The sequence below is a fragment of the Myotis nattereri genome, assembly GCF_964212035.1.
Source record: "Myotis nattereri genome assembly, chromosome: 6".
Lineage (NCBI taxonomy): Eukaryota > Metazoa > Chordata > Mammalia > Chiroptera > Vespertilionidae > Myotis > Myotis nattereri.
In genome coordinates this window covers 9,313,003-9,457,181 of record NC_138081.1, presented here as the reverse complement: position 1 = coordinate 9,457,181, position 144,179 = coordinate 9,313,003, and the positions used below count along the sequence as shown (strand labels likewise).

Sequence of the window (144,179 nt, the reverse complement as noted above, 5' to 3'; positions counted from 1 at the left end):
CATGGACACAGACAATATTGTGATGAAGGCCTGGGAAGGGGATGGGGACAGGGTGGAGGGGGTCAGTAGGGGGGAAAGGAGGACATCTGTAATACTTTCAACAATAAAGATAAATTAAAAATAAATAAAAATAAGCCCTCGCCGGTTTGGCTCAATGGATAGAGCATGGTCCCAGGTTTGATTCCGGTCAAGGGCACATGCCTGGTTTGGGGGCTTGATCCCCAGTGTGGGGTGTGCGGGAGGCAGCCGATCAGTGATTCTCTCTCATCATGGATGTTTCTATCTCTCTCTTCCTCTTCCTTCCTCTCTGAAATCAATAAAAAAATTAAAATAATAAAATAAAAACAAGATTGACTGTGAGCTGAGAATTGTTGAAGCTGGGTAATGGGAACACAGGGCTCATTATACTCTCCTGTCTACTTTTGTTTTATGTTTAAAATTTTTTCATAATTAAAAAGTCAAGACAAGGTGGGAAAAGGATGAAGGAGAGAAGCCACAAGAGAAGAGCAGGAAGAAAAGGAGAAAAAGAATAATTATGTTTCTGATGTCGCAATGGTGGAGTACTTTATAGATTCCTGGACATTTACATTCAGTAATTCAGAAGAGACAGGCTAGCTCCTAGCTTCTTCCCTAACCCTTTCCTGCCAGCCACAGATCCCTGTCTGCCTGGAGAGGGAGGCCCAGCTGACACTTAGAAGACAATAAATGTTCATGAAAGCTCTCATTCCCAGATCTGCCCATATTGGCCCCAAAGCTCTGCAGCCACGGTCTCCACCTTGGCCTTAGAGCTGAGAGGGGCTGAGCTCTGTGGAGCCTGCTGGCCACTGTCCCTGGTCTCTTCCCAGCCTGCCCTAGCAGGTCTTGATTACTGCTGAATGCCTGCTATGCTTAAAGAGTGAAATCTGCCCAGATAAAGCCTTGTTCTCCAGACAACGCCCTATAGCTTGCTTCATGAGTCTTTGTTGTTTTTAAGTTTAAGGGGCAGGACCAGCAAATGAGCGCTTGTTCAAGCTGGTTGTAGTTTATGGTTCTAGTCAGGTTATCCCCCCCTCATTCACCATGTTGTGTCCTGGAAAAGTTCCATCCTCTCAAAGTGTGCCACAGAAGCAGAAAGGCTGGGAAACACTGAATCAGCAAAGAGGAATTGTGTACACAAGGAACACTGGTAAGGCTGTTGGCCATTTTGTGGGTTTTTTAACAACTATTCTTTTTTTAAAAATTCTTTATTAGTTAAGATATTACAAATGTGTTCTTATCCCCCCCATTAACCCCCCCCACACACACACACACACTCATGTTCTCATCCCCCTATTGTCCATGTCCATTGGTTTGGCTTATATGCATGCATACAAGTCCTTTGGTTGATCTCTTCCCATTAACAACTATTCTTAATTCTCCACCACCACCCCCCCAAAAAAACCACTCACAAAACCCCACACAGGTAACAGAGCAATGCCAAAATGATCCATTTTGCAAAGTAAAAAATAATATATATCTATAATAATAAAAGTGTAATGTGCAAATCGACCAAATGGCCGAACAACAGAACGACCATCTGGACGACCTTCCAGACGAAGCCGGGGCTGCTGCCACCCTCTGTGGGGTGATCGATGGGGGTGGGGGGCTCCATGATCGATCGCCCTGCAGAGAGTGGTGGCAGCTGGGACTGCGAGGGCCGAGCCCCTTGCACAAATTTTGTGCATCAGGCCTCTATAGAAAGAGAGAGAGAGAGAGAGAAAGAGAGAGAGAGAGAGAAAGACTACATATCAAAATAGCATTTACCTTTAGGTGGCGAGATGGCTGAGGATTATTTTTAGCTATTTGTTTCTCGTGTGGTCTAATTTTCTTTAATCATCCTCTATAATAAAGAGCTAATATGCTAATTAGACCAAACAACAGAACAACCATCCGGACATCCATGACCTTCCGGATGACCTTCCGGATGAAGCTGGGGCTGTGAGGGCCGGCTGAGGCTGAGCCCCTTGTACGAATTTTAATAAAAAATAATAAAAGTTCTTTTTACTGAAGAGCCAGAACACCTAAAATATAATTTGGCTTTAACTTTCACTTTATTTTTTTTATATGTTATTATTTTTAAATATATTTTTATTAATTTCAGAGAAGAAGGGAGAGGGAGAGAGAGATAGAAACATCAATGATGAGAATCATTGATTGGCTCCCTCTTGCACACTCCATACTGGGGATTGAGCCCACAACCTGGGCATGTGCCCTAGTCAGGAATCAAACTGTAATCTCCAGTTACATTGGTCAAAGCTCAACCACTGAGCCATGCCAGCCAGGCTGAACTTTCATTTTAAATTGGTCCTCCGTTTCCAATAATGCTCAGTTAATTATCTAATTTCTTTCTAGTTTGGGGTATCACATTGATACCATTGCAATTAGCTACTTTTTAATAACTAGAGGCCCAGTGCACAAATTTGTGCATGGGTGGGGTCCCTCGGCCTGACCGGCAATCAGGGCCAATCAGGGCCAATTGGGACCGCAGGAGGTTGGCTGTGGGAGCGCATTGACCACCAGGGGGCAGCTCTTGCATTGAGCGTCTGCTCCCTGGTGGTCAGTGTGTGTCATAGCAATGGGTGGACCAGTCGCTTAGGCTTTTATATATATAGATAGGAAAGGAGCAAAGGGGAAGGCCAGACATTATAGGCATGTCATTTTGGCAGCTTCACCAGGAAGCTGCAATTTTGCACTCCTCAGGGAACCACCAGCCTATTCCCTGCAAAACACTGTGGTGACATAGGGAAAGTACTTGCCTGTCAATCACACCTGGGGACAGAGATAGTTGGCCAGAATGGGCATGGCCACTGTAAGCATGCAAAAATTCAGAAATACATAATCTCCTAAACAGAGGAGCTCTCTCTCCTGCTGCTCTTGGCGCACTTGACTCGTGACTCTTGGTTTTCTCGCATTCATCGGTGTGGCCCATGGCCATGCAATGGACTGATGAACTGCAGGGGGAAACACAAGCTGAGCCAGCCCCATACGGGCCTGGACCCGGCTCCAACATGGAAAGGGAACTCTGGACATTGGCTCTGATTTGAGCTCTACTAAAGCCCCAGCTACACTTCCTCTACGACTGGACCAATGGAAATGGGACTTTGGAAACCCAGGGGTGAAATTCCACGGAAATAAAGCTTTTCACTATATTTCATCCTCCCATGGGGGCCTCCAGAAATTCTTATTCCAGTGGTACCCCCAAGCACCCCATTTCCATAAGCAACCAGGGGAGACAAGGCCATCTCCTATCCTGTAACAACATGACCCGATGTTTGTCATTTAGCTGAGAGCATTTGAGGAATTCTATTTCCCTGACACTACCCCCAACCAAATGCCTTTCTCCACATGCATCAACCCCCACCACCCCAACACACACAATAATTTTCACCCTGTGGTGTCCTCTGGAATGTTCCTGATTTATAAAATGTAATTGTAGCACTTGAAACAAGTGGAAGCTGGGCTACAGAGAGGTTAAGTAACTTGCCCGAGGTCACACTAGTAAGGGATGGAGGTGGGATTCACACCCGGAGTCTGGCTCTGAAGCCTGGTGATAGCCTGAGGTTTGGAAAGCCACAATGCTCAGAAACCGTGGCCTCTTGGAAAGACTGTGCTTAGATCTCTGGGGTGTGTGTTCGCTTTCCCAGCTTCCCACTTCCTCCAGGAACCCCCAGGAACTACATGTTGTGTGAACAGATGTCCCTCCTCGTTGTGCCTGGCTCTGAGGCGGTTCAAGTTCTTGAGCCTCCTTTTCTGATTTCAGCTTTACCCACTTCCCCCCGCAGTGGCCCTGAACCTCAATGCCTTCCTCAGTGTGTTACCTTATTTGGTTCTCAGAGCCACAAAGAGGTCTGGAAAAGGATCCGGGCCAGAATTTTTTTTTTTAAAAAAATTGCTTGTGCAGTGACTCAGGTTCATGCTCTGAAAATCACAAACACAGGGAAACAAACTTGGCCTCAAAAGCAACTACCAGAAGGCACTGAAGTGGGCAGAGTGGAGGTGTCAAATGTCACAGTGTTTAGCTTCTGCTTAATTCTGTGTTTTCAAATGGGTTTGTCTTTATTCAGCGCCCCCATGGCTGTCCTTTCCTACCTTCCTTCCTTCCTGCTTTCTTGAGTTTCTAGAGTTTACACATCAATCCCAAAATTGTAGGCGCTGGTGCCGGAGCTATCATCATTTAGCATATGTTTGCATGTAGCTCCTACGATCTTTTAAAGCCAATTCAGTGTCTCTCTTCCCCCTTCTCCTTCTCCTCCTCCTCTTCTCTCTCCCTCTGTCTTTAATACTGAAACTCTACGAGGTAGATGTTCTTATTATCTCCATTGTATGGGGGGAAGGGGAGCCCAGGAGGTTAAGTCACTTGCCCAAGGTTCCAGGGCTCAGGATGACCTGCGCCAGTTTAGCCCCCAGCAGCGAGGACACCGGCCACGGGCCACACTGCTGCTGAGCCCCAGGTGTCTGGGGTCCTCAGCACTTGACCTATCGCTTCCCCTTGCGTGTTGGTTCTCTCCCTTCCGGTTTTGGAGCTCCCAGCTCTGGCTCCCCATCCTCAGTGCCCTCAGAGTGCTTCTCCTCTCCTGCTCGCTGCTGTGGGGAGCCCTCCGTGTCCCTCCTGCTCTCCCCCTGGCCCCTGTGTCTCTCTCTCCATGAGGGACGTATGTTCTTTGCTTTATCTTTAACGCGGTGCTTATTCTTGCACACCTGAGCCATACCGCCCTATACCACCCCCTTTGCCTGGAGTGCCCTTGCCTGGGTTTCTCAGCTTTTGATCCCAACCGTAAGAAATGCCTGTGGCATCACGAACCAGTGCCCACAAGTACATGACCCAATGCTAGGCAGTGTAGGCTGTCGCAACAGTCGTTGACAATACCATGTTCATGTTCAAGTTAGAATACAGGTGCCAGGTCACGCCAGTTAGAATTCTAATCCAGTTGGTGTCCACACCCAGAACAGAGTTATTCCAAATATTTAGCCGTAGTTCAGCCTGGACCCTAGGGAGTCAACCAGCCACGGGAAGGTGGCACCAGAAGAGACTGGGCGCTGTGGGGCGGGGCTGGGGGGGGGCGGGGCTGGGGTGGTGGTGGTGGGGAAACAGGCACAGGGGTGGGGTAGGGTTTCTCAGAGCAGCAGTTCTTTGCCAAGGAACACAGAAGTATTAGAACATTTAACAACTGCTACCTCTGCTCTCAAGCCTTCCAGCTGACCACCAGCCCTGTCTGCCTCTTAGCTTGTGTCCCTTACCCACGCCACCATCGCAACTTGCTTTCAGATTCCCGGCTTTTCTGCCACTGGCTACTTTCTGCCCCGTCCTTGTTTGGAAAAGATCCCAAGAGGCCACCCCTAACGAATCCTAATTTCCGAAGGAAAAGCAGGTGCTCAGACAGAAGTCAGTGGGGGGCTCTCATGGCCAAGGAGTGCATCCCAGGATCGTTGGGACACAGCGTTCAGCCTCCGCCCCGCACCAGCAGGGGCTGGCCGCAGCACAGCAGCCTGGGACACTGCAATGAGGGGCCTCGCTGCAAACAGGGCGTGAATGGTGGGGTGAGGACATGTTTCTCAATAGGCCCTGACCACGTGACTAGGAAGCAGGTGCCCAGGCAGGTGGAGTCTTCAGAGTATCTTGGCAACCGAATCCATTTATTTTAGAAACAAACTCTTATCGGGTTTCTTGATTGTTGGCTGAGATTAAGGGCTTGAACAACTTCCTCAAGTTTCACTGTCATATCTTTCATATTGCAAAATGGGAAAACAAGAATGACCAACCTGAATCAAAAAGGTGTGTGAGGATTAAAACACCCGCCCCCCCCCCCTTTTAAATTGGCAGTTAAAGGGAAAGGATTTTTATTTAATCCTCACCCGAGGATATATGTGTGTTTAAAATGATTGATTTTCAGAGAGAAAGGGAAGGGGGAGTGTGTGTGTGTGTGTGTGTGTGTGTGTGTGTGTGAGAGAGAGAGAGAGAGAGAGAGAGAGAGAGAGAGAGAGAGAGAGAGATTTGTTGTTCCACTAATTTATGGAACAACACTGGTTGATTCTTCTATGTTCCCTGACAGAGATTGAACTTGCAACCCTAGCACATTGGTACAATGCTCCAGCCAACTCCGCTACCTGACAGGCCAAGAATTAAACATGTAATCTCTTTTCTAGTGGGATTTACATTTAGGGTAACTATATAATCTCAGTTGATGAGAATGAGAGAAAGCTCTATTTTACTGAAGAATGCCAGCTAATCAATGTAAAAATAATGTTAGAAATATAAAAGCATTTTGCTAGCTCTAGTGAAATTGATTCAAGCAAGGATTGTCAACTGGTGTTAAAATCATTAGGCAATCCACCTATTAGAATGGTAGAAATTACCAGTAAAAAGCCGGCCATACTAATTGTTGGTGGAGGTCTGGAGAATTGGAACTCTCCAACAGTGCTGGTGGGAATGTAAAATGTACAAACACGTTGGAAAGCAGTTTGGCAATTTCTTTAAAAGTTTAACGTATACCCACCATATGACTCAGCCATTTCACTTCTAGGTATTTACCCAAGAGAAATGAAAGCATATGTCCATACAAAGATTTATACATGAATGTTTGTTTACAGCAGCTTTCTTTGTAATAGCTCAAAAGGGCTCTTTGAGGAGACTAAGGATGTGATTCATAGGTTCCCTCAATCACTTCAGAAAAAAAATAGGTTGGGGGTTCAATTCCCATTCAGGGCACACAGAACAATCAACCAATGCATGCATAAGTGGAACAACAAGTCAATCTCAATCTCTCTCTCTCTCTCTTTCTTGCTCTCTCAAAATCAATAAATAAAATTTAAGAAAATAGAGCCCTAGCTGGTTTGGCTCAGTGGATAGAGCATCAGCCTGTGGACTGAAGGGTCCCAGGTTTGATTCCAGTCAAGGGCACATGCTTGGGTTTCGGGCTCCATCCCCAGTAGGGGGCGTGCAGGAGGCAGCCAATCAATGATTCTCTCTTATCATTGATGTTTCTATCTCTCCCTCTCTTCCTTTCTCTCTGAAATCAATAAAAAAAAAATTTTTTTTTAAAGAAAGTAGAGATGGGATTATCTAGAAAAGATAAGTGGAGAAAGGTATCACATGAAGACCCAAAGGCTCTTGAGAATTTTATACCAGCGGAAACACTGACAGGGACAGAGAAAAGACAAAATGAAAGAAGTCTGTTGATATACCCCCCCCCCCGCCCCCCCATTCTACAGACTTCAGGAAACAGGCTAATAAAACTACTGAGCTGTAAACACAGGCACCTTTCATGAAAAAAGAGGGATGACTTGGAGGATGGAGCCTAGAACCCAGCGAACAGAGCTGGGAGCCAGAGGATTGTTTGCAGACCGTGAAACCTAATGGCATTTACCTGCCTGGGTTTTGGGTTTTGGATGAGTGATTCCTCTTTATCTTCTGTCTTTTTTCCCATATTGAATGGGAATGTCTGCAACTGTTATGCTATCCCAGACCGCCATCGCCTTTTGGGAACAGAAACTTATTTTCTGTTTTCACAGGCCCACAGATGGAGAGGAATTTTACCCCAGGATGCATTATATCCAGATTCTCACACATTTCTAATTTAGATGATTTCAATGAGGGGCGTTAGATGAGATTTTGGGCTTTGAGTTAATGCACTAATGCAGTGGTTCTCAACCTTCTGGCCCTTTAAATACAGTTCCTCATGTGGTGACCCAACCATAAAATTATTTTCGTTGCTACTTCATAACTGTAATGTTGCTACTGTTATGAATCGTAATGTAAATATCTGATATGCAGGATGGTCTTAGGTGACCCCTGTGAAATGGTCGTTCGACCGCCAAAGGGGTCGCGACCCACAGGTTGAGAACCGCTGCTCTAATGGGTTGAGACTTTTTGGGATCTTGGAACAAGGCGAATATATTTTGCATATGAGATGGACATAAATCTTTGCAGATCCCAGAATAGATGTGGTAGACAGAATGATGGTCCCCCAAAGATTTCCACATCCTAATTCCTGGAACCTATGAACCTGTATATGTTACGTGGCAAAATGGAATCAAGGTAGCAGATGGAACTAAGGTTGCTAATCAGATGACCTTGAAATAGAGACATTATCCTTGATTATATGGGTGGGCCCAAAGTCATCACAGCGCTCCTTAAAAGTGAAACAGAGAGTCATAGGACCATGAAGAATGGCCAGAGCCCTGGCCAGGTGGTTCAGTTGGTTAGAACGTCGTCCCGATACACCAAGGTTGCAGATTTGATCCCCGGTTAGGACACATACAGGAATCAACCAATGAATACATAAATAAGGGGAACAACAAACCTCTCCCCCCCCCCCCCCCGTCTCTCTCTCTCTCTCTCTCCCTCTCTCTCTAAAAGCAATAATAATAATAATAATAAAGAAACAAAGTCAAACATTCTGACAGTTGGCCTGGTCTCTCTGAAAGTCAATGTCATGAGAAAAGGATGAGGAGACATTCAGGGCCATAACAACCAGCTCAGCGAGCAGTCCTGCACCAACATTAGTTTCAACAAATCTGCTATAAAGGACATTTATAGGGCAATTTAAATATGGACTGGATAGTAGATAAAATGAAAGTTTACAAGAATAAAAAGGAAGAGATTGTTGACTAAAAGACGGTTGTAAAATAATATGAAGGATCTGATGTGATCTGAATTTAAAAGTATGTGAATAGAAAAAGACTCAGATTGATATTCACAGTGGTAATCTCTGGTAAGGAGACAATGATATTCTATTTTTGCCTTCTTGGATTTTCTCACTTTCTACTCTGCACATGCAGTTTTTTTATAATAACAAAGCATTATTTTAAAAACATATAAGGATAACCATGGCTGCTGTGGCTTCGTTGGTTGAAGTGTCGTCCCATGTACCGAAAGGTTTCAAATTTGATTCCTGGTCAGGGCACATAGCTAGGTTGCAGGTTCGGTCCCCAGTTGGGGCACATAAAAAGGCAACTAATCTATGTTTCTCTCTCACATTAATGTTTCTCTCTCTCTCTCTCTCTCTTCTCTCTCTCTCTCTCTCTCAAAGTCAATAAACATATGCTTGGTTGAGAATTGTTTAGAAAGCATATAAGAATAATGAGAAAACAGATAATGCAAATAAAGCATTTGCACTCCATTAGGCACGCCTGTAGCTGCTACACGGGAGGGTCTAGCCCTGTGATAGTAACTAACAAGGTGCCTGGCACATTTCCAGTTACTTTGTCTGTATTCATTCAGAGGTTTTAAAACCTTTTGGATGGTGATTTATGATAAGAAATACATTTCACAGAGCTATGCAGCACACTCATTCATCTGTACTTTCCTACTGTACACAATAAAAACAAAGCTTTCAAAAATCAATGACCTGCCTTGACTGTGACGTCTTTAGTTAGATTGTATTTCAATTTTATTTCATTAAAAAAAAATTCTGGTTAACCCATTCAATTGATTTTATGACCCACTAATGGGTATTGGCTGCAATTTTAAAAACCCTTTTAACTCATTTAATACATGCATACACACACACACAAACTCCTATGAGATAGGAACTATTTTTTAAAAAATATTTTTACTGATTTCAGAGAGGAAGGGAGAGGGAGAGATAGAAACATCAATGGTGAGAGAGAATCATTGATGGGCTGCCTCCTGCACGCCCCCACTGGAGATGGAGCCCACAATCTGGGCATGTGCCCTTGAGCAGAATCAAACCCAGGACCCTTCAGTCCGCAGGCTGAAGCTCTATCCACTGAGCCAAAACGGCTAGGGCAGAGCTATTTTTTATTTATTTATTATTGATTTGAGAGCAAGAGAGATGGAGGAGGAGAGAGAGAAAGAGAGAGAGAGAGAGAGAGAGAGAGAGAGAGAGAGAGACAGACCAATTTGTTGTTCCACTTATTTATGCATTCATTGGTTGATTCTTATATGTGCCCTGACCGGGATGGAACCTGCAAACTTGGCATATCCGGGGGACATTCTAACCGACCGAGCTATCCAGCCAGGGCCAGAATTGTTATTGCACTATTTTCTCAGAAGAGGAAATTCTGGCCCAGAGAGGTTAAAGAACTTGCCTACCACACACAGCTGAGGATGGAGTGGGAGGGCCAGGATTCCAGCCCAGGGAGCCGGCTCCAAAGCCTGGCCTCTGGACCACTCTCTCACAGGGCCTCTCCCACCCGCCCAGGCATGTGGTGATAAATGATATCTGCTGGTATATGTCTCTGAGTCTCCGAAGGGGTGATTCAAATAGCATTTCCACAGCACACCCTGTCAAGGTTATTGGAGTGTTCAAGGTTACAGCAGATTTAGGGAGAAGTATTTTCTGACTCCTGTATTTCATGATGAACAATAGTTCTGTGTAACAGCATAGAATTCAAAGTCAGATCATTCGGAGTTCCAATACTGGCTCCACACCAGGGACAGATCCAGGTTTTGTGGGGACTCAAGCTTATGCAATTTTGAAAGTGTCCCCCCCCACCCCAGGAGGGGGCTACAGAATTAGGTACAGGGCCTTGAAAGGGGCTCATGTAAGAGAGAGCCTGTGGCTTGGGCTTCATTAGCTTCCTGCTTAATTAGCTTCTGTCTGCCCTTCCTTAGCACTTTATTTCTGACAGTTTTCTACTTTCTGAAATGGGGCTAACAGCTCCTGTTTCTCATGGATGCCAGAAAATCAACTGAAAGAACCTAGTTGAAGGGTCTGGTACAATGTTCACTGGGTAGATACTCAATAAGTGATCGTTAATTAGTATTATAACTAGAGGCCTGGTGCACAGGTCGGGTCCGGCCAGCCCACCCCTATTGGGCCGATTGGCCGGGCTGGCTGGGGGGAGGGGCTGCAGGCAGCTGGTGGGCCCCTGGTTGAACTCCCAGTCAAACTCTTGTCGAGAGGACAATTTGCATATTAGCCTTTTATTATATAGGATAATGATTTAAAAACAGAGCATTTCACCCGGCTGGTGTGGTTCAGTGGTTGCGCATCCACCTGAAAGCTAGGGGGTCACAGTTCAATTCCTGGTCAGGACACGTGTCCAGGCTGTGGACTCGATCCCCGGTGGGGGTGTGTGCAGGAGGTGGGAGGTGGGTGTGCAGGAGATAGTTGATCAATGATTCACTCTCATCATTGATGTTTCTCTCTCTCCCTCTCCCTTCCTCTCTGAAATCAATAAAAATATATTTTAAAACAATAACAACAACAAAAACACAGGGCATCAATTAGGAGCCATTTTTTTTTTTAAAGATATATTTTATTGATTTTTTTACAGAGAGGAAGAGAGAGAGATAGAGAGTTAGAAACATCGATGGGAGAGAAACATCGATCAGCTGCCTCCTGCACATCTCCCACTGGGGATGTGGCCGCAACCCAGGTACATGCCCTTGACCGGAATCGAACCTGGGACCCCTCAGTCCGCAGGCCGACGCTCTATCCACTGAGCCAAACCGGCTTCGGCAATTAGGAGCCATTTTTTAAAGCAGGTTTTGAAATAAGACTATGGTATGGAGAAATATAATTTTGTCAGTTAATTTAAGCCTCAGCTCTACAACTCAGCTCTCCCTGGAGTTCAATTATTTTGGTTTCTACAAAGAGAAGCCTAAGTAAGAATAAGAAAGCAGAGCATCCAAAAACAAGGGCAGGTGGAGAGAGTATCAGGGGAGAGAGTCATCTGTAGGATCCCCGAAGGCCAGCTTTCCATCGTGTGGACATCAACAAGAAGAGAAGATATTTACTTTAAGTTTTTCTCAACCAGCCAAAGGAAGGTGGATCTAAGGTGCATTTTGGTGTTGAGAGGGCAGACAACCAGGTGGCTCCATCCGGGTAGTGTCACGTTCTAGTCACCCGCAGGCAGACAGCTTGCGCTTGGTTCTGTGGTGTCCTGGGAGATGATCAAAAAGCAGGAGGCCTCTGGAGTCGGCTTCCTGCCCCTGAAGAACCAGCAGTGTTTGCAGAAAAGCATGAGGTCACTGCCTTCCACCCGCATCTCCATACTCCTCCGAGGGACTGAGAGTCTAAAAGGGGGTATATTGACGCAGAGCTCCTTGAAAACAGAATGGAATCTTTCTAAACGTGTGTCTTCCCTTGATTGTCTGTGGGCTTTTGGTTGGGGGTGACGGTGGTGTTTTATTTAGATAACAAACAATCATTGGGGAAATGTGGGAAGAGAAAGGTCAGAAGATGGCAGGAGGAATTGGATTAATTAGGCAATTAGGAGAGACATGTGGGTGATTGTTAACTTTCTTGCTAGCTACATTTAGGCACAAGTACTGTTTTATTTTTCTTCGTATTTACAAGTGACTCATACCTTTTGCTATTCAGCAGTCACCGGATCTTCACATTTCCCCGCAGAAATTCCTCTGTGCAATGCCGTCTTTTCTTACTCTCTGGCAAAATGGTTCCCCTTTATCTCCGAAGGACATCAGGTGGTTTCGGATTCATCTATCACCTCCAAACCCCTTTTCCCAGATTCCCTGACGGCAGTGCTGTGTCAGGAGACGGCTTTGGAATAGCAGCTGAGGGCTTTTGTCCCCCGGAGTTCCTTTTCTCGGTGGCCTTTCCTCTTTTTTGTGTACTAAACTTTTGTTGTCTCCACTCAGGGAGGGGTGGCGCAGCTGAAAGGGAAAGGAGCCTTCCTGGCTGGGAGCCAGGCCCCTGTGGGAAACCAAAAGGGCCACTCTCAAGGCTTGAAGAGTCCCCTCCACTCTGGGTGAGGTCAGGTCCCTGGGCTGAGGAGAAGGACCCTGAGGACTCGGGGCCCAGGGTACCCAGGCCCCGAGCTGTGCTGGTGGGAGGTAGCACCTGGAGGGGAGGAACGCCCTGATAAGTGTTCAGGGCCCTTCAGCGGTTGTTAAGTGAAATATCGTACAAAGAGGCTGTGTGGCCATTACTGGGCCACCCTCCGGGACTGCTGTTTTAATGATTTCCACTAATCACTTTGGACAAATGGTGGGAAAACGTGAGTAAAATCATCACGTGAGGAGAATGGAGGGACGCCAGGACTGTGAGGTCCCAGCACACTCCAGCCGGACCAGCATAACACGATGTCCAGGAGCAGAGAGCCGCCTTCCCGTACCCTGGCAGCACAGAAGTCCCTAGAAATTAGATACAGCTCAGGGGGGAAGCAGGGTGTAGGACGCCCATAGCACAGCTAATTGCAGCCTGTGGTAACTGCCACTCACACTGAGCACAGGAAGCCCTGTGGACCTGTCTGAGGAGGCCAGGAAGCGGGCCCTGAGCAGAGACCTGAAGGGCAGGTTAGAGATAACTAGGTGTTTGTGAAGGAAGAAAGAAATTATAGTCCCTGGGCTGGCAATTCCCTGGCCACCCCGAACCACTTACGAAGTATTGTCCTGGGAGTAACAGCAAGGAAATAAGGAGAAGGGACTGGTGAATAGCAACACGTACCTCACGCAGCGTGAAGACCAGGGACTAAACAATACGGAAGACACTGGTGTTGATTTGCCAAGAGCGGCTTCAGCGGCAGTGGCATGAGGCTGAGATGTACCACGAAGACAGTAAGCAGACAACTGGTTCATGAAATTGGACTGCGAAGGGCAGTGGCAGGAGCTGGACATGGGTCCAAGGAAGAGGCTTTGACCTTGGGGAGCCTTCGAACATGCACAAATGTGGATAGGAAGCAGCAAGTGGAGAGCTCCTAGAAGAGAATGGATGGGCAGGGGGCACACTCGGTGGCAAAGGACCCCTGAGAAACTGGGCAGTGACACAAGCTAAAGCCCAGATGGGAAACTGGCCTAAAGAGGAGGAGGAAAAGCCGGGGACGGAGATGTCTGTGGCTGCGGTGGTTAGGGCGTGTCTCATGGCCTCTGTGACGTGGGAGGGGCTAGGTCTGCTCATTGGGGCGGGGCGGGGGGTGGGAAAGGTTAGCAAAATCAAAGAACTGAAGAAGGTAGGAAAGATCTGAAATGGCTACAAGCGTGGGTACAAATTCTAGATGTGCAAGAAAAACCTTGGATTTCAGCACTTATCTTCCTTCCTTCCTTTTTAATTCCTTCGTTCGTTTCTTACTCTTTCTGTCTTTGTACAACATTGCTTTATCTGAAGGAATGGTACAAAGGAAAGAATTAAGTAGATATTTTGAGACAACAGTTCCTTATTTTGATTTTCAGCTCTCACTCCTCTAGGGGGCAGATGCTGCTTCTCAGTCAACTCAAGAAGAGATGACAGGCAGGAAGGGGGAGCTCAGAGGAGGGCTATGGGCTGAAAACATCTCTTTGGAGGTCATGAGAATACAGTCCCAGAGGCATTGGCACGGCACAGGGAGAGAGGTGAGGATGAAAACCCAATTTGGAATTCCAAAGGCCCAGTAAAGGAAGAAGAATCAGGAAATAGAATTGAGAAGATAGTAAGAAAAGCAGGAGAATGTCTTATCACAGAACTAAGGGAAGTGAATATTTTAAGTAAAATAAGAGGTCAATTAGAATTCCTATATAATAAAAAGGTAATATGCAAATTGACCCTCACTCTGTCATGCCATCAAAAGATGGCTATGCCCACAGAGAAGGCGGGGTTCCTGTAACGAGCCATAATGAGCGATCAGCAGGGACCTGAGGCTGCATGGCACTGGGCCGGGGCAGGGGACCTGAGGCTGTGTCCCCCCGGCCGGTGGGGCTTGATGGGGGACCTCAGGCTGCACCCCTCCCCCACCCTGGTGCTGGGCCAGGGGAACTGAGGGTGCGCCAGGGGACCTGAGGCTGCACCCCCCCCCCACCCAGCAGGACTTGAAGGGGGACCTCAGGCCACAACCCCTCCCAGGCGGGGCTTGACAGGGGACCTCAGGCTGCGCCCCCCGCCCCAGCGCCAGGCCACACCCCTGGCCCAGTGGGGCTTGACAGGGGACCTGAGGCTGTGGCCCCTGCCTGGTGGGGCTTGATGGGGGTGGGGCCAGCCAGGTCTGGGTCTCTCTCGATTTCGAGGTGCACGTGGGTGGGCGGGGACTTGACCCTGGGTCCCTTGGTGTGCCCCAAACTTTCACAGGAGGAAGATTTTCATATACATTTTACTAATTTTCTTTCCTCTCTGACACTTCTATTATAGAGAAAGGGCAAATAGCAATATTAAAATATTTCCTCTAATTAATTCCCTTTTAATGTGCATGAGTTGTGTGCACCAGGCCACTAGTTAGTAGATAAAATATCTGAGGCTATCACATCTTCTTTCTTTGGGTTGGAGCATAAAAACAGTGTCAAGTTATAGTCATAATCATCATCATACCTGCTATTTATTCATAGTACCTGATTTTATCATTCAAGCAACCCATCAATCAATCATATGTTAACACCATGTGCCAAACTGTGCCAGGGACAGTGTTTCCTCTCCTGGTGCTCATCAGGGCTTCTCAACCTTTCTCACTGTCACACGTGAAAACAGGATAGTGTGTGTACGTCCCCTGGGGTGAATGGATGATGAGGCTCCCAGGGCTGCTGGAGCCCCTAGGCGACACTGTGGGCTGGCAGGTCAACATCTCATTATCCCCTGCCTCTGATGCAAGTTCTTTCTATGCCTATGGAGCCATGACTGCACAGGAACTTTAGCGCTACAAGGGCAGAGCTGGGGACCACCCAGGTAAGAGCTGCTAGTGGTCACCAGGGGACTAGTCAGAGTCTTGGAGAATGAGACAGGTTTCACAAGCTTGGTGGCCAAAAAGAAAGCTAAATTAAGATTGTTCAGTTTCCAGTAATGAGGAGGGGGTAGGGGAGGAAAGAGAAAATGAGGGAGAGAGAGAAAGAGAGAGAGAAAGAGAGAGAGAACCTTCTTCCAAAATTAGGAAGATTAAGCTTCGAAGATCTCGGAGCAGTCTGAGATTCAGCCTTAGCATTTAGGAGGTGAAAACATTGTTTGTTTGGCACACATGGGTCTGTAGGCGCTGATGCCAGCCCTGACTGTGCTCAAAGGGAAACACCCGGTGAGAAAATTGTTTCCTGCAGCAGAGCTCAAGGAAAGCAGGACTTCTGGGATCATTGCCAATGGGATAAAGGAGCTCACGATGAAAAAGAACGCCTTTAAGATTAATTCATTTTGGCATATACACTATAGGAAAATTAAACAACCCTTACAAAAAAGGAATGAGGCAGTTCTATTTGTCCTGATATGGAAGGATTTCCAAGGTATTTTTTTAAAAATATCTTTTTATTGATTTCAGAGAGGAAGGGAGAGGGAGATAGAAACATCAATGATGAGGGAGAATCATTGATCGGCTGCCTCCTGCACACCCCCCACTGGGGATGGAGCCCGCAACATGAGCATGTGCCCTTGACTGGAATCGAACCTGGGACTCTCTGGTCTGCAGGATGATGCTCGATCCACTGCGCCAAACCAGCTAGGGCTCCAAGGTATTTTTTTCAGTGAAAAATGCAATGTGCAAAACAGTGTTTAGAGTGCTATTTTGGATTGCCATCGATGATATGTTTGCATATTCAAAGAATAGGGAAGGATATGCAAGAAACTGATGACAAGGTGGCCTGCGATCAAGGTGGAGCCTTTTCATTTTATGCTCTTTTGAATTTATACAAACAGCCACTCCCTAATTTGCTTTGGAAACGTTGACATTTGTATACTGGATTTTCTTAAACGGCCAGAGTCTACAAACCACACCCTGAGTGCTCTCTATTTGAGGTTACTGACTAAACCCCCCACACAAGTATGACCTTCTGAAAGGCCAAACACTGTCAGGTGAGAGGCGGGGGCTTGGGGTAATCCAGCCCCTGAGAAGGTCGGAGACAAGAGACCCTGGAGAGAGTTGGCCTCTTTATAAACGAGGAAACTAAAGCCTAAAGGGAAGAGACTCACTTGCCCGATAAAGAGATCATGCCGTGTGTGTAAATAAGGGAGAACCGTAAGTCTCTGTATCCACATTTGTATAATCAACTCTTTGAGGATATACAAAACATTAATACGAATGGCTATGTGCAGAAGGAAGGTGAGAAGTGGGAGACAGAGATAGGAATGAGATTTTCACTTGAACTTTTTATCATCCTTGATCTATTTTTTAAAAAATCCTCACTGGAGGATATTTTTTCCATTGATTTTTATTTTATTATTTTTTTAAAAAATTCTTTATTGTTTAAAGTATTACATACAGTCTCCTTCCCCCCCCCCTTGACCTTTCCCCAGCCACCCCTACCCCCCAGCACATGCTCTCACCTCCCCCCCGCCCCCCCAGACCAGTGTCTGTGTCCATTGGTTATGCTCATAGGCATGCATACAAGTCCTTTGGTTGATCTTTTACCCCCGCACCCCCCACCCCCCACCCCTGCCTTCTCTCTGAAGTTTGACAGCCTGTTTGATGCTTCTCTGTCTCTGGATCTATTTTTGTTCATCAGTTTATGTTGTTCATTTTTCCATTGATTTTTAGAGAAAGTGGGAGGGAGGGAGGGAGGGAGGGAGGCAGGGAGGCAGGGAAGGAGGAGAGAGAAGGAGAGAGAAACATTGATGTGAGAGAGACACATCGATTGGTTGCCTCCCGCAGGCACCTGGTGATTGAACCTGCAACCCAGGTACGTTCCTCCGACTGGGAATTCAACCTTCAACCCTTAGGTGTGCAGGCTGACGCTCTAACTACTGAGAAACACTGGATCTATTTACTGAACATTACAAACTTATTTTAAAACTTTAAAAAATATGTTTTTATTGATTTCAGAGAGAGGAAGGGAGAGGGAGCGAGAGATAGGAACATCAATGATGAGAGAGATCATCAGTTGGCCGCCTCCTGCAAGCCCCCCACACTGGCGGGCATGTGCCCTGACTGGGAATCGAACCATGACCTCCTGGTTCATAGGTTGATGCTCAACCACTGAGCCATGCCAGCCAGGCTTAAAAACTTTTTAAAAAGAGGAGGTCCATGACATCTGCCGAATTACAAAGCAGATTTCAAGGATGACATCATGACGCTGTGGGCCCAGAGACAACTGAAGGATCTGGCGGTGAAAGTACAGGTCAAATCCTGCTACTGCAAATGCCACTGACCGAATTATTTCATCATATTAAAATTTGCTTGAAATGACATGCGCTATGAGCTGGACTTAGATCTCATTTTTGATTATAGGAAGATTTGTCAAAATCATGCAGTAACAGCCCATTGCTAGTTTGTAAATTCAGTCTGTGGAGAGGCACCGCACGGCAGGGGAAAGATCAGTGTACAAGAAGGCAGGGAAACCTGGTTCTAACCAAGCATTGCAATTGAATTCCCCTGTGACTTTGGGCAACTTAATTCCTCTCCTTACGCCGGTTTTCACACCTGTAAAACTGGAGGACTGGATGAAGTGATCTCTAGGTTCCTTTTCAGATCTGATGTTACTGGATTTTGAAACGGTTGTTAGCAATTTAGAACTAAAAGGAATTTATGAGATCATTTTTTTTAACCAATGAACTTTTATTTATTAATTACATTTTTCCTTTATTTTATTCTTTTTTTCATCATTTCAACATTTACCTCCCCCAGCCCTCCCCCATACCCTCTTCTACCCCCGTGAGATCATTTTTCAAAGCCAGGAGATGGTAACTGACTGTTGGGTCGCCTTTTGCTTATTTGACATGAAGCTGCACAAGAACTAGCTAGTGATTTTTTTTGGCCCCTTTCTCCTACTATCTAGCTCTGTGTTCCTCAGAGCTAGTTTAGGTAAAGGTTAATCAATGCTTCATGAAATATCACTAATACATTTGGGAAATCCTGTATAATAAATATACTAGAGGCCCAGTGCACAAATTCATGCACAGGTGGGGGGGGCCGATCGGGGGCAGGGCTGGCCGAGGGGAGGGACCACGGGTGGTTGGCCGGCTGGCCCCGCCCCCTGGTCGAATTCCCTGTTGAACTCCCAGTCAGGGGATAATTTGCATATTAGCCTTTTATTATAAAGGATTCCTGATGGAGAGTCACAATGCTATTAAAGGTCCTGAGAAAAGGAGACATATGTAATACTCTTTGTAATACTTTAAGTAGTAATAATAATAATTTTAAAAAAGGTCCTGAGAAGTCCTGCAATAAAAAACTCACAGAGCCTGGCTTGTATTGCTCTGTGATTGAGCTTCAACCCATGAACCAGGAGGTCACAGTTTGATTCCTGGTCAGGGCATGTGCCTGGGTTGCAGGCTCGATCCCCAGTAGGGGGCGTGCAGAAGGCAGCGGATTGATGATTCTCATCATTGATATTTCTATCTCTCTCTCCCTCTCCCTTCTCTCTGAAATCAATAAAAACATTTTTTAATTGAAAAAACTTTAATTGACATAACTTTAACTCAGCATTTTCCAAAATGATGAAAATGGAACACTTTGGTGTGTCCTATTATCTCTATTTGGAACAAATGAGATTCACATGCCTTCATTTTTAGAGAATTTATGAGATCAGCTCTCAGCTGGCAGTTAGGATATTTCTGGGGCCTCTGCAAATATGGGAAGATTTAGCACATTCCTAAGGGAGCCCGAGAATCCTGTGACTCATACTGCTCTCCACCCCACCAGCTGAAAGGAAACCTTTCAGCAGTGGGAGCCTCAGGGCTGCCCTGGTTCCACAGGAAGGTCCCCACCAGGCACAGAGAAGTCCGTGGACATCGCAGCCCTCTCCCTTCTGGCTTTCAGATTTATTTTTGCTCTGAGAACTTTTTTCACTATTTTTGTTCAGAAATTATAGTTCCCTTTCTCTCCTTGCTCCATGAGGGTTGTATGATTTCCTCCCTCCTGGTATTTTCATTCCCAAAGAGGTAGGTGGGGAAAGTTTACGCGTGATTTGGGTGCTGGACTGCCATGCTTCACATCCTCCATCAGACTGAGATTTTTCTCCCTCGATTCCCAAAGAAACATTGACTCATCACACACACACACACACACACACACACACACACACACACTCGGGAATAATTTAATTCAAAATCTGCATTTCTTTTTTAAAAAAATATATTTTTATTGACTTTTTACAGAGAGGAAGGGAGAGGGATAGAGAGTTAGAAACATCGATGAGAGAGAAACATCGATCAGCTGCCTCCTGCACACCTCCCACTGGGGATGTACCTGCAACCAAGGTACACGCCCTTGACCGGAATCAATCCTGAGACTGGGACCTTCCAGTCCGCAGGCCAACGCTCTATCCACTGAGCCAAACCAGTCAGGGCAAAATCTGCATTTCTTAAGACTTCTCAATTATTTTGGTCCCATCATTAAGCATTCAGTTTAAAGAAAATAAAAATCTCTAAGCAGGCAAAATTGTGTGATCACCCATCGTTGTAACATGTGTTGTCATATCTGTAAGTCTGAAACCAAGAAACAATATGAAATGCTACTTTTGCATTTCGTATTTTCTTTTCTTTGAGGTTTTCAGGTTTGTAGCCTAAGCATTAGAACAAAAATGACCAGACAGCTGCTGCAGACCCAGCTAAATATACAGATGCTTCCCTGGATAAGTTCTCCTTCTCCTGGCCAGGCTTGTCATTGGCAGTTCCCCCACAGCACGGGCTGTCTGAGCCCCCAGGACCCTGGGAAAGAAATGGAGTTGAGAAGGCTGCTGGGAGGGGGTGGGGAGGTACCCACTGACTCTCCTGTACACTGTCTACAGCACAGTTTTCTGATGGGTTGTCTTAATTCACCTGGGAACTATTTACTGAAAGCTATGGCTGATATTTGAAGGGAGGGCCATGAAATTAAGTAGGAGGGGGACACCAGAGAGAAAAAAACCCCACAAAATAAAATACGGAGGCTCTGGCCAGGTAGCTCACTTGGTTAGAGCATTGCCTCATATAACAAGGCTGTGGGTTCGACCTCTGGTCAGGGCATATACAAGAAGCAACCAATGAATGCATCAATGGGTGGAACAACAGATCCATGTCTCTATCTCTCTCTCAAAATCAATAAAAATAAAAAACATGGAAAGGAGGGAGTACTTAGAAGGATGGAGAGTGTGATGGTTAATTTCATGTGTCAATTGGGCTAGGCTAGGGTGTCTCATTTGGTCAAAAACTAGTCTAGATGCTGCGTGAAGGTGTATTTTAGGTGCGATTAACAGTTACAATCACTTGACTTTAAATTAAGCAGCCTAGCCTTTATAATGTGGGTGGGCCTCATGCAATCCGCTGAAGGCCTTAAGCGCAAAGGAGTTTCCCAAGAAAGAAGGAATTCTGCCTCAAGATGACACCGTGGAAACCCTGCCTGACTTCTCAGCCTGGCGTGGATTTCAGACTCGGGACTGAGTTTGCAGCCGGCTCGCCTGCTTTGCAGATTTTGGCCTTCCCAGCCCCCACAACCGTGTGAGCCAGTTCCTTAAAACAAACCAATTTTGTGGGGGTGGAAAAACACACACACCAATTGCTCTCTCTTCCTGTAGATTCTGTTTCTCTGGAGAACCCAAACTCAGAAATCTCCAGAAGGATGACTAGAGAGAGAAAAAAAAGGAGATGGTAGATGTGAGTTTGGCCCTAATCTGAAAGATGTTTTCTAGTGTTGGCAGATAAATCAGGGATAGATACTTTAAAACAAAACTATGCAAGGGGCAAAAAATCGAAGGAATTGTTAACTCCGGGGAAAACAAAAAGTGGTACAAGAAGAAATGGTAATTTTTCTGCCCTGCTTGGCTCAGTTGTAAACACTGAATATTGATTCAAGGAGAATGGTGGTGGGAGAAGTTATGTACGAGTTGTGGTGGGAGTTAAGTCCTCATCTGCACTGAGGAAATTAAAAAATACCTAAAACTGAAAGCTGAAGAAATAGCGTTGACCTCAGCTGCCTCTGCTGAGTGAACCGGTGGGATGGGTGGGCAAGGAGCGGCCGTTTATCACTATGACTTGTAGATGGGCTGGTCTTTTACAAGCCCATACATGTATCACTTTGATAACAAACAATCAATTAAAAGTTATGTGGGTCCGTGCCCTGAGTGTACAAAAGGTCACCAGTTTGATTCCTGGTCAGGGCACAGGCCCAGGTTGTGGGGTTCAGTCCCTGATCAGAATGTGTACAGGAGGCAACCAGTCGATGTTTCTCTCTCACATAGATATTTCTCTCTTTCTCTCATCAATAAAAACATATTAAAAGTAAAAGTTACTTGGGTTCCACCTGGCTGGTGTGGCTCAGTGGTTGAGCATCGGCCCAGGAAGCAAGAGGTCACTAGTTCCCAGACAGGACACATACCTGGGTTGCAGGCTTGATCACCAGTGGGAGATGTGGGGGAGGCAGCCAATGGATGATGTTTCTCTCTCATTGATGTTTCTCTCTATCCCTCTCCCTTCTTCTCTCTCTAAAAATAAATAAACAAATAAACTCAATTAAAAAATCAAAACTTAGAATTTTTTTAAAAAGTTATGTGGTTAATTATGGAAAATTAGGAAAGTACAGAAAAGTATAAAGAAGAAAATAATAACCACTCATAATCTTCTACTCAGAGAAAGTAGCTATGTACATATTAGAGGAACAGGATTATTTTAAAAAATGTGTTGAGATTAAATTGTCAGATCTTGGGATTTAAAATAGCATAACTTAGATATAAATGAACACATAAATAAAATACTATACGTGTTATATGGTAGGCATCTATCCTATCTAATAAAAGAGAAAGATGGTAATTGGCGTAAGACCGCTACCCTTCCCATTGGCTAATCAGCGAGATATGCAAATTAACTGCCAGCCAAGATGGCGGCCGGCAGCCAGGCAGCTTGAAACTAACATGAGGCTTGCTTGCTTCAGTGACGGAGGAAACCAACACTCCCTGCCTGCTTTGCCGGCCTCTGAGCCTGCAGTTTAAGAAACATTGTAATGAATATAGAAGCTAAACAAAACCCCAGAAACATGCTTTCAGCGAGGCCGGGACCTTAGAGCTGGAGTTATGCAGTGTTTCGATTATAGAACCGAAACAAACCAGATACCTTCTTTCAGCAGCAGAAGCCTCAGAGCTGGAGCCAGAGCTAAAGCTGGCCCAGAATAAAAAAAGAAAAGAAAAAAAGGAGCAGTTGGGAGCTTCAGTCGGCCTGAAAACAGCCCTCAGCCCCTCACCCAGACTGGCCAGGCACCCCAGTGGGGACCCCCACCCTGAAGGGTGTGTGACCAGCTGCAAACAGCCATCATCCCCTCACCCAGGCTGGCCAGGCACCCCAGTGGGGACCCCCACCCTGATCCAGGACACCCTTCAGGGCAAACCAGCCAGCCCCACCCATGCACCAGGCCTCTACCCTATATAGTAAAAGGGTAATATGCCTCCCAGCACCGGGATCAGTGGAGCCGAGAGGCCTCCCGGCACCGGGATCAGCATGACAGGGGGCAGCGCCCAAACCCCCTGATCGCCCTGCGGCTCTGTGTGTGACAGGGTAGAGCCATAACCTCCCCATCAGCCCTGCCCTGAGTGTGAGAGTGGCGGCGCCCCAACCCCCTGATTGGCCCTGCTCTGTGGGTGATAGAGGGCGGTGCCCCAACCCCCCTTCCCCACGGGCCCTGCTCTGTGTGTGATGGGGTAGAGCCATAACCTCCCCATCGGCCCTGCCCTGAGTGTGACAGTGGCGGCGCCCCAACCCTCTGATCGACCCTGCTCTGTGGGTGATAGAGGGCAGCGCCCCAACCCCCTGATCCGCCCTGCCCTGAGTGTGACAGGGGGCGGTGCCCCAACTCCCCTATTGGCCCTACTCTGTGAGTGACGGGGGGAGCTCCTCAACCCCCTGATCGGCCCTGCTCTGTGCATGACAGGGGGGAGTTCCCCAACCCCTTGATTGACCCTGCTCTGTGCGTGACAGGGTACGGAGCCCCAACCCCCCTGATGGGCCCTGCTCTGTGCGTGACAGGGGGCAGCACCCCAACCCCCTGATTGGCCCTGCTCTGTGCGTGACAGGGGGTAGCGCCGCAACCTCCCCATCGACCCAGCCTTGAGTGTGACAGGGGGTGGTGCCACACCCCCCCAATCGGCCCTACCCTGAGCGTGACTGAGGGTGGCATCGCAACCTCCCAATCTGCCCTGCTCTGTGCATGACAGGGGAAGGCGCCCCAACTCCCCAATCAGCCCTGCTCTGAGCCCGACCAGGGGCTGCACCTAGGGATTGGGCCTGCCCTCTGCCACCCGGGAGCGGGCCTAAGCCAGCAGGTCGTTATCTCCCGAGGGGTCCCAGACTGCGAGAGGGCACAGGCCGGGCTGAGGGACACCCCCCCCCCCCCCGCCAGTGCACAAATTTTTGTGCACCGGGCCTCTAGTATATATATAAAAGCCTAAGCGACCGTTCGACTGTTCAACCGTTCAACCATTCAACTGGTAGCTATGATGCACACTGACCATCAGGGGGCAGATGCTTAAGGCACAGGCATGGAAACATGGAACAGACTGATGAATCTCAGAGGGGAGGAGAGACAGAGAGGTCGAGAAGAGATTAACCAGAGATCTTATATACATACTAGAGCAGTGATGGTGAACCTTTTGAGCTCGGCGTGTCATCATTTTGAAAAACCCTAACTTAACTCTGGTGCCGTGTCACATATAGAAACTTTTTGATATTTGCAACCATAGTAAAACAAAGACTTATATTTTTGATATTTATTTAACATATTTAAATGCCATTTAACAAACAAAAATCAACCAAAAAAATGAGTTCGCGTGTCACCTCTGACATGCGTGTCATAGGTTCGCCATCACTGTACTAGAGGTCCGGTGCACTGGCGGGGTCCCTTGGCCTGGCCTGTGGGAATTGGGCTGAAACTGGCAGTCTGACATCCCCTGAAGGGTCCTGGATTGTGAGAGGGTGCAGGCCAGGCCGAGGGTCCCCACTGGTGCATGAATCTGTGCACCAGGCCTCTAGAACTTAAATATGGTATGACCACACACAGTATGATTCCATATGTGTTCATGTGTGTATTAGAAAATAGTATGGAGGGATACTGACTAGAATGTTCCTTGGTAGTGACCAGCACAGGCACAAGGGTGGGTAAATGAGTGCCTGGATGCAGTGTGAGGCATTCACTCGCAGGGTCGTGCATGTGCAGGGGATGCATCACTGAGTTTGACTGCCTCTTTCAGTGCTGTGTCCTAGAGGCCTCATTTCCTCACCAGAGTCTGGCTCTGGTATGTAGGGAGTGGCTCCAGTGTTAAGCCTCAGACTGACCTCTGGCAGGGCCACAAACAAGTCCCAGCTTGGAGGGCAGAGCCCTCTTAGCATAATTAGGCTTAACTTTATAGCCCTCCCTAGTTCCTTCCTAGGTAGCTAATGGGCTGCGGGAGGTGCAGCAAGTGCTGCCAAAACAAGGTGAAACTCCCAAGACCATTGTAAACATGTTGACCACTACCCTTGTTTTGATCTGCCTATAAAATAAAGCCTGGGCTTTAAGTCTGAGTCTTTCCGTGTCCTCATCCAGGCACGGGAGGTGCAACGAGCCTCAGCTGTATTCTCTTGTCTGTCTTTTCTTTAATCCTTCACCGGCCCTCCGCAGACTCACCGAACCTGCCCATGCTGGACACAGCACACTGGTAGGGGCCGAGGGCTGTTGGATCAGGGACTCTTCCCCTTCTTGTTTTACACTCAGATATGTTCAAGCTCCACGCTATTCCAAGTGTGGTACCTGGACCAGCTGCATTAGCATTACCTGGGAGCTTGCTGGATGTGCAGAATCTCAGCTCTGCCCAGACCTTCTGAATTGGTACCTGTGTTTTCACTGAATCCAGGGAATGTGTGTGCACATTAAAGTTCGAGAAGCACTGGGCTAGCCGGCACCAAGCACAGCTCCTATCCTCTTATGGAAGGAATAGTCACAGACAATGATGTCATTGTCCCCACTGGGTGGGGCACAAAAGGCTTGTCCTGTAGAGGTTTGTGGGCTTTGCTGAGAGATGGAGCTTCCAGTGGTGAAGCAATCGAAGGTCAGCCTGGTGGAGGGGAAGCAAGTGATTCCCTTGGGACAAAGGACAATTTGGGGCAATGTTTAAAGGGAAGGGTAAGGCTAGTGGGTCTGAAACTTGGAAAAGAGCAAGACAATAAAGTGCTAATATTCAAACCAAGTTCCATGGGAATGAAGAATAACTTAGTACACTATAAAAAAGTTTTTTTCCCCAAGACATTTTAGAGAAATCTGTTATAAAACAGAGGAGCTTGGATTAGGTGAATTATATCCTATATAATAAAAGCCGCCCTAACTGGTTTGCCTCAGTGGATAGAACGTCGGCCTGTGGACTGAAGGGTCCCAGGTTCGATTCCGGTCAAGGGCGTGTACCTTGGTTGCAGGCACGCTCCCAATACAGGATGTGCAGGAGGCAGCTGATCGATGTTTCTCTCTCATCGATGTTTCTAACTCTCTATCCCTCTCCCTTCCTCTCTGTAAAAAATCAATAAAATGTATTTTAAAAATAAAAATAAATAAATAATTAAAAGCCTAATATGCTAAGTGTCCAACCATTTGTTCGACCGTTTCACCAATCGCTATGATGCACACTGACCACCAGGGGGCAGACACTCCAACCGGTAGGTTAGCTTGCTGCTGGGGTAAGGATGATCAGGACTGGGCGAGATGGGCCAGACATGCCCTGGAGTCCTCCCGTGGTCCTTCCCTGGGGCCAACCTCCTGCAGTCCCTCCCCGGCCCCGATTGTGCACTGGTGGGGTCCCTTGGCCTGGCCTGTGGGGATCGGGTTGAAACCCGCTCTTTGACATCCCCCAACGGGTCCTGGATTGCGAGAGGGCACAGGACACGTCAAAGGACCCACTGCGTCTCTAGTTGTAATTATAATTACATGGGGTCCGAGATAATATAAGGGGAGGTGAGCAAGACACTCACCTCCTCCTCTTCCTCCATTTATGAAAGGGTTAAAAAAAGAATCTGGCTGAGTGTGACCATATAGGTTGGCAATTTAGAAAATATAAAGGCATTGACTCTGTTAAGTGTTTCCATCAACCAGAAGTCAATGAATAAGAATCCTGCTTTAAGTTTCTTTTCCATTTATATTAGCAGGTAAAATTAAAAGTGAACAGCAAAGAAGTATATACTACCATGGCAAACGTTATTGGCTGGATAACCCAATATTTATTCCCAACTCCTTTCTTTCTTGCCTGCCTTCATTATAGAGCATAAACAAGCTGAATACTTGCCTTCCCAGAAAGGGTGGCCTTGTGACACAATTCTGGCCATGAGACCTCTGTGGAGGTCTTTACAAACTGTGGAGCAGCCACCACTCTCTACGGAACAGATTCAGTTCGATCTTTCCAGGGCTTGGAGTAGGGTGCGAAGAGCAAGACATGCCCCTCGGTACAAGACTGATGAGGGTGGCAAGTAACTCAGTAATCAATATATTTTATTGCAATATTTAAAAGAATAATTTTTAATGCAAAAAAATCCATGATGTCTGGCTCGTGTGGCTCAGTGGTTGAGCGTAGACCCATGAACAGGAGGTCATGGTTCAATTCCTGGACAGGGCACATGTCCAGATTGTGGGCTCGATCCCCAGTAGGGGGTGTGCAGGAGGCAACCAATCAATGATTCTCTCATCATTGATGTTTCTATCTCTCTCTCCCTCTCCCTTCCTCTCTGCAGTCAATAAAAAAATATATTTTTTAAAATCCATGATAAACAGATTTCAACATTTAAAATAAAGACAGGATCTGACAACACCAGTACTAGAGTGAGGCAAGTGATGCCGAGTCCTGCAAGTAGGGTCAGATCACCTTAGGTTCCACCTCACAGTCTGGGGTGGGTCTAAGTGATTGGTGGCACTTAGGTTTTGTGCCTGTGCCCTAATTGCAAAGGAATCAAGGAGAGAGGATATCTGGAATTTTCCGTTTTAATGAGAAGTGAGAAACGCATGAAAGGGATTCTGGTAGTCAAAAAGAATGACAAATGTCCACTACACTTATTGGCGTCATGGTAAAACGTCATTGTTTGGGTCTACGCAGAGAGAGCAGCATTTTCTGGCTGCCCTATTTTGAGGAACACGTCAGTAGCTATTAGAGTAGGAATACAGAGAGCAGAGAACAAAATCCCTCTTCTAAAACTGGGAAGGCTCCAAGGAGAAGATCAGGTTTGAACTGAGTGTTGGAGGGAGGGAAGGGGAAAGCAGAAAGAACATTGCTTTTGGAGTCAGAAAATGGGGTTCACTACTTCACTACTAGCTTACTAGTTGTGAGAAGTCAGGCAAATCATTGTGGTTCTCTGAGTGTTAGTTACTTTATCTGTAAAAAGTCATCCTAAATTGGACAGAGAAAGACAAATGCTGTATGATTTCACTTACATGTGGAATGTAAAAAACAATACAAATGAGTAAACAAAACAAAACAGAAACAAACTCATACAGAGAACAAACAGATGTTGCCAGAGTGGAGGGGGGTTGGGAATGCACAAAAAGGTGAAGGGAGGGGGTTAAGAAGTACAAACTACCAGTTATAAATTAAGTCATGGGGATGTAATGTACAGCATAGGGAATCTATATATATAAATGGCTAATATGCTAAGTGTCCCTCCAACCATCCGACCGGTTGCTATGACACATACTGACCATCAGGGGGCAGACACTCAATGCACAAGCTGCTGTGATGCACACTGACCATTTACAAAGAAATGGCACCATAGACCTGGCACCAACAAAGCAACACTCAGCTTCCCCCAAGTGGGACACAGGTCCCACCACCACCCCAGAGAGACAGCCCACCAAATCACAGCCAACACTGCCACGACCCCATGGCACAACATGTGGCCCACAGCCCAGCCCAGCCCGGAAACAGTCACTGTGGGCACCGGGTAATGATGTCACGTAGCAACACCCAGCTTCCTCTCCCTAGAGACTAGCTGCCTTGGAGTTTCTTCAGCCCAGGAACACGACTTTATAGCCAGGTGCAAACATTTTACACTTTAACCAAATGTCTGTGAAGTGTTTTCCTGTGCCTTATCTCATTTGATCCTCACAGAAGTCCTGGAGTAGGTAGATAGGAGACTCAGGAGACTTGGTGGAATCCTATTTTCTTTTCAGCTGGAAAAGAAAGATTTAGAAAGTTTAGAAACCTGACCCGACTGAAAAGAAGTAAGAAATGGTGGACCTTGCCCTAACCCAGCCGTGGGCAAACTACGGCCGCGGGCCGGATCCGGCCCATTTGAAATGAATAAAACTAAAAAAGAAAAAGACCGTACCCTTTTATGTAATGATGTTTACTTTGAATTTATATTAGTTCACACAAACACTCCATCCATGCTTTTGTTCCGGCCCTCTGGTCCAGTTTAAGAACCCATTGTGGCCCTCGAGTCAAAAAGTTTGCCCACCCCTGCCCTAACCGGTTTGGCTCGGTGGATAGAGTGTCGGCCTGCAGACTGAAAGGTCCCAGGTTCGATTCTGGTCAAGGGCATGTACCTTGGTTGCGGGCACATCCCCAGTAGGAGATGTGCAGGAGGCGGCTAATCGATGTTTCTCTCGCATTGATGTTTCTAACTCTCTATCCCTCTTCCTTCCTCTCTGTAAAAAATCAATAAAATTTATTAAAGAAAAAAAAAGAAATGGTGGACCTTGAAAATGACCAACTTTTCTCACTGCACAGAATATAGTTAAACACCGCTGCAGTTAACTGTTTTACCCTTTGTTCTCCCTGCATGATCTACAATAATAATCTGCTTCGTGTTGATATTTACTGCTGTGTTGCTGACAATTACCTGAAAGAGAAGTTGGGGTGCTTCACTGGGGTGGAAAAAGTTTAGCCAAATCAGAAATCAGGTCTAATTAAGTAAATTTATCTATATATATATAAAGCTCTTGCTGGCGCCAATTGCATGCATGTGTTTCCCTCTGTCATTGACAATTGTGAATTTGGTTGACAATTCTATTATAGAGAAAGGGCGAATAGCGATATTAAAATATTTTTTCTAATTAATTTCCTTTCAATGTGCATGAATTTGTGCACCGGGCCTCTAGTCTATATATATAAAAGCCTAAGTGACCAAACAACCGAATGACAGGTCGACCGCTTGCTATGATGTGCACTGACCACCAGGGGAAAGATGCTCAATGCAGGAGCTGCCCCCAAGTGGTCAGTGCATTCCCACAGCCAACCTCCCCTGCCTCCTCCCCCTCGGCCGGCTGGCCAACCTCTCACTGTCCTGATCGGCCCAATCGCCAGCCAGGCCGAGGGACCCCACCCATGCACAAATTTGTGCGCCGGGCCTCTAGTATAGTCAATAATATTGTAAAAACTGTGTATGGTGACAGGTGGTTACTAGACTTACTGTGATAATCATTTTGTAAGGTATATAAATATCCAATGACTACACTGAACACCTGAAACTAATACATGTCAACTATAATTTAAAAATAAAATGTAAAAATTGAATGTAAAAAAAAAAATCACTTAAAAAGCTCATCTGTGTAACCTGCCCAAGAGCTGTGAGAATCAACTGAGATAAAAATGAGTGAAAGCCCTTTGTACACTGCAAAGCTCTATGCAAACATCCTGCACTGTTATTAAGTCGTTAAGGATGGCTAGAACTTTGACAAAAGGCATTGAGGGAGAAGGGCCTCTGGGCAGAGAGAATGAAAGGTGAGGTAATTTTTGTGTGAGACTACACAAAAGGGGCTTTGAAGTTTAGAAAGATCAAAGCAGCCCTAGCCAGGTTGCTCAGTAGGTTAGAGCATGGATTGAATACAACAAATTGATGTTTCTCTCTCTCTAGAATCAATTAAAAAAAAAAAAAGATGAAAGTAGTCAAGGAAGGCCTATGTTTTTAAGACCATTAAGGAAACAAAGCCTGGGATCCCAAGCTTGAAGGATAAAACCAAGACCTATGGTCTTAAGTTGAGAGAGAGAGAGCCATAAAATCACAAACACCCTAATGAATGACTTGCACATAGAATTCTTTGCTCTCCAGATGGCCTCTTTGAAGGCCAGCAGAGACCATCTTTGTTTGCAGGAGCCTGACACTTACTGGTTTAGGATAGCTCCTTTCTCAAGGAGTGAGTACCCAAAGGCTAGGTAAACTTGTGACCTCAATCCCAAAGGGTGGTACAGACTAAGTGGTTGAGTAGCCTTGAAAAGCAAGTTCTTCTGTGCACACTAGGTCGCCTTCCCTGTAGCCCATGTCCAAACCTGTGCGAGCTCGCCTGACCCCCCCAATGTGGCATGTTAATTATTACTTTAAGGAAGAGCAGGTGGGGTCAATGGCTGCAGCGGACCTCGATACAGTGTGCGAAAAATCAGGGAGGGGAGACGTAGTGACTACACAGGTTTTAAAATTTCACATAACTGCAATTGGGCCCTAACTGGTTTGGCTCAGTGGATAGTCACTAGTGTGTCGGCCTGTGGACTGAAGGGTCCCAGGTTCGATTCCCCTCAAGGGCATGTACCTTGGTTGAGGGCACATCCCCAGTAGGGAATGTGCAGGAGGCAGCTGACCGATGTTTCTCTCTCATTGATGTTTCTAACTCTCTATCCCTCTCCCTCCCTCTCTGTAAAAAAGCAATAAAATATATATATATTTTTAAAAAAGAACTACAGTTGGGCGCAGGCACGCACACATATACTTGCAGAAATGAGTGCATGCTAAACTGGCTAAATTAGAATAAGGGCTGTAATCTAGTTAATTGTACCGGTCTAGTTAATTGTATTGCGCCAATGTCAATTTCCTGGTTTTGATAGTGTAGTCTAGTTATGTAAGATGTTGAAGGAAGCTGGGTGGGTGATGGGTATAAGGCACCTCTTTGTAATTAATTCTGCAACCTTTTGTGGGTTTAATTATTCCAAAATAAAAAGTGAAAAATCAAAACACAATACACAAAGGGAACCCCCGCCGCCCCCAAGGGCCCAGCACCCCGGGAGCGCCCTGCACGGCACACTTCAGCCCGCACCCTCGCCCTTGCACCCGCAGGAGGGCGTGGGTGGGTGGGGCCGCGCATGCGCAGTCCCGAATCCCCGCCGCGTCTCCGGGAAGTCGCGCGTGCGCAGTCTCGGCCCCGGGCCGCTCCCCCGTCCCTCTCAGCGCCGGGACCGGCCGCCTTGGCCCCTCCGCGCTGCCGTCTTTTCCGGCAGTTGGGGCGCTTCCTGTTGTTCTCACCCTCAACCGGCCCTGGTCCCCTACCCCAGAGCACCTCCCCGTCCCCTCCCCTCCGCGGGCCGGCCGGCTGCCGCCCTGTCCGCGCGTCCAGACCTCGGCCGTCCGGCGCCTGCGGCTGTCTGCCCGCCGCCAGCCCCGCCGCCCTCGGGGCTCTGGTGAGTGTCCTGGTGCCGCTGCTCCCAGCCCTTCCCAGGCTTTGCCCTTCACCCCTTCTTCCCGACTCTCCGGGGCTCTCCGCGTCCCGCCTGCTCCCTCCTCCCGGCCCGGCCCCCGCCGCCGAGGCCCCGCCGGTCCCCTCTCCTCCGTCGTGTGCAGTCGGGGCGGGGAGCCGGGCGCTCCTTTCCGCGTTGCCAGCTTTGTCTGCGCGCTGCCATCTGTCTCGTCCGGGGTCTCGCTCATTACCGGTCTTCACCCCCGTTTCTCTTTCTTGGAGCCCGAGGCCCTGAGAGCTGCCGTCGAGGCAGAACCGTCGAAAGCCCAGCGTGGGGCGTGGGGCCTTCGAGCCCGCTCCCTCCCCCGGTCCGGCTGTGGGTCCCGGGCCCAGGTAACCTGGACATCGCAGGGACCTTTCGTGAGGGCCCTTCTCTTAAGGAGAGAGGAGGAAGGAAGGGTGGAAGGACTAGAGGGGAGTCTGTGTCCGAGAGAGTGCGGAGCGGCCCGTGGACAGGCCAGGTCCCCCGGTCGCCCTTGGAATCGATCCCAAGAGGCAGAGAGAAACTCGTTCTGTTTGGAATGTGCAGACCCTGCGCTTCCTCTCCCTCCCAGTGCGCCTGGGCTCTGAGTTAGAATTAGCCAGGCAGTAGGTGGGGTTCCCCAAACATGAGACAGCCACCACAGTCCCAGGCTCCGCTCTGCCCCAACACCAGCTTCCTCCGGAGAGGAGGGGACCCCAACACCGGCTTCCTCCGGAGAGGAGGGGACCCCAACACCGGCTTCCTCCGGAGAGGAGGGGACCCCAACACCGGCTTCCTCCGGAGAGGAGGGGACCCCAACACCACCTTCCTCCGGAGAGGAGGGGACCCCAACACCACCTTCCTCCGGAGAGGAGGGGACCCCAACACCACCTTCCTCCGGAGAGGAGGGGACCCCAACACCACCTTCCTCCGGAGAGGAGGGGACCCCAACACCACCTTCCTCCGGAGAGGAAGGGACCCCAACATCAGCTCTCCTGCAGCTCCCTGCAGGAAACCATGCCCCACCACACACTCAACTCCTGGTAATGGACATCAACGAGGACCGTTTTCCTAGTAAACTTTTTAAAAAATATGTATTTTTATTAATTTCAGAGAGGAAGGGAGAGGAGAGGGAGAGACAGAAACATCAATGATGAGAGAACCATTGATTGGCCGCCTCTGGCACGCCTCCCCCCGGGAATCCAGCTGCCACTTCCTGGTTCACGGTGGACCCGCGCCCGCTGAGCCACACCAGCCGCTCAGCCGGGCTCCGGGTAACCTTTTTGTAAGGTGCTCACCAAGTGCACAGTGTTGCACGTGAGATGGGGGAGGATTCTGAAAGCAGGAGAGGACAGGATGCTTGCTCTCCAGGGGCTTACAGTTTAGTAAGAGAAATTAGATAGGTGAGTCTTAAGGAATGGTCTTAGCCCCGATGTTGTATTTATAGAGGTCGCTCTACCATTGTCAGGTCAGTCAGGTAAAATCTCTAGATTGGGTCAAGCAATGGTTTTCATTTGATCTCCATTCATTCGTTCATTCATATCCTCGCCTGAGGATATTTTTTCCATTGATTTTTTTTAATTTTAAAATATATATATATTTTTTTACAGAGAGGAAGGGAGAGGGATAGAGAGTTAGAAACATCGATGAGAGAGAAACATCCATCAGCTGCCTCCTGAACACCCCCTACTGGGGATGTGCCTGAAACCAAGGTACATGCCCTTGAACGGAATCGAACTTGGGACCCTTCAGTCCGCAGACACTCCATCCACTGAGCCAAACTATTTAGGGCTATTTTTTTATTTTTTAGAGAGACTGGAGGGGAGGAAGGAGAGGAGGGGGAGAGAAACATAGATCTGAGAGAGACATATCAATTGGTCGCACATGGGGGAGGTGAAACCCGAAACCCTGGTAGGTGCCCTTGACGGGGAATTGGGCCTGAGACCCTTCAGTGCATGGCCGAGGCTCTAACCACTGACAACACTGGCCAGGGCAGGAGAAGGTTTTGAAGAAAGATCAAAGGGAAGGCCAGTGCACCCTTTGCCTTACATTAGAGGCTGTATGTGAAGATCGAAAACCATTTTGCTGGAAAATTTGTTGGCCTTACTACATAAACATCTTTGAGTGAATTTAATCTGTTTAATCTTTTAAGAAGTTTAGTAAGTCATGACATCCACTTAAATGGGTCAAAACTCCCCCTTCCCCCGTCTTTGTATGCTCATCGATGTAAATGTAATTTTGTTCTTTTAGCTTTATTAACAACTGAAAAATCACTAACTTAGTTGCTCAACTGATATTTATTAGGTAGATTCTACCTATTATATGGAAGGTACTGTTTGTCTCAGGCTTAAACTCACTCTAGTTGTGTTTTTTTTTTTTAAGTTTGAAGTAATTTCAGTTGTTAAAATATATAAAGGGTCTCTAGAAGTTTACAGATAAGGGAGGAGTGGAGTACAAAGTGCTCACTTGCTTCAGACTTGTTTTTAAATCTGGTTTTTAAATTTCTTCACCAAACTTAGAGTGCATGTGGTTTTCATTGTGGGTGGAGAGAGGATAGGGGCTGACAAATAAGGAACCACACCCAAAACCAAACACGGTTTTTTTTTTTAATCCTCACCCAAGGACATTTTTCACTGATTTTGACAGAGGGGAAGAGAGAGAGAGAGAAAGAGAGAGAGAGAGAGAGAGAGAGAGAGAGAGAGAGGAAAACATCGATGTGAGAGAAATATAAATCAGTTGCCTCTCCCACTTAAGTGCCCTGAGCGGCAGGGGAAGAAGCCTGCAACCCAGGTATGCGCCCTGATGGAGAATCAAACCCGAGACCTTTCTGGTGCATTACTAACTGAGCCACACTGGCCAGGGCCAAACAGAGGTGGCTTTTTGTTTGTGTGTGTGTGTGTGTGTGTGTGTGTGTGTGTGTGTTTTAAAAAATACATTTTTTATTGATTTTTTTTTTTTTTATTAGGAAGGGAGAGGGATAGAGAGATAGAAACATCGATCAGCTAGGAAGTCATTGATCGGCTGCCTCCTGCATGGCTCCCTCTGGGGATTGAGCCTGCAACCCGGGCATGTGCCCTGATCCGAGAATAGAATCGGTGACCTCTTGGTTCCTGGGTCAATGCTCAACCATTGAGCCATACCAGACAGGCTTTTGTTTGTTTTTAAATTCTAATATCCTATAAACACTTGAGTTTGCTTTGGTATTAACAGAAACGTCCCATAAAAATATATAACATCTATATATATAAAAGCCTAAGCAACCATTATGACCAAACCACCAGAATGACCGGTCGACCAGTCGCTATGATGCGCACTGACCACCAAGGGGCAGATGCTCAATGCAGGAGCTGCCCCCTGATGGTCAGTGCACTCCCACAACCAACCTCCTGCGGACCCTCCCCCCAGCCGGCCAACCTCCCAGGGCCCCTCCCCTCAGCTGGCCAATCTCCCAAAGCCCTTCCTCCCCCCCCCACCAGCTGGCCAACCTCCCATGGTCCCTCTCTCTAGCCATCCACCCCGATAGGCCTCGATCACAGGCCAGGCCGAGGGACCCCACCCGTGCAAGAATTCACGCATCGGGCTTCTAGTTTTATAATAAGGTAGAGCTGAGTTCAGTGTCTGAATTTGTACTGGTCATTTTGGCACATCATGAATCAAGATGTTTGACTCTGAAATAGAGCCTTGATTTTGAACCTCTTTGCTCTGAAGGGATTATTTGTTTTTTCCCCGTGAGTATTTTATAAAACTGTTTAATGTTGTCTTTTTTCTTAGTTATAACAAGTGTTTGCACATTCCTTAGTTTGATCTACAAAGCAAAAAAAATCTACTGAGTATTAAGGGGAGAACCTTGAGAGAACTTCATAAAATGCTCTATCTTTGAAAGTGGACCTTAGCCTCTCCCTATTTTTAGTCAGCTTTATTTTAGGATGAAAACAGACTTAGAGTCCACTTGCATGGGAGGAAGATATGATAAGGATAAAATATGAACATTAGTGCTGGAGCAAGTCAAGGTTGGCGAGCAGTCTGGCCAAGTGTGACAATATAGGTTGGCAAAAATTTCTGGGGGAAAATGAGATTTAAATTTAGGGGAAAATGTTCTATCAGCTATTTAAACTTTTAGTATTGGCTTTGTCATATGTACTGGTAGGGTGCCTTTTTATTTTCTTTTTGATATTTTCATCACTAAAATTATGGTCTAGTTTTTTTCTTTGTAGTATTGTTTTCATCATAGGTCTTTGTTTTAACTAGTAAATTCAAATATATAGTGAATATTTATCAAATAGACATATCAGAGTACATATATACCTATAGATGAATGTTTTAGTCAGATTTTTTTTAAACTGTAGAAATTGTAAATTTAAGAGTTATTGATAACTTAATGGTAATAGTACATAGTCATTGAAGAAAATATAGAAAATGTGGAAAGCATAAACAAGAATAAAAGATCTATTGTATTGAGATCATGGAAAAATTCTGTTTTGTAACATATTCTTTTTACTTGGATTGTAAACATTTCCCCTGGCATTAAACATTTGAACATATTTTATTTACTTTAAACATGTTTTTATTGATCTTAGAGAGAGGGTAGGGGAGAGGGAAAGATAGAAACATCAATGATGAGACTCATTGATCCTCTGCCTCCTGTACGTCCCCTTCTGGGGATTGAGCCCACAAACAGGGCATGTGCCCTGACAGGGAATTGAATCGTGACCTCCTGGTTCATGGGTAGGTGCTGAACAACTGAGCCACGCTGCTGGGCTGAACACATTTTAATTATCTGCATATTATTTCATTATATGACTTATTATAATGTAATCATTTCTGTTGTTGGATATTCAAGTTATTTCTAGTTTTCCTTTGTTTACATGCTGCCTCGAACTTTCTTATGTATGAATCCTTATGGGTCTTGATTTCTCCAAGGTAGCTTCCTAGATGGCAAGGAATTGCACTGTCTATAGTATATATTCTTAATTTACTCATATGGTATTGTGATCATGTTTTCTTTTTAAAAATGCCAAACTGTTTTAAAGATATATTGATGCCACTTTTAGGTACATGTAGATTTGCTTCTGACTGCTACAAGGTATTTTTTTGTATGCATCCACAACATTTTATTTATTTGTTTACTGAATTGCCTCTAACTTCCCATAACAAATGATGGCACAGTGAACATCCTCGGAAATGTCCATCCTTGTGCATGCTACCTTAAGAGCCTGAGTGACAATTGCTCTAGGTCTTTTACCTAGGGATGGTATTTCTGGGTCATGGGACATTAATATATACTTATTTTCACCCAGTGTTTGTCTGGCTTTTGTTATTTACTTGTTTGTCCTCCATAAAAGTTGTACGAATTTACATTCCTACCTATAAGGTAGGAGAGCACATAGTTGGTAGATTCTAATTCTGAGATTAAAACCTCTTATTTCCTTTGTTTCTAGCAGCCATGGCAATGACCGGCTCAACACCTTGCTCGTCCATGAGTAATCACACAAAAGAAAGGGTGACAATGACCAAAGTGACGCTGGAGAATTTTTATAGCAATCTTATCGCTCAACATGAAGAACGAGAAATGAGGTAAAGAATTTTAAGCAAATTGTGTCATGTTTTTGGCATGTATGTCTGGTATCATAAAGCACCTTCATATTCTTGTTGAAAGGAGACAAGAATAACAGCAGCCATGTTTATAGCCTATCCCATTACAGTAGAATGACAGTGTCATTGATTTCCAAAGCCCTTGCTATTATAACCCCCTCATTTCTACTACTGAGCCAATAACTCAATATTCCATGGTAGGATAAAACAATTAATTGGTTCAAATCCTTGGAGTTCATTAAGGCAGTGTGATGTAATGGAAAGAGCAGCTCTTATGTAGTCAGACTTGGGTTTATAATCCTGCCTTTACCATGTAGTAGGCTGTATGAGGTTGGAACAAGTTCCTTAGTCTTTTTGTGTATCAGTTTCCCCATCTGGAAAATGGGGATTAGACTTAACATATGTGAGTACCTACCATTGTGCTTCACACATAATAATCACTTCGTTAATGATGGTAGTAGCAGCTATTGTTATTAATCTGGTGTATATTATGCATGTAGTAACTCATAATTACAACTTATTCCCAGTATTTTATTATGAAAATATTTAAAAGTGTAGATAAGTTGAAAGAATTGTACAATGGATACCCATAAATACATCATCTAAAATCTGCAGTTAATCATTTGTTGTTTAAAAAATAATTTCTTGTTTTATCATAAATCCATGTATCCATTCCTCTATCCATTCATTAATCTGTTTTGCTGTACATGTTTCAGATGTCAGTATATTTTACTTTCTGTTTATTTCTGCTTGTATATGAACTAGAGTTCAGTATTTTAAGGGAATAAAATTTGCATGCAATGAAATGTATAATCTTAAGGGTTACCATTCGATGAGTTTCAACAAATGCCTACACCTGTATTACTTAAACCTCTGTCAAGACATAAACCATTGCCATTGTCCCAGAAAGTTGGTTCACTCCTGGGATGTTCCTTCACCCTCAGGAACCATTGCTATGACTTTGTTTCTACCATTGATGGCCTTGCCTGCTCCATCAAATGGAACATGTTAATAGGTCCGTAGAGTGAGTGCTCATTTGAGTAAGGCATCCTTCACTCATCCTGATGTTTTCAAGGTACATTCATGTTGCTGTTGTGTCAGTAGTTTGTTCCTTTATATTGCTGAGTACCATTCTGTTTTTTTTACTATACCTCAGTTTGTTTATACATTCTGTTGATAAACACCTGGGTTTTTCTCAGTTTTTTGCTATTTTGGATAAGTTTCTATGCACATTTGTTACAGATATTTTGTGAACATTTGTTTTCAGTTCCTGGGTAAATTTAGGAATAGAGTTGCTGAGACATAAACATATGTAGGCACATGTTTAGTTTTATAAGAAATTGCTAGACCTTTTCCCAAAATATTACCAACTGTGTGTGAGAGTTCTAGTTGCTTTACATTTTTGCTAACATTTGTGTTGTCAGTCTTTTAACTTATAGCTCTTCTTGTGGATGTTCAGTGGTATCTCACTGTTGTTTTAATTGCATTTCCCTGTTGATTAATGATGTTGGACATTTCTCAGTGTGCTTTTGGCCATTTGTATATTTTCTTGTGAAGTGTTTATTCATATTTTTGACCATAGAGTTGTAGGGAGTTCTTTATATATTCTAGATACTGCCCTGTGGTTATATATAAGTTTTGCAAATAGTTTCTTCCAGTCTGTGGCTTTCTGGTTCATTGTTCTAATAATGTCTCTAGGTGAGCAGAAGTTTTCAATATTGGCATTTATTTCTTTTGTGGTTATTACATTCTGTGACCTCGAAGAAACCTTTGCCTACACCCAAGTCATAAGGATGTCCTGTTTTCTTCTGGAAGTTTTATGGATTTAGTTTTTACATTTAGTACTATGATCCATCTTGAATTAATAAGTGTGTGATAGGAAATAGGAGTTGAGCTGAATTTTTTTCCGTATGGATATCTAGTTATTTTAGCACTATTTGTTGCAAGGATTATTTTTCTCCCCATTAGATTGCTTTGACACTTGTTGAAAATTAAGACCATATAAGTGTGTATCTATTTTTAGGCTCTCCAGTCTGTTTCATTGTTCTATTTATCCCTGTGCTAGTATCACACTGTCTTGCTGTAGCCTTATGGTAAGTTTTGAAGTCAGTAGTGTAAGTCCTCAACTTAGTTCTTTTTTTTTTTTTTTTCAAGATTGCATTGTATATTTCAGTTTCTTTGTATTTCCATATATATTTTAGAATCATTCATTTGAGAGAGAGAGAAACATCGACTTGTTGTCCCACTTATTTATGCATTCCTTGGTTGATTCTTGTATGTGCCCTGACCAGGGATCAAAACGAAACCTTGGCATATCAGGATGATGCTTTAACCAACTGAGCCACCCAGCCAGGGCCATTAAATACACACATAAGTCCTAGCCAGTTTGGTACAGTGGATAGAGCGTCGCTGAGGACTGAAAGGTTCTGGGTTCAATACCGGTCAGGGGCATGTACTTCTACTGTAGGCTTCATCTCTGGCCCTGGTGGGGTGTATTTAGGAACAACCAGTCGATGTATGCCTCTCACATAGATGTTTCTCCTTCTCTGTCTCTCCCCCTCCCTTCCACTCTCTCTAAAATCAGTGGAAAAATATTCTTGGATGAGGATTAACAACAACAAAAAATTAAATACGCACATAGATGGAAAGACTAATACGGTGAACTACCATATAGTCATTCCTCAGATTCAGTAATTATCAAGACTTCACTAAATTTGTTTCATCATTTATATTTTATTTTTACTTGTTATTGTGTTTTAAAGCAAATTTCAAACATCTGCCATTTCAATCCTGTGTACTTCAGTATGCATCTCGAAAAACATGGCCACTTTCTTGTATAATCACAGTGCCGCCACGAATCTTACAGAGTCCAGTAATTCCATGTTACCATCTCACAGAGGGTGTCAAGCCTCCTTTCAGGCTGTGCTTGCCATTTTGGTGTCTTCAAGGTCTTCGTTGACTTGGCCCCAGTACATCATTACCAGGGATTATCCTGTATGATAGGCCTTTTCTGGATATACTAGGGGCCCAGTGCATGAATTCATGCACCTTGAAAGGAACAGTGGGCTGCGAGGCTGCGGTGGGCACAGGGGCGGGTCTGGGCCCATCCTCTGTGCCCCTGCCTGGCCCCTCCCACCGCACTCCCTGGTCTCCTGTCTGCCAGCAGTCCTGCTCCCGCTGCCTCCACTCCCGTGCGCTGATGGCGCCAGCCCCACTCACACCCGCTGATGGTGTGGAGAGATTGGGGCCCCCATTGCCCGTCAGGAGCAGGGGGAGGTGGAGAAGCCCTGAGGGGTGATGGGAGCCGGCAGCTGCCGCCTGCACCCTCTGACAGCGATGAGTGATTGGGGCCTGCACCGGGTACCGGCAGTGGGTGCGAATGGCGGCTCCAGCGCTGGCAGCAGGTGCAAGCGCTGGGCGGGACCGTGGCACACAGGAGCAAAGAATTTTCAGTAACCACCAGAGGCTTGCCCCAATGATAGCAACCGGTACCCCGCCTTGGTCTGGCAGCCCTGCTCATCTGCTCCACCATCCCGCCATGGCCGAGCGCCATGTTCTGTGCTCTGCCGCCTGCTGCCGACACCCGCCATGTTCTGCGTATACCCCCTGGTGGTCAGCGCACATCATAGCAATTGGTTGTTCCACCGTTCGGTCTATTTGCTTATTAGGGTTATATATATATATTCTCTAATGAAAGAAAATGATTGTGTTCAAGGGGTTGATTCTGATAACTTTACTCTCAGTCAGGTGTTCTGAAACCAATTTAATTACACTTGCGATAAAGCTGTGGAAAACTTCTCAGTTTGAATTTAGATTTAAAATGTAGTCAGACCTTGTATGCATATATGCATAACCCATGGACACAGGGGGAAAAATGGGGACATATGTAATACTTTCAACAATAAAGAAGTATTTAAAAAATAGAAAGAAAAAGACAGAATAAAATATAGTCAGAAGGCCCTGGTTGGGAAGCTCAGTTGGTTAGAGCATCATCCCAATTTGCTAAGATTGAGGGCTCGATCCCTAGTCAGCGTACATACAAGAATCAACCAATGAATGCATAAATAAGTGGAACAACAAATTAATGTTTCCTCTTCTCTCTCTCTCTCTCTCTCTCTCTCTCTCTCTCCCTCCTTCCCTCCCCCCCCCTCTCTTTTTTCTTTTCCTTTCCTTTCCTTTTCTTGTCTTGTCTTTTAGTTTTTGCTTCTCTATCTTTTTTTATCCTCACCCAAGGATATTTTTCCATTGATTTTTTTTTTTTTTTTTTTTTTTTTTAGAGAGAGAGTGCAAGTGCGGGGGAGAAACAGAGAGAGAAACATCAATGTGAGAGAGACATAGATTGGTTGCTTCCTGCATGCTCCCTGACTAGGGCCTGGGTCCTCTCTCTCTCTCTCTCTCTCTCAATAAATTTTTAAAAAATAAACTATAGTCAAAAGGAGCTGTCTTTGTGACACACATTGTGTGATAGCACTTTTGACTTCTAGCCCAATCTGATGTGGTCATTCAGAAAACATGTAGTTGGAAGATATAATATTTGACACTCAAGGCACAAAAAGAGCGGAACATGGTTGAGTTCTTACAGTTCTTGCTCTTGATTGTTTGACTCTTATTCTTCTCTACTTCAACTATTTAACCACTGAAATGCAATTAATTTACATTCCTGAAACTACCAGTAGTACAGCCTTCTCACTCCAATACATGAGCACGCACAGATGCATATCCCCACATATCCTCGGAGCTAGGAGAAGAACAGTGGGATGGCAGTCATGCGGATTCTTACTTCTTCCCATCGGGGGCAGAGTAGATCTTTTTACTTCCTGAGTGTTTAGACACAAATTCTTACTCATCATCTGATCCTGTCGGTTTGTAATATGATTTCTAACAATATATTCATTTAAACTAAATAGTATTATTGTAATACATATTCATTGACCACAAGGAAACTCATTGTCTTTCCATGTTCCTCTTCTGTGTTTATCTTGGTTAGTGGCATCATTGTCCTCCCACAGAAGAAGTTCTAAGATCTTTCCCTTGACTTCTATTGCCAGTTGGTCATCTTTGCAATAGCTCTGTTCACTTCACTCTGGGTTTCCAGTCCTAGTTCCAGATCTTTACTGCACAGCTGAATCCTTACAATAGCTTTTAATTTGCTGTCTGTCAGTGCTTTTCCTGCTAGTCCGTTAGCTCATTACTGCTGGTTGCCATTCTAAAATAGAAATCTCATCACATCACTCCTTTGTGCACAAGTCTCTGTCAGTTCTTAGTCATCTGCAGACTAAGCCAGGCACGCAGAAGTGCTGTGCGCCTCAGACACACTAGACTGCATGCTGTTACTTCGTGTGCCCTGTATTCTTCCTCCTCTTTGCCTGCTCACAGTGCCTGTCTTCTGGAATGCTGAGTGGTGGAGGGGAGATCCCAGCCCATGTGCTTTCATTGGTTATGCTGAATAAGTAAAGGTTATAGGGAATTGGTTATAAGGTTAAGTTTTGTTTCTTTTGGTTTTATCAAATCAGTATTACAATAGATAAAAATATTCTTGAATACAGTTTCTAAATTCAGTACTCCAAGGATTTAGAATTCTTAAGGTTTTTCCCTCCCTTTTTATTGACTTTATTGGGGTGACATTGGTTAACAAAATTATACAGGTTTCAGGTGCACAATTCTACACACATCATCTGTACACTGTATTGTGTGTTCACCACCCCAAGTCAAGTCTCTGCCCATCTCCATTATCCTCCCCATACCCTCCTCTACCTTCCTCCATTCCCCACTCCCCCCAGCAGTCACCATCCTATTGTCTCCATGACTTTTTTCTCTCTTTTTGGGGGGCTTTTTTACTCAATCTCACCCCCTCCTCACCTCATAGGTGCCCCCTCCCCATCCCCCCCGCCAATTACCTTACTTAAATATCCAAATTCTGCATTTTATCTTTGTTGTTTATTATTCTTTGTGGCAAGGAGGAGGAAGAAGATGTGAAAATAAAGGAAGTAGATATGGGGAGAGGGAGAGAAACACCCTGATAGGAGGTTATCAAACACCAGCTGTTTGTGGTTTGTTAAGGAGGAAATACAGTTCTGACAGGAAAATAAAAGAGAACTTTTCATTTCGAAATAAAATTGTTGCATTAACATCTTATACAGTCTGTTTCAAAATGTAGAACTAATGAGTGGGAATCTTTTCACTTGTCTTAGTAACTAATTTGTTACTTTAATGAGATCTTTTAAGATCTACCTGTTTTTGTCATTAAAAAACAATTCTTATGTTTGTATACGCTTTCCAGAAAATTACATTCAAATATTATTTCACATCTTTATTTATTTTTAGACAGAAGAAGTTAGAAAAAGTGATGGAAGAAGAAGGCCTAAAGGATGAAGAGGTAATTAAAATCAGAATTGTTTTCCCTTGAAACTCAGCATGGCAGGTTGTATCTTGTTCAGCATGTTGTTAGTCTTAGCGCCCATGCCCGGGGAAGGCTCTGCTCAGCAGCCCCGCGGGCGGCTGTGTGCTTCTGGGCTGAGGCACTCGTCCTTAACGAGTAAGCAGCCAGGAGAGGAACTTCTCCGGGTGCAATCATAGCAAGTCAGTTAGCATTAACTTAGAATTCCAAGAAAAGGAAGAGATGAAACCAATTTAAAATGTTAAAAAGCACAGTATAGCATACTTACAGAATTCACTGAAGAGGCTCCATAGAAGTGGGACAAACTTCTGAAATCATATTCAAGGCAGATCAGCCCTTTCCTCTAATGCCTCCGATGTGGTGGGGAAAGCACAGTTAATAACTGCGCAAGGACCTGAAATGGCAGTGGAAATGCTTACAAAAATAGAAATAAGTTACAGAACCCAGGAAAATGGTGAAAAATACCCCAGACTTACAGAGATAATAGAAAACTAGATTGTACAATGAACTGTAATGTGTAAAAAACCTAGAGGGAAATGAAAAACACACACACTTTTCTATAACGAAGGTTAAACGACAATGCGGGTCATCCCTCCTTCATTAGAAAGGCTGGAATGGTGGATGGCTGAGGGAGGTTGGTGACGCGTCCCGATAGGAAGCAACCACTCTCTGTTCAGTGTGGTGTGGCTCTGTATCTGAAGGCTGGGGGGAGGGGGGAGAGGTGAGCAGTGGGGTCCTTCTGTGGTGCTTTCCTGGGTGAGAAGATTATGTTTAGTCTGGTGTGGTTCTGGTTTCCAGATGGGTAAAGTCACAAGTATGACTTTGTTGGGGAATTTCAATTCCTCCCCCTCTCCCCTCTCCCCCTTTATTTAAACATTAGAAACGACTCAGGCGATCAGCTCATGCTCGGAAGGAAACAGAGTTTCTTCGTTTGAAGAGGACAAGACTTGGATTGGAAGATTTCGAGTCCTTAAAAGTAATAGGCAGAGGAGCATTTGGTGAGGTAAAGCCCACAGCTACAGCTGTTTATCCAATGCGAAAGCCCACAGCACCTCAAAGCTTCTCATGTGCCATGAGCTCATGACTGTTGACATAAGTGAAATATGGGGTAGCCCCACACCCTCACAGCTCTGTCTGCCTCCTCTTCCCCGCTCCACTGTCCCAGCTCTCGGATTGTTCTTCTCTGATGATGTTGATGTCTTAAATATTGATGTAGGAGAGTTGAAAGGTAGAAGGGAACCAATACTTATTATATTGTTTTTCTCCTGTAATCATGACAGTAACTGATAGGTGACTCAGAGGGGATATATGTTGCAGTGTCACAGCCATTGACACTGCAACATATATCCAGTGGTACCAGAAGTCAGCCCAAGTTTCCCGATCTTAAAGCTCTTGTTTTTCCCAGTATGTAACACGTTGCCTCTCCAGGAGTGAGCTAAAAGCATATCTCCACTCTATATTTTTTTCTGCCAGACTGGTACAGCTCTAAAAAGATGGCCCTGAGGGACAGGATTTGTAGAAATGAGCTATGTAGGTAGTGGTAGAGAGTTGAGAGAATATGTAGCTTTGTCCCAGCTAATCTTGCAGATGCATCCTGCTTGGTCACAAGAGCAGTCTGGTGGGGAGGGTGTGCATGAGCCCATGCAATGTCATTTCCATTAATGGAAAACATCCAGAGTGGGTGACCAACTGTTGCCACAGTTTCATTATCTATAATAATAAAAGCGTAATATGCTAATTAGACTGGACATCCTTCCAGACGAAGCCAGGGCTGCGAGGGAAGCCCAGGTCCCGGGTGCCAGAGGGAAGCTGGTGCTGGCAGCCAGGGGAAGGGGAAGGCCTATTCTTGCACGAATTTCGTGCATCGGGCCTCTAGTCTTTGTATAATAGGTATGGCAACCCTGTACCCTCGGGGAAATGTAAGTGTATATTCAAAAGCACAGATGGAAGAGTAAATTGATCCCTGAGCATTCAGAATCCCTGTTGGCCCTTAAGAGAGGGAAATGGACAGTACCACCTCTAAATTGCTTTCTGCTCAGTGAGGAAGGGACATGGGGCTCAAGCAGGAAAAGAAAGGTGTGGGGAGAAGAAAACATACATGTGCTGGGAGAGGAAGGGAAGGATGTGCAGGGAATTGCCAGAGGTTTTTTGGGGGGTTTGTAGACTCTTAATTTTCTTTTCATTGATTTATTTATTCTCTCTGAAAAACATTGGAAAATTAAGAAGAGAGGAAAACTGCATAAAGTCCCATTTCCCTAGTTATATTTAGTTTTTTTTCCTTCAAGACATTTTTCCTACACATGAGCTTTTGCTATTGTTTTAAACATTGCTGTAATCACTTTCTTAGGTTTTCTGAGCTGACTGCATGACATGAGCCACGGGTTTAATGAGTCCTTAAGTTTGAAAGTGAGGATCCTGAGTTAGATCGTTTTGTCCTATTAGGGAGCCAAAGCAGATGTTTCTAGCACTGATTTCACTGGGTGTATAATATCTATTTTGGAACTTCAAAAAGCATTTTATTTTGCTTTGTTCTTGCTAGTTGCTTATATTAAAATTGTTACACTTTTTGCCCGACTGGCATGGCTCAGTGGTTGAGCATCAACCTATGAACCAGGAGGTCATGGTTCAATTCCTGGTCAAGGGCACATGTCTGGTTGCAGGCTCAATCCCGAGTGGGGGGCATGCAGGAGGCAGCCAGTCAATGATTCTCTCTCATCATTGATGTTGCTATCTCTTTCTCCCTCTCCCTCCCTCTCTGAAATCAATGGAAATAGATTTTTAAAAATATTTTTATACTTTTTCAGTTTAAATATTACTTCCTATAACACATGAAAGCATTTGCTTGGCATTGTGAATTTCTAACTTGGCATTCTTTTAATAACTTTTAGGTTCGGCTTGTTCAGAAGAAAGATACAGGGCATGTGTATGCAATGAAAATACTCCGTAAAGCAGATATGCTTGAAAAAGAGCAGGTAAAGCACAATTGTAGTTGGGATTTTAGTTACTTGATGAACTTTTTGTCTCCTAAAACTGTTCTTTTTGCTTATTTGAAATGTATATTCTTATTACAGTTTTCTTTAACTCTGTCATGTATGAATATTTGTAGAGTATTACTTTTTTTATCCAACAAAGAAGTAGTAGTTACATATATTTTAAAAGTACAAATAATATTTCTATGTTATATGCAATCTTTTAAAAGTTGAAAGCCTATTAGAGAAGCACCTGCTCTCTGTGAATCCCAGTTGATCATAGTTGTCTTTGTCATGAGCCAATTTTGAGGTAATGCTTGATGTGGTGGCGTGTTCCTTACTGGGAGCTGAGAGAGAGAAACTGCGCACACCTTGGAACTGAGGCGTAGGCGTTAGAATTTGGGATTTGCCATCTCAGTGTGACTTTGTGTACTTCATTCTGTACACTGACACCAAAGTTGGATCTTCAGAGTAGCTTATCTTCACCTGGAAGCGAAGTCTTCTTTCTGAATGAATTTGATAAAATATGTAAATGGCAGAGCGGTGTAGATTCTTCATTCATGAATAAGAACACTTTCTAAAGCCTAAGCCTACTTTGCAAATAGATTTATAAGATACATAAGTAGTTTATGCAAAATAAATTTTAAATATTGGACAGTATATTAAGAAAGAGACTGTAGACATTCTGTAAATCTAGTTTAAGTTAGCTGCTTGCTCAAGAACAGATGATGGTGGGTGGTGCCCGCAGACACCCCGTGAAAGACCCGGTGCTGCAGGAGGACCAGGAGAGCTCGGACACAGCCCACGAGCAGGGGTGGAGGCGGCCCCGCCCGGCCCTTTCTGCCTCTTCAGAGGAGGCACAGTCACTGAGGCTTCATTTCAGTCCCAGCTCTACACTTGGAGTTTATATTTTCTCTTTAATTTTCATGTTACCCAGAAGCTTTAGACTTCAGGAATTTCGATTGAGAGTATCAAATACCCTGGCATAAGTCTTCAGACACTATAGTTTATGCTAACACCACCTATTAAAAATGCACACACCCTATTTATATTTTATCTAAAAATTTGTATGTGGTTTGGCTGTAAGCACTGAAAGAGTTTCAGTTGATCCTGAAAAGGAAACTGTAAAACTGTATTATGATTAGTCAGAATATTTTGTATTTCACAAGTGCATTTTATTTTTACCAGACATGTTTCCCATAGGTTTACCCAAGGCTCAAAGCCCCTCTTTATCAAATAATTCACATTCAGTTAACATTTTAAAGAACGCACATCATATTCTCATTTGTTAGTCCTTCTTAGCATGTGCCAGTTCCGTAGCCTGGTGACAGAGATGATCCAGACACTGTCAACCATTTTCTCAAAGACTACCTTCTTCAGAATTAATTGCTAAAGTGTTTCTACATGAAAGGAAAGAAAGTGTTGGTTAGAATTAGGATTTGAGTCCATCTTCCCGTTGGACCTAACTCCCTAAGGAATAGGCCCTTTAAATACAGTTCCTCATGTTGTGACTCAACCATAAAATTATTTTTTTTTTAAAATATATTTTATTGATTTTTTACAGAGAGGAAGGGAGAGAGATAGAGAGTTAGAAACATCGATGAGAGAGAAACATCGATCAGCTGCCTCCTGCACATCTCCCACTGGGGATATGCCCGCAACCCAGGTACATGCCCTTGACCGGAATCGAACCCGGGACCTTTCAGTCCGCAGGCCAACGCTCCATCCACTGAGCCAAACCGGTTTCGGCCATAAAATTATTTTTGTTGCTACTCCATAACTGTAATGTTGCTACTGTTATGAATCGTAATGTAAATTCTGATATGCAGGATGGTCTTAGGCGACCCCTGTGAAAGGGTCGTTCGACCGCCAAAGGGGTCGCGACCCACAGGTTGAGAACCGCTACCCTAAGGTTTGACCTCAGGGTGGTAAGTTAAAGTCATTGGCCCAGGCTCTCCCTAGCTAGCCATCCTGAAGGAGGAGCATCTGGTTATACTGGGTCGGATGGAAGTAGACCAGTGCAAGGCCATCACTTTTGAGTGTGGCTGGCAAAGTTTAGGCTCAGAGCCTACCTTTTTGCAGGCATAGGTAGGTGCCTTATTCAGAGGAAAAGGTTTTTGTTTGCTTTTACCAAACTGAGCAAGAATTAGAGCTGCCCACTGAGAATTCAGACTGTTATTCTGTCCCACAGGATGGACAGTTTTGCTACCTGGGAAATAAATACTAAAGGATAAGAGACCAGCATTTAGCCAGTTTCTTCATGTTTCTCTCCCAGCACAAAAGGAAATCCTCCAATTGTGACGCCAAGTCTAGTGTTAGCATCGGATAGAAGACTGACTTGTGTCTCTGCTTTCCTAGTGCCCAGGTAGCATCTCATTAAATATTTAAGGAGCAGGGGAAGGGGAACCTCTGGTGGGAGTTGCACCTCTGGCTCTTCTGTCCATTACCCTCTATCCACCTGACTCCACTCCTAGATCTTGAGGTCCTAGCTGCCGATTCAGCCCCAGGAGAGAAGGGCAAGGGGAGCTCCCAGTGACTGTAGCTTTCCCCTCGACACACAGGGAATGTTGTAGTCACCTTCTGTCCCCCAAGGCGAGCGGCGCTCTGCAGCAGGGAGTAGCCTTAGCAGGAGCCAGGGGAGCAGAGGCAGGTGAGGGCTGCTTGGTACTGTCTTTGTGTCTGGTAATGACTGTCAAAGCCACGGCTGCTGTTCAGCAAGTGGCATTAGTGTTTTCTGAAAGCTTTGGTCCTTTTTGAAGCTGAGCAAAGGCAGTAGCTTTACCGGGCATTGTCGTGACTCATAGCACTGCTCCTTATCACCCTGTGTTCCATTTTCCCACCCTCATGCTGCAAGTGAGATGTAAAAATGTATGTTTTCTGCTATTTAAAAATGTCTTGAACAATTTTAGTAGCAATTGAAAACTCAAATAGTAAGTAAACTCAATTGCCTTCAGGCCCCTGGGAGTTAGCAGGGAAGAATGAGCAGGAGAGGTGTCAGACAGGAGAGAGGGGGAGGATTTGTGTCCATAGGGAAGAGTGCCTGGCTTTGCTAAAGACATTCCAATAAAACAGACAAGCATATAGAACACTGTGTGAGTTTGCCAATAGGAGGGCCAGTTTGTGAACCTTGATACATCTTTGCCTCTGAACTCACTGTAAACCAAGCCCTGTGGCATGTTAAGACCAAAATATCTCCTCAAGGCTTGGACTGGGTTAATAAATTTAAACCTTATTCAACCCAACTTTGCATCTTGTGACACTTACATAAGAGGCGAGGGGGTGGGATTTGATAATATGAAGCACTGTTTTGATTACTATTATATATTAAATTAGATAAGGCAAATTTCATAATAAAACATTATTTTAATGAATTCCAGTTCTCCCAAACCTTCGGCAACTTGGTCTCCTTAGCTAGATATTTCAGTAAGAGCAGGAAACGGGAAATGTCATAAATCTGAACCTAAAACTTCCCGTAGGTGTTCTTATATTTCAGTTCAGTAAGAATTTATCGAGCACATCCTCTGTGTATAGCAGCGCCCTACATGCTGTGGTATCATAGTGTTCTAGAATGGTCAGCCAGGGCACCATCATTGCCGATACCTTTGCACACCTGGACCAGGACTTGTTTAGAGAGTCTCATCTTGAGACCTACCTTTATCATAAAAGATTACATTAGTCGCCCCCTTATCTGCAGTTTCACTTTCCGTGGTTTCAGTTACCTGTGGTCAGCTGTGGTCTGAAAACATTAAATGGAAAGTTCCAAAAATAAACACTTTATACATTTTAAGTTGAGCACCGTTCTGAGTAGTGTGATGTCATCTTGCACCATCCTGCTCCATCTGCCTGGCATATGAACCTGCCTTTGCCCGTGTGTCTACGCTGTGCTGTTAGCCACCGAGTAGCCGTCTCGGTGATGCGACGGACTGATGTGGTGTAGCAGGGCTTGTAGAATGGCCCTAAGCATAAGAGTAGTGATGCTGGCAGTCAGGTATGCCACAGAGAAGCCGTAAAGCGCTTCCTTTAAGTGAAAAGGTGAGTACAGTGCGATAGGATATTTGGTGAGAGACCATATTCACATAAGTTTTATCACAGATATTGTTATAATTGTTCTATTTTATGATTAGTTGTTGTTAATCTCTTACTGTGCCTAATTTACAAGTTAAGCTTTATCATCAGTGTGAAAGCATAGCATATATGAGGTTCCATGCTGTCCTTGGTTTCAGGCATCCACGCGGGGTCTTGGAAAGTATCCCTCTCCGGTAAGGAGGGACTACTGTGTTAGAACAAGAAGATGCAAAATCATAGTAATTGTGATTAATCAGAGGGTTGATTTTTAGCACTGTTAAAGTTGCCATTTGCATTACAGCCATTCATTTTGCCATTTTAAAAAACTTTCATCACTTAATTTTTCATTATCAAATATCTTCAAGTCTAATGTTGTCAATTTTGAGTTAGTAGGTTTGCCTAAGTATAAATTAGATCTTTTGCATCATCACAATTTAATACTCAAAATAGTATTTAAATTGTTTAAACAAATATACAGTCTAATAAAGCAGAGCAAGTCTTGTCATTAATCAAATGCATATACCTCCAGGTTGGCCACATTCGTGCGGAGCGTGACATTCTAGTGGAGGCAGACAGTTTGTGGGTTGTGAAAATGTTCTATAGTTTTCAGGATAAGCTAAACCTCTACCTAATCATGGAGTTCCTGCCTGGAGGTAATTACTTGACGATGAAAGGTCATTTTTCCTTTTTGTTCTGTGGTTTCTTTCTCACCTCAATTAACCCTCCTTTCTAATCCGTGCTCACAAAGTTACTTTCTCTATCTTTTTTAGGTCTGTAAAGGAAGTCAATAACCTGTCTTGTGCTGGTGCCTTTCTACAATTCTTAGTGCCATAAAAGTAACCTCCTCATTCATTCTCATGATTTCAGATGGACATTTCTTTCTTTTTCTTCTAAATATATAGGAATAAACTAGGGACTCTGCCTGCTCTCCTGTCAATGGGAATCATGTATAATCAGTTACCTAAGTGAAAAAATTGAAACTATAACATTCTTTGCTTCAATTCTTTTGTTTCCTTTTCTATAACATATTAATAAGGAGTGAATTTCTCATTACCTGTATTAGTAGCCAGCTCCAATTTCTCATTTCTGAAATTTTAAGTTTATGTAACTCAGCATGTGTATCTCCCGAGGCAGCTCCAAACAAACCCAGAGCAGGGCATACCATTTCTTCTGGGAAACACAGTCTGTCCCCAGCGAGCAGATGAACTGTGAGCAGACGGGTGGGGAAAAAAGAAAAGTTTTTCTTTTTTTGTTCTACAGCAGAGCAACTATTGTGGCATAACCTTTTGATCTTATGACAACCTTTAGTTAGATCTAGGGTCATCAGTAATTTTTTTTATTAACAATTGATGAAGGTGAGAAAAGAGACTGATAGCGTGAGGACAAACTCTATTATTTAGATGCCAATTGTTAAATAGTCACCAGCCCCTGGACATGTGCTCCCCAGGCCTCACCTGCACAATCTCCCATAGCCTCCCATGTCTCCTGGACCCTGCCCTTTGCCTGGGTGGAGCTGGCCTACAGAGCCATAGACCATCTGGCCTGAGCTCTCTGATCTGGACAGGCTCCCCAGGGGAGGCCGTTGGCTTCTCTCCTGGGCCAGTGTCAGGCCATGCGGCTACCTCAGAGCTGGACTGAGGACAGTATCCGTGTGCCACTAGTGTGTCTCCAGACTGAATGTGTGGCTGCCAGGAGTGCGTAGGGATTCATATTTTTCAAGTCTTGGGTCAAAAAAGAGAGCATGTTAATAAAAGGTTTGATTATTTTTTGCCTGGGGGTAAAATACCCACTTTTCTCTAAGAATTTAAAGTTCCCCAAAAGTTATAAATGAAATGAAATTTAAAAAGCAGCATGATGCTCTGTTAACACCAGGTTTCTTTCTCTTTCCCCTATTTTCTAACATAGATGGCTTTTTATGAGATCTAAACTGAACCTTTCCTGTTTCTCTAAGCTTTAACTACTTATACATGTTTGCTTTGCTTTTGTCTAACCGTTCAGTTAGGACCAGAATCTTTGTTTTGCCATTTTATGTTGCTGGTATTAAGCAGAAAGGATTAAATTTTGACTTTGCAGAAAACAAGGAGGTTACCTTTAATTGCTGAACTATTGATGCTGTGTTGTAAAAATTGCATAAAGCATATTAGTGTATATTTAAATACAATAAAACACTGGACGAAAAAACCCCCTGATTATGGGAGATGATCACTGTGCACTTTGGGGAGGCAACTCTCGCACTGTCTCTGTGGAGATGTTCACTTTAGCTTCTGCGGACACGCACTTTGCTGCCTTTGAAAGTAGAAGTTGGAGAGCTTGTTTCCAGCCTCCCCAGTGTTACCTTTCTCTGTAACAATGGCAATGCATCCCATGTGGAAATGCCATTTGGTCCTAGAGAAGCTTGCAGATATTTGTGCGAAGTTAAAAGTGAAGTAGCTTTTATTCCCAGTTCAAAAATTTATCATAAGCAAATTTACTTTGTTTTTTTTTTTTAATGTGAGAGAAGTTTTCTTTTTCTCTCAAAGTAAAGGGGAAACCATAGCTCGGTGGCAAGCATCAGTTAGCTTAGGCGGAAGTGCTTTGCTCCCGTGCGGTGAACTTTACCTGTAGAAACGACTTGCTGTTTCTGCCATAGTGGTAGTGTGTGTCAGGCCCTGGAACACAGCAGAAGCCTTATGTTGGCAGGTGGGAGGGCAGGCACACCTGAAACTGGCTTACTCATGCGCTGTGTGTGTGTGGTGGTTTTGTATCTTCTTGTTTACAGGGGACATGATGACCCTCCTGATGAAAAAGGATACTTTGACAGAGGAGGAGACTCAGTTTTATATAGCAGAGACAGTGTTAGCCATAGACTCCATTCACCAGCTTGGATTCATCCACAGAGACATCAAACCAGACAACCTTCTCCTGGACAGCAAGGTACCACGGTGGGGGTGGGGCGGATGGTAGCAGCATGACTCAGGTGTATTTACCAATCTGAGCAGCCTCTGCTTTAACACCTGCACTGCCGTGGCAGTCACTGTAGGGAAGCTGTGGACTACCTTGTATGTTTCTCTCTCTGTCTTTCTTTTAAAATACATCTTTATTTCAGAGAGGAAGGGAGAGAGAGAGAGAGAGAGAGAGAGAGAGAGAGAGAGAGAGAGAGAGAAACAGCAGTGATGAGAGAGAATCATTGATTGGCTGCCTCCTGCACACCCCCTACTGGGGACTAAGCCTGCAACCCAGACATGAGCCTGATTGGAAATTGAACTGTGACCTCCTGGTTCATAGGTCGATGCTCAACCACTGAGCCACACTGGCTGGGCCTCTCTTTTTTAAAAAACAAAAACAGGTACGTTTGCTGTTACCTTCTTTCTCTGAAAGGTTTATGATTCTATAATTTTTTAAAGAATTTTATTTATTGATTTGAGAGAGAAACATGGATTTATTGTCCTACTTATTTATGCATTCATTGGTTGATTCTTGTATGTGCCCTGACTGGGGATTGAACCCACAACCTTGGCATATCGGGATGATGTTCTAACCAACTGAGCTACTTGGCCAGGGCATGATTCTGTTATTTGATTGAATGTTTATTTTAAAAATAAAGGACATTTTGAAAATGATTAAGAGTAAAATTGATTTAGAACGTTATTTTGTAATAAAGCCGAAGATCATCATCTTTCCTCAGCAGATACTTACATCGATGCATCACTTACTGAGAACCCCTCTGTCGGGCACCCTCATCAGTTGAGGCACCCAGCCACAAACTGGGAAGTGAGGCACAACAGCAACCACCACAACACTTCGTCACAAGTTTAGATTCCAGATCTTATGCCCTCTCTTTAAGAGGCTGCTCATGCCGAAACCAGTTTGGCTCAGTGGATAGAGCTGCAGACTGAAAGGTCCCAGGTTCAATTCCGGTCAAGGGCATGTACCTGGGTTGCGGGCACATCCCCAGTAGGAGGTGTGCAGGAGGCGGCTGATCGATGTTTCTCTCTCATCGATGTTTCTAACTCTCTATCTCTCTCCTTTCCTCTCTGTAAAAAATCAATTAAAAATATATTAAAAAAAAAAAAAAAGGAGGCTGCTCAGCCCCTGTAATGGTCTTCTTATACTTATCATTAGACATGCAAACGAGCTCACTTGCTTGGTTCTTAAACTCACAGCAAATCCGCAGAGAACCCCCTGTGCTGGGTGGTTGCTGGGTCCTCCTTGGAAGTCTCTCCACCTCTGGCCTCACTTTTCTGTAAAGTGAACATATTGATCAAGAGACGCTCCAAAGTTCCTGCCTTCTGTTCTGTTACGTGTAATTGTTTTAAGTAGAAAAGTAAATTTATAACTTTCTTGCTGTGCTAAAGAACCGGAATTGTTTTCTTTAAAAACCCTTATCTTTCTGTTTCAAAAGGGCAGGAGATTTGTCAGATAATTTCTTCTGGTTAGTAGCTCTTCCTTCATTATAAGAATAATGCAATACACAGTAGGAATTTGAGCAATGCAGAGAGTTACGAAGAAGAAAAGTACTGATAATCTCGTTGTTCAAAGATAAGCACTATTTTGGTATAATAGCTTCAGTATCTTTTCTGTTTGTGTCAATAATTTCTATACAATTAGATCCTCAAAGTAAATAGCTTGGTATTCTTGGTATTTAAAATGCTAATGTATATGAGAATATTTTTCTGTGTCATTAAGTCCAGATATATTTTTAATAAGGCACTGGCCCTACTTCCTTGGTCTTGGGTTCACAGGCACTGGTCCTGTACCGCCGATGCCTTAGTGCTGGCGTAGTTGTACCCTGTCGTCTATGTAAAGGTTCAGCAAACGTTGAAGGCTAAATCTTAGGGACTGAATCTAGCTGAGGAGGCATGGAGGGCCCTGCTAGGGGCGCATTTGCTCTCTGTAATATGCTAGCCCAGACTTGTAGAATAAATGTTCTCACAAGCAAGCTCATTTGTGTGTTCAGCCATATAGTTTGTTGAATTGAAAATGTAGCAGTTTTGAGTTTCTGCTGTATACTCAGAATAGCTACAGAATTCTCTGAAAAATGTAGGCTTGCATAACATTTGCTCCAGGCACTGCTCTTTAAGACACACTCTTTTCTTAGAGGTGTCCAGGTGAAACATGTAATTATGAGAACTACGAATTAAACTCTGTTCCTTGACTTGTAGAACAAGTTATTTGCAGATCTGAAAACAAAGATATCAGGTTAATAGGCTCAAAGCTGTCTTTGTTTGGCAGTGTTACACACACACACAACCCTAATGGGGTTAATTTCTACCCCCGCCCCCCCATACTGATTTCAGAGAGGAAGGGAGAAGGAGAGAAAGACAGAAACATCAATGAAGAGAGAGAATCATGGACTGGTTGCCTCCTGCACACCCCACACTTGGGATCGAGGCAGCAACCCAGGCATGTGTCCTGACAGAATGGAACTGTGTCCTGATTCAAGGTGGACACCCAACCCCTGAGCCATGCCAGCCGGGATTTTAAAAACAAAACAAAATAAAACCTGACCCTCTGAGCAGGGCTGCTGTAGCCTGTCCCCTGGGAAATTGTGTGTTGGGGCCTGAAGGAAGGTGACATCATGGAGTGACCACACACGTTGAAGTCATCGGGGCTCAGACGGCCACGCCACTTCTAAGTGTGTGACCTTGAGCAGCGCAGATCGCTGAGCACCCGGATTCCCTCCCCTATTTTTGGGCTTACCTCCTCTACTTGAAATTTAACCACTCAAGAACACCTGCCTCTTTCTTAGGGCTAGTTGTGCCAGGCACCAAGTTAGGAGCCTTGTGTGCGTTAATTCTCATCGTTCCTGCCAGGCAGATGTCATTGTCCCCTTTTCCAGATGGGTCGGGTGCAGAGGTGAGCCAATCCTGGTTGGCAGAGAAAGAGCTTGTTGATTTCTGGTTTCGGTTCTGCCATGTCACCAGCGAGCCATTTAACAACTCTGAGTCTGGGAAGTGTGGCCTCAGAGGTATGCATGAGACAGCACCGGGGTGCTTGTAGTCCACATTGCAGTGAGAGGAAAGAATTGGGGGTGAAGTGAGCAAAAGTATGAGGGGGATGTTAGGGAAGCAGCGGTGTACTAAGTCATTTGAGTATTATCTGTAAACATTAAAATGGTAATTTCTAAGACTATATATATATATATATATATATACATATATATATATATATGAAGTGAAATTCTCTTTAGATGCTATCGAGGGTTCAGCTATGTTTAAACATTCATATTTAGACAAAAATAAAGACAATATGCAAAATTGAAAATACTTTTATTAGTGTAATAGAACTTGGGGTGATCTTACGAGGACACTGCTGTGTTCCGCATCCACGAACGCTCATCCGTGGTCTCTTCTTCCCCACAGGGCCATGTGAAACTTTCTGATTTCGGCCTTTGCACGGGCCTGAAGAAAGCACACAGGACAGAATTTTATAGGAATTTGAACCACAGCCTTCCCAGTGATTTCAGTAAGTGTTAACAGTGACGTTAGCCTTTTTATTCCCTAACTGGGCCTAGAGGAGCTGGTCCCCTGGTAACCAGAACATGCAGGACAGATTAGGAGAGCCTCCCTTTGAGTCTTTTTTTTTTTTAATCCCGAGGATATTTTTCCATTGACTTTTTAGAGAGGTTAGAAGAGAGAGTGAAAGACAGAAACATCGATATGAGAGAAACACATCGATTGGTTGCCTCCTGCACAAGCCCCGAGCAGGGCCTGGACCAGGGAGGAGCCTCCAACCGAGGTATGTGCCCTTGACTGGAATCAAACCTGGGACCCTTCAGTCCGCAAGCCGACGCTCTATCCACTGAGCCAAACCAGTGAGAGCCCTTGGAGCCTTTAGAGCAGCCGTAGGCAAACTACAGCCCGTGGGCCGGATCCGGCCCCTTTGAAATGAATAAAACTATTGAAAAAAAAAGACCATACCCTTTTATGTAATGATGTTTACTTTGAATTTATATTAGTTCACACAAACACTCCATCCATGCTTTTGTTCCGGCCCTCCGGTCCAGTTTAAGAACCCATTGTGGCCCTCGAGTCAAAAAGTTTGCCCACCCCTGCTTTAGAGAGTGAAATGACTTGTACTTGTGTAGTGAGGCCAGAGAAGTGTCCCCAGTGTGTTCAGACAGATGTCGTAAAGAGCTTGCTTTGGAGCTCTATGAGCAGGTTCCTGGGGAGGAATTTGGGGCAGTAGAGGAGGAAGTCCTGGGAACAGTTCCAGAACAGATTTATCCTACATGCTCCTTTCTGTCATGGCAGAAAGAAATTTATCTTTATGAGTGTTACTTTCACTATCAATCAAACCACTGAAATTATATAGTAAAGCTACAGTTCATCTTAGAGAGCTTATATCAAATAATGTATTATAAACCCTGGAATCTCTGATTAACAATTACTGCTCTTGGAAATTTGATGGTAATTTTGAGAAATTGTAAATGTTTTAGGTCCATTTTGGGACCTTTGCTTCTGATGAGACTGAATTTCCGGTAATTCTGATGAAATTCCCTGTAGTTCTGATCAAGGCTGTGCTCTCTGTAGCCACATGATGCATGTAGAAGTGCTGTTTGATCTCATTGTGTGATTCTTTGAACAAATGCTTGCTGGGAAATGTGTCATCCAAAGTTACTGATGTGTTGGCAGACTTTTGGGCTCATGTGGTTTGGACCAGAGCCTAAAAAAGTAGTAAACATTCCTGTCTGACTTTGAATAGAACTTGTTTTCTCTACTTTTAGCTTTCCAGAACATGAATTCCAAAAGGAAAGCAGAAACCTGGAAAAGAAATAGACGTCAGCTAGTAAGTAATCTCTGTAGCTTCTTAAATGCTACAAGCCAAGTATGAATATGTTAAAAAATATGCACATAAATTTGCATTTGATAAATATGCACATAAATTTGCAGCACATCTATCCCTTGCTTTTCAGATGACCTTAATAGCGTGCTGTTGTCATTTGGAAGCAGATGATACTAGGTTGTTTCGGTTGTGTCATTTTCAGTAGATGACCTCATTCTGACCTTTACATTGGTGACAACCCCTTTCTTTCCTAGCCCACCATTTCCCTATTGTTATGACGGTAAAGGGGTCATATTTAAGCTCCAGGTCTCTCAAAATGAAACTAAGCACATATATCTACCCAGAGCTTTAGACAATAATGGTTCACAAACTTCTAAAATTTTGATTCACTTCAGCAAGTCATTACTCCTCGATTTACCTGCTCCACCCTTTTCTATTTTGTGGTAGGAAAAAGAACCAGGTGTTTAAAATTGGAGAGAAATTTAAGGGAAATGCTTATTACTTACTTTATAGATATTTGAGCAAATACACATAAAATTATGTGTCACAGGCTTAAAAAATAACATTGGATTTATCTTTATCGTATGTAGGAAGTTATTTAAATGATACAAATTCACCAGTGAAATGTTGCTATTAGCAAGCTTTTATTCTGATTCATTAGTTTATATTTGAAGTGCAGTGTACATGTCCTACTGTCTAGTTATTGGGAAATTCATAGAAATGTGAATCACTGCATACTTAGGCTTTGCTAGAAACCTGCAGCAAATGAGGTTGACGATGGTAGAGCTGAACTAAAAGCTGGCTATGAGAAAGCAAGAGCAGCAGCAGTGGGAGGCTGTGACCAACTAGGAGTGATGAGCATGCGTGCGTATTCCATAGACATGGTGGCACTTCTGCTTGTGACGTATACAGATACAATAGTAACTTGGCAGGTGGGCTGGGTCCTGGTTTTCAGCCAAATTTCTTGGTAAAATACTGAATTAGAGTTCTCTATAGTGTTTTTAATGACTGACTTAGTAGGTCACTAGTCATGTGATGTGAAAATGGAAGCCTGTAGAATTGTTTGAAAAAGAATCAAAGGAAGGCTTGCTTTTTAAAAAAAATTTACTTGAGGCCCGTATGTGGGCTCAGACTATGTTTTCTGCGTATTATGATTTTTATGTTAAACCTGGGCCTTGGGAGAGGCAGTAACTTAACCCAAATACTTTTGGAGACACAGTAACTGGAATTAATCTTTGATAATCAGGGGTAGTTAGTGACATCGTAGTCTCTATTGCTTAGGAACTCTGATATTCTTTAAATGTCTAAATTCTGTATGTGGTTAAAAACTTTGCATAGCTTGTTGAGGGTTAGGGAGCGTCGAAACAGATCTGGCCAGGTGCTTCTGTTGTGTCTCTCCGTAGAGCAGATCTTACCTTGGCTGCACATCAGGGTCACCTGGAACTTCAGAACATACTGTGTCTGGGTGCACCCCAGAGATTCTGGTTGACTTAGTTTCGGGTATAGAGTTTGGGTATCTGATTTTCAAAAGGACTCTGGGTGATTGCCCTATGCAATGAAGGTTGAGACTATTTCTTAACAAAAGTTTCTGCGTTAATTGGGACATTGACATTTACCTATGTTTTGGAAGCTAACAAAAGGTAAGGAATCTTCTTTGATTTTTAATTTTTTAAATAAAAGCAAGCCAACATTTAACCTTTGGCCGCTGTACTAATACTTATTTTTGGGTTAATTAAGCTTAAGTACCTTAAGTTATACTTTGAGACGGGCTTAATGCTCTTTGACACGCACAGAGGGCCATGTCAGGCTTACTAGGACCCACTTACAGGTCTGTAAGGAAGGGGAGCCCACTGTTGCTGTATTTGGAATTCACTGTCCTTTAATAGTTCAAATGTTGTGTAGTTTTTAAAAATCTTAGTAAACTAAGGTTCTCATGCTGTGCTTAATGTTCTGACCTTTTTGTTTTTTCTGTGGTAGAAATGGAAATGTATTAAAGTCATCCTCGTATTATCAATTTTGATAACTTGAAGAAAATAAAACTACTTCTCAGTCTTCACAGGGTCAATTAACCCTGCGCTTTTGACCTGTCATAGGCCATCCCATTCAGCCAGAACCGAACAGGAGGTTAATATGAGTTAATGCTTAATGTAGATTTACTGCTCTAGGTTAAGCCTATCATATTGCTCACCCACCCTATTACTGTTCTTTTTCTTTTTAAAAATCTTTATTGTTGAAATATTACATATGTCCCCTTTCCCCCACCCCCATTGACCGACCCCTTGCAGCCCGCTCCTGCCCCAGGCCTTCACCACCCTACTGTCTGTGTCCAAGGGTTATGCATGTAGGCAGACAGGTTCCCACCCACCCTGCCTTCCATCTGGGATTCGTCAGTCTGTTACTTTTCAGTCCATTGAGAATCACTGAATAAAGTAGAGGTTTAAGGATCACTCCTTGGCTACTTAAATTATATTGTAATGTTTTAAATAGCTTTGTGGTCTTGGGTAACCTTAGGCCTAGTAACTGATTAGGAAATAGGTATGAGTCAGCTTTAAGTTATTAACCACAGAGGTAAGAGTTGAAGTGCATCTAGGCATCTGATCTTTGCTAATGTATTTATTTTTTTAGTGTAGAAGTTATTGAAGTGTTTGAGTAGGAAGTGAAATTGCTTTATTTTCCCCAAAATCCTAAATGAAATAGTAAGTTAGAACATGCCGTGTTTGAAAATGACTATTAACAACTGACAAAGCTCTTAAAAGTACAGCTCTAATTAACACTGAAAATATCCAGAGACCAAAAAGGAAAAGGAGACAGATCTGAGGTATTAAGAGCTTAGTATGGAAAACAGACAAAAGTGTGGGAAGGGGGCAGTCCTTCGACTAGTTTGTTAAAAGGAGAGTGAGCTCCTGAGGCTGGGTTCTAGTCACAGCCGCGTGTATCACAGGGCTGTGCCTGCTGCTGGCTGTATTTTATAACTGCAGGAGTCTTTTAATGCCTTAGTATCTTGAAGTAATTCTTTTCCTGTGGCAATAGATCTCTGGTTTCTTAATAGAAATCTTTGAACAAATAAGGTTTACTTAATAGTCAGCTTTGCTGGAATAAATCTAGTCCCTAAATTGAAGGGTTTCTTCTTGGGGCCCAATCCATATTTTAGACTTCAAGCTTTAAAACAAAATAAAACTGGCATTTATGTTATTTAATATGTATAGTTAAAGAAAATACTGTGCAATTATGTATGTGGAATAAGTGGATTTCTGTCTTACGGTATAGACAAAATAAATTGTAGATGAAAAGTAAAACTTTGACAATTTTCGAAGCAAATACTTGTATCTTTATAACCTCAGAGTAAAGAAAGACTTCTCAAATATCATAAAAGAAGTACAAATCATAAAGAAAGTGTTTTATTTTACTGCTTATAAAAAACACAACCTTCTGTATGTTGAAAGACATAAAGGAGCAGATAAGTCATGTGGCCCAACTACTTTGGAATTGTCTTGCAATTCACGTGCATATCCTGCAGCCCAGCCATTCCACCCCTAGTCATGTGCCTTGGAGAAATGCTTGTACCTGTAAACCAGGAGACACGCCAAAGAACGTTTATTGCATTTTCATAACAGCAAAAAAACAAACCCCAAACCATGGAAATTACTCAGTGGTTCTTGTCCATCTACAGGAAAATGGTTACATTCTGGAATAGAATATTTTACAGCAGTGAAAATAACTGAACTACAGCTACATGTGATATCACAGATCAATTTTAGAAACAAAACATTCAGAGGACAAATCAAATAGCAGAAGGCTGCATGTAGAATGATGCTGTTTTTACAAAGCTCAGAAACAAAACTAAAAATGATTTAGAGAGACACACGGCAAAAAATTAAATTTCTTTTTAAAAGCAGAGGAATGATAAACATAAAATTGAGCATATAGAGTTTAGGAGAGCCCGAGGATGGGGTGAAATGGGATGAGTACACTTTTAGTTTTAATGGTATTGGTAATATTTTGTTTTTTCAGTTGAACTCGTGAGTATTTGTTTTCATTATTATGCTTTATAATTCAATAACTACACAGTTTTGGTATGGACAAATATTGCATCATTTTAAAAAAAATCAATAAATGGTAAGCCTCCAACTGGGAGAAGATATTTGCAATATGTGAAACTATAAAGGATTAATGTCCTGAATCAGGATTAATGCCCTGGATTTATTTTTAAAATTCCTCTGAATAAATAAGAAAAAAAGATAATGCAACTAAAAAAAAAAAAAAACTAATGGGCAAAGGATCTGAACTCCAAGGAATTCACAGGAAAAAAAAAAGACCTTAATGGCTAATTAACATAGGAATATGCACTCAACCTTACTGAAAATAAGGGAAATGCAGATTAAAACAGTGAGCTCCATATCATATTCATCAGATTGGTAAAAATTGAAACGTTCAACAGAGCCAGGTGTGGGTGAGATATGAAACAGGAGCTCCTCCCCCCTGGGGTGATGAGATGGGCATAACCACATGGAAGGACAATTGGAAGACGGCTAATTAAGTAGAAGGCCAGTGATACTATTTCTCTCACATTCTCTAGTGAAATCTTTGCACAAGTGCCCAGGAAGTGATACAAGAATGTTCATTCAGGTGTTTTTGTTATAGTGAAACATTGGAAGCAATATAAGTGTCCATTTATGGGAGAATGAATAAAAAAACAACACCATGACATTTGTGTAATGAAAAAGTATATAGTAGTAAAATGAGTGAAAGAATTACGTAAATTAATCTTGTGTATAATTGGAGTAAAACAAGCAAGCCTTGTAAAATACAGATCGGTGTGAAATCCTTTATTAAAAGTTGAAATATACAGGAAGTAATATGTCACTGGCAGAATATTCATACCAGCATAGCAAGCAACTTCAGGGTGGTTTTAACTTTAGTGGAGGGAGGGACGGGGGATCTGGCTTTAGTCTTTCTTTAATTTCACTTAAAAAAAAAAAAGACAAATGATCTAAAACAAATATGGCAGATTATTTAACCTCTCTTTAAGATGGGTAATAATTACATGTGTGTTGTTTGTGTTTTGTTTCTGTATGTTTGCAGTATTTCACAATAAATACTTTTAAAAACCAACACAGCTGTACTTTTAATGTTGGAAACTATGTGATAGGAAAGCACCTCGCATGGAGCCTTCCAGCTGGTCCGGCTCCGGTGCCGAGCACACTGGCAGGCGTGGCTGTGCTCCCCCAGGACTGCAGTCTGGGGCACGAGACGAGATTCCTTGCATTTATAAACACTCCTCTCACAACTAGTCATAGAAATAGTTAAGTTTGGTAAATAGACATTTATAAACCTTTGACCTATAGGATATACCTTTAGCTTTTAATAATAAAACTTCCCTTTATGATTTTCTCAAATCAAAGAATGGATATAGTGGGAAGAGGCATGGTTTGGAGCAAGAGAATTTCCAAGCTGCACTCTGCCACTTAACTCGTTCTGAGACCTTGGGCAAAGCCATTTTGAGCGTCAGATTTTTTTTTTTTATCTGCAAAATTGGATTAATAAAGTCCTCTTTGCTCAGTTTTGTCAGGACTAAATAGTCTCATAAGCATGTAAGAAGTACAGCGCCTGGCACTTCCTGGATGCTCAGTAAATTATGACTAGTTGTCATAGGTACCTGTCACGACAGGCACTAGTAGGCTTTGGGTCCCTCACCTCACTGACAGCTTTAGTGTTCATTTTGGAAGTGCTCTGGCAAATCAGGTTTGCCATTAAGCAGCGAGGCCTTCCTGCATGTTTGGTTTGTGGGCAGCTGTAGACCAGGGGCCACTTGGATATTTATAACCTCATTCACAGGCCATACACAATGATCAACTTAAAAGTTAGCCTGCTGTCTTTGGTCAAACATTTAATTAAGTCACCCCTAATGCCTTGGCAGGCCCAGACCAAATGATTTCATGGGCCTTACATGGCCTGTGGGCCGGACGTTCCCCACCCCTGCCCTAGTAGATGGTGCTGGGGCCTCTGGTCTGTAGCACAGAACTCTGGCACCCTCCTTCCTGCTGGGCCTCCCTGACGTGTGGTACGTGTTTCAGGCCTTCTCCACAGTAGGGACGCCTGACTACATTGCTCCCGAGGTGTTCATGCAGACCGGGTACAACAAGCTCTGTGACTGGTGGTCGCTTGGCGTGATCATGTATGAGATGCTCATTGGTAAGTTGTATGTGTTCAGTTGGCTTTTTCCGTGTGGCCAGGAAGGAGTCCTACGGTGATAGTAAACTCCCATTTCAATTTGAGGTTGATCTACGTGCTCTCCCCTCCCCCATCTTTCAAAGTAGTTTCCCAAGTAGAAAACTCTTGGCCAAAAAATGCATCCTACTGTATTCTCTGGCACAGTGATATCCTGTGGTTGCTTTGCTGATCATTTATCATGTTTTTCTTCTGCTTTTGCCTCCTCTCCCTCTAGCAGCTCTTTCAGTCACTGGATTTATTAAACAGCCATTGTATGCAGAGAGCTGTACCTGGGTAGTGCCTCACACACTCTTTACTTCCTATTTTCTGTCCCCTTCATCTCTCGAGGTCTTCAAAGCATGGGACCTTCTGATCTCTCCCTCTTATTCAGATGGTATATCTCCTTTAGGGGACACAGCAGTGGGGTGGCCCCATGCCCGGGAGCACTAGGGGAGTCAGTGTGTCTGTGGGGGCACTGAGTGTGTCTGTGTGGACGACAGGCAAGGCCTCTGTCTGACTGTGTTGTCTCTGGGAGCATTGGATGGAGGCCTCTGGAGTGGGTGTCATATGTGGAGGGCAGGGAGAGGAATATGATTTATCTTCGTGCCTGTGGTTCTCAAAGAGGGATGGGGGTCACTTTGAAAACCCATGCTTTTTTCTTATTCTACTTGTTTGGATGTTCTTAGAATGGAGTAGATTCTTTTTTTCTCTTTTAAAAATCCTCACCTGAGGACATGTTTATTGATTTTAGAGAGAGGACGGGAGAGGGCGGGAGAGAAACATTGATGTGAGAGAGAAACATTGATTGGTTGCCTCCTGTACACTCCCCGACTGGGACAGAAACCGCAGCCTGACCGGGGATTGAATCTGAAACCCTTTGGTGTCGGGATGATGCTCCAACCAGCTGAGCCACCCAGCCAGGGTGAGGCGTTTCTTAGTAAGGTTGTTTCATCCTTTCATTTCTTCTTCGGGCACCGTGGTTCCCGCATCTGTAACTCTACTTCTTTTTTCTTTTTCTTTTTTTTAAATACATTTTATTGATTTTTTACAGAGAGGAAGGGAGAGAGATAGTTAGAAACATCGATGAGAGAGAAACATCAATCAGCTGCCTCCTGCACATCTCCTACTGGGGATGTGCCCGCAACCCTGGTACATGCCCTTGACCGGAATCGAACCTGGGACCTCTCAGTCCACAGGCCGACGCTCTATCCACTGCGCCAAACCGGTTTTGGCTACTTCTTTCTTTTTCCAGGTCCAGTTATTAGCTGGCTCCTAGTGGTTCCAAGAGCACAACTTTACTTTGGGTTTAGGAGTTCAGGGAAGATAAAATATTGTTTAGGATGTCATGGGGGAAGGACATAACAAGATCATTAAAGATGCAGAGAATTGTAGTAAGGAGACTAATCTCACATTCAGCACTCTGCGATGTGAAAGCTCCAGGTTCCTTTTTATTACAGGCTACCCACCTTTCTGTTCTGAGACCCCTCAAGAGACATATAAGAAGGTGATGAACTGGAAAGAAACTCTGACTTTCCCTCCAGAAGTTCCTATCTCTGAGAAAGCCAAGGATCTGATTTTGAGGTATCGGTCGGAGAACACCCCCCACCCCCACCCTGTCCCCACCCAGGCTTTTTGACATCAGTGAATCTGTGTTTTAAATCTTTCGTTATTTCCTGGGTTGCACCCTGCTTCCTCCTATTTCTCTTTTTGAAAAGGGGAGGTTATTCCTTTTCTTCTTCCAAAGAAACTACCTGAGGTATGCTGAAAGGCCTCTATCTTTTCCAGATTCTGCTGTGAATGGGAGCATAGGATTGGAGCCCCTGGAGTTGAGGAAATCAAAAGTAATTCTTTTTTTGAAGGTGTTGACTGGGAACACATCAGGTATATCCATTTGAAAACTTCCAGGATTATTTCAGAAATTCTGTAGTTAGCTTAATACTAATTTGGAAGCACCATTATTGGCAAACCAAGTAAGAGAAGAGATCTTTTTAGAAATTCAGGGTATTTTCCTGATTTAAGTTTATGCTGAGGACTGGGAATTGGAGCTTCCTGTTGGCCCGGAGTCATGGAATATGTTAAAGCCAGCAGTTACTTCCAAAGTGAAGTGAACTTTGGGTTCCATTGTGAAGGGAACATCTAAGAAGTGTGTTGTCCTTGCTTTTACCTGGAACACTCCAGCCTCTCTGGTGTTGGGGACCACCAGCATGACTGTCCCTGCCCAGAGGGTAGGGACTGCCTCTGGGAGATGGAGGAGGAGGGAGGAGTGGAAGGACTGGGGCAGGAAGTGGCCAGAGGTGGTGGAAGGGGAGGGAGAACGTCGTGTGTGGAGCGCTCCCAGCCCAGCGGGCACCTGTGCAGCCTGCTGTGGGCCCAGGCCCAGGCCGCTTGCGTTTGTGGTCGCTGAACAGCAGGAGAAGAAGTTGTCATCTGTTTCATGACTGTTCTGACTTGCATCCTGTGATTTTTACCGTTGCCTCCTTTGTGCCGCCTCCTCGTTGGCATCTTGGATGGATGGGCAGAGCCCTACAGGAGGGGCCTCTCTGAGGTCCAGGCTCCCTTTCTAGCAGGCAGAACAGGTCGGGGGGGGGGGGGGGGCGTGCATACCTTGGACTTTAATTTCTCCTTATTGTTCTTCTAGCTATGAATAATCGTTATAGTTTTTCATTGTGATTTATTTTGTTTGGCTGTAGTCAGTTGGTATGGTTGGTCCGTGGTCAGAAGCTTTTCAGAGAAAATGAGTGCTGCCTGCCTGGGGTAGTCTTCCACGTCAGACCCGGGGTCTTCTCTGCAGAAGGCTGATTAGTTATGACGCATTTGATTACTAACCATAGTAATTCTGGCATGTCTGTTCTTGGCAGAGAGAGACCTGCTGCAATATCTATTGAAATCAAAAGCATTGACGATACCTCAAACTTCGATGAATTTCCAGAATCTGATATTCTTAAGCCAACAGGTAATACCACCAACTCTGCCTACGGCTGCCTTACAAGTGCATTATTCCCCGCCCCCCTCCCCGTTTTGGGGTGATGTTTACAAATCAGGGTAGAGGATGTGGAGAGGAACTTCAGGTCTTCGGGTTCTTGGTAAGTATTTCCGGTGCTGTGCTGGGAAGCAGCGAGACCATGTCACGTGGAAGATGGATACACGCTCCCGGGCTTAGCCGGCCCAGCGGGTGGGTCAGTCACAAGGTCTGCTCTCTTGTTGCTGTTTATTACAGTAAAGGTTGGGTGACCTGGAATGACAGAAGTGGGAAAATAAACCGCTTTAAATATATGTGGAAAAAAATGAGGTTCAAGGAATATATAGGCAAGCAAATATAGAAAATTCACCCTGAGTGAAAAATAGCTTTTCCCAGATAGAAAACTGGTATGTTCTTCAGAACGTCATGTCTTCAGTACCCAGTGGGCTGTCGGGGTAAGGCAGGGAGTCAACTCTCACATCTATTTCTTTCCCAGTGGCAACAAGTAATCACCCTGAGACTGACTACAAGAACAAGGACTGGGTCTTCATCAATTACACATACAAGCGCTTTGAGGGCCTGACTGCGCGGGGGGCAATACCTTCCTACATGAAAGCAGCAAAATAGTGCCCTTGGATGGAACCCTGCGTGGAGCAGAGTTCTGTGTACACATCACGGTGTTCCTCTCACACACTTTTGAAAGAGCTTCCAAGAAGCTTATGGAACCCACCCGTATGTCCCGGAAACTTGCCTGAAATGTGACAGTGAGTGGATTCTCTTCATAGTGCATCTGAAGCTGTAGAACAAGCCAGCCAGTTCCACCACGTCGGCCATAAGCAGCTTCTTCAGAAGCGTCACGAGCCAATTTGATAGATTTTTTTTTAAACAACTTGAGTTTTCCTAAGTTCATCAGAATGAAGGGGAAAAAACAGCCATCATCCAACATTATTGAAATTGTAATGTATACTTACTGAATATCCGCCAATTCCCATGATTTTGTGATAGGCTTTCTGCCAAGCCCACCAAGTATTTCCTATTTCTTTACAGCTGAAAGTTCCATAGTCCTAAGGAAATGAGCAATAATGAAAGCCTCAGCAGCCAGAGTTCTGCTGAAGAAAGCGATCCTCCATCCTCTGAGGGGTGATGGTAGTTTCTCCCCCGACGAGAGGCTCCAACAGCCTCCATTCGTGCTGCACCTTATTTATGGTACTAGGACACAGACAGTCCACTGCTGCCTGTCCTCCCACCATCTGAAATACTCACGCTGCTTTTTGGAGTGTTGATGGGGGAATACCAGCTTGATCCATTGTTGCTCTTTGAAGGCCCCCAAAGCCGTTGGGCATTGCCACGGAGTCTGATCACATGGAAAACCTCATTTTCTCTTCTCGGCTAGCTCAGAAAGTCCGAGTCGGATATTGCCGCGGACCAGCACTACCCACAGGTGCTGCCAGCAGGAACTCGGCTGCTTCCTGGGAACACAGCAAGGAGAGCCAGGCACAGGCAGGAGCCTGGAACCCTCTTGGCTGAGGTGCTGCTCCCATGGGTCTCCAGAACCTGCTTGGAAGTGGGAAGGAGCCAGCCCAGTGGGAAGTGCAGAGCCAGCCTCAGATCTTTGTCTCGTTCACTCAGTCAGTGGTGCAGCTCAGCTGTGTTTTGTCTTCTCTCTTGGTATTTCTTCTCGCCCATCTTTAAGTACCATTTTGCCTTGGAACCATGATTACAGATATTTCCTTTGCAGATGCCTTCCTGGGGGATGTTCCTCTCCACCCTACAGGGTGGCCTGCAGCTTGGGCTGAGCGGGCCCTGCCGTGGCCTTCTCTCATGAGACACCCTCGGAACTTGAGCACAAAGTGCCTTCTCTTTTACAGCTGCCACCACCTTTAGAGGAAGTTTGCTGTGTCAGAAAATTGTGGAGGCTCCATATTAATGCATTACTTTAAAAAATTTTAATAACTCGGAAAGCATCATTTGCACCTGGGTGGTAACTTTACCTGTGCAGAGCATCCTAGCCAAGCTGCAGCGGAGGACCACTTCCTGCCAGTCTTGATGTTACTAAGATCAGCTTGGAAAGGAAAGTATGTCCTAGCTTAGTCATTCAGAAAAGAAAAATGAAATTCAAAGTTACAGTAGTAATGAAATTGCTTTGGATTTTCATGTTTTAGAGAAAGAAAAAAGAATTTTAAGGAAGTATTAACTCTGGATGAAGGTAGTGTGTCTGCCCCTAATCTTTCATTCATGGTCTGTTAGTGAAAAGGAAGTAAATGAGATTCTTTTGTGTAACTAGTTTCTTTGTATTACCAAATAGTTGGGGTGTTGACCCCCATGTGTTTTGCAAGAGTCTGTGGTGAGCATGGGTAAGGAGTGGTGATTGTGTGTGGGGGAGTGGCGGGGGATCATTTGTTTTTTGGGGAAATGTCCACTTTTTAAACTTATGAATAAACTGTGTGGAAAAAGCAGGGTAACGTGTTCTAACGCAGATGTGGCTTCCACTTCAGAGAGGCAGGAGGCTAACTGCGCCACCGTCTGTAGGCCGGGTGCTTTCTGTCTCGGGGAAGCTGGGCCTGCGTCTTCTGAATTGCTGTCCACACACAGAGACTGTCTTCTGTTGGCCCCACGCATGCTGTTTCTGCCTGGTTCTGTCACAGGGCAGTGGGCTCTCCCCTTGCATGAAGGCCAAGGGGAGACTTTTCTGACAAAGTGCTCTCAGCCGGTGAACCTTCTGTACAACTGTTCACAGCTCAGCCCCATTTATTTCCCCAGCCTGGGGGTGACTAGGAATCTCAAAAGCTCTCAGGGCAGGACTCAGCCCCCATGTCCACCAGAGCAGGGTTCTGTCTCCAGATCGTGTGTATTTGGGTCCTGTTGGATCCCACTTACCCCTTCTCTACGTTAGAGAAGGAAGCCTGAGAAAAGGCAGGAAGGGGCAAAAACCAGGGTCGGCCCTGCAGGCAGAGGGAAGCTAAATGCAGTCAGAATGTGTACTGTCTTTCCAAGGCTCGTTGCAGACATGTTGGGATTCGCTCAGTATTGGTTCTGTTCACAGATGATTCTGTTTCCTACTTTCTTTTTAAAAAAATAATTTTTTAATTGATTTGAGAGAGGGAGAGAGAGACACATCAATGAGGATTGAGAATCATTGATCGGCTGCCTCTTGCACGCCCCCACACTGGGGAGTGAGCCTGCAACCTGGGCATGTGCCCTGACCAGGAATCATAGGTCAACACTCAAGAACTGAGCCATGCCAGCCGGGCACGTATTGCTTTGTAGAATTACTTTCAAAAGTAACATACAGGTGAATTCCTTTGGGATTAATATTCAAGGTCTGAATAGTAGATTGCTAATTTTAAAACTCATCTATATGGCATAATAGGATTCCTCTGCTACTTACTCCTAATACTTTTTCTCTGAATTATTTCCTTGAAAAGCATAGCCTTGTGTGTAACCTATTGGTGTTTTCAGAACTCAGGATTCAGTGAATGGTCTTTTCCTTTGCTAGGTCATACATTTTCCCAGAATTATCTATCAAAGCCAATACTGACTTAAAACTAACCTCCACATGCTTGTTCAGGCATTATTTTCAGAGAAAAACATCTTGCCCAAATAACATTTAAGCACCGTATTATACGGAGTTTAATACCAGGCACTCGGACGAGGGAGTGAGTGCTGTGTGGTTCTGAACTGCACATCGGTGAGGGGAGAATTCCCACCAAGTGGCTAACAATGCAGCTTCGGTTATAGTTAGTATTTTAGTGGCGATGTAACAATATGTTTAAACCAACCCAAAGTTACTGGAAAGCTTAGGGAAGCCCCCCGAGATGTTTGCAGACAGCAGTGACTTGGCAGGGAGGAGTGAGCAGTCCAGGATGTTGGAGGCAGGAAGGTATGGTCTTGTGCTGTGGTAGAGGCACGGAGTTGAATAATTACTGCTTTATGAAGAACACTGCAGTCACTTTTATGTCATTTCCCTGCCCCACTTCAACCCACTCGTCTGGTGCCTCTTCCTTGTGTGAAATGTTAGTATTACTCCATGTGTAAACCGTGCTGGCATTTTTATTATTCCTGTGGTCGCTGGTGTTCTGCCGTACCCATTGGCTTCTTGACTCCTTATCTTGATCAACCTGCTGCACTCACACGGTTGGCTGTAAAGACAGCTCCCACCTCTCCGACTTCCTTCTTGTAGTTCCTCTGCCACCATTTAAATGCTGGTGCTCTTCAGAGCAGTGACTTTTGCCCTCTTTTCACTTGGGATCCTTAGGCCATCTGCCCCGTACTGCGGCTTCAACTACCATGTTTTTGTGGTGAGGTCTTCGAAGTGACCAGCCTACCTAGACCACTCCCCAGATTGCCGGCTCTCATGGAGCCAAGTGCCTACCAGAAACACCATTTGGATGGCCTTCTCCGGGCTCAGGCCAAGGCTGTCTGGCTCCTCTTGCCTCCATAGCCTTTTTTCTAGCTCGGTCTACTTGGCTATCCAAGCCAGAAACGCCTTACATGCTTCCCAACAGCAAGCACGTTCAGGTCCAGAGCATGGCCACCATCCGACCAGTGCCTTCCTCCCTCCGTGCTGAACCCATCGCAGTGACCTTTGCCCGGGTCCTTCTTTCAAGCCTGTCATCCTCCCTGCTGCCAAAGAAATTCCAAATTTTAAGTCTGATCATGTCCTTCTCCTGCATAAAGCCTTGAGGGCTCTCAATACACTTGCCTGAGGTCTGTCTTTACTCTGGCCTCTTCTCTGCATCACCCCACCCACGTCCCTGATGACAGTAAGCAATTATGTCACCTTTGCTTACAGTTGAGTTGGCCTACGATACCTCCTCCCCTCATTCTCATGGATCCAAAACCACCTGTATTCATCCTTCACAATTTGGTTCATGGGTCACCTCTAGAATTCTCTCGTGACCTCTATACCCTCACAGTAAAAACTGGCTACTCCACCCTCATGGGGCTCCTAAGTGACCTGGACTGTCTGCCGATGTCTTTCTTCTTCATAGGATCACAAAAGCCCCTTGATGGGAGGAACCGTGTCCTAGTCAGGGTGTCCCTGTGACCCAGCAGTGCTCGGCACAGAACATACTCAGCAGGCCATGTTTACAGAGCGTGTTCCTAACCTCTGAGCTGATAAAGGCAGGCTTGCTTCAGCACCCCTGAAATTCAGTGTCACCAGCAGCAGGCTCCCAGGCTGAGCTGAGGGGCCTCAGTAGACACCAGCCCCGAGTAGGGCTACGGATGAGAAAGAGGCTCTACCACGATGTCTCCAAGGACGTACCTTTCACTGATGCCGTGGTTCCTCACTTGCTATAAACCCAAACTGGGACATCAAAGTGTGAGTCCTCTATCTTTCAAATTTACATTTGACTTTATGAGGTCCACTTAGTTGTATGTGAGGGTTCAAGGGGTCTCGAATGCAAGTTAACCAGGAACTAGAGAAGGGAGACCATCAGGGCTCTGGAACCTAATGTACAAACAGCAGAGCGGGAAACACGGGCCTGAGGCAAGCCCGCGGCTGCTGTAGGAAAGGAGACTGGGCGGCCGGTGCCGCTCCTTTCAGTCCCTTTTTAAACCTGGTTTTATTTTTCTGCCAAAAGAACAACATGGACACAAATCATAATACTTTATTTTAAAAAAAAGCATCCTAAATATAGGATTCCGTAAACACTGGTAGGTAAACATGTGCAATTTTAAATACAAAGTAAAGAGGCAAATGTCCTGCAGTGGTGGTCCCACCCAGAGCATGACTGTGGCTCCATCTCCCACAAAGGCATCAGGTCTGCTTTCTGAACTCACTATGCATTTTAACAATTTCAAAATGATGACATTAAATAAAATACTCAGACCCCTTCTTAACTTTCTATTTTCACTGGATACAAAGGGCTCCATGCCACACTTTGACCGTGTGAATGAAAGCCTGCGTTCTGACTGGTTTTACTTACACAGGATCTGTCGGAACACTGCACATAGAGCTCTCCTTCCTGGGCTTATTCCACAGTATTTCCTTAGACTGTGTGCATTATCACCCCGTTCTCTTGGAATTTAGTTGAGAATATTGGCTATTGTATATTGTGCAGTAAATCCAGATACTTTCCAGCTTCTTTACCTTTTGCTGTCATTCTTTTCAGCCTGAGAAATCGTTAATATCGCCACATTTTAACACTGTTCCTTGCCCAGTACTCTCCAAGTCTCAATGGCAAATGTTTCCTCCTACTCAACAATACGATGCAGACATGAACTGATTCTAAACCTCAAATTCAGGTTCATCTTGGCTTGCTGAGATACCTCTAAGACAGTCTGGGTAAAACTATTTCCTTATGAAAATGCTTCTGTGTAAGTCACCTGGCTTACTTATTTAGGCACTTAGAAAAAACACCAGACCTGAGTCCTACCCTTTGCATTAGAAACACCTCTTGCCCAGGCGGCCAGTAACTGATTCTTAAGGGAATGACTCCAACCCAGCCGAGAGGTCCTGCCACAGCAGAATGTCCTGGCCCTGGAAACAGCAGCTCTGAGGGGAGCCACCAAGTGACAGTGATGCTGGGCTCCAGGGGAGGGCGCGGATGCAGGAGAGCCTCCCGCGCCAGCTTCCTCCTGTCACCGCCACCTGGTGACAGTGGCAGATTTACCTCCCCAGACTGTCCATGGGGTTGGGGCCAAAAGCACATTAACCCAATTTGGGAAAAGAAGATATAGTTCTTAAAAGTCAGAATAAGTTCATCATTCATATAGAACAGGGGTTCTCAACCTGTGGGTCGCGACCATTGGGAAACACATATAGCATATCAGATATTTACATTACGATTCATAACAGCAAAATTACAGTTATGAAGTAGCAACGAAAATAATTTTATGGTTGGGGGTCACCACAACAGGAGGAACTGTATTAAAGGCTCGCGGCATTAGGAAGGCTGAGAACCACTGATATAGAAGAAAGTGTTCACTACATGCCATACTTTCATACGTGGCTTTCCAACTAAGCAAGGACTAGAGTATCAGCTGCAGCGTGTTGACACTTACTAAACATTACCAGTACATTAGCTGTGTAACGAAAGTTATACATATACCACAGACTACACACTCAATGCAAATGCCCTTGTGATGACATGGAAGTCAACTGAAAAGTAAAGGAAGCACCATTAAACAATACTGGGCTGGTCGGTTCCTAGTGGGCATGAATGTATACTGGTAAGGTCACAGCCAGACCTGACCTCAATATGAGCCAACAGTTTCACAGAAATAAAACCACCACTGGCCACCAGCCTTACAAAGGATGCCATGGTAATCAACTCTGCAGGTGGGGTGGGGGGTGGTTCAGTTTAACCCCGATTACTTTTCAGAGAAATAGAGCATCGATTTCCACTGTGATGCTGACCACATGCAAAGAATACACTCACTAGTAAGATTCTTGCTCTTCAAGCCTGGAAAGAGCACTTTCAACGCCCATCCGACGTCACGCGTGGAGGACTGTGACCAGCATGGTCAGAACACAAGCAGCTTGCCCTATCGCATCTTACGGGAATGGGATTTAAGAAAGCCAGTCATGCTCTTAAAGGACTTGAAAGCTATGTGCCTCTTTGTAAGCTGTGATGAGTAAATACCTGGGGCAGGTGACTGGAAGGCCAGCCTGTAGCGCAAAAGGGGAGATGATCCCATGACATCCGGCTCTAGCCATGGGGACACGGGGGAAGGCGGTTCAGTGCTGGGGAGGGTGATCTGGTTGTCGCTGTGCACTGACACGCAGTGACAGAGCAAACAATTACTAGGTCTCACTTCCCTTCAACTCATCCTTCCTTGGGGGATGATAGTAGTATGGTTTCTTACTCAGTGTGAGCAGCTGATAGGCTATTTCAAAATGAAAATATCCTGGTATCCAAAAAAATTCCCTAAGTATGAAAAGAATGCACAAAGAAGAATCCTGTACTGGAACAAAGCCTGAGCAGGTAATGCTTCCCCATCCAGCTTCCCCCACCCGCCCCCGCACTGGAGCTCTTACAAGTCTTCCGACTGAGAAACTGAGCCCTTGTGAGAAATGTCTGCTCAGCTGGAGCCTTTAAGTCATATCCAGGGTCGCCCATCCACATCCACAGCAACATGCTGCTCCTGGGCGAAGACCTGTGGCTTCTCACCAATTCCAAGCCAGGGCAATCAGAGTGGCCCCATCTGGAGAGGTTCTTCTACTTGAGTTTCCTTCTAAATGAATAATCTAAACACCATGACGCTAAGGTTCCATCAACACTGTGATGCCACTTTCCTTCCTGTGACAGAATCCGTGTGGTTTTGGATTGTTCTTGCATGTAATGAAAAAACAAAACTGAATTTTAGCGCCTACGAATTTCCTTTTAGACACGTTGAATACGAGCCTCGTTCTTCCCTGATGCAATCTGGGCACAGATGCCACTAGGAATGGCATCGTCTTCAGCCTCTAATGAGCATGCCACTAGTGCCATTTGCAGAAGACAGAGACTGTCTCCTTTAAGTTTGGTCCCTTCGCTGCTAAGCGATGTGCCTGGTATAAAACACACACACAAAAGCCAAGACACAGCATAAAGGATCAGAACTGCTTTGCCGATGAGGCAACAGGAGTCTTGACTTGCTTTTCTGCTTTGCAGTTATGCAAAGGCTCAGTGAACAGCACCAGACCTAAAATTTCACGTTACCAGGGCTGCTGCCAAGCTGGGAGCTTCATTACCAGTGCTTTCTCACCCCCGGCAGAGGTGCAGATGTACTGAAAAGGACGCACGTTAATTATGGGAGAAAGGGAAAGGAGGGGGAGAACTGGCTTTTGGCAGCCCAGACAAACGCTTCGCAGAGAGGTGGACCCAGAGCTGGCCCTAATCCTGAAAGTCGTTAGAAGCCATCTGAGAAAGTGGGGCATTTAGTCGGTCAAGTTCATCCACTTGGGGCGGGTGATGCATCAGTATCTCCTGGTCCTCCAAGACATCTTCTCCAGCAGCTACCAGATTAGTGAGGGATTTACTCCGAACACACTGGAAGTCCACATGGCGACTCTTTCCTTCTTCCTTTTCCCATGACATCTGGATAAAAGGGCGCTGCACATAATTATAGATGACTTCAGATCGGCCACCAGGTCTTCTCTTAATTTTTTCTTTACAGGTAGGGTAACCTGAAACAGAAAACGACCGTTCTCATGACTTCAGCAAATGCTCACTCTGGCTTCCATACTTCCTCACATCAATTCCTTCCAAATCCATGAAAATTACAGGGGAAGCGACCAGTCTCTGACCATGTCCTCCCAGCCCCAATCACCTACACGCTCTCTTCCCTCCTGCTCAGTTAGTCGGTCTTATCCCTAGAAGGGACGTTAACAAAAATTCTATCCCTTCTAATGGAAAGGGGAGAGAAACCTCTTCTTAATTTCAGACGCCTTAGTTCAGGGGTGCAGAATGTCTGGTCTGTGAGCCATGGAAGGCCTGCAAAATCATTTGGATGGTCCTGCCAAGGCAACCGCAGGCAGGACTTGAAATTCAATAAATCTAGTTTTTTTTTTCATAGCAACATACATTTATATTAAGTGAATTATATTATACATTTATATTAAGCGAATGATGTTATAAATATCCAAATGGCCTTTGGCAGAAAAAAGGTTCGCCACCCCTGCTTCAGTTACTGGCAGCAATACTACAGAATGAAAACCCTGCTAGGGCATGGCTATTGCTCTGTCCTCTAATTCTATTGCTTAGAGGGCACATTGTATGAGAACCAGTTAAGGGAATGTGGAATGTTTAGCCTAAAGAAAAAACGGGGATGCTGCCTAAAGTATCTGAAAGGCTGTCACATGGAATGGGAGAAATCTTATTATGTGGAAGAATGTTCTGATGGTGGCACAACCTGATGGGCTGCTGTGGGAAATGGAGTGATCCCTACCACCCTGTTCCTGGGGTTTCCAAAGAGACAAGGGAAGTACAGAGGTTTATTTGAAGATCTCAAAAATTTCTTCCAACTTCAAATTCCAACCTAATTCAGACACAATGAAGGCCTGATGGGTTCTGTGGGCAAGACTGGGACAGTAAGAGAAGAAAAACATGATTCCCAGTCCCATGGAGGGAGAGCAGGACGGCTTCAGCAGGAATCCGTCTCTGAGACCTTCCACAGAGACCACAGGTGGGGATGCTGTCACTGCTCAAGATCATTTGAAGCAACTCTGCTAACGTCCAGGCACTTCTCAAGGGCACATAATGGAACAAACTCAGAGTCTCCAAGAGTTTTCAGAAGGACCCTTCCAGGACCCAGAAAGATCCTGACCAAGGATCTGGCAGAGTGGCTCTCCCCTTGGTGAGCCCCCGAGACCTGCTCCATTTACCCCCCCAGAGGCCTTAGCCCTCACTACTCTCTTTATGCCAAGGCAGGAAATTGGAACTTATTCCTGCAGCTGCTTTAAAGCATTTTCAACTGGAAATAAAGTGAAAAGGAAACATAAGGACAAAACAAAATAAAGATCCTTGAAACCTGGGTAGAAATGTAGTTTTCATGTGTCCACTGTCTGGGTCCTCTGGAAGTTTTCAGGACATAAGCTATGACTGTAGTTGCAGCCTACCTCCATAAGCTAAGCAAGCTGAATACTGACTGGGATGTTTTTACCTTCAATTCCAATGCGAATGTTTTTCAGGCCCCGTTCCTTTAACACTGTTTTAGCTACATCCCGATTCTCAATGTACTTGAAGAATCTGTAGAGCTTGGAACTATAAAGAACTGTGGGAAAAATAAAAAATAAAAGATCTGGGGTTAGTTATGGAGCAAAGACTCCAGAAGAGGAAGGAGATGAGCTAACAGAATCAGACTAATAAAAGTTATATTTCTTTTGGCCCTGATGCAAAAAATAAATCAGGTGGATCACAAATTAAACGTTAAATAGGATATGGAAGGCCTTTCTGGGTAGGACATAAAACCTAGAAGCCATAAAAGAAAAGTTGATACACTCAACTATATAAAAATACATCTCTACTTAGTCAAAACAACTATTAAAGCTAAAAAGACAATCACCTGAAATATTTGCAACTCATATTACAAAGGGCTAACTTCCTTAATAGAGGTCACAAATAGAGAGCTTACACAAATCTCTAAGTAAAAGACTAACAATCCAATTTTGCAATGGGCTGAAGGAAAAAATAGTTTAGAAAAGGAAAATTAAAATGGCTCTTAAAAATTAAGATGGTCAATCTCATTCATGAAATGAGAAATGAAAACCAAAACTCAAATAGCAAATATAAAAGTTTAGTGAAACACTGTGCAGAAAACAAACCTTCCTATGTTTTGTGAGTGTAAGTTGACTCAAACTTTATGGAGGATAATTTGCCAACATGTATCAAAATTATAAAAACACAAAGTTTTTGACAGAAATTTCATTTCTAGGAATATTATTCTACAGAGATATGCACGTTGTGAAAAGATTGTGTTAATAAAAAGGATATTCACGGAGCATTTGAAATCTTGTTCCCTGGCATATGCCTTCACTTTGACTCAAATAAACTCATAAAAATTCAAATAAATAAATAGCTATTCACTGCAGCATCATTTAAAATTTATAGCTTAAATGTCCATCAACAGGGCTGGTTAAATCAATTATGACAATCATGCAATGGAATACTATACAGCTATAAATAAGAGTATGGAGGCTTTTAATATAAGAAATTGTATAGAATAGTCTGTATTCTACATGATATCATTTGAAAGAAAGGAAAAACGTGCTTATTTCTGTGCACTGAAAATGTCTGGAAGACACTGAGGAGGAAAACTGGATAGATGAGGCAGAGGTGGGAACAAGACTTCTCAATGTGCATCCTTATGTACTTCTTGAATTCTGTGTCATCAATTCAAAAGGATTGAAAAATGGGAGAATGATGCCACCATTTAACAGGCTGCCTCAGAACTGACACAGTACCAGGCACCAGCAGCAGGGAAGGTATAACATTCACTATGTTCCACAGCGTAACAGTCAGACCTGCGTCACTACACTGAACTGATCTTCCAGGTGAGTGTGCTCATCACTGGCTCACAGTGATATTCACGCTGGTTCTGGCATCTAGCTGCTATTCTGGGTAGCGTGTTTCTTGCAAAAAACATCTGCATCATGCAGGTGGCTCCTACTTTGGGAATATTCCTCTCCCATGGGTGGGGGGTGGTCTTCATCCCAGTCCACAGAATCCTCATCTGTCAGCACAACGATGTGGCACTCTCGCTCCCCTTTCTTGGCACAGCCCACCATGATGGGCAGGATCAGTTCTTCGAGGTAGTGATCAAACTGCTTGTGAGCACCGTCATTGGACAGTTCATGCAATAAAGCACCTGGGGAGAGAAACTGTAGGTGAGCATCCGCTCTGCCCAAGTGCATGTTACTGGAGTGAAAAAGATGATCGGGTAATCGCTGTTACCATTGATAGGGTCCAGAGAAGTGACCCATTTGAAGGCAGAGATTGTTTCCTACTTCAAGGTGGTAATTAAGCTGATTTTGTTAGATGTATTTCACATTCTACCATGCTTCCTTTACTCATCCTATATAATAATCCTATATAATGAAGAGGTCATATGCAAATTAACCCTCACACCCTCACAAGATGGCTGCCTATGACCAGGCCGGCAGGGGGGTCAGTGAGGGATGACCAAACAACTGAACAGCAGGCTGAGTGGGGCGACCGGCGGGGGCGCTGTGAGGGGTGACCAGGCCAGCAGGGTGTGCGGGGGGGGGGGGGGAGAGACAGTTGGGGGCAACCAGGCTGAGAGAAGGGGGCAGTTGGGGGAGACCAGGCTGGCAGAGGGGGGCAGTTAGGTGTGACCAGGCCGGCAATGGGGGGGCAGTTAGGGGTGATCAGGCCAGCACGTAGAGGCAGGGAGGGGCAATCAGGCCGGCATTGGGCCTAAACCGGCAGTTGGACATCCCCTAAGGGGTCCCAGATTGGAGAGGGTGCAGACTGAGCTAAGGGGGGGACCTCCCAACCCGTGCATCAATTTCGTGCACTGGGCCTCTAGTGCTTAATAATCCCTGAGCATTCTGATCAGTGGAGGTTTTGTTGAACATACAGTGTCATATCATAAACATAATTCTACAAGATATAGAACCATCATTCGGGGATGACTCTGTAGTACTGCTTCTGAAGATCCTCTAGACCCCAATTTCATGGAGTTAAGAGTACACAGAAGAAGAAGAAGAATCTGAAGTTTGGAGACACCACGGGACTTGCTCTAAGTCAGTGGTTCTCAACCTTCTGGCCCTTTATTAAATACAGTTCCTCATGTTGTGACCCAACCATAAAATTATTTTCGTTGCTACTTCATAACTGTAATGTTGCTACTGTTATGAATCATAATGTAAATATCTGATATGCAGCATGGTCTTAGGTGACCCCTGGGTAGCATGTTTCGTTTGACCACCAAAGGGGTCGTGACCCACAGGTTGAGAACCGCTGCTCTAAGTATATACTAGACCAGCCATGGGCAAACTACGGCTGCGGGCCGGATCCGGCCCGTTTGAAATGAATAAAACTAAAAAGAAAAAAAGACCGGACCCTTTTATGTAATGATGTTTACTTTGAATTTATATTCACACAAACACTCCATCCATGCTTTTGTTCTGGCCCTCCGGTCCAGTTTAAGAACCCATTGTGGCCCTCGAGTCAAATAGTTTGCCCACCCCTGTTCTAGGCCCAGTAGAGAATTCACAAGTCCAGAGAACTTCATGGAGTCTGCAGGGAAATGTATCATGAACTTCAAAGAACAATTTAAAAATAATTTCAGGGAACCTAGTGGGTAATGATAAGAGCCTGCAGTTTGTAGTCACACAATCAGTTCTAATTTCAGCTTTTAATGCTTAGAGCTTTGAACAAGCTAACTTCTCAGTCTCATTTGTTAAATGAGGCTATCACCCATCTTTTAGGATTACTATAGGATTTATACCAAGTTCACATCTATAAAGCACTTAACAAACACTAAGTTAATACTAATGATAAATATAATTGTTAAGAACCCAGCCAATTTATGCTGTTTAACTTTCCTAGTGAGACTTCCCATAGATCTGAGAATCAGTACCCTTATTTGTTAAAAAGGTTGAGACACCAAGAGGGGAAGGAATTAGCTTGGTAACTCATGGGCCAAGCGAGGTTAGAGCTCACTGCACATTCTCTTGTTTACTGCACGTCCTCAAAATGCTTTAAAGCGAGAGAGGGAACAGGATAGCAGCTCCTCTCTGCCTCTGCAGATGATTCTCAGCCCAAACGTGAGAATCTCTGGTTAGCAGTAAAAAATGCCAATCAATTCCAGGCAAACTAAGTTCAGCTGCTCCTGTACTTACTCAGATCTTGACATCGGATAGTGTTGAAGTCAAAGTTAATGCAGAGATAATCACACGTATCTCTAAGGTCTGGGATAGAGATGCCATCAGGACAATTGATGATACCAGTTTTGTAATAATCCTGTAAATAGATTAGGAGGAAGAAATGTAGGTAAAGAATAAGATGAAAAATTACCTCTTCAACACCTATTCACTGCTGGTTCTGTAAAGTGATGGGTTACTAGCATTGTCACCAAGTTGGTTGACTCACTAAATGGCCAAGTGGCTCCTGGATGTCCTGACATGGTAAATCACAACTTGGTACCTGACTGAGCTCATACAGCAAGAATACTTAAGTTACAGGAATAAAAAGGAAAGTGGGAAAGTCAGCCACTGGAAACTGGAGACCCTGAGGTCAGCACCACAGCCTGGGGGACTCAGGACTTCTGATCAAGCGGGCCCATGGAGAGGCTATAGCGAAAAGACTGCTGCGCACCAGCACCGTTCGAAAGACAGTCGCACTGATTCCTTCGGCAATCTCATACTCCCCCTTCTCGTTGGGCCGTGTGAAGTTGTATTCTCTTCCTGGTCCAAACATCCTGAAAGACACCAGGCAACAGTGTGACCTTCTCCGGCAGGGTTCTCACTCTCGCCTAGTGTAAGGTAACACAGCACTGGGGCCCCGCCCCCTCGACGCAGTCCAGTCTTAGGCAATGCCCTTCAGACTGGAGAGAAGGCAGCATGGCTTTCAGCGAGGGGCACGAAGCGGCAAGTCCGCCAGGCTCAGCTGTGGCGAGCTCCTGTGACAGGGGCAGGGAAGCAAGCCCTGGGAGCGTGTCTGCAGCGTGAGGGCTGCCTCTCCTGCGCTCCCCACTGCCGGGAATCTGCCTGTGTATGGCCAGGCAGCTCAGAGACACAGGGTCTCATGCTCCTGGCCTTTCCTATCCCTTTTTCCTATTCCTCCTCTATCAGCATTTACCTACCCGGGATGCCAATTCTCAATATTCCTGAGTTCTGCTTTCAACCTCTAATCTGACAGATGAATCTGTATTAACAGGTACAGATATGTTAATGCTTTCCCTTTCCTGGTACGTTTCAATGGTGGAGCTCTGGGGGAAAATGCCCTTCTTCAAGCCAAGGAGTAACTAACTATGGGAATTTCAGGTCAAGTAGAAAAGGAGGGTAGGTGTTAGGCCAGTGATGGCGAGCCTTTTGAGCTCGGTGTGTCAGTATTTTGAAAAACCCTAACTTAACTCTGGTGCCGTGTCACATATAGAAATTTTTTGATATTTGCAACCATAGTAAAACAAAGACTTATATTTTTTATATTTATTTTATATATTTAAATGCCATTTAACAAAGAAAAATCAACCAAAAAAATGAGTTCGCGTGTCACCTCTGATACGCGTGTCATAGGTTCGCCATCACTGTGTTAGGCTCATCAGCAGTCTGACGTATTTCAGAGAGGCAGGCCTGCGCTGGGCATGAACGCAGAGGTCATGAGGGTCCGAGGAGGAGGTTGCTTTTCTGATTCACCTTTTCCCATTCTTCCTCCTCCTCTCAGATACCCTCCAGGAAAACTGGCCCCAAGACTTATGACTCCTGCTGCATGTGGGATGGGAAGTGAGCACGAAGGGCGGGCAGATAGCTGCTAGCTGCAGCAGCCTGACTTGAGTTCTCAGTGGGGACGCACTGCCGTTTCCTTCCTTAACCTGCCGGGAAGTCCTGCTGCTCAACTGCTCAAAACCGTTTGCCTCCACTCTGAATTGGCCACTTTTAAAGGTCTGAAAAAGACTCTATTCCACATGCTTTCCAAATCACTAGACCATACATAAGAAATCCATCCTGGTAAAAACTGTCTTCAAAGAATGCTAACAGTTTTCTGGAACATTCTGGCTAACGTCTAGCTGAGACAGCTATGAATCAAAATAGTGAACAAATGCAGTATGATCCCCCTCCATCAGCAGGACCTAGTTCTCCAATAGTGGCATGGATCTGCATTAGTCCATTCTTGATCTCTCAACTTGTCCCCTCTGTGGCTGGCGGTCCACCTCTGTAAGCCAGTGGCTGGGCTTATGAGTACTGTGATGCAGCCACAGGACAGCAAACCTAAGCGACTCTCAGAACTCATGACCCTGGCACTCAGCTGATGAACCATTTAGATAAAGAAATCAGACTCTCTTCTTCGTGGACAACCCATTCCTAGATTCAAAGAACCACTGTTAGCTAAGGATCTATTGCCCAGATAATGCTTGCCTTCTTCTCTCTATCACCACCTTCAGAGGAAACCTACCTCAGCCAGACTGCCCTGAGGAACTCAGGAACACTGTTGGGAGGGGAAGGGGGGGCGGGACATTACTGGTGGTGATACCAAGACTGAGCACAGGAAGTCAAGTCTGATTAAATACAGGGCCAACTTAGAAAATAATTTAATGTTTTCATTTAATCTTAATTCAGATGTTTGAGAAATATATAGGTTTGGTTTTGGTTAAAAATGGCTCATCATGAATTTGTATGTATATGTTCAAGTAGACACATATTTGAATAGCTGGATCCCATTTGGCCTAAGATTCAGTAAAATTAGTGATTTTCCTCTGATTTCTAATTTGGTTCAAATTAGTTCAATGTCCTAAGTGAGGTTAGATCTTTAAATAACATTTACTTCTAAGTAGATAAAAATCCTTAAAAGTCAAAGGTGTGTACACACACATTATTATTATTTTACTCTTGTCCCATTGGCTGTTCCTCATGTTAAGGTCTTGACTGCAGAAAGAGGATCTCCTAACCTGCAGCCCAGGCTCCAGGAGCACTTGTGGGCAGTGCTCCTTTGGGCAGGCTCTTTCCATTCCCTAAATTCCAATCCTGAAAAGCTGGGGCAGTGGCAGTGAGAGGAAGATAAGACTACAGTCTGGATGAAACATGAAGAATAAAGAAACAACAGAAAAGCCAGATGTCAGAAAACAAGTAGTGACGGAGGCATCAGAAAATGACAGTAAAACATCTATTTCTCAGCCGAACTGGCAATAGATGGCAGGCAATATACTGCTTTTCAGGGAAACGGCTTTGTTGTGTCCTGTGAAACTTTTGTCTAATTCTATTTTTTTTTTTTTTTTATTAAGAGACAAAAGACGAAAGAAAGATGAACTCAATTTACAGCTCTCACTTTATCTCAGTATCTCTGACTCGTAGAACTCAGAAAAACATTGCTTTTGGGAAGTTATGCAAATTGTGAATAAAATAAATTAAGTATCTGACTTCTGTTTCAGAGTTAGTTTATAGAGGAATGGGGAATGAGATTTAACATATTATTTCTGATAGTCCTGGCTGCACTCCCTTCTTTTGTTCACTATACTGGCTTTATAAATAAAATACCCAGTCCCCCAAATTACCAACACATACACGTTTTGTACCAGCTTGCCCTCCATCTCACCAAAGGAGGAAGGCAGAAAATCAGCAATGCAATGCTTTTCATTTTCACATCTAAAGCAAGATAAACAGCAGGTATTCCAGTCACAGAGAACAGAGTGCATTTAGAAGGAAAGTATCATCAGTTACCTTCCCAACATGGTATCCGGGTGAGCAGTGAAAATTTGTGGATTCACCACAAAACGTGTGCCATCTACGAGAAGTGTCACTTTCTCTGGCGCCTGGGAATGAGCGTTACTGCCAAAGCCCATAGCGCTGTTTCCAAATCGTTCTGGAGCAATAAAGGGTTCATAGCTCCGTTTAGTCCCACCTGGGAAGCAGGAGCCTTTGCTGTCTTCGAGAAGTGGCATTATGTGAGGGAACTGGAGGCTTGCTGGCTGAGAGGCATAGTCCAGTGAAAGGTCTGAAAGATACAAACCAACCAAAATAACTCAATTGCAAAAGCCTTGGGGGAAAAATAAACCCTGTTTTCTTTAAAAAACAATAAAAATTCGAACAAAACCCCCATAGATGTTTAGAGGCAAACAGGCAAAAACTCTTGCCTAGAGCAAGTAAAGAAAAAATATAACAGGAGACTTACATTGGATTCCCCTGAGCTTTTTTCTGCTCATGCCAAGCACATGTGTGTGTAGGGAGAAGGGATAAAGGCAGTAATATCCACATTTTAAAATAAAATGATTAAAAACTTTAAAAGTAAACTTCGATATGGTTTTAAAAAATTAAAACATTAGGGACAACTTTCTGTGGAAAACCAGCAATCTCCTGCCACACTCCATGGCTGCCCCAGCGTTGTTCCACAGAGGCAATAACTTTCTACTTTTGTTTTCACTTCTCTAAATAATACTTATACTTGCTGTGTTTTATTTGTGCTACCGCTGGTGTGCCAAAACCATTTTCTTTCTACATTTTTAAAAAATGTTTCCAAATTCTATTTTCCAGAAAGACAATGACAGAGTCTATTGTCTAATGCATCACTTTTCCTAGAAGTCACAGAAAAGTGCATTTTCACTATGCAAAGGAGCATCCTAACATCACCAACACCACTTCTGAACAGGCAGGTCTTCTATCAGCTGCAAAATCCCCATGCAAATGGCCTTGGGTTAGGATTCATGCTCAGTTATTGTATCACCAAAAAGCTATTTTCTTTAAGTAATTTATTTTTCTAAACCTGGTTCGTCATCTCTAAAATGAGAATAACGTTCATTCCACCTACCTCACAGGACTATCAACTGAAAGAATGTGAGCGCACTTAAAAACGAACAATACCGCATCGTGCAAGAGCCTTAAACTGGAATTAATGAGCTCTGGGTGTGCACAGGAGACAGGGAATGAGACTGAACAGATTATTTCTCATAGTTCTGGCTGCAAGGAGCCAGTATTTACAAAAGGATTCCCAGAGGATGCTCTTATTTTTTATTTATTTTATTTTTTGTTAATACTCACATGAGGATATTTCCCCCCATTGCTTTTCAGAGAGCGAGTGGAAGGGAAGGGGAGAGAGTGACTGAGAGAAGGGGAGGAGACACAGGGACGGGTTGCCTCCTGCATGCAGCCCATCTGGGATGGGAGTGAACCTGCAACCCAGGCACATGCCCTTGACCAGGAATGGAACCCTCAAACCCTTCATTTCCTGTGTCGGCGCTCTAACCATTTAGCACACTGGCCAGGGCTTAGAGGATGCTTAAATAGGCAGTTTTCCTAATATATTTTAATATAAAAAGTATTCTTAATAAGAATTTTCAAATATACCAAAGCATAGAGTTAATACCACATGTATATGCCATTAGTTATATTTGGCAAGCTCAGTTAACATTTTTCTCTCCTTCAAACCTTTTTTGGAAAGAAATAAAATATTATAGATACAACTGAATTTCTCATCCCACCCTTCCTATATTCTAACTTTGCATAAAATATTTCATGAACATGATTACTGCCCATGACCTCTGGGGAATTAGTCTGATTAACGCCCCCGACCTTGTTTCTGGAGAAAAGGAAAGCAAAATCTAGACCAAAAGCCAATTTAGGGTTTACATCCTACAGCTTCTGCAGGACTTAAGTTTTCAATGTGGCCCTGATTTTGCATACCCAGAGCTAAGTTTCCTCCCACACAACCCACAGGCAGGCTTGTAGGAAGAAACACCTTAATCACCAGACAAGCTTTCACACTGGCAGGTTCTTAAAAATGAAAGTAGGTATCTAAATTACTAATTCAGTTCTCTAGAAAGCTTGATTTGCCCCCAGCAATGAAGCAATTAAATTAGGTCGATTCCTGAAGGATGCCTCAGGTACTATCCTTAAAAAGGTGAGCAGGAAAAGAGACTCACTGCACAACTTCTCTCTAATGGTGCACTCTAGGGGGCAGTGACTCCGCTTGTCCATCAGCTGATATATCTACAATAGCACAGCCTGATCCAAAAGACACAGGTTCAAATCTCAGTCCCCACATCCAAGCAGTGTGACCCCGAGCAAAAGTTACCCGAGCAAAAGTCATTTTTAAAAGGAGGACTAATCTAAGCAGGGATCGGCAAACTTTCTGTAAAGACCCAAAAAGTAAATATTTTAGGCCCAGTGGGTCAGTCTCCACCATTGTAGCAAGAAAGCAGCCATAGACGATATGTAAACAAATGGGCATGATGGCTGTATTTCAAAATTTTATCGACAAAAATAGGCAGCAGTGCAGATTTGACCACAGTTTGCCAGGAATTGAACCCTCAACCCTTCATTTCCTTTAGATCTCTTGATCTAAAGAGAAGTATGTAGCCCTAACCGGTTTTGCTCAGTGATAGAGCATCAGCCTGCGGACTCAAGGGTCCCAGGTTCGATTCCGGTCAAGGACATGTACCTTGGTTGCAGGCACATCCCCAGTAGGGAGTGTGCAAGAGGCAGCTGATCGGTGTTTCTAACTCTCTATCCCTCTCCCTTCCTCTCTGTAAAAAAAAATCAATAAAATATAATAAATAAATAAATAAATAAAATAGAGAGATGTATGTAAAATTCCTAGCACAGTGAGTGCTCAGTAAGTGGTAATTGCTATTATTGTTGCTACTGTTTTTATTTAGGAGTTAAAAAGAGCCCTGTCGGTATGGCCAATGGTTGAGCACAGACCCATGGACCAGGAGTTCCCGGTTCCATTCCCAATGGAGCACATGCCCGGGGTGCAGGCTCCATCCCCAGTGGGGGGTGCACAGGAGGCAGCCAATCAGTTTCTTTCTCATCGATGTCTCTGTCTCTCTATACCTCTCCCTTCCTCTCTAAAACCAAAAAAGAAAAAGGTTTACAAGACACTTCGCATCCATTAACTCTAATATTCTAGTCTTGTGAAGTCAGAAGAATGTTATATTCTTGTTTTCTAGATTAAGAAAGCAGGGCTCAGAAAGATTAAGAATCTTTCCCATGGTTACAGCAGATAGGTAGCAGAGTAGAATCTAAACCGGTCTTTTGCTTGCAAACCCATGACTGTTTTTCTCACACCATTATGCCTAAGATAGATGTTCTAGATTGATTGAATAAGTGGAGATTTTCTGTTATGGTTAGCTTTATATAATTGTGAAAGGTAAGCTAAGCCAATTAACTGGATATCTTATTTATAAAGATTAAGAACATTTATGTCTTCTGGGCAGAGTGGATGCTCAGGTGTCAGAAGGCCCTCTACATTAAGCCAATATCTAGTCTCCGTACCATCACTCCTGGGAGTTAGCGGATAAGCAAGATTTTGAAGACCAGAAGAAGTCAGGCTACTAGTTTCTTTTTCTTGGGCTGCAGCCGAGGTTTCATCCATTAGGCAGCTGGCCTCCTGCAGCAATAACCTGTCACTCTCACTGCCACGGTGAACATTCATCCTTGGACTCTATGCTGATCTGTCCGCCTGATCAGGAAAAAAACCTGCAAGACAGGAATATGCATGATTTAGAACTCTCTCAAAACAGGTTTCCAAGGACTTCCATGGCATGAAAGCCAAACTAGAGAACTGACAGGCAGCTCTCGTTCTTGTTCTGAGAAGAAATGACATCTTAAACATCTCTATGATTTATATTGAGAGGAACTGGCTGATTTAAATGGTCTGTTGATAAGCCTGTTATTAGAGAATAATGTTAAGCTTTATCTACAAACAGACATTGAATGCACTCACTGACTTTGCCCACATTCATGATCAATTCTACATATTAAATGGTGGTATTTATACTACAGAGACACAGGGGGGGAAGAGTCCAATTGATCACTTAAAGAAAACCTGCCATATATTTTTAAAAATTGAGACAGACATACTCCTGCAACAGTGAAGCACAAAGAAATGCAAAACAATCACAACAATATTGCTAGCATGAGAGCCGAAACTAGAAGTCACCTGCACTAAAAAAAGTTCTCGCACTTTCTGTTAATTATGCTCAATCCCCAAGACCCACCTCAAAATTACACCAAGATGTCACTAGACACAAGGCTAACTCCCCCCTCTGCAGTACACTGTCATCATGAATAACATCTACTGGCGAACGCCATGTGTAAGGTATTCGTGCATGAGGCAGAATGGAGAGGTCAGACAGGAGGCTTTATACCTTTCCTCCAGGTAGTCATGCCTGGCAGCCCTTCTCCTTGGGGGCCGTCCAACTACTGAAAACACTCCTGAAGTTCACCCTACCCAGTACTTTCACAGTTCATACTCTACCAATTTCCACTTGTTTTGGTGGAAGAATCATTGTACATCACCAGCAATTTTTATGCATATGGATTGCAGGCTAACACCAATTTAGGAAGAAGTCTGGTCACAAAGGGCAGTAACATGTTTTAATACTCTGAATTTCCCTCACACGCAAGTATGTAGAGGTGCCAGTAAATATTTGTAATGTGAATTAAATTCTTCCTTTCATAGCTTGTATTAATACATTTTTTAGCATAAAGTTGATTGATCAGTTAATCCTTGTTTTAACTTGAATGAAATGTAAAAATGACCAGTTTGGAAAGATGAATCAATACATGTGCCTGAAAACAAACTGTTTTAAAGAAGAGATACTTTTATTTGATGAATCAGACAATGGTTCTGATAACATTAGGCAAATTAAATCAATTGATGAATGTTCTGACAGAAAACTTGATATGTGGGTACAGCTTTTTCAGAATTACCCTTTCTTGAAGAAAAAGCATATCTACACACAAAAAATGCAGCCACTTAAAATTTATCCTAGAGATTGGTAGTCAAATGGAACCACTACTGCCCTCAAGTTCCCTTCGGAAGATGCCAAAATCAGGTCTACAGAACAGAATAAAGAATAGCCATGGAACTAGAAAGCACATTTCTTACCAACACTGAAAGATCAAAAAAGGATTTGCTTCTTTAAGCTTAACTGGTTTGAACTACAATGTTTCACTCAACCTATAGCTGCTGCTTCTCAACTCTTCACTAACTGCTCAAGAACCAAGTTCAAACTTTTCTTTGTTGCTCTCAAAAGATCTCTTGAACCAAAATATAAGCTTGAATAAGCCTATCTCTTGAAAATTTGCAGTCTAGACTGCTTGTATGTGTTACTTCATTTATTCCTTATAATGTGTGAAAAATAATTTCATTGTAATGGACTAGAATGAAAATACTTTCTTCCTATTTTATATATGTACCAAAGCTCAAAACTCAGTTTAACTTGATACAGCCAATTAATGAATATAAAAATACTAGAGGCCAATGCACAAAATTCATGCAAGAGTAGGCCTTCACAGCACCAGCTGTCTCAGCTCTCGCATCCAGCCCCGGCCTCCTCGACCCTCGCAGCCCCGGCTTTGTCCGGAAGGTCATCTGGACGGTCATTCCGCTGTTTGGCCATTCGGTCAATTTGCATATTACACTTTTATTATTATAGATATTTGGAATTAGCAGGGTAGATATCTCCAATGAGGGAAAAGAAAGTAACTTGTTGAGCATTAACAAGCATTTTATTTGTATTAGGTTCATTTTTATTATAACTAATACATGAATATTTTCTTTCTTAAAAGGGACCCTTTGATCATCATCTCCAACCCTAGTCAGTTCTCCAAGTGACTATACCTGGTTGGTATGAACCCTTTTAGACTTTATAAAAATATATTCATATTACACAGATATACTGTTAAAAGCATGCTGCTTTTAAAAAACAAACTATATTCTATATGCATCTCCCATCTTTATTATAAAAGGCCTGTGGCCCTAACGACTAAAGACCAGCACAGGTGGGTGGGGCTGCGAGCACAGCGGGGCTGCGCAATTTCGTATATTCTGTAATATTTCTCTAAATTAACGTTCTTGAGATCCATTCATGTTGGAAGATCATGATCTAGTTCATGCCCCTTTCAACTGCTATATAATATTCTATGAGCCTTGTCTACCTATGAATATTTAAGATGACCTTACTTAACTATTACCCATACAAACAGTGCTTCAAAGAACAAGATCAGAGTGTACTATGAAACTCCAAGTCAGGGTCCAGTTTTCAGTTTTCCCAACTGGATTTGGTTTCAGAACTCAGTTTTTCAAGAAACTGTCTCAGGACTAATGCTTTAAAAAATAAGCTAATCCTAATGTACATTTCCCAAAGTCCCTATGAATGAATTCCTCTATCATCCCTAGCATGACCGAACAAAACTCTCTTAACCTATGAAACCTAAAAAGTAAACAGCTAACACCAAATTGTTCCACATACACCAGTGCAGCCAATTTAAACGTAATAGTAGGGGTGTGTTTTCCTTCCAGCAGGATGTTTTACTCAACTCTGAATGTATATTTTCATTGCCTACTACGGTTCAATTCTGTAACCATCCCCAAATGAATCTTGGTCCTCAGAACATATCTAAGGGAAAAAGAAAAAAGAGGGGGGAAAAAAGAAAAGAAATAAGCAAAGTACTTCAACAATACAGTTCTCTACTGCTACAACACTATGTTTGCCCAACAGTCCTAAAAGTCAAATACAGAAGCAAAGGATTATGACACCCCTGGCACTCCTAACAGTAACTGAAGAGACTGCTTCAGAACACAACTAGGAGTTAGAAATATATTAATGAAACCAAATAGCTAAGAAGCAAGCGAGCTCAAGCTTCACCTCCACATCTCACATAAAAGCATGTTATACACTATGAAGAGCTGCACAAATATACTTATTATTTACTTCACAGGCCTCCTATGAAGGCCCACATTTTGTTAAGTCTTGGTTTTGCTGATCTGAAACAGCAAGACATTTAGCATCATAATCTCCCCATCTTGGAAAATTTACATACAATCTTTGATAGTGGAATTATCTCCACATATTCCTTGCACCTAAAAACAGGACACACTGTTTTTTCTCTAGAACACTGTCATCTTGAGAATCCAAAATAATCTCTAGATAACAAGTGTATTTTCTTTCTACTTGCAATTTCCTCTATTTCTGAAGAAGAGAAGATAATCAGATCACTGTTCCATTAAGTTCAATAGCTTGCCATTGAACTATTCAGATTTTTAAAATCCAGATGGAATGGGGTTGGGGACAATTAAATTTAACATGGATGCATTTCAAAAGCATTATGCTTTCAGACTGTTAATGGTACAGCATCTGATCTTTTACTTCAGGATCATGTCTCCTCTGTCAGAGCTCAGTGGTGAAGATGTGGTAGATGCATAGAAATTGGTAAATAAACACCCACCCTTCATCTATAATTCATAATTAAATTCAGACAGTAATTATATCTTTGCCAATTCTTCATTTCAGATACAAATCCTACTCCTTTTAGTCTGGTGTTATGTGAAAACAACTACATTTCTTTTACTACTCTAATGGCCTTTGACTTTGGTCTAATTCCATTAATGCAGAGCAATGAGAACCCTGCTAATGCTTTCTATCAGAGGTGAACAGATTCCATTTTGCTTCACATATATTCTCTGGTGATACCCAGGATTTCTGGTTAAAAGAGTTGGTGAAAATAGAGGGAGAGACAACAGAGGTGATGGAATACAATTAAAATGTCTACATCATCACCTCCTAGGATACTACTGACTGAGGGCTAAGAGGCTACCATCTTCAAAATGTACTCTGGGTGCGTGTGTTTAAATATTTACATCTACTTAACTCTCTCTCTCTCTCTCTCTCTCTCTCTCTCTCTCTCTCTCTCTCTGTATATATATATATATATATATATACACACATATATTATTATTATTATTATTATTATTATTATTATTATTATTTTTGTTAATCCTCACCCGAGGATATTTTTCCATTGATTTTTAGAGAGAGTGGGAGGAGGAGAGACAAAGAGAAACATCTATGTGAGATCTATATATATATTTTAAATCAACTCTGCTGATGCTTCTGTCATGTTTCTATTCTGTCCCTTTGCATGTGTAGCCCTAATGTTCCAGTCTCAGAAGAAATTCTGTCTTCTATTTAAGGCTTCTGATTTTCCTTTTTCCAGATTATTTCTAAAAGTACTGAGTAAGACCACGCCAGCATTAAGCCCATACAAACTTTATTCTTAACATTTTTAAATCTTGGAGCTTTCCTATTTTATATCTCCAAACCTGTAATAATTTAGCTGTTTGACTCTGTAAAGAGAGAAACCCTTGTAAGTAAGTTATTTCCACTGGGTCCTCCCTTCCCACATACTTGCCGTCTTCCTCAAAGAACTCTGGCAGAATGGTGAGACGTAACTACTTCTTACAGATTTCTTGCTACATTTCTCCCCAAGTCTGATCTTCCATTATGGCTCTACCTTTTATAACCCTGGCCCTGGGCAGGTTCCTAAGTCTCTCTGTGTCTCAACCTGCTCACTTGTAAGAGAGGACAAACCACACCAGCTGTTATAAAAATTAAATGAGTTAATACATTTGAAGTGCTCAGTATGATGCCTGGTATATAGCACTCAATAAATGTTGATTGTTGTTATTGTTCCTGAACCACAGAGTCTACAAAGATCTCTTACAAACCTAATAGTATTTGTTACTAAAACTACCCCAGGAGAGATATTTTCATTATCTTCCCTTTACTGCTGGGGCGGGGGTGGGGGTGGGGGTGGGGAGCTTTAGAGAGGTTTAGCAACTTGCCCCAAATCACACTCTAGCTAAGAGGCAAAGATAGATTCGAAACTTAGGTCCTTGGATTATTATATTTTTTCCAACCAATCCCACTGCTTCCCCCAAACCATCTTGCCTTATTGATTGTAGGACTTAATCCTTCTACTGTCAGAGATGAAAGAGAAAACCAGTAGTTTCCAGGGTCATTATTGCTGAAGTTCTTATCAAGGAGGAGTTATGGTAGTGATACAAGAATCCTGTGATAGATGGTTTTATTTTTCCATACATAAAAATAGCTGCTTCTTCTTCTTCTTTTTTTTTTTTTTACTGCTTATAAAAACAATGTGTGCTAACAGAAAAAAAATTCAGTCAACATAGAAAGATATAAATACTTTAAAAATCAACAGCGCTGTGGTGAAACCTTTGCATGCGTATTTTTGGGCATCTACCCTATTATATCCTTGGAATAAACTAGAAATAAAACTTGTATGGAAAAAGGTATATATACTACCAGCTTATCCTTTATAAATACACCAATTTACACTTCTTCCAGTAGCATGAAATATTCACTCTCCAGAATTCTTGCTATGTTTCAGTCTTCCTTATTTTTGCTAATCTGGTAAGTGAATATTATCTCATTCTAATGTGGTCATTTGAAAAGCCGTTCATTTTCGGCATTCTTCCAAAATCCCACCCTTGAAAGCCTTAGACGTTCTGCGTGGGTGGGAAAGCCCACGCCGGGTGGGCCTTAGGTCACAGCGGCGATTTACTCCCATCAAGTGTGTCAGGCTTGACCAGAATCACTGGATGTTTCCCACGGCATGCTCACATCTCCGGGAAAGTCTGTGAGACGACAAGACATGATGACAGGGCCACCCAGCAGACTGAAGCAAAGCAGGTTCTGGTTTGGCTTTGTTATTAACTAGCCATGTCACCAAGAAAATGTCCTTTAAACTTCAGTGTTTTAAGCATAAAAATGGGATATCTACCACTACAAAGTTAGACAATCCTTTCTCAAATAGAATATATGGAAAAGCCCTCAAAAAGCTATATAAAGACATGAGATGAACCTGGGTATGTGAATCTCCCTTGTATGATTACTTAGCATTTATTTGACTCATCACGCTCCTCCTCCACTTTTGAATATATTTTTTATGTTCTGACTATTGTATGGTTTTCCTGACTTCAGCTATCTTTCTCATTTTGATTTGATGAAATTACACACTGTATTGCTTTTGGAGTTCTTTGAATTACTTTTTGCCTCAGTTGCCTAACTTTTCACTTGCACCTGACTTTCTGTGTCTTTCTATTCTTCCCTCAGGAAAATGTCATACTCTTTCTCTTCTCCTACCAAACTGTCTATTCTTTAGCTTTTTTACTGCTGTCAAATTTTAAACCACAAGGACAAATGATAATCTTGCACTGGGGTGGTAACATGCTCATTGTTCCAGGCAGAAAACACTGAAAAGACAAAAATCAATCTTAACTCCTCTTCCTGACCTTCTAAATATAAATAAACACATATATTTCTTTATTTTTGCAATTTGAAATTCTGCTATAAATACTATTTTGTATTCTCAGCATACAATGAACATGGTTGTATGTCAATAATCACAGTCTTACATCATTTTCAATGGTACATAATATTCCATTATATGGTTGTATCAAATTTAAGTCAATGCACTTCATAGTTACTTTTTAAAAATTTAAACTTTAACCCATATAGAGTTTATTTTGGCATTTAGCATGAGGTAAAGATCTCACAAAATTAAAAGGTTAACCAACTAACTGCTTTAACAATATATTCTGAAGAGTCCATCCCCTTCCCCCCATCCACAGTGGTTGAGATGTCAATTTTCTCAAACACTAACACATAATATATGCTTACTCTGGTTTTTAAACTCTGTTCCACTGAGCCATATATTTCTGTGACAATGTCATGCATAATTGTAATTTAACATCTTCCCATCATTTTTCTATGTCACTTATCTAGAAGTTCTAAGTTTTAAGTTGACAATAGAGAAATTTTTTCTTCTAATCTTTAAAAATTATATCTTAACTACTCATTTATACTTTCCTTTTGCAATGAGTAACACCAGCTTTAACAGTTTTAGAATTCTTGTGATAACTCTCCTAGAACATTAAATTTAATGGAGATGGCAACTGTACACATTCAGATTCCATGTAATAGTTTATGACCCAGAATGCAGTTCTATTTGTTCTAACTCTTACTATATGGAAGTAAAAATTTGCTTTACTTAAAAATATTACTGTCATAACTCATTCCAGTGAAATGTTAAAAAAATGTGTGGATAATTGAAACTATTAATACTAGAGAAATTTTTATATTTACTGTTAAAGACAGCATTTAATCAACATTTTAATTCAAGAAGTAAAATGTAAATTTACTTCACCTATATTAATAACTTACATACAATATATACTTTAAAGATAAATTAATTTCTAGATTAATATCGCAGCTATGCAGACTTTTTTCTGTGGAGAAAAAGAACTCATGGTACTGCATTTCTTGAATACCGGTCAAGGTTACCACACGCCTTCCTTACCTCCTCTCCCTGTGAGCCTAAGCATCTGTATAATCACCCCGAGTGAAGATCAATCCCCTTCTCCTACCCCCTTTCTCTCGTTTCTTTTTCTTCTCAAACAGCTGATGCTATAAATGTTTTTCCGTTTGCATTACTAGAAGGGAAGCTATATTTAACCGTAAGCTACCCTGCCTCCCATATTTACCAGCAAGAGCTCTGGGACCAGATCACCTGGGTTGGTTCTTAATTCCACCACTTTCTAGCTGTGTGAATCTGGGCACATGACTAACTTCTTTGAGCCTCATTTTTCTTACCTGTAAATTAAAAATAATAAGAGTATCTATTTGGGAGAACTATTTTAAAAATTATAAAGACTTCAAATAAAGCAGTCTCTGGCATATGGTAAACACTGAAAAAGTGTTAGCTGTTATTATTACTATTTATATATTTAAAACTAGTTTCAAGCTTGTAAAAATATTTGAAAACCTTATTTTTTAAATCTCTGCTTGTTTCTCTTTTCTTGCATTAATACCTACCTACCACATCATCCCTCTTCTCAATTCCAACACCAACAACCCTCTATTTACATCTCTGGGTATTTGTATTTTTATAGAGAATAAGTACTGGATTCTGAATACATCCACTTGCAGAAGTAACAAAACAATTATGATACTACTATTAACTCTTAATTCCAAACATTTACGAATAACAAACATGTTATTTCTGTAAACCAAACCTGTAGTTTTAAAACTAAAAACTACACAGCTTTCTAACGAATCTCTTGTATGACTAAGCACTTGTATCAGCTAGGTTTATTTTTTAATCTCTCAAAATTATAGAGAAGTGTTTGGTAACTTCAGATTATCAGCAAATTAGTATATATATAGTCGTCATACATTTACCAAACATCTACTGTGTGAAGGCACTAGCACTGTTTGGAGGGACACAAGGATTGAGGAACACTTTCCAGAGTTGGTCCTAAGTTCACACACTGGTTAGGTGGGGATATATGAAAAAAATTATAAGGAAATTTTTTTAAAGCTTCACTGAGGGTATGTCTATTGAATTTTTAGAAGGAGAGGAAGGGGGCGGGTGAGAGAAACATTGATGTGAGAAACATTTATCAGTTGCTTCCTATATGTGTCCCAACCAGGGATCAAACCCACAACCTAGGTCTGTGCCCTGACCGGTAATTGAACCTGCAACTTTTTGGGGTATGAGATGACGTTCCAACCAACTGAGCCACCCAGCAAGGGCGAAAAGATAAGTAAATTTAAGTAATAATATGAAAGAAGTGGTTTAAGCCAGTGGTTCTAGATTCTCAGGCCTATATCCTAGAATCTGTCTCTGCTCGCTTACAGTGGGGTGGGAATTTTCACTTACCTCTATAATTTTTTAAAAAATATATTTTTATTGATTTCAGTGAGGAAGGAAGAGGGAGAGAGAGAGAGAAACATCAATGATGAGACTGGTTGCCTCCTGCATGCCCCCTACTGGGGATCGAGCCTGCAACCCAGGCATGTGCCCTGACCAGGAATTGAACTGTGACCTCCTGGTTCATAGGTCAACGCTCAACCACTGAGCCATGCCAGCTGGGCTTACCTCTATAATTTTAATAACAGTATTTTACATCTGTATAGCATACAATTCAAATTTCGTTCACATGTTACTTCATCTGGTCCTTACAACCTTCTTTATGAACAAATAGGAATATACCAACAGAGACGCCTGACACCAGACCCACTGGCCCCGGCCACTCATCTTCCCCTGCACCTCGGTGCTTTCCGAACGCGTGCTGGCTCCGCCTGCTCCGGTACGAACCGAGACGCTTTACTTTATACCTACAACCACTTATCACAAAGCCTTAACACTTCAACAGTGGAATGGACAATCTGGATCCAAAGAAAACCGTATCTTGAAATAAATTAAATTATAATATTTTAAAAAACAATGAACAGCCAGCATTTCCTGAGAACTTTCAATGTCTCAGCACAGCTGTAAGCACGTCATGTAAGTGACATGCGTTAACTCAATCCTAATAACCCTCTGAGGTAGGTACTATTACAGTCACTATTTCAGAGACACAGAACTGATGAGTACTTTATCCAAGCTCGTCAATGAAGGAGTTAGGGTTTGAACCCAGGAAAGACCGGATCCAAAGCCCACATTTAAATCACTGCACAATCCAGTACAGCTGACCTTGAACAACTGGCGTTAGGGGCATAGACCTCCCACACTGTCCAAAATCTGCAAAAGCCCTTCACATACTCGGATTCCCAAACGTGGAGTTTAAACTATGAGGATCAATTGAACTGCAGTCATTTTATAAAAATTTCATATACATGAAACTGCACAGTTCAAGCCCATATTGTTCAGCTGTCTGTGAGGACACTATTGAGCATAAATCTTATTGGCTTTGGAGTCAGCCAGATTTAAGTTTGAACACTGACCACTTACTAGGTTTACAACTTTGGGCAAGCTTAAACTCTTTGTGTCAGATTCCTCAGTTGTAAAAAGGAGATAATGAAATGAGATAATGGACATAAAAAAGCATTTAGTACAGCATCTGGTATATAATAATGTCTATGTATTGTAAGTTGTTACTACAGTATTTCTAATTCTACTTTTCATGAATATACAAGAACAATCCAACAACGTCTAATTTGGGGATCCAAGCAAAAATATCAAAAGGTTCTCTTCTTTCATCCATGTCTTTCCTTCCTTCTATTCCAGAAATGCATATATTATCCCAATAATCTAATTTCCCATGGGAACATGAGAATATAATGTCATATTAGTAATTACATCAGTTTTATACTGTCTCCAACAGAGATACCTAATAACTTTGGTAAGGACTATAGTATAGTTATGTGATGTCAAAAGATTCTGGACACTGCTTAAACATCTAATATAATAAAAATTCCAATGGACTTATCTTAACCTTTACTGGATCTTTAAAAAGATAAATCTCTTGGGATTACAAGGTAACTACCTATTTGCTCTCATTTTTCCTTTTACTACTTTTTTCAAGCTTCAGAGTTCCTTATTTTAGTACTCCCACTCTTCATGATTTATATGGCTCCATTTTCCCCAAATACTGCTTTTGTAGTCATGTGGCAGTCTCTCCGTTTTCCTCATCTCCTTACAACTTAACATCGCTGGGCCTTTTCCTTTTTGAAGCATTTTTTCTGGAGATGACTTAGTGGAAAGGACAGTGGGCTAGGAGCCAGGAGCCCTCACTGCGCCACCTTGTCCTCGCTCAGATTCCCCTGAAAGACTAGAGCACTGCGCTAGATACATTTGTAATAGGTTTCCTTATATCTCCAGGCCCCATCTCTCCACGCCTCTGGGTATTCCCACTAGAAACCATTTTCCAACAGCTTCCCTAAACTTTCCACTCCGTGAGGGAGGGAGGCCGGGCGCGTTCAGACTTGGGCGCAGAGGAGGATGGGAAGCCCAGGACCATGGACGGCAACACACGATGCTTTGTGAACCAACAGGAAAAGACGGATGAGTAAGAGAAATCAGACACCACAAAGACACCCAAGACAGGAAAACGGTCAGAAACACACGGCCTGACCTGAACCTCCTCCCGACACGTCTCTCTGAAGAGGGACTAAGACACGGAAAGGGCTTTGGCAGCCGAGGTGGTCCTCGAGGGAGCCCTGTAACTGGCCATCTTGGCAATGCTGCAGCTACCGCGGCCTCTGCAGGGCTTTGCACAAAACAGGCATTTACTGGAGTGTCTGCCGCCTGCTACACACCAAGGCGCCCGAGCTCAAGGCCATGGCAATTACAGGGCACCGCTGCCCGGTTCTAAGGGAAGGAGGCGGGCCGGTTGGGGGTGTTGATAGTGAGTAACCCCCAGAAGGAAAGAGGACAGATCCGTGGGCACGGGCCACCTCCAAACCACCAAGGCAGTATTAGAAATATGTACGAAAGTCATTTCCTACCCCGAGTCAGAGCCCAAGAAAACACTCTCTCTTTTGAAGTTTCCTTCCGGTCGGCGCTTCCTGGCTGGTTAGGGGGCAGGGGAGAGAGAACCGACAAAGGGGCGAGGGAGCTGGGCGGCGTGGCCCCAGGTGTGGCCCCCGGATCCCGGATCCCGGGTCCCGGCACCAGCCCAGGAGGGCGCTGGCTCGGCGGCACAGGCGGCTCGGACCCGCCCCGGGTCTGTCTCGGGTCGGACTCCTGGGAGGGGCGCGGGCGTCCGTACGGAGCAACCTCTCGCCGGGATGGGGGGGAGGGAGGCTGGGAGGGAGCTCTTTGATTCTGGACTCGTCGTATTTCACCGATACCACAACACTGTCTTGGGAACCGGTAAAAACCCTCCGTCCTCAGGTGGCAGCCGGCAGGGGCACGGTGAGAGGCTGGAAGACGCATTCCCACCGACGGGCCCGCAGTCCCTCCGCAGCCTTGTTTATCCTGCTGTTCGGCTGGCTGGTTTGCTGATGCATAAATCGTTTCAACGCAGGAATTTTCAGGAAGAATCACAAACTCCAAAACAGAAGAGGTTTTTTGACAGCGCAGAGCTCGCTGGTAAACCTGAGGACACTGTCTGCTATAAGAAGTAAGGTTTTATTAAACCTGAGGACGCTGTCTGCCATAAAAAAGGCTTTATTTAAAAGAAAACGACCGGGTCCGGCCCGCCCGGCTCCGCTGCCGGCAGCCGCTGGGAACGCCGGTGTCTGCGGTGACCGAGGCGGAGGAAGGCGGAAGCCGGGCGAGCGCGTCCGACCAGCCACCTAATTCCTAACCAGGTCGTGAGCGGCCGGAAGAGACCGCGTCTGCAAACGCTTCATCGACGGACGCCTCGGAGCTCCCGGCGCCGCTGGCGGGACAGGAACGCCACAGGCCCGCGGCGAACACGTTACACTTCCGCGGCCCCCGCAGGCGACCCTTCCCGGCCGTCAGCGCCCACCCTCGGCACCAGGACCGGCGCCGGAACCCGTCTGCCGACATCTTCCCCGGCGAGGATTTTGGGACCGCGCGGGGGTCGGACCAGGCGGACTTCCGCCGAGCGGCGTCCTGAGGAGACGCCCCCCCGGACACAAAGGCCAATCTCGGGGCCCCGGCCGCCGCCACTTACCTGCCGCTCCCCGCCGCGCTCCGGCGCCAGCCCGAACCTGCCCGGGAAGCGAGGCGCGCGCACTCCGCGCCGCGAGGAGCTGCCGCGGGGACCGGCCGTGCCGCAGGGCGCGCGCCCCCTGCCCCGGCCGGCGCGGCCACGCGGCTGAATCACCGGCGCTTCACGTTAAGAGTCCCCGCGGCGCGCGGGGCACGCTGGGAAAGCCGGGTCGGCCGCGGCCCCGGCCCCGCGCTGGGGTGGCCGCTTCCCTTCCCCACACGCCCAGCGGCCGAGGGAGGGCGCTCTGACGCCCGCCCAGCCAGGGTGGGTTCCGCTTCTGAGCCCGGGGTAGCTTCTTCCAATTGTTAAAGGAATAAAGCGGAAAAGGTGGTGGTTCCCTGAGTTGTAAAATAAACTCGCCCCAGGACAGCTGATGCTCATAGAAACTTGTGGAGCCCGCATCTCTCCATACTTTTAAGGCAGTGGTTCTCAACCTTCCTAATGCCGCGACCCTTTAATACAGTTCCTCATGTTGTGGTGACCCCCAATTTCATTGTTACACATTGAACATAATTAAAGCTTAGTGATTAATCACAAAAACAATATGTAATTATATATGTGTTTTCTGATGGCCTTAGGCGGCCCCTTGTGAAAGGGTCGTTTGACCCCCAAAGGGGTCGCGACCCACAGGTTGAGAACCGCTGCTTTAAGGGAAGGAGGCGGTAAGAACAAAGGAATTGTTTAAACACGTTGTGCTTGGAAGCCCCTCTCCCGGGTGTGCATTCTGAGCAAAAGAGGGGGGAAAACACACTTTTCTCAAACCCGAGTGGAATGACACTACATGCTAGAGCAAACAAAGTTGAATGACAAATTTTAAATGAACTGGAAGCAAATTATTGGAAAACTGGTTGTTACGAGAAAAATATTCTAACCTTCAAAAACATCTAGGGATGGCCCTATAAAACTAGTGCTAGAAAACATGAGAGGGAAGAAATAGCAGCAATCCTTGATTTGACCTAGAGGTCTAGAGGTCATTCCCCATTCCTACTCTTTCACTTCACTTTGAATGACTGTAAAGTACCCAGTATGGTGTTTGAATCAGGATGGATAGCTTATGCTGCTAATTAGTAAAATAAATATAAACAATTGGAGTATTAATAGGATTCACGCTTCACAAGCAAAGTAACATGGAGGATTATTCAAACCAATGCCTTATTTCCATTTCTATAAAGTACAGTGTAATTTATGCCCTTCAAGTCAAAAGAGAAAAAGAGGAAAAACCCTTTTAATATTCTTGCAAGAATACTTGGACGAAAATCTTTTCTGGAAAAGTTTCTCTCTGCAGATTTGTAATATACAAAAATCTGACCCAAAGGTTGGAGAATCAGGCGAACTACTGTCTTTTAATTAATAGTTAAGACTAACTGTTCTACTTTTGTCTGTAATTTTATATAGTGAATGAATAGCATACCAGACCTGATACTTTTTTTTTTTTTTTTGAGTAGACATCATGGAGATGGAGTATAACATGTATATTCAAAGAAAACACAGGTGTATGCTGATTTTTATCATTTTATTTCTACATAAGTACATCTCCAAAACCTGAATCTCTCAGATGTACTCATATCTGAAACTGAAACCCTTCCTAAAGTCAGTTGTTTTAATGGCCAATCCATCTCATTAGCTGTAATATAAGTCTCCTTAAATATAATATCTATTAACAGTAATTATTACAAAGTATTTTCCCTAATCTTTACATCACTTACATTTCTCAACAACTCTGGGAGATAGATTTGATTACTCAGATTCACCAATGAGGAAAGCAAGACATAAACAAAGTATCTAAGGTCACTAAACTACTAAGTGGTGCTGAAGAACTGAGAACCCAAACCATGTGACCCCAACGTTCTTGCTGGATATCCGCGGAGGTGCGGCCCTTCCACCTACCTGCCTCCAGGTGAACTCCTGAGCACCCCCGGAAGCATCTTACATGCCTTCAGCTGTTAAACCAAATAAGTAATTTAAGGTTGATGCTAAGAAGTAAAATATTTTTAAAGCAATAGCTGTTATCAAGGATCTAATAAGAAACTATTCTTTCTACATACTACAGCATATGTGCAGTAGTAAGCATAAAAACAACCCAAAAATCCCAATATTTTTAAACTCTCAAAGTAATTACATTTGCAATTTGTAAACTAAATGTTTGGTTTAGTTGTATGATCTCTAGACCACTGTAGACATATCCAATGAGACTGTTTGAAAGAATAATCACTTTCATTTGAAATCCAAATTGTGCTCAGATGTAGATGGAAATAATTATTTAATTTCTGACTTTCTAGAGGAAAGCTGGCCAGAACCCTGCATATTGAACACAAATAGATTCAGAAGAATCCCTTTTCACTTCCATCAGTTCATCTTTGTTAACAATTTCTTCATGGAAGTCACAAAGGCTTACTACCAGCAGCAAACAGACTGGACCTTGAATACATGTTCAACCAGAGAATCAAGAATTTTAAGTTTCTTAGTGGCTGGAATTTACTATGATGTCTTCATTAATATACATCTGCTTTACATACAACTTCAGTTTGCCTCTTAGTCTCATTTATAGGGAATGTTTCATATGCAAATTCAACAAATTAGTAGCCACAGTTCAACGATTTAGGAGCCCAAGAGAACTATGTAGATGATGATGGCAGGATCTCTCCTTTAAGGAACTTTAAAAAGTTAAGTTTGGTTATTTGGGTCACGAAGTAAGAGATAAAGGAAAGTGAATCTACGTAAAAGTATTCCACTATAATGTAACAGAGAAATGATAGAATATCCCAATTTTGCAACCTCCCGTGAATCAGTAGATGTAGGCATTGTACATCAATATTTTCAAAGATCAGAGAGAGAACTAGGCATCCTGTGCCTCTTGAGGGAAAACCATGCACCACCTAAAATACCGCCGATGGACTCAAACCCGAATCTGATCTAGATTTGCAGTCCACCAGCCAGTTTGTAGGAAACACAGGGAAAGAGGAACATGTTGAACTGCACCATGAACATGCAATTTGCCAAGTCCTGTCTATGGAAGACTACAGGTCAAAAGGCCTCTACTTTTTAAAAGATAAAATTAAAAAAAAAAAAAAACCTTAAAAGATATATAAAAAAATTTTAAGTGTGTGTGGAGGGGGGGGCGGGGGGGGGGGGTCAGAGACTATACTGTCCAGGGGTGAACATTTGGGTAGTAAAACCATTAAAGAAAAAGGGAAGTGAAAGGAATTGCAGGGCTATGAAAGTTAGGTCATGGTTACTTACTAGGTGGTAGTGGTGGGGAAGCAGTTGTGATTGAGAAGGAGCTTCTAAGGGCAGGGAGTGAAGTTTTGTTTCTTGCCCTGGTGGTGGTTACAAGGGTGTTTGCCTTTAAAAAGTTCATTAAGGCAAACATTTCCTTTGTTTTATTATATAATAGAAAGATTGTAAAGGAAAAAGTTTGGAGGATGAGGCCAGTCCTACCTAAGAGTGTAAATATATTTTCTCCACACAGAGCTATTTGCAAATATATCCATTTGGTTTCCTGGGACAATATTAAGGTTAAATTACTTTAAAAAGAAAAAAATAAATGCTTTAAAAAGAGCAAATCCTTTGAAAGATATTCCACCTTGTAATACAATTTTGGAATTTTATTTAGATACTAGAGGCCCGATGCACAAAATTTGTGCAAGGGGCTTGGCCCTCGAAGCCCCACTGCCTTGGCCAGCCCTCACAGCCCCAGCTTCGCCCTGAAGGTTGTATGGAAGGACATCCGGAAGGTTGTTTGGCTATTCGGTCTAATTAGCATATTAGCTCTTTATTATATAGGATTAGTATAGATTCTGTCTTTTTTTTAGAAGGTAACAGATAAGTAGGTATATAGAGCAGGGGTGGGCAACCTTTCTGTGAATGTGTGCCAACCCTAATTTTTTGAGAACATGTTACGCCTACTTGATACCTCTTAAGGTGTACGTATGTGAAGAACCTTGAAGAAATAATAAAATTCATTCGAGTGACAAAAACACAGTATATGATGATGAAAAATACATTTATTTTTTAATGTATACATGTACACTGATAGTCCTACAGAAAACTTTATGACTCTGTTTGATATTATCAGTGGGACTTTTGCTACTGCATCACTGATGACAGAGATTTTACATCAGGTTTATATTTCATGACCTTCAGAGATATGCACGAGCTACTACTTTCATCCGTAAGGCTACTCCTATTATGAGACTTGACAAAATTCATCACTGAGAACAAAGATTCACAAGCGTATGTGGATGAAACCAAAACACTGGTCGGATCTAGGAAGGCAGGGAGAGTTAAGACAGAGGCATAGAAATTGCTCTTCCCCTCTCTCGTCAATCCATGTCTATGGTCTTTAAGATAACTTGTTATGTAAAATTATTTATTTATCTAAGATGCACCTACACTGAATTTATCTGAAAAATAAAAAAGTCGCCGAAACCGGTTTGGCTCAGTGGATAGAGCGTCGGCCTGCGGACTGAAAGGTCCCAGGTTCGATTCTGGTCAAGGGCATGTACCTGGGTTGCGGGCATATCCCCAGTAGGAGATGTGCAGGAGGCGGCTGATCGATGTTTCTCTCTCATCGATGTTTCTAACTCTCTATCTCTCTCCCTTCCTCTCTGTAAAAAAATCAATAAAATATATTAAAAAAAAATAAAAATAAAAAAGTCGATATTAAGAAAAAAATTGTAAATGGAAGATTATAAGAGAGGGTTTCGCGTGCCAGCAAAAGTTACTGGCGTGCCATGTTTGGCACGCATGCCAGGGGTTGCCCACCCCTGGTATAGAGGAAAGCTAAAATGGAATGATGAAAGATAAGGAGACAAGAACAGTTTCTTGGAGCTTAATGGTTAAATTTCAGTAGTGATCAGGAAAGTAACCCATAAACATTTCCCATTGAGATTTGATGAGGGCATGAGCTCCCCCACTTTCCCCACCTGCATGCCAGGACAATGTCTCAGGACCGAATGACTTTTTAAAAGTACACAGAATGCTCAGCCTGGAATTCAAGAATCAAATGCACCTCTGTAAATGGTAGTCCTGGGGGAGTCAGCATGGGGGAGTCAGGAAATGTGGAAGTAAGCTGCATGGGCTGCGGCAGCGCCCGCCGGTGTAAACTGATAATATGTTTATCTCTCCTTCCTCCTGTTACCAGTTTACAAACAGACTCTGACCTTCCCAGCGCTGCCGGCTCATGTTGCCTGTTTGCGAACACACAAGTCCCATTTTTGAACCCAATGCCGGAAAGTTTTACTAAGAATGCTGGGAAGCTTTTTGTGGGTTTTTTATTTTTTTTAATAATATATTTTTATTGATTTCAGAGAGGAAGGGAGAGGAAGCAAGAGATAGAAACATCAATGATGAGAGAGAATCATTGATTGGCTGCCTCCTGCACACACCCCTACCCCGCAACCTAGGCATGTGCCCTGGCCAGGAATCGAACTGTGACCTCCTGTTCATAGGTCGACACTCAACCATTGAGCCACACTGGCCGGGCTGGGAAGTCTTTTTTAACCTTATATGAATTGAAAATAAACTGCATTTGAAAAAGTAAACAAATAGACAAGCCCCAAAATATGTATTCTTCATACTGGGATGTCAACAGTGGACTTTGGGGTGACGATGAAATAGGCTCCAGTCGCCCGCTGAGCTGCTGTAGACAACCGTGCGATCCGTTTACCTTGTTCACATCACACCTCCTCCTTTCCCCAAACTTGCAATAACGGAGAAAAGCCAAATCTATTTACCAAAGCATGCGGCCAGGCCCCTTACATCCACTCTGTGAGACGTTTTATAATGAAAAGCAAAGAATGGGAACTAGCAAATTCAGAAAGGTTTCTCTGAGCAGCCAGCGTTCTCCTTGCTCGTTTGGAGTTGGGATGCCTTCTCAGAAATAAGTCAATGTCTGCAAACACACAGGTACCGGAAAAGGAAATACAAAAACGTGAAGTGGCATCAGATTCATACGGCAGTGTGATGTAGTAATAAAAAGTTGGAAAAAGAGCCAAATGACCTCGGTGTAAGGTCATTCCACCACTTACTGACGGAGCAGGTCACGGGTAAGCTTGGGTTTCTTAATCTGTAAGATAATAACTGACCTATCTTTGCTATGAGGTTGTTATGAGGAAGAAAACATAATCAAAATTATGTAAAAGCATTTTCTAACTTCAAAGCACTAGAGAAATGTAAGGTACTATTAATATTAATGTTATGTACACACTCCATGCAAACCAATATTATCTTTAAAAGGAACACCCAAAGACTTTTTTTACGAGATAAAACTGCCCTCTTAATGACATGTGTAAGTTGTATATTAAAATATACTGGTTTCCTTAGTATTTATTATGCAGTTTAAATGAATATAAAAACATGTTACAGTGATTAAATATTTTCAATATTTCTTTCTTTTATCCATAATCACTGATAACAATAGGGTTACTATTTTAAAGAGAATTTGACATTTTTTCTTAAGGGGACATTTGGTGCTCTATTAAATGTGTTCTTTTTAGTGATTTTTAAAAATGGTATAGTAAGTAATTGCCCTCGAGGATTCTTATTCCTAAAAGGTTGACACACACACACACACACACACACACACACACTCACTCCTAGGATAGATCTGGAAGGAATTGCTAACAATCCTTCCTTAGTTGCTCTTTGATTTTTAATCATATGAGAGCAAGGTGGAAGAAAGCAATTTCAGGAAGGTCCCCTTCTTGCTCCCAATCTCTATAGCACATAACGCCTAAGTTCCACTAGTAATTTGGGGTGTTCTATCCTGCTTTTTGTTTATTATAAATGGAGGTGGCCCCCTAAGATGCTGAAAATTAGTAGATGTTCTGCCTTGGGGGTAGAAATCATATACTTAGAAACTGAGAGGGAGTCAGGTGAGAGAAGGTTGGACAGGGATTAAGGAATTCTGGCATCAGTACCAGCCTGGCCACCTTTGGGTCAGTCATTAATTCCCTCTCTGTCTCATTTCTTTTTATCTGAAAATGAGGAAGTTTGGACCAAATGATAGCTGTCATTTGTTAACTGCCTTCTGTATGGTAGTGTTGAAAGAGAAACGGAGGCATATTAAATATATTAAGAGTTTATTTGGATGGAAGGCAGAGGGCCAAGGAGAGTAATACTCGAATCAGCATTGCAACACCAAAGTGCTGGTCTGGGCGATAAGGATTCTTTTATAAAAGCTATTAAGAATAGCTGAGGCAGCAGTTTGCTCTGTGACCTCAGCTCTCAGATGGATCTAGGAAGAGCCGGTGAAGTTAGACTGTTCAGCGATGACTTCCAAGCTCTTTACATGTCAGAACTGAAAGCAACCAAGATGGCGGCATAGGTTAACGCCGGAGTTTGCTGCTTTGAACAACTACTTCAAAAGTGAAACCAGAAAACGGAAGGGACATCACCCAGAACCACAGGAATGCTGGCTGAGTGGAAGTCCTACAACTAGGAGGAAAGAGAAACGCATACGGACACTCAGAGGAGGCGCAGTGCTGAAGTCAAATTCTGAGGTGCGGAGTGCGCGGAGCCGGCTGGCGGCGGAGGGCGCAGTTGGCGTTTTCAATCGGGAGGGAGTCGCAGACTCTGAGCTCCAGATCCGGGCGAGTCTTTAGGGACCCAGACTCAAACGGGAGAAGCGGGATTGTCTGGCTTCGGTCAGAGCGAGTGCAGCTTTCTCTCCGAGGTTTGCAGCAGGTGCTGGGACTCAGAGAGGCAGAGCCCCTGGGGACAAGACTGAGAGTCGCCATAACTGCTCTCTCCGGCCCACCCTGTTGATCCTGTGCGACCCGCCCCGCCCAAGCCCTGCACACAGGCATTTGCCGGATAGCCTCAGGCAAAGGCTAGATTAGCACCTCCCTAGAGGACAGTTCTCTCACTGCTGACACAGCTGATTCTCATAGCCACTTGGCCTGGAGGTCAAACCCTCCCTGGTATTAGCTACAACAATCGTTTAACTATAAGACTGCGCACAAAGACCACTAGGGGGTGCACCAAGGAAGCATAACAAAATGCGGAGACAAAGAAACAGGACAAAATTGTCAATGGAAGATATAGAGTTCAGAACCACACTTTTAAGGTCTCTCAAGAACTGTTTAGAAGCCGCCGATAAACTTAATGAGATCTACAAGAAAACTAATGAGACCCTCGATCTTATATTGGGGAACCACCTAGAAATTAAGCATACACGGACTGAAATAACGAATATTATACAGACTCCCGACAGCAGACCATAGGAGCGCAAGAATCAAGTCAATGATTTGAAATGTGAGGAAGCAAAAAACACCCAACCGGAAAAGCAAAATGAAAAAAGAATCCAAAAATGTGAGGATAGTGTAAGGAGCCTCTGGGACAGCTTCAAGCATACCAACATCAGAATTATAGGGGTGCCAGAAGATGAGAGAGAGCAAGATATTGAAAACCTATTTGAAGAAATAATGACAGAAAACTTCCCCCACCTGGTGAAAGAAATGGACTTACAGGTCCAAGAAGCACGGAGAACCCCAAACAAAAGGAATCCAAAGAGGACCACACCAAGACACATCATAATTAAAATGCCAAGAGCAAAAGACAAAGAGAGAATCTTAAAAACAGCAAGAGAAAGAAACTCAGTTACCTACAAGGGAGTACCCATAGGACTGTGTGATTTCTCAACAGAAACTTTGCAGGCCAGAAGGGAGTGGCAAGAAATATTCAAAGTGATGAATACCAAGAACCTACAACCAAGATTACTTTATCCAGCAAAGCTATCATTCAGAATTGAAGGTCAGATAAAGTGCTTCACAGATAAGGAAAAGCTAAAGGAGTTCATCACCACCAAACCAGTATTATATGAAATGCTGAAAGGTATCCTTTAAGAAGAGGAAGAGGAAGAAAAAGGTAAAGATACAAATTATGAACAACAAATATGCATCTATCAACAAGTGAATCTAAGAATCAAGTGAATAAATAATCTGATGAACAGAATGAACTGGTGATTATAATAGAATCAGGGACATAGAAAGGGAAAAAAAAAAGAGTTTATTTGAGCAAAAATCAATTTGAGTAGGGCAGCATCCAATCTAGCAGAAAGAAAGGTCTGAATGAAAGACTTTTATAGGCAGAAGGGAGGGGGAACAGGGAAGTTATCCCGGCAAATAAGCTGGTTGGTTATTGCAGTTACTTTTTCCTATAGGGATGGCAGGGGTCTCTATCTGTCAGATTCCCTAACCAGTGCTCATCAGGTGGCCAGGCTGATTGGTTAAGGCTCTGTCTCTGGGAGAGGCCAAACTGTAGTTAAGTCTCAGTTTGCTGACGTGGGCCTAAGCATAGGCAACGTCATTTGGGCCTCTTGTCTTGTTTTTAACAGTAGGCAGGTGCTGGCTCTAATTCTCCTAGTAGCCTGGCAAGATAGGCCTGTTAGTCCCATATTACGGATATAGAAATCGGCTCAAAGGGGTAAAGTTATCATTCTAGGTCACATTTAGTGAACTCCACAGAACCATTTCAGCGTTGCAATTCTAGGGTTCCATAGAGAGGAAAGCCACCCTTTGGCTAATGCTTCCCTTTTAGAATTATGTTTAGGATTCACTTATAAAAAGGTCAAATGTGGAAAGAGCCTGCAAGATCATTAGTGCCAAGGTTTTCCCTTGTTAAGGAATCTAAGGTCCAAATAGCATAAATGACCAGCCCACGGCTGCAGTATAGTTTCTCTTACAGTAAAGCTCATTGTAACTGGATTCTACCTGCATAGAAACATATATAGGAAGTTGGGTCAAGAAGTGGTATTTGGCCTGGGCCCCCAAAGCTTCCTAAAGATGGTCTTGGTTCTCTGTGCAAATACTGTCCATCCAAATAAGTAGAATGTCCAAAACTGGAAGGTCACAGGAGGACATTCCTTTTCTCTGGAAGGTGTAAAATAAGGGTGGTGAAACTTTGCCACCCGGGACCACTGAAAAGTCAAAGAAGGTTCACACTGGGGATTGAACCCGCAACCCGGGCATGTGCCCTGACCCAGAATAGAACAGTGACCTCCTGGTTCATAGGTCGACACTCAACCACTGAGCCACGCCAGCCAGGCCGGATTTTTTTTTTTTTTTTTTTACCTACATGAATATTCAGAGGAACAGCACGAAGTTATATAGGATGTAGTATAATTTTGGGGGCAGAAACTTGACAGGTAGTACCTTGACATAGGAGTAGGTCTAGGTTACCTGCTTCTACCTATTTAATCTGAATATGACCTCCTATTAATATAACTATACACATACACTACAACGTTTTCAACAGCACCCTCTGTTATTCAGCAGCACCGAGGTACTGTTACCACCCTCCACCTTCACCTCGGTGAAGTTCACTTATACATCCTGTACCAATAAGGTTTTGCTTATTATTATAACCTGGCACCTGCACAGTGCGCGGCACACAGTGGGACTTTAATAAAGATGTCTTTAGTGAGTGAACACAAGGGTGTGATTTGTACTTACCCAGCTTTCATCTTCTCTGCGATAATGACTCACAACTGTACATGTCCAGCCCTGATCTCTCTTCTGAGATCCAGCTTTGTTCTGGCAAATGCTCACTTCTCATCTCCACTGGAATATATCCAACTCCTCATTTCCTGCCACCACTCTGTTCTCCCAAGTAAAACCCACTACCCAACAAATACTCTATGCCGGTATTCTCTGGTTCAGTTAATGCCACCCTAATCCACTTATTTGCTCATAAATCTGGGTATTATCCATGATTATTCTCTCTTATCATCCCCTTTTCTAATCAATTAATTCTAGTTCTTCAGTCTTTTCAAATGTATACACTTTCCTCCATCTCCAGTGCTACCACCCTAGCAGATTACTAACTTACTATAATGGCCTCTTGCTTGCTTCCAAACCATCCTCTGTCACCCAAAGTGATCTTTTTCAACAGCATGAAAAAGGACCTAGAAACCATGAAAAAGGACCAGTCAGAAGTGAAGAATGCCATATCAGAGTAATTTTTAAAATAGGAATCTGATCCAGTCACGCTCCTGTTTAAATCCCTTAAATGATTTTCCACATCTTTTAGGATAAAATCTAAAACCCTCAACAGGGCGTACATATAACATCCTGTATGATTTGGCCCCTGCCTATGCACCTTTTCTTATTTTGCGCTTACCCACTATTCTTCAATCACACTGGCTTTCTTTTCCTTGGTTTCTTTTTATTTAAATTAATTTTCATTTTTTAAACTAACCTAAACACATAATTTAGAAGCCAATCATTGCTAAATAGTTTATCACAAAAACTCCCCTCCCTCACCTACCCCCCACCCAGATCCCTGCCTTCATCTCTATTGGTTCACTCCTTTCTTGGTAGAGTCCCTCCCTTGTCCAGTAGTTTCATGAGAAAGGGGCTAATTTGTTGAGATGTTGCAGGAAAATAGGGCTTATCCTGGTCTCGCTTGTTGTTTTAAATCGCTGTGCAGTCCTAGATTAGAAAACATTTTCTCTCAAGATTTCAAAGGTTCTCTTGTCTTCTAGTGTCAGTAGTTCTGCTGAGTCTGTTTTAGTTCTTTTTTTTTCAATCTGGAGGTTCTTAGGGTCTACTATTTGTCACTGATGTTTGAAATCTCAAGATGCGAGTGAACCTTGGCATAGTTCTTTTCATTGTCATTCTGGGAACTCAGTGGCCTTTTCATTCTGGAGACATGTTTTTGATTTTAGGACGTTTTCTCCCATTTATTTATGTGGAAATTTCTTTTCTAAAGCTTTTGTGGTTTTTTCTTTTCTTTTTTCCCCCTGGACTTACTATTTATTATTCAGACATTCTGCCTTCTGTATCTTCTAGTCCAGCCGTGGGCAAACTACGGCCCGCGGGCCGAATTGGCCCGTTTGAAATGAATAAAACTAAAAAAAAAAAGACCGTACCCTTTTATGTAATGATGTTTACTTTGAATTTATGTTAGTTCACACAAACACTCCATCCATGCTTTTGTTCCGGCCCTCCGGTCCAGTTTAAGAACCCATTGTGGCCCTCGAGTCAAAAAGTTTGCCCACCCCTGCCCTAAACCTTGTTCTTCTCTGTTGTAGTTATTATTAACCCGACAACAATGATAGAATCTAGTCTATCCTTTTCTTCTATTGTCCATGTTTGTCTTCTACACGTGAGTTTTTAAAAACATTTTCAGGGGTGGTTTTCAACCGCATAAAAGTTCCATTCAAAAGTTAATCTTTCTAAGCTGTTAAAAAAAAAAAAAGGAATAAAGAGAAAATTATAACATTTATTTATTTATTTTTAATCCTCACTCAAGGATATTTTAACCATTGATTTTTAGAGTGAAAGGAAGGAGAGGTAGAGAGGGAGGGAAAGAGAGAGTGGGGAGGGAGAGAGGAAGGAAAGGAGGAAGGAGAGAGGGAGGGAAGGAGAGAGGGAAGGAGAGAGGGAGGGAGGGAGGGAGGGAGGGCAAAACAGGAACTTTGATGTGAGAGAGACACATGGATTGGTTGCCTCCCAAATGCGCCCCAACTGGGGCTGGGGATAGAAGCTGCAACACAGGTATGTGCCCTTGACCAGAATCGAACAGGAGACCCGTTGGTGTGTGAGCCGATGCTCTGAACATCATGCCACACTGGACAAGGTATGAGAAAATTATAAGATTTTTGCTGATACATTTTATTATTTTAGTTGAAAGTAGCACATTTTAGTTAAAAGGTGCTCAATTGGTTGGAGCGTCATCCTATAAATCAAAAGGTCACGGGTTCAATTCCTGGTCAGGAAGCAACATATAGATATTTCTCTGTCTCTCTTCTTCTCCCTTCCTTTCTCTCTAAACAAACAAGCAAGCAAATAAATAAACATCCTGGGTGAGGATTAAAAAAAGAAGTAGCAAATTTTAGCAATTAATTGAAAAGGTGCCTTTGCCATGTAACTATATACAAATCTTTTCAAACCACATACTTTTAAAATATTTTATTTCTTTTACATACCTTCATTGTCCAACTGACAAGCTTTTTCAAGTACGTATTTATAGTAAGCCTAATAAACTTATAAATACTAGTGATTGTTAGTTCTCTTATATATCAAATTCTCTTGGCTTTTACTTGGCCTTTATACACCCAAATCACTCCACCAAAACTAAGGAGGATTTCAGTTATACCATTAATTAATTTTCCTATCAGATTAGAGCCTGTAATAGCTACCTCACTTCATTAGATTCAACCAATTTATTTACTGCTTCATTCTATTTTGAATTATTTTCAAAATAGGCCACAATTCTTGCAGATATTAACATTAAATCCTATAAGATCTTAGATGTCTCTCATGACTTTCCCCAAGTTTTTATTATAAAAAATTTCCAACAAAGAAAAGTTGAGGGTATAGTATATTCAACATTAGCATACCCACTACTAAGATGCAACAATAACCAACATTTTGACATATTTGCCTTTTTTGTAGCTTTTTATTATGAATTATTTCAAATATAAAGTAAAGTTGAGAGAAATACTATGATCAAAACTATTAATTTAGCCCTGGCTGATAGCTCAGCTGGTTAGAGTGTTGTCGCAATACGCCAAGGTTGGGGTTTGATCCCAGGTAGGACACATACAAGAATCAGCCAATGAATAAGTGGAACAATGAATTGATGTGTTTCTCTCAAAATCAATTTTGTTTAAACACTATTTAGATTAAACACTTTAAAGTTGTGGTCATTTTCCTATATTTGCTTTATTCATTTAACTATTTTGCTTAACTATTTGAAACTAAGTGACAGATAACATGACATTTCACCCCAACATACTTTAAAAAGTAAAGCCCCCAAAATTAGGATATTTCTTGTATGCCTATAATAATAGCATTATTAGCCTAGGAAAAGTAACAATCATTCCTTAATACCATTTTCTTAGAGCGTTCTTTCCCCCTTAAAAAAACAAAAACAAAACAGGATCCAAAGTTGACATATTGCATTTGGTTGTTCTATTTCTTTAGCTTCTTTTATTCTAGAGCAGTCTCCCCATCTGCCCACCAGCTTATCCCCCTACAATACTAAATTTTTAAAGAAATCAGGCCAGTTATCTTATAGAATGTTCTCATGACTTTTTCTGTATTCTTGGAGGATTGCATTGCCTTTATCTTTCAATATACTGTATAATTTTTTACTGAATTTTAATTAGTTATACTATTTGTAATTTCCAACTGCTCTTTCTTGCTGTTAGGTTATTCCTTTTTTAGCATCTTGTTCTTGTTTCATGGGTACAGTATTTCTCTGATGATACTTTAGTTGTTGCTTTTTTTTAAGTATTTTTATGCTCCCTGCATTATTTCTGTTTCCCATGATTCTGTCCCCCCACCTCCATTCTTACATGTTGGAGTGTTGGGTTTTTAAAAATTTTTTTCATGTTGAAGGTTTTCCATCAATATCTGGTGATTTTTGTTCATTCATATTTTGAGTGATGTCCTAAAAGTCTAGGAAAAGCTCCGAGTGTGTTTGAATATTGTCCATTGAAGGTATTCGCTGCAGGCTTTTCCTACGGGGACTCCTAAATGTCAGTATCTGTGGCTCTTTTTTTCTGGCATGGTTCATTTTTTCCTGAGAAGTGCCCTTTATTTTCTGCTAGAAAGCAGAACTGGGTTCAGCGTTCTATATCTGAGCAGCAGAAGAGGCGTGGGGTGGGGGGTGAGGGGTGGGGGTGAGGGAGACTTGTTTTCCATTTTAGATTTACTTTCTCTTTTCAGTAAGATGTCTCACTCCCACTCTGATCTATGCCTGGTGCCTCCACATCTGGAACTCCTTTGGTTGACTTTTTCCAGAGGTGACATTTCCTGTTTCTTATGGAGGTAGATGTAGTAGCCCAGTGGTTCTCAACCTTCTGGCCCTTTAAAACAATTCCTCATGTTGTGACCCCCAACCATAAAATTATTTTTGTTGCTACTTCATAACTGTAATGTTGCTACTGTTATGAATCATAATGTAAATATCTGATATGATGGATGGTCTTAGGCGACCCCTGTGAAAGGGTTGTTCGACCGCCAAAGCTGTAAGTAACCTGATTATATCAAGTGGGGGCGGGGAGGTGAGGATTTGACTACGTAATTAACAGCTTTTCAAACAAATCTCCCTATTCACTGCACTCCTCGCATCCACTGCGCCAGCTTTCCTCTGTGCTGTGCCTCTTCTGACTCCCCGTCTTTCCAAGGCTCCTCAGTGAGACCTGCCCTGCTTCTCCGTGGTTCCTCCTCTGAGCACTTAGGCTCGACCTTCCTTGGCCCAAGTCCTTTACCATCCTCCATCCATGTCCTATTTTCATGCGTTGTGGTTTGGAGTGACTCCTAGTTCAGTAAGGATGGAATCTGTTTCTTGTTTTCCTTTTCCTACGTGTTATTTTGTGAGAGAAGGTCTCGGCTGTCTTGAATTAGAAGGCCCTCACTGTTATTTTTGTCCTTCAAATGCCTTGAATTCCATACTGAGCTTGAGCTTTTGAACTCAGTGTTCCAGCTCTCTGAGACATTCTTTCACTGCCCCGACTTCCCTCCTGGCCAATCCCACGTCATCTTAATGTCTCAGCTTAAACATCATTTCTAGATGAGTCCTTCAGACTACCTATGATATATTCTCATAACACCTACCCCGACTCTAACTCAGTACATATGCCTATTTCCCCTGCAGACTCACCTCCATGAGGGAAGGGACTATTTCTATCTTGTTGGCTGCTATAGCCCAGTGTCTAGAGCAATGCCTGGCATTCACTAAGGTAGGGGTGGGGAACCTTTTTTCTGCCAAGGGCCATTTAGATATTTATAATATCATCTGGGGGCCATACAAAATTATCACTTTAAAAATTAGCCTGCTATTTTGGTCAAATATTTAATTAACTCACCTCTAATGCCTTGGCAGGGCCAGTCCAAATGACTTTGCATGGCCTGAGGCCGGATGTTCCCCAACCCTGCAGTAGAGAGTCAATATATATTTTTCATTGTTAATCAATATACAATATATTGCTCACTATGAAGATTTGTATCTTAGGATATAGTTGCTACCACCAATAAGTAGTTATTTAGAATTCAACAATTCTAGTTGTTATTATTGTCTAGTTATTGTTATAGAGACATCCTATCTAATAAAAGAGAAACATGGTAATTAGCGTACAACCACTACCCTTCCCATTAGCTAATCAGGGCGATATGCAAATTAACTGCCAGCCAAGATGGCGGCCGGCAGCCAGGCAGCTTGAAACTAACATGAGGCTTGCTTGCTTCAGTGACGGAGGACTCCAAAATTCCCCGCCTGCCTTGCTGGCCTCTGAGCCTGCAGTTTGAACATTGTAACGAATATAGAAGCTAAACAAAACCCCAGAAACCAGCTTTCAGCAAGCCGGGATCTCAGAGCTGGAGTTGATACAGAGTTTCGATTATAGAACCTAAACAAACCAGATACCTACTTTCAGCAGCTGAGGCCTCAGAGCTGGAGCCAAGCCTCAGAGCTAAAGCTGGCCCAGAATAAAAAAAAAAAAAAATAAAGAAAAAAGGACAGGTTGGGAGCTTCCATCACCTGCCAGCCTGAAAACAGCCCTCAGCCCCTCACCCAGACTGGCCAGGCACTCCAGTGGGGACCCTTACCCTGAAGGGTGTGTGACCAGCTGCAAACAGCCATCATCCCCTCATCCAGGCTGGCCAGGCACCCCAGTGGGGACCCCCACCCTGATCCAGGACACCCTTCAGGGCAAACAAGCCGGCCCCACACGTGCACCAGGCCTCTAGCCTATATAGTAAAAGGGTAATATGCCTCCCAGCACCGGGATCAGCATGACAGGGGGCAGCGCCCAAACCCCCTGATCGCCCTGAGGCTCTGTGTGTGACAGGGTGCGGGGCCACAACCTCCCTATCGGCCCTGCTCTGTTCTGATAGGGGGGAGCTCCCCAACCCCCTGATCGCCCTGAGGCTCTGTGTGTGACAGCGTGTGGCGCCCCAACCCCCCCACCCCACGGGCCCTACTCTGTGTGTGACGGGGTAGAGCCATAACCTCCCCATCGGCCCTGCCCTGAGTGTGAGAGTGGCAGCGCCCCAACCCCCTGATCGGCCCTGCTCTGTGAGTGATAGAGGACTGCGCCCCAACCCGCCCCCCCCCACGAGCCCTGCTCTGTGTGTGACAGGGGGCGGGGCCATAAACTCCCTATCGGCCCTGCTCTGTTCCTGACAGGGAAAAGCGCCCCAACCCCCTGATCGGCCCTGCTCTGTGCCTGATAGGGGGGAGCTCCCCAACCCCTGATCGCCCTGCGGCTCTGTGTGTGACAGGGTGCGGCGCCCCAACCCCCCACCCCATGGGCCCTACTCTATGTGTGATGGGGTAGAGCCATAACCTCCCCATCGGCCCTGCCCTGAGTGTGAGAGTGGCAGCGCCCCAACCCCGTGATCGGCCCTGCTCTGTGGGTGATAGAGGGCGGCGCCCCAACCCCCCCACCCCACAGGCCCTGCTGTGTGTGATGGGGTAGAGCCATAACCTCCCCATCGGCCCTGCCCTGAGTGTGACAGTGGCGGCGCCCCAACCCCCTGATCAGCCCTGCTCTGTGGATGACAGAGGACGGCGCCCCAACCCCCTGATCCGCCCTGCTCTGTTCATGACAGGGGGGAGCTCCCCAACCCCCTGATGGGCCCTGCTCTGTGCGTGACAGGGGGAGCTCCCCAACCCCCTGATGGGCCTTGCTCTGTGCGTGACAGGGGGGAGCTCCCCAACCCCCTGATCGGCCCTGCTCTGTGTGTGACAGGGGGCAGCGCCCCAACCCCGATTGGCCCTGCTCTGTGCGTGACAGGGCGTGGTGCCGCAACCTCCCCATCACCCTGCCTTGAGTGTGACAGGGGATGGTGCCCCAACCCCCCAATCGGCCCTACCCTGAGTGTGACTGAGGGTGGCATCGCAACCAACCAATCTGCCCTGCTCTGTGCATGACAGGGGAAGGCGCCCCAACTCCCCAATCGACCCTGCTCTGAGCCCGACCAGGGGCTGCACCTAGGGATTAGGCCTGCCCTCTGCCACCTGGTAGCAGGCCTAAGCCAGCAGGTCGTTATCTCCCGAGGGGTCCCAGACTGCGAGATGGCACAGGCCGGGCTGAGGGACCTCCCCTCCCCCCCTCCCCCCGAGTACACAAATTTTTGTGCACCGGGCCTCTAGTTATCTATATAAAACCCTAATATGCAAATCAACCAAAAGGAACAACTGGTTGCTATGACATGCACTGACCACCAGAGGGCACTCAACGCAGGAGCTGCCCCCTGGTGGTCAGTGTGCTCCCACAGGGGGAGCGCTGCTCAGCCAGAAGCCGGGCTCATGGCTGGCCAGCACAGTGGTGGTGGTGGGAGCCTCTCCTGCCTCTGCGGCAGCGCTAAGGAGCAGCCAGCCAAGTGGTAAGGAGCGAGCATGTGGGTGGTAGGGAGCAGGCAGTTAGGAGCAAGGGGTCCTGGACTGAGAGAGGGCACAGGCTGGGCTGAGGGACCACCCCCCCCCTGCCCCCGCCATGCATGAATTTCGTGCACCGGGCCTCTAGTACTATAATATGGACTCTTATCTATCTCCAAATTTATTTTACAATGAACACATTTAAAATTATAATGTGCCAACTAGAATTTAATATGTACTCAGATTAACATAGTGTATACATTTTCTATTATTGCTGTAACAAATTACAACAGACCGAGGGACCTAAAACAACACAAATGTATTGTCTTACAGTTCTGGAGGTCAGAAGTCTAAAATGGGTTGGCAGGGTTGCGTTCCTCAGTTTCCTTGCCTTTTCTAGCTGCAGGCTGCCCACATTCCTTGGCTCACAGAGCCTTTCTCACATCACTCTGACCTTTGCTTCCACTGTTACATCTCTGTCTCTGAGTCTGACCCTCTTGCCTCCCTCTTCTAGGGACCCATATGATTAGGTTGGGCCCAGATAATCCAGGATCATCTCTGCTTCTACAGCCTTAATTTAATCACATCTGCAACGCCTATTTTGCCACAGGAGGTAAAATATTCCTAAATCCTGGGGATTAGGATGTGGACACCTTTGGAGGGTCATTATTCAGCCAGTTCACATAGACAGTACAATATGAATCTATAGATGAATTAATTACTGAAAGAAATGATAAAAACTTCACTCAAATATTTTAAACTTTATATTAGAGCAACCTCCAAACAAATAGATAAAAATAACTTTGTTAAGTGAAAAATACCGTCTATATATTGGAACAATAAGGTAAGATAACAGCCCTAGCCAGTTTTCTCAGTGGTTAGAGCATCGGCCTGTGGACTAAAGGGTCTCAGGTTCAATTGCGGTCAAGGGCACATATCTCTGTTGCAGGCTCCATTCCTGGCCCCAGTTGGGGCGCACATGGGAGTAACCAGTCGATGTGTCTCTCTCAACATGTATGTTTCTCTTGCTCCCCTCTCCCTCCTTTCCACTCTCTCTAAAAAATCAAAGGAAAAAATATCCTCCGGTGAGGATTAACAACAACGAAAAGACAAGATAACTAATGGAAACCAATGATTGTTAAATGGACCATAGCGCAGTGGTTGCGTAGGCTTCCACGTGCAAATCCATTATCATGTTTTCTGAACCTGGGATCTCCTGGTGGTTTCAGGTAGGCTCACTGTTTCCTAAAGGCAATTATCCGATAATACTAACAATTAACAACTACATAAAGAAATATTGTAGTGCATATATTTAAAAATAAATTTTAGGCGGCTATGGGAATGCAGACTGGTTCAGCCTCTGTGGAAAACAGTATGGAATTTCCTAAAAAAAAAAAAAAAAAAGAAAAGAAAAGAAAAGAAAAATGAAACTTCCATTTGACCCAGTGATCCCACTTCTAGGAATATATCCTAAGAAATCAGAAACACCAATCAGAAAGGATATATGCACCCCTATGTTCACAGCAGCGCAATTTACAACAGCTAAGATTTGGAAACAGCCCAAGTGCCCATCAGTAGATGAGTGGATAAAAAAGCTGAGGTACATTTACACCATGGAATACTAAGCAGCAGTAAAAAGAAGGGTCTCTTACCCATGGAGGGACCTGGAGAGTGCTATGCTAAGTGAAATAAGCCAGTCAGAGAAAAACAAGTATCACATGATCCCACTCATATGTGGAATCTAATGAAAAAAATAAACTGATGAACAAAATAGATCTAGAGACATATAAGCATAGGAAAGACTTTCAAACCTTAGAGGGAAGGCAGGGGTGGGTGGGTGGGTGGGAAGAGAGCAACCAAAGAACTTGTATGCAGATATGCATACCCATGGACACAGACAATAGGGTGGTGAAAGCCGGTGGTGGGGGCAGGGGAGGTCAATGGGGGAAAAAAAGGGAACACATGTAATAGTTCCTTTAAAATATATATATTTTAGAAAAATCGAAAAATCAATACTTTCAACAATAAAGATTTTTAAAAAATAAAAATAAATTTTAAGTGAAAAATATAATTAGCATTGATTATTTTTTCAGTAAGTACCTCTTAACATTTGGCAGAATTGTTTGGGAAAATTATAATAAAAACCTATCTGGGGAAAATCAAGTCCAACATTCTTGATCGTTTATTTTAAAAGGCCGTGGTTAGATATTTTCTATTTTCAGTTATTGAGCAATGCTATCTGAATAGCACAGACTGGCGGTTTCACGTGGGCTGATGGGTAAAGCTGTCAGCTGGCTCTCAGATAAGAACCTCACCTGGTAATTGCATTTTGATGATCACCTTTGCCCATTTGGTAATTTAATAATTTTTTTTTTCAGGCCTTATCTGGCCCTGATGCATTAGCTGGAGAGCATCCCCTTTTCCTAATGGAAAGTTTACTTGAGAAATCAAATTAAGGCCAGAAAGTTGCCTGATGAGTATAGTTAAAATGTCAGGCTGTCCAAGGCACCAGCAATGCCAAGAAACTCACAACCCTTCATCCCACAGTCCCCTCTTTCCCCTAATCTGGCCCAAATTGCAATAATCAAAATATTGAAGTAGCATCCTATACTGGAAAACGTGGTACATTTGAAAATGATGAGTCAGAATTCTATCTGATGATTTCCCTTGTCTTGGTTTGCATAGCTGAGAGAGCTGCTTATTGCCTTTCTCTCCATCTTTTCAATTCTTGCTCCTTCCTCTAAAGCTGACATACAGCCTTACTGTATATACTAACACAGTAGCCACTAGCCACACGAGCTATTGAGCATCCGGAATGTGGCCAATCAATGGAGTTGTAGTCTAAGTGTAAAACACATGTGAGATTTTGAAGACTTACTTTAATGAGAATATAAGATATGTCATTAATAATGTTTATATTGATTACCTGTTGAAATGAGTTTTGGATTTATTTTGGCATATATTTGGGTAAAACACTATATTATTAAAATGAATTTTGCCTTTCTTTTACTTTTTTAAATGTAGCTACTAGAAAACTTAAAATTACTAGTACACATGTGATTCATTTATTTTTGTAAAAATATATCTTGATTGATTTCAGAGCAAAAGGGAGAGGGAGAGAGAAAAATCAATGATGAGAGATAATCATTGATCGGCTGCCTCCTGCACACCCCCTACCTGGGATTGAGCCCGTAACCCGGGCAAATACCCTTGACTGGAATCAAACCTGGGACCCTTCAGTCCGCAGGCCAACGCTCTATCCACTGAGCCAAACCGGCTAGGGCTGATTCATGTATTTTTATTGGCGAGCACTGATCTAAGGCTCCCCAAACCCTCCCCTGTTACCTTCTTCAGTTGTTCTTTATGGTCTGGCCTCTCATCCATTTCTTATCTTTCCAGTAACTGCTTAGATTTAGAAGGTAAAATAGAAAGTTGAACTCTGTGGCACACCCTAAAGTCAAGGGAATTAAGGGGCCTGGGAGGGTAGATCAGTTGGTAAGAGCATCGTCCAGACCCACCATTTTGGGTTCTCTTTTTGTGTGTTTACTGGTTTGGACTGTTCCGCTGAGGGAATGTGGCTGTTGAAAGATGAAGAAAAACTGCTGGGACATGAGGATTGGGATGGTGTTGCAGATCTAAAGGCCAAGCAACACAGAGAGATGTTTATCTAAGTCGAAAAGACCTCAGAGATCACCCTGTTCCATCTTTCACCCACATCCATCCCCCTCTTATATATGGAATAAAGCTGCTTGTATTGCTAGGACATCCATATTCATCTAACATGCCTAATATATACTGAGAAATGGGGGAAAGTCTCTGAAAATATATTTTCCAACAGGGAAAAAACATGAAGAAAAAAATTAATGCCATTGTTTGTGAACCTAAAGAACTCCTGAATCCCTCTCCCAAAGTAACACATTGTTGCAAATCGCCGTGTGTGAAATGCAGTTTTCAGAAGGCATACATGACCAGACTTGCCAGCAACCAGCCAGTTGCAGCCATGTCAAGGAGCCCAGGTAAGATATTTATATTAAACCAAAAGAAATATTCTACTTGGCATGTATTTTTCTTGGTATTGAGGACACAAATCTGGGCATTAAATAGATCACTTAAACATTAACTGTAAGGAGACAGCGGTAAATCTCTTAATCGAAGTTCTATGTGCTAAACGGACGTTGCTCTTTGCTTCATGGTATTAATTTTTATTTAGTTTCTGTTAGCCCTGACTCACTGATGTGACAACTAATTAAGATGACCCCAAAGCAATTCAAATAGGTCAAATTTATCTTTTTAGAAAAACTTGTCTTTAAACTTGACCTGGTAATGTCTGCATTCTTAAGGTAGGAAAAAATTCAGATTAGATTCCTTCTTGATTTGCCAGTACAGGAAAGAATTGAAGGGAAGATAAACTTGAAATTTTGTTTTGCAAAAATGTGTAATTCCTAAATGTCTCAGACTGATGGAAAACTAGTCTTATGTTTTGAAGAGCATTAAAGTGTTGGCGTCAAACTTACGGGTTTTTAGACTTTGGGATTAAAATATGCTAGACACATGAAAGGTGTTAAAACTAATCTCAAACGGTTCTCCAATTTTAAAAGCATCACATGCCCCGGAGAAAGTGGCAATTTCAGGCACCGTGACCGGCTCTGGCCCCCATATCAAACGCGGAGCCCATTTTCCAGAAAGAACTCAATTAAATGCCGAACTTTCATCGGTGCAGGTGACAATTCTCAAAGCCGGAGGCTCGGTCGCCTGTCAACATATTTTTAATTGAGATGCAATTCGTACACCATGAAGTTCAGCCTTTTAGAGCGCACAACTCACTGGTTTTTCGTATATTCACAGAGCCGTGCCATTCCGATTCGAGAACATAGTTTATTGTCAGCCTTTCCCGGTGTTTCACACTCGCTACACCGCTCGGTCCTCAGATTCCTGCAAAGCTGGCGGGAGCCTTCCGAGGTGCCGGGGGCGGTGGCCCCATTTACCCCAAATGCGTTCCCGGTTTCACCTCAAAAGGACAAACCGGGTGAGGAAGCAGTAATGCTACCACCGCGGGTTGACGCAGCAACGCCTGCAGCCTCATCTGCACGTTCGTTTTCGTGCCCAGAACTCCCGCTTTACTCCGTAGGTCAAATATTTTGTGTGACGGGCGTCTCAGTCTGGCGGGCGGGCCCCCCATTTCTCTGCACGTTATCGCTGGCCCCGGAGGCCGCCGCGCGTTTCCCGATCTCCCCGAAGAAAGGGGGGATGTGCAGGCGGAAAGGGGCGGCGTGAGCGGGACCCGGAGTTAGTAGGCGTCGAGAACGCCAAACCTGGGGAAATGGGTGGTGCAAGCCGTAACCGGGCCTCCCGCTCCCCTCGGGGGTCCCACGCTCCCATGGGCGTCTCCCGTTCCCCTCGGGCGATCCCACGCTCCCTCCGGCTCTCGCGGGAGCCTCGCGCGCCGCGGCCGCGCCCGAGACCACCGCTGGCCGTGCTCGTTCCCCATTGGCCACAGCTGGCCCACGTGACCGCGAGACCCGGCGCCCGGCGGAGCGCGCGCTTTCCCCGCTGGGAGCTCGGGGCGTGAGGCTGCGGGGGACGCGGGGAGGTCCCGCAGAGGGCCGGGGGGCTCCCCTTCCGCAACCTTAAAACAAAAGCCCCAAATACTGCCCCAAATGAAACTCCTAGTGAGAAGCTGGCTATCCAGAAGGTCCCCCTGGCCCGTGGCTTTGCCACACACACTGACAATGGAAATCGCAGGCCATCACTGGCCGGAAAGCGGCGTGTGAAATCAGACTGACACTGTGGGGAAGTCTACACGTCTGAGCAACTCTTGCGTGGGAAAGAGAGCAGAATGTGTGTGTGAGGAACTTAAAGCCACGTCTTCTTAGGAAAGTCGAGGGAAGTCCAGAGAAACCATCCTGACTTGTCACTTAAGGGAAATTAGGAACTCTTGGGAAAACGAAAATGAGCAAAAGCAAAACGAGATCCCGCCCACCGGTGAGAATGTAATAACGTATCCGTGTGAAAGGGGAGGATTTAAAAACCCGCATCTCTCTGTACTTGTATGTGTGCGTATGTAGGTGCGTGACTCGCGTGGAAGGGATGGGTGATCGTAGATCAGTCGAGTCCCGCGACCTTCTTTCACGGAGAGGGCCGGGCTGTCCGCGTTGCCTTCCTCCCCGGAGGCTCACCCACTCTCCCCTCCTCCTCCTCCAGGAAGCATCCTCCTCCTTCATCCATTCAAAAGCGCCCTAGGGCCTCCTCTGTCCCAGGCACTGTGCTCGGTCCCGCGGCCGCTCCCCCGGAGCTACCGGCTGATCAAGGAGGCAGACAGCCGGTCACGGCACCGACCCAAGTTCTAAGAGGTCCAGATGCCACAGGGAGGCTTGACCCAGCAGGGAGGTCAGAGGGGGCTTCCCCGGACCCACACCCAGAGGGGCGAAGGGAGTGGAGTTGCAGGCAGAGGGAGCAGCTGGGGCAGAGGGAGCAGCTGGCAGCCTCTCCCTCTCCAGGGGCTGCCTGTCCCGCCACCCCCACTGTGCCCACATCAGCCGGCCTCGCAGTCTCAGAACACTCACTCCCTTCTCTCAGCCCCAGTTCTCAGGCAGTGAGTAACCTGTCACCTGTAGTTATCGTTATAGACAAGGTTTTATCCACTAAGCAAGTATACTTATGTCTACATCTAGTATGCATGATCATTTATGTTTCACATATTGAAAACATGCAGCGATAACAAAATGTAGAGTATGATGTATCTCAAACAGAAGTAAAAGAACAATAGATACTCAAAGTGCTGAGAGGTCACATGATTTTGGAAGGCTCGACAAGGCATCTAAGAGACAGCAATTATAATAAACGAGCTACTAATTCTAAATGGCTTGCAAAAGTGGCTGATGGGCTGTCAGAGCTGTCTAAGTGTTTGCTTAAAAATACGTTCTCACGGTTGGAAAACTAAAGAGTATGAAAAAGCATAGAGTGAAAACTCTCTCCTGCATTTTTACCTCCCGTCTGCTCAGTTCCCACCATTATCACTCCCTATCATAGGCAACCATTGTCCTTATATCCCTCGGATATCCTTCTGGAGGTGTTGTTTTTTTTTTTTTAAATTCAATTTTGAACAACTGGGAATATAGAGTTTTATAATCCCACTTTTTTTATTTTATTGATTTTTTACAGAGAGAGGAAGGGAGAGGGATAGAGAGTTAGAAACATCGATGACAGAGAAACATCGATCAGCTGCCTCCTGCACATCTCCCACTGGGGATGTGCCCGCAACCCAGGTACATGTCCTTGACCAGAATCGAACCTGGGACCTTTCAGTCTGCAGGCCGTCGCTCTATCCACTGAGCCAAACCGCTTTCGGCTATACTCCCACTTTTTAGGCAAAAGGTAGACTATTAAGTAGACTGTTCTTGCTCGCTTTCTCACTTAACAGTATGATTTGTAGATCTTTTGACATTAATTTTTAGAGAGCTTCCTCATTCTTTTAAAAATCATTTTTATTGATTTTTAGGGAGAGAAAGGGGGAGAAACATTGATGGTTGCCTCCCTTATGAGCGCCGACCAGGGCTTGAGGCCAGAGCCTAAGTATGTGCCCCCAAAACTGTTTAGTGTCTGGGACAACACTCCAACCAACCCAGCCACCCGGCCAGGGCTCATTCTTACAACGGCATGTTTCATGGTGTGCATACACCATCACTCATTTAAATAGTCTCCTATTGATATATATTTGGGTTGTTTACAACAAATAACCTTGAATGTTTTTGCATTTGTAAAATTGGGTAAATACATACATTGCTCCCTAGAGAGGTTGTATCCATTTACACTCTCGCCACCAATTGTGATCGTGTCTCCAAGACTTGAAAATACCTGAGTGTGCTTTATTGTTGCCATTTTATAACTTTAAGTGAAAGGAGAGCTGTTTGTTTTCAGAACAAACTGAAAGGTAGGGCTGTCCTTAGGTGAACTTACAGAGCAGCCAACTTCTCATCTAGCTCTTCCTCTCTTCTCTGCTGCAGGCTCTCCACCCGCTGCTGCAGCTGCATGTTTCACAATCCACACTGTCTGTTGGGTACCTTCTCTGTGTAGGGCACTGAGTTCGGCCCCAGAGATCTGAAACAGATACATGTTCTCAAGGTTTCATCCTTCACTTGGTCAGACATGCACAAACAACAAATAGTTATTATGTTGAGTTCCAGAATGCAAAACACGCCAATGGCTTGAGGCAGGCGCACTCAGTCCTGAGCTGCCTCCCAGCTCCAGGTTCTTTTCTTCTCTGCCACCCTGGTAACCCACCTTCCTAATGCAAATAATGCACTGGGTTTGTATTTCCCAGGGGACTATTAGTTAACCAGTTAACTAGTTGCCAATCAGTATTCGTTTGATTGGGCACAAGCAGGGCTGGCCCTAAACTAGTTTTGAAATAGGTGACGTTTGTTTGGTTCCCTCTTCTTTCTGGCTCCTTCTCTCCCGGGTGAGTTCTCAGCCCTCACTGGGGCTCTCACCTTTTCTCAGGTAATTGTCAAATAATCCTTGCTGGAGTGTTAAGTAATCATTAATGCGTCATTTCAAACTGGCTTGAGGTGAGAGAGTATGTGTCTGTTTCAAGATCCTCTTGAAAACAAGAATAGGAACTGACATGATAGGCAGTAAGTAAGGTTGCAAAGAGCCATATATTTCACCTACTAGTCAAGCCGCCTATTTAATCCACTCGTTAATCCATCTTGGCTGAGGTGGGTTAATGCATTGAGACCTTGTTCCTTCCTCTCCAATCCTATCCTCTCCCTCCTACTCTTTACTCTCTTGTAGGGTCCGGGAGTTCTGGGGACCATCGCCCTCAGAGCTCTTAACCTTCAAACTCAGCTGCAGCTCTGGCTCAGTGGCATCTGGTGGTCGGAGAGGGGGTGCTGTGAAGTGGGTTGCCCTTAGGCACTCTTCCCATTGTCTTCTCCCAGCCAGCTTGCAACCTGGCTGTCTCCCTCCCCCCTCCCCCCCTCCCCCACTTACCCCCGCCTCAGGCCTCCCCGTGAAAGGTTGTTTTTCCCCAACTGTATCAACTTGCATAGGTGGCTGCCCTTTCCACTCCGGTTGCAGCGGTTCTTGCTAGTTGCTCAGTGTATTTAAAAGTGTGGATTCAGGCAATGATGTTGCTTTTGTGTTGCATTAAAACTTTTAAATCAAAACAACTTACATGTTCATGGAAACGTGAACTGGAGAGCTTCTGGTAAAAAGGGCCGAAAGCAGTGCCTGGCACCTAGAAGGGCATCTATAAATATTTGTTGAAGGAGTGAATACAAGGTCAGTATTTGGCCTCTCCCTTTCACCCCCACCCCGTCCCATGTCCCACTCCGAGAAGGGCAACTCTTTAACTGGCTGTGTTTTCCAGGTTTCTAGGCCAGTGGTTCTCAACCCTGGCTGTATGTTAGAAGCACCTGGGGAGCTTTTAAAAAATACCTACGTGTTGTGTTATTTCCAGACCAACAAAATCGTCTTTTTAAGTTTATTTTTATTTTTAGGTTTCATAGTCATGTGCAGCAGTGCTGGAAACAACTATTTTATTCCTCTGTCTCTTCATTTATTGATGCCATCCATCTTTTCCTTGACATGACAGTGAAGTTTAGCTTATAGTATACCCTCTATTTCATGTTTGATAGTTAAATTACTCTTTTAATATTCCTGCTTTTTGTCTTTGTAAACTTAAATAATTTAAACTTCTATTTTTTTATTTCATATATTTTCAGCAATGTCACATGACCCAGCATTTTATACGGTGAAGACACTAACGTCCCTGCTTTCTTCTTACTCAGCCTTCCACAGCCTGCTATTTATCTTGTTTATCTTTTAACTAGAGGCCCGGTGAATGACATTCGTACACTAGGGTGGGGGGGGGGGTGCTCCCTCAGCCTGGCCTGCATCCTCTCGCACTCCAGGATCCCTTGGGGGATGTCTGCCTGCCGGCTTAGGTCTGAAGGGTCCTTAGCACTGCCGAGGACGGGAAAGAGGCTCCCACCACCGCCACTGCGGTAGCCAGCCATGAGCCTGGCTTCTGGCTGAGCAGTGCTCCCCCTGTGGGAGTGCACTGACCACCAGGGGCAGCTTCTGCATTGAGTGTCTGCCCCCTGGTGGTCAGTACGCATCATAGTGACTGTTCCGCCAGTCAGTCAATTTGCATATTAGGGTTTTATTATATAGGATTTTTATTTTATTTATTTATTTAATTAAATCTTTATTGTTCAGATTATTACAGTTGTTCCTTTTGTTTCCCCCCATAGCTCCCCTCCACCCAGTTCCCACCCCACCCTCTGCCCTTCCCCCCCCTTCCCCACTGTCCTCATCCATAGGTGTACGATTTTTTTTTCTGTTCTTTACCAGTCTTTATTTATTTATTTATTTTTTAAATTAAATCTTATTGTTCAGATTATTACAGTTGTACCTCTTTTTCCCCCCATAGCTCCCTTCCACCCATTTCCCACCCCTCTCCGCCCTCACCCCCCCACTACTGTCCTCATCCATAGGTGCACGATTTTTTTCAGTCTCTTCCTGCATCCCCTACACCCCTTTCCCCCCCAAGAATAGTCAGTCCATTCCCTTTCTATGCCTCTGATTCTATTATAATCTCCAGTTCATTCTGTTCATCAGATTATTTATTCACTTGAGTTTTAGATTCCCTTGTTGATAGATGTGTATTTGTTGTTCATAGTTTGTATCTTTACCTTTTTCTTCTTCTCCCTCTTCTTAAAGGATACCTTTCAGCATTTCATATAATACTGGTTTAGTGGTGATGAACTCCTTTAGCTTTTTCTTATCTGTGAAGCTCTTTATCTGACCTTCAATTCTGAATGATAGCTTTGCTGGATAAAGTAATCTTGGTTGTAGGTTCTTGGTATTCATCACTTTGAATATTTCTTGCCACTCCCTTCTGGCCTGCATAGTTTCTGTTGAGAAATCAGCTGACAGTCGTATGGGTACTCCCTTGTAGGTAACTGACTGTTTTTCTCTTGCTGCTTTTAGGATTCTCTATTTGTCTTTTGCTCTTGGCATTTTAATTATGATGTGTCTTGGTGTGGTCCTCTTTGGATTCCTTTTGTTTGGGGTTCTCTGCACTTCCTGGACTTGTAAGTCTATTTCTTTCACCAGGTAGGGGAAGTTTTCTGTCATTATTTCTTCAAATAGGTTTTCAATATCTTGCTCTCTCTCTTCTTCTGGCACCTATAATTCAGATGTTGGTACGCTTGAAGCTGTCCCAGAGGCTCCTTACACTGTCTTCGTATTTTTGGATTCTTTTTTCATTTTGCTTTTCTGGTTGGGTTTTTTTTGCTTCTTCGTATTTCAAATCTTTGACTTGATTCTTGTGATCCTCTAGTCTGCTGTTGGGAGTCTGTATAATATTCTTTATTTCAGTCAGTGTATGCTTAATTTCTAGTTGGTCCTTTATCACAACCTCGAGGGTCTCATTAGATTTCTTGAAGGTCTCATTAAGTTTATCAGTAGTTTCTAGAAAGTTCTTGAAAAACCTTAAAAGTGTGGTTTTGAACTCTATATCCAGTAGTTTGCTTTCCTCCATTTCTGTCATTTGTGACCTGTTTCTTTGTCTCTGCATTTTTTATGCTTCCCTGTGTTAATAGAGTGGCTTTGTGTGCTAGGTGTCCTATAGGGCCCAGTGGCTCAGCCTCCCCAATTACCGTACACTCTTGGTGCACCCCTTTGTGAGTTGTGTGCACAGTCTTGTTGTAGTTAAGCCTTGATTGTTGTTGGTATCACTGAGAGGAATTGACCTCCACACCAATTGGCTGTGAGAATCAGCTGTGTCTGCAGTGGGAGAACTTCTGTGCTGGAAACACCCTTCTATGGCAAGACTTGCTTCAGTGGAGCTTTGATGCTCACTGAGTCTGCCCCCTGAGTGTGTCCCTTATGGATCTGAGGAGTTGTAATCTGGATGTTCCCACTCTGACCACTTGGTACACTGGCTCTTGGATCTCTAAGGAGGTGCTAATTTAGCCTCTGCCTGAGGCTACCCAGCAGGAGCCCAACTGTGAAGCAATGCAAGCTGCTGTGGGGCCTTGGGCCTTCTTTTGGATCTTATGGCTTTGTCTGACCCAGCTGCAGTTTGTTAGGTAATTTTAGATTGCAAAGGGCCAGGCCTTTCATATGCAAAAGCCTCTGCTAGCAGCTTGGGTGGGGCAGGGTCTCAGGGGATCAACAGGGCGGAGCAAGCTGCTATGGCTGCTCCTCAGTCCTACCCTAAGAGGCCCTGCGTTTCAGTGTCCCGGTAATCGCTGCAAGCACCTCTGAGAGAAAGCTGCCCTCGAGTTCCGACCAATGCCAGACAGTCCAGTTTCTCCCTCTATGAGTCTGGGTCCCCAGAGACTTGCCTAGAACTGGAGTTCAGAGCAGTCGGGAGCTTGAGAGTCCCTCCCAATTGAAAAAGGCAACCGCGTCCTCAGTTGCCAGCCCTTGTGTGCGCCTCTGTACCTCTGCACTTTACTTCCGCACCTCCTCTGAGTCTCAGTGTGCTTTTCTCTTTCCTTCTAGTTGTAGAATTTCCACTCAGCCAGCCTTCCTGTGGTTCTGGATGATGTTCGTTTTGTCTTTTAGTTGTATTTTTGAAGTGGTTGTGCGAGGCAGCAATTTCCGGTGTTTACCTATGCCACCATCTTGGTTTCTCTCTATATAGGATTTTTCTGTAGCCAGAACTGTTAACATTTACATTCTGCCCTCCAGTCACAACCAACTTTCCCATACTTTGTCCATCAGCTGATTCTAAAGTTAAAAACCAAAAACCCTGGCTTATATTATTGTGTCTAGTAAATATTGTCTAACACCAAGTCCAGTAGTAGTAGCTAAGACATATAATGTAGGGCTTTTTGTAAAACCAGGCACTTTATAAATACCACTGTTTAATAGTTATAAGAATATTAAATTCCCTTTTAACAAATGAGGAAACAGAGGCACAAAGAAGTGAAGTAATTTGCCTAAGAACAGGCAATTAGAAAGGAACTGAGCAAGACTTGACCTTCCCTTATGGGGGGATAGGATACATTTTTTTTCTTTAGGTACAAGTTTAGTACCCTTGCCAGCTGGAAAGACAGTGCACATCAAGGTCAAATACATTGTTTCCCCTCTTTTTTGAGGGGTGATGGTTGTCTTTAGCTCCTATTACACAACTCCGATCAGTTTTCTTTCTTCCATTTCTGTTAGTGACTAATTTCAGCCTCTTCCGCACCCCCCGCTGTCTCAGCAGAGGCTCATTCCCTGCTCCATGTATGGAACTGATGCCATCATGGGCAACAGGTGGATCTCCTTCCCCTTTGCTCCAGACTTCCTTGTGTGAGCACCACACCTGTCCTATCCTATCACACAGAAAGGGGGCCCCTCTCGTCAAAGCTCATCCTTCCACGTGTTTTCATTCTTTTTTTTTCCCTCACCAGAAGAATGTTTTTATTGATTTTTAGAGGGAAAAGAAGGGAGAGATAGAGAGATACAGGTACAGATAGAGATATATAGATAGATAGATAGATAGATAGATAGATAGATAGATATGTGAGAGAGAAACTTTGATATATTGCCTCCCATACATGCCCTGACCAGAATGGAACTGTTACCAGTGATCAGCGGAAGTGGGCTTCTCGATGTGCCGCTGGAATAAGACTTTCCGGAGGCCGCCCTGGGAGGACGGGGTATTGTAAAAGCTTTGTTTCTGTAGAATTACACCCCTGAGTTTCCAAGGTCCCGTTTCCCTTTGTCCCACCAACGAAGAAGATCCGTTTTGCCTTCAGCAGGGCTCAGATCAAAGCCAGTGTCCAGAGGTTCCCTCATGTTAGGGCAGAGGCCAGCCCAGCACCCGGCTGGCTTGGTTTGTGTTTCCACTGCAGTTCATCAGTCCGTTGCATGTGGGGTTTGCAGGGCCGTGGGCCATGGGCTGTGGAGGGAACATGGGCAGGAGCAAAGCCAAAGGGTTCTCATTCTTGTTCCTCCTTAACCACTGAGACTTTGCCTCAACAATTTGACCTACACTGTCTTCTGCTTTTCATTATTCCTGCTCCAATTTCTCTCGACCTACAAAACCTGCTCAAGGCTTTCAACTTTAGAATTTCCTTCCATACGCCTCCTCTTCTTGCTACAGCCTTTCTCTCATTCCTTCATCAGGGTACCTCTCAGAAGGGTCTACACTTGTGATGCCACACCTGGTCTGGTAGCTCAAATCCACACTTCCCTGTCCTGCAAACCTTCTTTTACCCTTACAGGACTGGATTCAGCCCGGTGACACCAGCCATCTTCTTTAAGGATCCATTTGTCCTTGCTAAGAGACTTGGGCCTTCCCGAGATTGACTAGCAGTCCTGATAAGTTTAAGCAAGTTACTTTGCAATTGTTATTCAGATGAGGTATTGTTAGGAATGAATGATGTTTGATTATGAGAGGGCATCTCCTTCCAGATGGGGACACTAGGGTTGATTTTGTATTTGAAAGATAAAAGGTCGTGCAAACTCCCTTAATGCTCTGGGACTTAGGGGTGGTGGCTACCAGCAATAAAGACCGTATGACTCAGAATGATTTTCCCTGAGAATAATCACCTCCCAGTAAATAAGAAACTTAAGCTGCCATTGCTTAAAGTCATGCCTAGTCGTATAGGTCAAATGCCCTGAGATTTAACACAGGCGAATATCGTTTTAGAAAAAAAAAACATATGAAAACAATACCTTCAGTTTAAACGTAAGCCGCATTTTAATTTGCTTCACATATGGGCCATAAACTTCCTGTGTGACCTTTTATTGTTTTCTGGACTGGCTCTTTGCCTTTGTAGTTCCCCCAAATTTTCAACCGTATGGTCTCTTCTATCAGCTCTCCCCTCCCTGGGGCTTCCCATCCACAGCTGCTCCTTGCTCCGGTCTAGCTGCTCTCCAGGCCTGTTGCACCATCACCACCTTGGGACTTCCCGTCACATGGGCTGGATCCACCTTTTGCTAAATCTCCCGTCTTTTTTCTTGGTTTAGTCATGCTCTGTTTACTATGTTTTACTGGAAAGCTTCCTCAAAAGACTTCCTAAGACATTGTGTGTGGGAGAAAAGCGTTCGGAGACCGTGCATCGCTGCAGATGTCTTTATTCACATCTCCCGTGTGATTGAGAGTGTGGCTGGGCATAGAATTCTAGTTTGGAAATAATGTTTAGAGGCTATGACTTGTTTTATTATTACTATCTTTCTAGTATCCATTGTTGATGGGAAGTCAGCCGCCCAACTAATCTGCATTCTTCTTTGGAGATATTTAGCATCTCCTTATGCTTGCAGTTTTGAAATTTCAATATGTTTTAGAGGTGAAGTTTTTATTTCCCTGTTTGTTGTCCTGAAAAATGGGGGCTTTTTAAAAAAAAAAAAAATTTTACGGGACTTTCTAATTTGAAGTTTGGTGTCCTTCAGCTCTGGGAAGCTGCCCTGGGCTGTTATGATAACTTCCTGTTTTCTCCCTTTCTGGAACGCCTATGAATCAGATGCTGGTCTTTCCATACTGGTACTCACTTGTTTTTCTCTCATATTTTTCAACTTCTGAGGCTTTTTCTGAGTGATTTCCTTGACTTCATTTTTGTGAGACATCAATTGTATTTTTAATTTTGGCAATTATATTTGGCAAATCTGAAAGAATCTGTTCCAGGATTATTCTTTTTCTCAGCGCATCCTTTTTTGTTTCATGGATGTGATATTTTCTTAAATCTCTCTAAACATATACATTAGAATTTGCACACATTCTCTTCTGCTCCTGAATTTTGTGTGTAATCTTTAGGATTACTGTTTTGTTTATTTATCTGGCATCTCTTTTTCTGTGGTTCTTATCAATTGCCTGGTGGTATTTTGATATTTTAAAGAAATATGGACTGGGTGGCTGGTGAGGTTTTTGTCTGCTGTTGTATGAGCAGCACTGTTTTCCTGGGTGGGACAGTAGCTAACATTTATATACTATTTACCCAGGCTCCAGGCACTGTCCTGTGCAGGCTAACCACATCAACTCAGTCATCTCAACAACCCCTCTGTGAGGCAGGTACCATGGTTTTTCATTAAGTTTAATTTTTCAGCAATTGTAAGATGTACCATTATTTTGTTTACTACTAAAAAAGGCAGTTAAAATATGATATATCACAGGTTATAAATCACATTCTAATTTTGGAGGCATTTAAAAAACGTAGAATTGATGAAATAACACAAACATGTACAGACCTCTCATCTGCTGTTGACTTTGCCTTCCATTCTCTTTATTGTTGTGGTTTCATTCTTTTTTACTATTTGGTGGGGTTTTGGAGGGATTAGGAGAAATGGAGAGGCCACTGCTTGTGCTCAGACTTGAACCAAAAGTCCCTAGGTCTCTCTCTCTTTTTGAAAAAATATTTTTCTCATTGATTTCAGAGAGGAAGAGAGAGGGAGAGAGAGATAGAAACATCAATGATGAGGGAGAATCATTGATCAGCTGCCTCCTGCACGGGGGCCCCCTAACAGGGGTTGAGCCCGAGACCCAGGCATGTGCCCTGAGTGGGAATCAAACTGTGACCTCCTGGTTCATAGGTCAACGCTCAACCACTGAGCCACACCAGCTGGCAAACACAGGCAAGATCAGCCGTGGGCAAACTACGGCCCGCCGGCCGGATCCGACCCGTTTGAAATGAATAAAACTAAAAAGAAAAGACCGTACCCTTTTATGTAATGATGTTTACTTTGAATTTATATTAGTTCTCACAAACACTCCATCTATGCTTTTGTTCCGGCCCTCCGGTCCAGTTTAAGAACCCATTGGGCCAAAACCGGTTTGGCTCAGGGGATAGAGCGTCGGCCTGCGGACTGAAGGGTCCCAGGTTCGATTCCGGTCGGGGGCATGTACCTGGTTTGCGGGCATATCCCCAGTGGGAGATGTGCAGGAGGCAGCTGATCGATGTTTCTCTCTCATCGATGTTTCTAACTCTCTGTCTCTCTCCCTTCCTCTCTGTAAAAAATCAATAAAATATATTTAAAAAAAAACAAAAAAAACAAGAACCCATTGGCCCTCGAGTCAAAAAGTTTGCCCACCCCTGAGCAAGAGTATAAGAGGATGGCCACCATATGAGAAAATAAAACATTCATATTATATCTGGCAGTGGAAAGCACTTAAAAAACCTTGAGAGCATGTTTGCTGAAAAGTTTCCCTCGATGCAACTGAAAGGATGGCAATGTCACAGTTAGGATTCTCAGTGTACAAGAATATTTTTTATTTTTATTTATTTATTTTTTAAAAATATATTTTATTGATTTTTTACAGAGAGGAAGGGAGAGGGATAGAGAGTTAGAAACATCGATGAGAGAGAAACATCGATCAGCTGCCTCCTGCACGCCCCCTACTGGGGATGTGCCTGTAACCAAGGTACCTGTCCTTGACCGGAATCGAACCTGGGACCTTTCAGTCCGGAGGCCGACGCTCTATCCACTGAGCCAAACCGGTTAGGGCAAGAATATTTTTTAAAGTTCCAATGCATTGAGATTTAATTTATTTTATTAAGGAACTAGAGGCCCAGTGCACAAAAATTTGTGCACTCAGTGGGGGGAGTTCCTCAGCCAGGCCTGTGCCCTTTTGCAGTCTGGGACCCTTCGGGGGATGACCACCTGCTGGCTTAGGCCCGCTCCCCGGGGGATTGGGCCTAAGATGGCAATCAGACATCCCTCTGGCAGCCTGGCAGCCCTCGGGGGATGTCCACTTGCCAGCAGAGAGCAGACCTAAACTGCAGTCGGACATCCTTAGCGCTGCTGAGGAGGCAGGAGAGGCTCCCACCACCACTGCTGTACTGGCAGCCATGATGGCTTGTGGCTGAGCAGAGCTCCCCCATGTGGGAGCACACTGACCACCAGAGGGCAGCTCCTGCATTGAGCGTCTGCCCCCTGGTGGTCAGTGTGTGTCATAGTGACCAGTCATTCCCAGTCTTTCTGCTGTTAGGGTCAGTTTGCATATTACCCTTTTACTATATAGGATAGCGGCCTGGTGCATGGGTGGGGGCCGGCTGGTTTGTCCTGAAGGGTGTCCCGGATCAGGGTAGGGGTCCCGCTTGGGTGCCTGGCCAGCCTGGGTGAGGAGCTGATGGCTGTTTGCAGCTAGTCACAACCCCTTTAGGGTGGGGGTCCCCACTGGGGTGCCTGGCCATACTGGTCTTTCCATACTGGTACTCACTTGTCTTTTCTCTCATATTTTTCAACTTCTGAGGCTTTTTCTGAGTGATTTCCTTGACTTCATTTTTGATCATATCATTTCCTGCTTAGAACCCTGCAAGGGTCTCTTGCTCTACTGAACACAGTTTTCAGGCTTGCCGGCGACTGAAGCTCCCAGCCTCTCCTTTTATTTATTTTTTTTAAATTCTGGGATTCATTTACCTTCTATAATTGAAACTTCGTTGCTGTCACTGGAGCTGAGAGCCGGCTCCAGCTCTGAGGCCACGGCCTGCTGAAAGCAGGTATCTGGGGTTTGTTTAGCTTCTATAATTGAAACTTTGTTACTTTTGGAGCTCAGAGCCAGGCCACGGCAGGCAGGGAACCTTGGCTTCCTCCATCACTGGAGCAAGCAAGCCTCCTGCTCGCTTCAGCTGCATGGTTGCCGGTTGCCATCTTGGTTGGCAGTTAATTTGCATATCACCCTGATTAGCCAATGGGAAGCATAGCGAAGGTACAGTCATTTACCCTTTTGTCTTTTAGTAGATAGGATTACTAGTATTCTTACAAAATGATTAATCATGAGATTTTTCCAAATTCCCCACTAGACCATTTGGACTATGGTTTTATTTTCAGACCTCTGTATGGATGTATACATATATTTTCACACAACTTTCCAGCATAAAACGAGATACTTTTTCCCTCTGGATATTAAAAATTCAATACTTGGAAACAAATACAGAGGTTTGCTTTTTTATTTCATCCATTTTAATGATCTTATCACAAGACTTCCATTTCAATATATGATCACTTTAGAGCTTTGATTTAATGATTTATTTGCTGTTATAATATTTCTTAGAGTATGGTGGCACAGCTCTTTTATTGCATAAATGTCTGTGGGACAGGCACACTAGCTCTCGTTAGCCAGCAAGTACTGCTGTGTGTGGACTAAGAGCTCAATCCATTTGCATTCAACTTATGTTAGGAATGGATTAATGACCAGAACCAAAAATACAAGACACTGTAATATCAGGAACTTAATTTTTAAACTTCACTTGCAGAGTCTGTTCTGAGGTTGGTTTATAGCCAACACAATTTTATCGACATTAGACAGGTCTGGACGATGATAATTAACATAGTATTTGATTTGTGATTATTTGTTTGGTTGCAGGGAAGAGAAACTTATTCTAGTCACCCCCAGAAAGCTGTGCTTTCCGGTGAGGATGCTTATGGAAAAGACCTGAACTTGGAGGGTTCAGGTTCTGAGCCTCTGAGGCAGTTGCAGGGACCTTCCTTCCTTCCTTCTTTCCTTCCTTTCTTTTTCTTTTTTTTTAAGTTTTGGTTTTTTTTTTTTTTTTTGATTTTTTACAGAGAGGAAGGGAGAGGGATAGAGAGGTAGAAACATTGATGAGAGAGAAACATCGATCAGCTGCCTCTTGCACACCCCCTACTGGGGATGTGCCTGCAACCAAGGTACATGCCCTTGACCGGAATCGAACTTGGGACCCTTCAGTCCGCAGGCCAACGCTCTATCCACTGAGCCAAACCAGTTAGGGCTCCTTTCTTTCTTTTTTCTGAATCTTGGTTTCTTCTTCTTTTTTTTTAATTAAATCTTCATTGTTCAGATTATTACATTTGTTCCTCTTTTTTCCCCCCATAACTCCCCTCCTCCCAGTTTCCGCCCCACCCTCCGCCCTCACTCCCCACCCACTGTCCTCATCCATAGGTGCACGATTTTTGTCCAGTCTCTTCCCGCATCTCCCACACCCCTTTCCCCCCCAAGAATAGTCAGTCCATTCCCTTTCTATGTCCCTGATTCTATTATGATCACCAGATTATTTATTCACTTGATTCTTAGATTCTCTTGTTGATAGATGCATGTTTGTTGTTCATAATTTGTATCTTTACCTTTTTCTTCTTCTTCCTCTTCTTAAAGGATACCTTTCAGCATTTCATATAATACTGGTTTGGTGGTGATGAACTCCTTTAGCTTTTCCTTATCTGTGAAGCTCTTTATCTGACCTTCAATTCTGAATGATAGCTTTGCTGGATAAAGTAATCTTGGTTGTAGGTTCTTGGTATTCATCACTTTGAATATTTCTTGCCACTCCCTTCTGGCCTGCAAAGTTTCTGTTGAGAAATCAGCTGACAGTTGTATGGGTATTCCCTTGTAGGTAACGGAGTTTCTTTCTCTTGCTGCTTTTAAGATTCGCTCTTTGTCTTTTGCTCTTGGCATTTTAATTATGATGTGTCTTGGTGTGGTCCTCTTTGGATTCCTTTTGTTTGGGGTTCTCTGCGCTTCCTGGACCTGTAAGTCTATTTCTTTCACCAGGTGGGGGAAGTTTTCTGTCATTATTTCTTCAAATAGGTTTTCAATATCTTGCTCTCTCTCATCTTCTGGCACCCCTATAATTCTGATGTTGGTACGCTTGAAGCTGTCCCAGAGGCTCCTTACACTATCTTCGTATTTTCGGATTCTTTTTTCATTTTGCTTTTCTGGTTGGGTGTTTTTTGCTTCTTCGCATTTCAAATCTTTGCCTTGATTCTTGCGCTCCTCTGGTCTGCTGTTGGGAGTCTGTATAGTATTCGTTATTTCAGTCCGTGTATGCTTAATTTCTAGTTGGTTCTTTATCATAACATCGAGGGTCTCATTAGATTTCTTGAGGATCTCACTACATTTATCGGCGGCTTCTATACAGTTCTTAAGAGACCTTAAAAGTGTGGTTCTGAACTCAATATCCTCCATTGACAATTTTGTCCTGTTTCTTTGTCTCTGCATTTTTTATGCTTTCTTGGTGCTTTTTATGCTTTTCCTAGTGGTCTTTGTGCACAGTCTTGTTGTAGTTAAGCCTTGATTGTTGTCAGCAATACCAGGGGTGATTTGACCTCCAGGCTAACTGGCTATGAGAGTCCGCTGTGTCTGCAATGGGAGAGCTTCTGTGCTGGATCTCTAGGGCGGTGCTAATCTAGCGTTTGCCTGAGGCTATCCGGCAAATGGCTCTGCGCAGGGCTTGGGTGGGGAGGGTCCCCGGGGATCTAAAGGGCGGGCCGGAGCGAGCAGTTATGGCTGCTCTCAGTTCCGTCCCTAGGGGCTCTGCCTCACAGAGTCCCAGCAATCGCTGCAAACCTCGGAGAGAAAGCTGCCTTCGAGTTCCGACCAAAGCCAGACAGTCCCGCTTCTCCCGTTTGAGTCTGGGTCCCTAGAGACTCGCCTGGATCTGGAGCTCAGAGTCTGAAACTGTCCCTCCCGATTGAAAACAACAACCGCGCCCTCCGCCTCCAGCCCGCTCCCCGCGCGCACTCCGCACCTTAGTATTTCACTTCAGCACTGCGCCTCCTCTGAGTCTGGGTATGATATTCTCTTTCCTCCTAGTTGTAGAATTTCTACTCAGCCAGCCTTCCTGTGGTTCTGGATGATGTCCATTCCGTCTTTTAGTTGTTTTTTGAAGTGGTTGTTCGAGGCAGCAATCTCCGGCGTTAACCTATGCCGCTGTCTTGGTTTCCAACTGAATCTTGGTTTCTTTCTGAGTGTCTGCTGTTTTTCTCTATCAGCCAGGTCCCCGTGCCTCTCCTTTACATGTTTCCTCCCCTTCATAATTTTCACTTGCAAACAACTTTGACTTATTCTGGACCCAACATAATCCCGTGGCATTCCTAGTCCCACTGCCAGCTCTCCCCTCAGTGTCCTGGGTCTACGGGGAACAGAGAGGAAGCGGACAAGCACAGAGAGGAAGATGCCTGCCCAGTGTCCTCTAGGTACCTTCAGTTTATGAATGAATGCAACATTTGTTTTTTCTCTTCCTGCGCATCTCCTCTGCCTTCCGTATCTGTGCTCCCCTGAGCCCCATTCTCTGTATTCCAGGCTGCAGAGCTAGAAAAGTGGGAGTTTCCCCCACCGTTTTCATCTAATTTATTACCAAATTCCGGATTATTATGCTTCCCAAATGTTTATAGGAGCCGTTCTCACCATCCCACCCTGTCAGTACTGCTTTAGTTCCTACCTGGGTTTCAATCCTGCCTTTCATACTCGTATCGACTTTCCATGCCTAGACAAGCTACTCAACCATTTTCTAAGCCACTGGTCTTCAAACTTGGCTGCGAATGGGAACCTTGAACAAGAATACTGATGCTTGGCCCAACTCCCAGGACAGGGATTTCACTGGAATGGAGTGAGGCTTGAGCATTTGGGAGTTTTAAAAGCACCCTCCCTCACCCCCGGCCGAGGATTCCCAGGTGGAGCCAAGATCAAGGGCACTTTGTGAACCAGCGCTCTCTCCCCGGTCGTAGGGACACTGTGAGGGAGCAGTCAGTAAAATCACGCATGTATGGTCTGTCCTGCGGTGAGGTGGCACCTCAGGCAACACCGATCACCCCTTCTCAGGACCTTGCCGTCGCTTCTAAACACACTCCCTGCCAGTCTTACCCTTCTCCACTCTGACCCCAGGAGGAAATAGCTAGGAAGCCAATCTGATCATATCATTTCCTGCTTAGAACCCTGCAGGGGTCTCTGGCTGTACTGAACACAGTCCAAGCCTTGTACTGTGCCTTCATGAGTCTGCCCTTGCCGACACGATTCGCTGTTTCCCTTCACTCCCTGCCAACAGCACTACCCGGAGTCTGTGCACAAAACCTTACTGTCTGTCAACCCCATATTGTTGCCCATGTGATCCTCTGCCTGGAATGTTCTGCGTGCCCCTCCCTCCCAGCTGGCTCTGGCCCCCATCTCTCCCTTCTTCTCTGGCTAATTCTAATTCCTATTTATCCTTTGTCCTTCTGCTATCATCTCCATTGGGTGTCTTTCCTGACCTCTGTGTAGACCCTATTCTTTTCTTTTTATAAATATATTTTTATTGATTTCAGAGAAGAAGGGAGAGGGAGAAAGAGATGGAAACATCAATGATGAGAGAGAATCATTGATCGGCTGCCTCCTGCACTTCCCCTACTGGGGATCGAGCCCACAACCCAGGCATGTGCCCTGACCGGGAATTGAACCGTGATCTCCCGGTTGATGCTCAACCTCTGAGCCACACAGGCTGGGGCAGACCCTGTTTTTACTATAACATGTTAAACTGTAGTGTGTCTCTCCTACTTTTTGAAGACAGGGCTTATTCTCTGAAAAATCAAAGTCCTCAAATTTTACTGGAACAAAAAAAAAGTTTAATGCAAAACTTGCTGTACTTATGAAGCCATTCTTGTGTCTACTTTAGCCCAGATTTATTTCCTTCTCTGTATTCCTAAAGCA

The 144,179-nt window shown here is 43.9% G+C and overlaps 2 protein-coding genes across 3 annotated transcripts; one reads left to right on the top strand and one right to left on the bottom strand.

The window, feature by feature from the left end:
- Positions 1-31,849: 31,849 nt before the first annotated feature.
- On the top strand, positions 31,850-70,551 carry STK38 (serine/threonine kinase 38). The gene is made up of 14 exons (XM_081093911.1): positions 31,850-32,119; positions 37,579-37,711; positions 44,054-44,105; positions 45,007-45,129; positions 47,015-47,098; positions 51,690-51,813; positions 53,919-54,073; positions 57,502-57,604; positions 58,866-58,927; positions 64,999-65,116; positions 66,592-66,715; positions 66,920-67,015; positions 67,993-68,087; positions 68,590-70,551. The coding sequence occupies exons 2-14, from the start codon at positions 37,581-37,583 to the stop codon at positions 68,718-68,720; spliced, it is 1,398 nt and encodes a 465-aa protein (XP_080950037.1). The 5' UTR covers positions 31,850-32,119; positions 37,579-37,580; the 3' UTR covers positions 68,721-70,551.
- Positions 70,552-73,687: 3,136 nt separating this feature from the next.
- On the bottom strand, positions 73,688-102,559 carry KCTD20 (potassium channel tetramerization domain containing 20). 2 transcript variants are annotated; one of them, XM_081093912.1, is made up of 8 exons: positions 102,431-102,559; positions 89,470-89,673; positions 85,921-86,194; positions 82,862-82,964; positions 82,387-82,507; positions 80,190-80,387; positions 78,684-78,794; positions 73,688-77,208 (listed from the first exon to the last, which is right to left on the bottom strand). In XM_081093912.1, exons 2-8 carry the CDS (start codon positions 89,627-89,629, stop codon positions 76,916-76,918), a joined length of 1,260 nt encoding a protein of 419 aa, XP_080950038.1. In that variant the 5' UTR covers positions 89,630-89,673; positions 102,431-102,559; the 3' UTR covers positions 73,688-76,915. The 2 variants fall into 2 exon arrangements, with proteins under 2 accessions (XP_080950038.1, XP_080950039.1); XM_081093913.1 differs by lacking the exon at positions 102,431-102,559 and adding an exon at positions 101,295-102,011.
- Between the last annotated feature and the right edge of the window lie 41,620 nt (positions 102,560-144,179).

Excerpts from the sequence above, each read along its gene's own strand:
- STK38 (XM_081093911.1), top strand. The coding sequence starts at position 37,581 with ATGGCAATGACCGGCTCAACACCTTGCTCGTCCATGAGTAATCACACA. Across the intron at positions 45,130-47,014 it reads GCAGAGGAGCATTTGGTGAG|GTTCGGCTTGTTCAGAAGAA; the intron begins GTAAAGCCCACA and ends AATAACTTTTAG. Across the intron at positions 51,814-53,918 it reads CATGGAGTTCCTGCCTGGAG|GGGACATGATGACCCTCCTG; the intron begins GTAATTACTTGA and ends TCTTGTTTACAG.
- KCTD20 (XM_081093912.1), bottom strand. The coding sequence starts at position 89,629 with ATGAATGTTCACCGTGGCAGTGAGAGTGACAGGTTATTGCTGCAGGAG. Across the intron at positions 86,195-89,469 it reads GCTAACTCCCAGGAGTGATG|ACCTTTCACTGGACTATGCC; the intron begins GTACGGAGACTA and ends TGTATCTTTCAG. Across the intron at positions 80,388-82,386 it reads TATCCGATGTCAAGATCTGA|GTGCTTTATTGCATGAACTG; the intron begins GTAAGTACAGGA and ends TTCTCTCCCCAG.